Consider the following 138,321-nt stretch of genomic DNA (forward strand, 5'->3'; position numbering starts at 1 on the left):
GAGAAGGCAGGGAATTAACAAATAAGTCATACTTTATTTTATAGACCCTCTAAAAACTATTTCCTAGGAAATAGGTACCCACATTTTGCAGGTGAGGAAACGGAAGTCAGAAGAATAAACTAACTGAAAAGTGGCAGACCCGAGATCCCTCCCCAAATTTAGGTGACTCTGAAGTCCTTGTTTTTGTTTACCCAAGTTGTCCCCAAGTTGATTAAATGTGAATTTATATATTAGTACAATAATTATGTGTCAGAGATGGCAGAGCCAGGCCTGAGGGAGAGAGATGAAAAATTAACCTGATGGGAAAAAAATATTTGAAGCTTTAGAACACATTGCTAATTCTCCCATAAGCATTGAGACATTGTATCCAATTTACAGAAATTTAATATACATCTAGTTAGTTACAGGGGAATGTAGTGCCAGAGTATACACAGGTGCATCTCTGCATAAGCACAAACTCCCCAATCCAACAATCCCCCAAAATGAACCCAAGACAGATTGGGAGGGTCTGAGGACCGTATAGAAATGTTGCTCCCCCTATAAGCTTGCTCCCTCTACACAGCAGTTCTTTAAAAGAGGATTCCACATATAAAGAGCCTATTAACACTATGCAAAAGACATTTACGCCAGGAAAGAGAAGGAACAGTCATTTTCTTCCCCTGGAAAGTTCTTCCCTGGTGTATCAGTGGTTCTCAACTCTCAATCCTGGCAGCACATCAGAATACGTAAGAAGGTAAGAGAGAAAGACAGCTGCATGGACATTGGTTGTTTCTAGCCCAACTTCTAGTCTCAAACATGAGGAGTAGCACATCCATGAAATGCAATAGTAACGAGCTATTGACACACACTTGAGTTAATTTCAAAAGCATTATGCTGAATGAAAGAAGCCAGCACTAGGATATGTACAGTATGATTCCATTCATATGAAACTCTAGAGGAAGCAAAATTTATGTATCCAGACACAAAGCAGATAAGGTGGTGTCTAGGACTGGAGGTGGAGATTACCTGCAAAGGGGCATGAAGGATGCTTTGGGGTGATGGAAATATAACTCTGCTTTTTAAACATCTGTCAGAATGCACTGAAATGTACACTTAAAATGGGCACCTTTTACCGTATGTAAGTTATACCTCAATGAAGTTGATTAAAAATATAGATGTTTGGGATCCCCCAGAGGCCAATTATCAAATTTTCTGGGCTGGGGCCTGGCCGTCCGTATTACTTGAAAGTTCTCCACGTGGTAATTATTTGCAGCCAGGGATGTGAACCAGACTCTCCCTGCCTTCAAGGGGTGGGGATGAGTTGAAAGACACCTGTGCAATATTCTGTCCCTTCCTGGGAGAGCAGAGAGTATCTGAAAGAGGGAGAGCAGGGGTAGTCGGGGCCAATTATCCAACCCCTTGCCCCAGTAGGTCAGAATCTTCAGACATCAGACCTCATCATATTTTCCTCCTTTTCTCTTCTTCCCCTTGGCTCCTGGGTCTCCGGGGCATCCCTGGCCTAGAAGGAGAAAGCTTAGGGTTTGGGAGCTGGGGCTAGAGACCAAGTGTCCTCTTCCTGTCTTCACCCAGCCTCTCCAGGAGTACTAGGGAGTTTGCAGCCTACAAGGCTCATGCTGAGGGCAGGTGCTGAACACAAGCCTTCTGTAATAACTCCCAAGAGTTTGGCCAGGAAGAGAGAGGCAAGTCTCTGGGAATGTTCTTTAGAGGGCTGACAAGGACCCCAGGGCATCTGGCAGGCACTGTAGCCACAATGCAGCAGTTCCCACAGATGGGCCCTCCTCAAACCCAATCACAGACAGCTCCAGCCAGAAGCAGCCTTGAATCTCAGCAGGACACACCTATGGGAACAGATATGCCTTGGTGTCTCTGGGCAAGGGCCTGATCCCAAATCTCCTTCCCCAAGGTTTCTGACTTGTGGCCTGGGACAAGTCTTTTCACTTCTTTGGGCATCAGATTCCTCATCTGCAAAACAGAGCACTGAATAATCTCTATCTTGAGGGCTGACACTAGCCCATTCTGTACCTGTGCAAAGTTAGAAAAAGACACTCATTCCTTAAAACAATTCTAAATGCTATTTTGTTATTTAAAAAAAAAAAAAAAAAAAAAAAAAGGGCCTCGCTGGTGTGGCTCAGTGGATTGAGTGCTGGCCTGTGAACCAAAGGGTCGCCTGTTTGATTCCCAGTCAGGGCATATCCCTGGGTTGCCAGCCAGGTCCCCAGAAGGAGTCGCTCAAGAGGCAAACACACATTGATCTTTTCCTCTCTTTCTCCCTCCTTTCCCCTCTCTAAAAATAAATAAAAATCTTAAAAAAAAAAATGTTTTACTGCCATATGCTGGAAATTGACAAATATGTCCAGGATGTGAATACTGTCCTTGTGTATGTGGGATCTTTACTGGGTAGTCCTGTCTACTTCATAGGATCACTGTGAAGAGTAAATAAGCTAATATACTTAAAGCATTTAGACAGTATCTGGCACAAAGTAAGTACTATTTATATGTAGCTTTAATTGTCATCATTATTTGTTGTTATGATGTGCCAGTCACTGTTCTAGGTTTCAGAGACAGCAGGGAACAAAATATATTTGTCAAAATTGGGGGCTGGGTTGGGGACTGGACATTCACACACCAGCTCTGCTGCTTCCTACCCTGCACATTCAAGGCCTCCAAGCCTAGTGGATTCTCCCTAAACTTCCAACTTCACTAAGGAGCTAATAAAATACTCACCAAGAGATCATCTGGGTGGAGAGAGTGCCATCATTTTTGTTTCCCTACAATTTGGGGGTGGGAAGGAGAATCAGATCTTGGAGCGGGGAGAGCCTGAGCTTCCTCAAACATGCCCCCTACCTCACCCCCACGCTGCCCCTGTCTGCTGGTTCTCCTCTTCCTCTCCTCACCAGCATCTTCACTATGGCAACCAGGAAGTAGAAAGGCTCCCAAGGACAGAGGGATGGTCCTGGGCCCCCCGAAGACCTTACCAGCAGTAGGATGATCCAGAGGGGCCACTTGGGTACCCTGCCCACTCCCAGGCTTTCTCTAATCTCAGTGGCCCAGGGTCCTGGAAGCAAGAGGTACAAGAGAGAGGGAATGGCTCTACTATCTGAGATGCAAGATATTGCATTCTTTGAGGCGTTTTATTAGGTGGTTTCCTAATTTTCAGATACTACTTGCACTTTCTCCTGAATACCATAAACCTATATATTTACATATTTAAAAAAAAATACTGTGGGGCTGACGGGAACTGCCCCATTCCCTCCCTGTCCAGCTCCACTCAATCCACACTCAGGGAATGTTCTCCAAGAGGCAGGGGAAGATGGTGACCCTAGAGTAGGGAGGGCCCACGTCAGGAGGCTTACTAACACAATGCCTCCCCCAGAGGAAGTTAGAAGACTTGGCAGGGGTGTGAGGATCACCTTGGAGACACTGGAAGCCTTCCCCCCAGAGAGGCCCATAAGGTAGTACAGAGTGTGGTGTGAGAGTGTGTTCATCCTGTGGCCTGGCTTTTCACTGGAAAACACTGTGCTAGGTCTTATCAGTGTCTGCAGGTGCCTAATTGGGAGCTTTTGCTCTCCTTTCTACTTCTACTTGTCTCAAGTATCTTGGAATCTCCATGTCTGCCTGTACCTGTCTGTCTCTTTTTCTGAGGCTTGACCTCCCTGCCTTTGAATCTCTGTTGCTTGTGTTTTCTGGGTCCATCTCTGACTGACTTGGTGTTTTTCCTTCTTTCTCCTCTTTTCCATTGGCCCCTTGTCTTTTTCCTCCACGTGTGCGCCTCTCTCTCTATCACGAGCGCACTCTGTTATCTTGTCTGTGGTCCCTCCAGGTCAGCCTGTAAGTGCTCCCTTCTTCCCTCCCCTGCCCCCTCTCCCTTTCTCACTTTTCTGGAGCTGGACTCTGGCTGGAAGATCCTCCCTCTGGCTCAGACCCGCCCACCAACCTAAGCTCCCATCTCAGGCCTCCAGACACAAGGTGAGTCACCACAACCCTTTGAACCTTGGATCCCAGACCCAGGGCTGCCAGAGAAACTGAGGCAACCGTGGGCCACCTGCAGCCCTGAGAGGAGCCTCTTGTCTGGAAGGGGAGCATCCTGAGTAGGGGGGTGGGATGGGACAAAGGAGGTAACCCAATCCTGAGGTTGCTCAAATGGGATGTTGGGGCAGGGTGGGGGGCGCTGGGAATGGAGAATTCTGTAGAGAGGGGTTTGGAGAAGTGATTTGGGGGAGACAACGAACAGATGATTTAGGGGATGCAGTAGGGATTCTAGGGTAGGGACCCTGAAGAGGAGGATTCCTGAGGGAGAGTCTCTGTGGAGTGGAGGATTCTAGGAGAGACAAATTCCAAAGAAGGTAGTTGCTGGAAAAAGGAGGCTATGAAGGGAAAGAAATTCTTAGGAATGGTAGATTTTGAGGGAGAGGACTCTGAAACGGGTGAAGATTTTATGAAATGGGATTCTACGGGGGTGGCTCTGGGAAAGGTGTATTAAAGGAGCGGGAGAGTTGGAAAACAGGGGGTGCTAGGGGTAGTGGGTCCTGAGAAGAGGAAGATTGGCGGGGGGGAATGACTGGGGAGAAGTCCTTTGAATGTAAGGAGATTCAGGGAAAGGAGTCTGCCCAAGAGGCAGACTTGGGAGTGGACTTCTGCGAGAAGGGCTCTAGGAAGAGGAAATTTTAAAAGGAAAGTCTGGTGAGATGTAGATTGTGCAGAAGCGGACTCTAAGAGGGAAAGGACTCTGGGAGAGGATACTCAAGAAGGTGGGCTCTAGAGGATAGGAGGACTCCGAATCCTAAATCCGGGATCCTGCTTAACTCCTCGCTGTCGGTTCCGCAGGGAACGTTCTGGTGGAGGAAGCTTTGGGGAGAAGAGAATCTAGAGGGGAGGAAGACTGCAGGTGGTGAGGAGTTAAGGAGGGCCTCTTTCGAATGGGTTAAGAATCGCATTTAGTGCAGTGTAGAGAAGGGGGCGGAGGGAAACCATTAAAGAGCCGGTATGCAAGCAAGAAGCAGAGGTTCGTGCGTACTCCTCACGCTGCTTTGTCCGCCCCTCTCCACTCCCAGGTCCCGCCCACTGCTCTTGGGATCCACCTTCCGGCCGCCTCTCCGAAGGCCCGCCTCCGGGCTACAGCACGAGCCGTAAAGCTCGACGCAACGCTTAGAGCGCCTGCGCAGACCCTGAAAAGCTGCCGGGGTGGTGTCACCTTTTCCTTTTCCGGTGTAGGCACCGCGCGGTGAGGATCTCTAGTGCGCGAGCGTCAATAGCCATGCCGTCCAAGGGTCCTCTGCAGTCTGTGCAGGTCTTCGGACGCAAGGTGAGCCGGGAACGGGATGGGAGGGGTTGGGAAGGTCGGGGTCTGGGAGAGGCCGATGGGCAGGGGTCTGGGGTCCACATGGGAGCCGGCGCCCTGAGCTCACGAAGCCTTGGTCTGTTTCCCCCTCGCTTTGCGCAGAAAACGGCCACAGCGGTGGCGCACTGCAAACGGGGCAACGGTCTCATCAAGGTGAACGGGCGGCCACTGGAGATGATCGAGCCCCGCACGCTGCAGTACAAGGTGCTGGGAGTTAATACGGGCGTTTGGGTTGAGTGGAGGGCCGTGGGACAGGGATGTTGAAATACGCAGGTTGCTGGAGTTCGTTGATCTTGGAAGCAGAAGGATTTGGTATTAACGGGATGCTTAGAATCTGAATTGGGGTCAAAAACGGGGTATTTGGCGATGGTGGTAGGATTTGAGGGTACAAAAAAGGTGATAAAAGTTTAAGGTGAGAGTGAAAACGTAGATGTTCAGAGGTGAAGGGTAAAGGGAGGTAGAAGGAGATAGAGGGTATATGTAGTGATGGAAGAAGAAATGGACACCTGAAATGTATGTAATATTATTTACCAAGGTCACCCCGATAAACTCAATTTAAAAACGTGGATGTTGAAGATTAAGAGGGTGCTTTGAAAACTGGGATATTTGGAAGCTGCCTCAATTGGGGACTAGTTGATGAGAACGTTACCAGAGTTTTTGTAGCCTGATTTCTTGGGGGATATGTGTTGCATTTACAACTGACTTCCATTCCTCTGGACATTGTAGGTACTCACTAAGTTTTAAAAGAATGGGAATGGAATTTAGGTTTGTTGTGCTTGGCTGTGAAGGGGCTCCTTTCCTTCCTGTGTGAGCCTAAGTTTCTTTGGCTCAGAATGGAAAGAGAGTGGAGTCTGATTTCTATTTCTGCTAGCCTGTGTTACTTGAGGTAGATAACTTCTCGTCCTTTGGTAAAATAGGGGTAATTTCTACCCTGGCAGGCTGTTGTGAGGATAAATTAGAATCTCCTGTAAAGTCTGTTAACTTTTTTTAAGTAAATTTTTTAAAATTGATTTTAGAGAAGGGGAGTAGACAACAGTTTGTTGTTCTTATTTATGCATTCATTGGTTGATTCTTATACATGCCCTGACCTGGGATGGAACCCACAACCTTAGTGTATTGGGATGACTCTCTAACCAACTGAGCTGCACGGCCAGAGCAAGTCTATTACTTTTCAATGTAAAGGATAACATTTGTATTTCAGAGTTAGTTAGAATTTAATAAGGTAGGGTCTGAGATCCTTGGTATAGCAGACATTGAGTATTGTGGCTTATTCTTATTGACTGTCAGTTTGTTTGAAGGCTTTGTATGCACAGTCTGTGAGTGCTGGAGACGCAGCAGTGACCCAGATGGCCCCAGGCCCTGCCCAGTCCACTGGAGGAGACAGAATGGGTCCAATACCAAGCATTGCTCCAAAGTAGTTGGGGCTGGGGAGCCCAGGCAAAGCTTCTGCCATCGGAGTAAAGGGTCAGGGCAGACTTCGGGGGCAGGGGGACTTGTGAGCTGAGGCCTAAAGTAGGTAAAACAAGTTCCCGGGCACATGCAAAAGGCCTATAGCTGGCAAGACAAGAGCATGGCTCAGGTTATAGTGTGGTTGTAATTTCTTCAGAAATCTGTGAGGTTCAGAGGGAGGATGGAGAGCTCAGGTGGGGAACCGAGAAAAGGCACATGACATGGCCCAGAAGTGTCTTTCACTGTTAGAGGCAGTCTTGGGACTGCCAAGTTTCCTTACTATTGAGGTAAAGTGCCAGGAGTCTAAGAACCAGTATGAGATGGGGAATCTGAGGTTCAGGGAGGAACCTCAGCTTAAGTTGCCTTGAACAGTCTCATCTGTCTTCAAATCTTCCCTGCTCCTGGCTGTGTAGAGCCTTGTAGTGGCAGCCCAACCCTCTTCCAGTAGTACTTTGAGGCCAGTTGTGGCAGACACTACTTGGAGAGAGATAAGAAGGATACTTAATAAGGTGACTCAGCTGCCCAGGCTGTGATCTAAAATCCTACTGTGACCCCGTTCCTTAGCTACTGGAACCTGTTCTGCTTCTGGGGAAGGAGCGATTTGCCGGCGTGGACATCCGAGTCCGTGTGAAGGGGGGTGGTCATGTGGCCCAGATTTATGGTGAGTCCCAGGAACTGGGCACGTGGGTGGGAGGTGGCTCTGAGAGCAAGGCTCTACTCTTGGATCTTCACGACAATGATACAACTTTTTTTGTGTGTTTTCCTCACAGCAATCCGTCAGTCCATCTCCAAAGCCCTGGTGGCCTATTACCAGAAATGTGAGTGGGAATGGGTCCATCCCAACAGGTGGGTGGGGGGCAAATCATGGGCCAGCTCTGGCATCCAGTTAGCTTCAGAGAGTGGGTGTATGCTTCCATAGTTACCTAAATCTTTTCCTCATTTCTCATCTCCAGATGTGGATGAGGCTTCCAAGAAGGAGATCAAAGACATCCTCATCCAGTATGACCGGACCCTGCTGGTAGCTGATCCCCGTCGCTGTGAATCCAAAAAGTTTGGAGGTCCTGGTGCCCGTGCTCGCTACCAGAAATCCTACCGATAAGCCCATTAGGGTTCACCTTTATAATAAACGATGGTCATGGGTTTTAAGGTTTCATAGATTGTGTTGTCTTTTGCAGTGGGTCTTTGGCTAAAAGGAATACAGGAAATGCATCAAGCCCACTGCTAGTCTGTATTTTAAGCCAGAAACCACCACTTTGGGGTTAGTGTGGGTGGGAAGGCAGGTGGGAGCACACCTGGTCTCCCTGCACCTCTGGTGGAGTTCAGTCTGGGGGCACATCCAGGTGGGGGTGGTTCTGGGCCACTGGTTGTGTAGGGTGTCCTTGTGAGTTCATTATTTTTCAATTTCTCTGCTGCTGTTTAAATTGCATTTCTGGAAAAAGCAGGGAAAATGTGTACTATCAGTAACCTTTAATACAAAGAAAGGAAAAACTGGGTGGAGTCTGAAGTCAGCAACTAAGGGCCATAAACTCTACCGGATTGGGGGGGGGGGGTGATTTCCCTTGACTGGCTTCATCCAGGATATCAACACTGTGTTCTGGGCAAAGGTCCCCCATGACCTCCTTAAAGCAAGTGCCAGCTCTGCTCACCGTAGTGACCACCCTTTGGGGACTCAGCATGGCCCTGAAGTGTGCCTGCCGTGTAATAAAAGCCAATGTGCAGTGGGCTCTAGGTTGCTGCCATGGGGCTACAGCATGCGATGGAACATTACAGTTGTTGAAAATTCTGTGGGATGCGCGTGTACAGGTAGAGCTCGTAGTGGTTCCAGGACCACTCACAAATACCAAGATCCAGGGACGTTCAAGTCCTTTAGGTAGCCCTCCATATCTAATGCGGAATTCCACATTGGGGGGTTCAAAACCTGCAGATAAATACAAGGGGCCAGCTTTGTAGGGAAACAAAATAGACTTGCGGGATTAGTTGCCTTTAGTTTTTTCTTACATTTTTATAGGAAGCTAGTGAGCTCCATTGCTTTGGGAAGGGCATCTCTGCTTCCACACCAGTCTCTGCAGCCAACCTGCGTATCCCAGCCATCTGCTAGGTGGAGTCTCACTGTCTTCCTCATGTTGGGAGTACTTGCGACATCTTAACACACTAGAATATTGATTGAGGGGTGAAGTTAAAATTTTTATAATAGAAGGAACTGAGATTTACTGTGCAGGTGCACTTTTTGTATCTCTGCCTTACCCAAAGGAGCCAAATGTGGCTACCAAGCTGGACTGCACAGGTGAGAACATTTTCTTTGAAAGTTCTATTAGATAGCACTGATGGGGAATACATACAAATGAAGTCAGGTACTGCCTAGTTCTGGAAACTTGGAGGCTGGCAGACTGTGTGGTCCCACATTTGCATGCAGATAAACTGGAGGAACGGCTGAGGAGCGAGACCAACCATGCAATCCACGGTTCCAGTGCAGGAAAACAAAGCCTCCAACCTCTGGCTGTAAAAAGCTGTAGGGGTTGCAGCAGCAGGAGAAACTCTCAGTGTCACCAGAGTCTGTTGGAGAGACCCATGGGGTCCTAGAATGTACACAAAGCCACCCACCAGGGAATCAGCACCACAAGGGCCCGGTCTACTTTTGGGTAACGGGAAGTGACTGAAAGCCGGAAAGCCAGCTGAGAGCCCAGCAAGTGGCATTGTTTCCTCTCAGAACTCTTCCCCCATACACGTGTCACAATGCAGTGACCTGGGTTGCCCTGCCCTGGCGAATACTTAAGGCTCTGCCCCTTCAACAATTTCTAAGAAGCTGAGACAAATATGGCTGAAATGAAAGAACAGATCAAAGCCCCCAAAACAGAACTAAGCAATGAGCAGATAGCCAGCTTATTAGATGTGCAGTTCAAAACACTGGTAATCTGGATGCTTGCTTAATTGGCTGAGTATGGTTGCAAAATGGGAGAAAAAGGGAAGGCCATGCAAAGTGAAACAAAAATATACAGAGAACCAACAGTAAAGGCAAGGAAACCAGGACTCAAATCAACGATTGAGAGCAGAAGGAAGAGTAAACATTCAACCAGAACAGAATGGAGAAACAAGAATTTTAAAAAAGTGAGAGGCTGGGACAACATCCGAATTATAGGGGTGCTAGAAAGAGAAGAGGAAGAGCAAGAAATTGAAAACTTACTGGAACAAATGAAGGAGACTTCCCCAATTTGGCCAAGGAAATAGTCTCCCAGGAAATCCAGGAAGCTCAGAGAGTCCCACAAAAGTTGGACCCAAGGAAGCACACACCAAGGCACATCATAATTCAGTTATCCAAGATTAATGACAAGGAATCTTAAAAGCAGCAAGAGAAAAGGAGACAGTTACAAAGGAGTTCCCATAAGACTATCGGGTGATTTCTCCAAAGAAACCTTACAGGCAAGAAGGGGCTGGCAAGTTTTCAAAGTGAAAAGCAAGGACCTACATCCAAGATTACTCCATCCAGCTAAAGCTATCATTTAGAATGGAAGGACAGATAAAGTGCTTCCCAGATAAGGTCAAGTTAAAGGAGTTTGTCATCACCAAGCCCTTATTATATGAAAGGTTAAAGGGACTTATCTAAGAAAAAGAATATCAAAACTAGGAACAGTAAAACAGAAGGGAGGTTGAGGGGGAAGAACGGGGAAAAGGTACAGTGAATAAGCAGCATAAATAGTAGGTACAAAATAGGCAAGGGGAGGTTTAGTATAGAAAATAGAGAAGCCAAAGAACCTATACGTACAACGCATGGACATGAACTCAGTGGGGGCAGGGGTGTGGAATGCTGGGGCAGGGGGCAGTATAGGGTGGAGGGGAATAAAGGGGAGAAAAGATGGGACAACTAATAGCATAATCAATACAGTATTTTTAAAAAATAGAAATGCATTGGTAGGCGATTTTGTTACACAAATGTCATAGCATGCACTTAATACAATCCTAGGTGGTGTAACCTACTACATACCAGGCTACTGCTATGTAAGGAAGGAAAAATAATTTTCCCTCTACTCTTCTGGGCTGTTGACTGACATCCCTACAATAAAATAGGAGAAAGAAATACATATGCCCAGGAAAACAGTAATTCATTAACATGGCTGAAGCCTGTTCCTTAAATACCATTTTCAGTTGAAGACAAAATACAATGGGGGTGGGGGGAATTATGGGAGATTACCAGAAAAAGCACAGTAACAAAGGGTGAGGTGGTTAATGCTGTTGTTAAGTCCCCATCTGCTGCATTGATGAGTTCATCTTGCTCTTCCTGGTACAGTAAGAGAGATCCCCTTACATATGGAGAACTCCCTTAAAAATGTAAATGTCTTTTGCAAAGAGTAACTTCCTGGTTTTCAGAGCTTCTTCCATGCCTGCTGTTTCTTAAAATTAACCAGCCTAAAGTAAACATTATGCCAAACAGGCATATTTTGAGGTAACAAATTGTTCCCCTACAGCCCCTAGGCTACAAACCTATAGGGCATATTACTGTATTGAGTACTGTAGGCAGTTGTAACACAATGGTATTTGAGGAATGTGTTGCACTATATTACAAGGGCTACCTCAAGCAATAGGAATCTTTCAGCTCCTTTATAATCTTACAGGACTACCAACTTATTTGCAGCCTGCCATTCACAGAAACCTTATGTGGCATGTGGCCGTCAACTCATTGGAGATGCTGAGTGGGTTAAATGAGCACTGATTAGGTGCTAGGCAAAGCATTGTTGGACATACCTTCACAGTATCTCTTTGAGGCTGGTGGCAGGCAGGCATCTTCTTGTTAGCAGATGAGAAAATCAGCCTAGTGGCAAAATAAAATGCAGCTCACCCAAGTTTCTCATGGGAACTGGAGTTAACTTAGATTGACTGGCATTAACCCTCCCAAGGAGGGCAGCAGCCAACTACCCCTCCCTTTTTGAGCCTTATTTCGCTGCAGCTCTAAAGACCGTTTACAACAGGCAGGCTGCAGACCAACAAGAAGGTATTCCTGAGGAAGCTTCAGAACTGGGTTATGAAGCAGAGGTAGTTCTGCAGGCAAGACCAATAGAATTCAGGGGTAGACACCAGGAGGGGCTAAAGCAAGCCTGGTGTCCCTGGTTTTCCCCACAAGATCCAGAAACAGCCCCCTCCCCGCCCCCCTTACTGAGGCTCCTGGCTTCTTCCCAGAGGCACAGCTGGGATGCATCTGGAGGAGCTGGGGCACTTGCCTCCCCTTCCCTGCTCCAGGCCTTGGAGTAGACAGCCCCTTTCTCCCTCCCTGACGCCTCCTCAAATACCGGGAATTCCGGCGCCGCTGGGAGCCCAAGTCAGGCTGAGAACTTTCCTTCAGCTGGGAATGTACAGCTGGGGGTGGCTGGGAATGTGCAGCTGGGACAGAGGAAGGGAGGGCCAGCATCTATCCTGACCTTGGTTTTCAGAGCTTCTTCAGAGCTTCTTGGGGAAGTTGCAGTGGAGCAGGCCTGGGCCATGGTGCAGTGCATGATAACCACTCACACTGAACAGAAGACAGCAAGTAACATTTATTGAGCCAGACCTTGTCCTGGTTACCCTCTCACCAAAGGCCCTTGGAGCACCAGCGTGTACCTCAAGTGGGCTGGGCAGTGTTCCTAGTGCCCCCAGTGGCCAGAACTGTGCCTGGCACAGGATTGATGCTCAATGAGTACGGACTGGGGCTGGACTGCGGGTCTGGAACCCCAGTTCAGCCCCTTCCTATGTGACTGGGCAAGTCCCTTACTCAATCTGTACTTCAGTTTCCTCATATCTAAAGTGGGGATTAAAACCCTCACTTGCCTTTTAGGGCTATTGTGAAGACAAAGTGAATGAGTTCATATGAAGTGACTAACGCCCATGGTATGCCATTATTACCAATAAATCTCAGCCTTTTAAGCTGCTAACTGTTCACTGAAACTTCAGATTCCTAGGGTTCCTGCCCTGGAGGTTCTGATCCCATAAACTGGGACTAGATCTTGGGGCATCTGTGATTTGAACAATGTACCACCAAGTCAGATGCTGAACCACACTTGGGAACTGAAGATACCCTCACTGAATCTTTACTATGACCTTATAAGACCAGTACTTTTGTCCTCATTGGACATGAGAAAGCCTAGGTTCAGAAGGTTATATACACCAAGTAACTAAGTTGGGTCTTGAACTCAGCCATGGCACTATGGTGCTTCAGACAATTGCGTGGAAGATTAAATAAGATGATGTGTTAAACCACAAGGGGTTAAGTGTTCAATGAAAGGTAGTATTACCAAAGAAACTGATTACATTATGCTTCTCACTGGGCATACCACAACTGGGAGGGCACAAAAGATCCTAATATAAAAGCCTTTGTCTCTATGATCTGAGTTTTTTTTGGGGGGAAGGGACCGTGAGGCACTATAAAGGTCTCAAACTAGAGAAGGGGGTAAAGGGATCTGAATACGTGTGGGTAAGCACAAGAACTGGACTATTCACAGCGTGGGGAGTGGTTGCCAAGGGAAGTCAGACAGACGTGGGACAGACTTTTCTCAGGATATTAAAACTTGATCCACTTTGGTGTTAGCATGGAACTGTCTCTGAAGTTCTGTAGTTAACAAGACCCAGAGGAATCCAATTAAGGATAGAAGTGGTTGAGATAGTTGACTTGACGGATTAGGTGATGGTTGTGTGAATAAGATACACAGTTGACAAAGAGAGATGGAAATATGGAGGGACACATGGATGAATGGAGAGGGCTGGATGGAGAAGATGAACAGGGGAGGGGGGGTGAAGACAGATGGACCAATGGACTAATGAAGAACTCGATACTGGATGGGGGAAGTAGGATGATGAGATGGATAGAGACAAATCAAGGTGCATGGGTGAGGTGGAGTGGAAGATGAAAGAAATGGAAAGAGCTGCATGGATAGATGTGGAAATGGCTGAGTGGATGAGATAAACGAATGACAATGGGACACATGAACTCGGTAAACTGCTAAGGGAATGAATTTCTACTTGGAAAAAAAGCTTCTTGGCTTTTCTAGACGGGCATCAAGCAGTTCATAAACTCTCTGAAATCATACCCCAATTTGTGATGGATCCAGTTTCCAGTAATTCTGAAGTTTGAGATTCTCCAGATTTTCAGAACCACCGACTTGTGCTGTGACAGACCTTCCCATTCATTAACTGTGGTCTTCTGTTACCACCCCCATCTCCAGAACAGGAAAAGACACATAGTTTCATAATATTAACAAAATATTAATGACATCCCCTTCCCCATCCCTGTTGAGTTAATCAAGGTAGGTAATAAGGACCATTCGCCAAAGCAAACCCTGGGAAGGGGAAAGCTGCAGCAGTTTTAGGATTGTGTTCAGTGTCTGTGCTTCCAGGAGAAATTCTGAGGGCCTGCAGCATTTGGTTGAAGTCCTTGCTTTTAAAGAAGCCTGATATCCTGGCTCACATGTGGAAAGGGGCATCAGGAGTCCCCTTGGCTCTGCGAAGGCCCACAGACTCCTGGGTGGAGGACAGCAGAGTAGGGTGGTTCAGCCTGACCCGGGCCTGGGCTGGCCGCAGCCGCCCACCGCCCCCAACGTGGATGTTGACGGTGGTGGCATAGCTGAGCTTCCTGGCTGGAGGCACCGGGGGCAGGGGCTGGGGCGGTGGTGAAGGTGCCCGTGATGCGGGGGCAGAGGATGACCAGGGACCCCGGGAGGGTGAAGGGGCCTCTCCCCCAGGCCCTTGCCGCCGAGCTAGGCTCTGGCTGATGTATGAGGCTGCAAGGTATCTTGACAGAGCAGCTGCATTGGGGCCCAGGAGCTGACGGGTTGGGGGTGGAGGACTGTGGGGTGGAGTCAAGTCCGAAGACTCTGACCTGGCGACATGAGAGACTAACTGGCCTCCTGGTTTGGACAAAACCACAGTGGTTTGAATAGGGGTAGGTGACAGGTCTTGAGTGTCCCAAGAGCTTCCTTGCTCAGGCAGAGGTGTGACAGCTGGAACATGGGTGTCTTTGAGACACTTCGGCTCCACCAAAGGTGTAGGTTTTGGTATCTGGAGGTCTGTGAGGATTTGCTCCTGAAACAAAGGTGCAGCAATGGAACCCTGGATGTCCGGCAGGCTTCCCTGCTTGGGCAAAGGCAGGCATGCTTGGACCTTTGTGCCCATGAGGCCTCGGGGCTGGGGCAAAGCTGTGGCAGCTGGAGCCTGAATGTCTCGGAGGTCGTGGGGCAAAGACGATGAAGCGCTGGCTGGGATCAGACAGTCTAGGTGGCCTCCACATGCAGGCAAAGGTGAGGTACCTGGAAGCTGAATGTCTGAGAGGTCACGTTCCAAGGGCATTGAGTTGTTGGCTGGGGTCTGATGGTCCAGGCTGCTTCCATGCAGAAGCAAAGGGTTGATGGCTTGGCCACAGACAGTGGCTGGGGACCGAACATCTCTCGAACCTCCTTGCTTAGTTAATGGGGTGTTGGCTGGGCTCTGGCAGTCCAAGTGACCTTCTTGCTTAAGAGTAGGACTGGTGACTAAAACTGTGACATGAGAACAAGTTTCCTGCTTTGGCAAGGCTGGGGTGGTTGGAACTTCAGTGTCCATCCAGCATCCTTGCTGAGGAAAAAAGGTGGTAGCTGGAAGCCGTGTATCCTTGCGACCTCTATGCTCAGGTACAGGGGTGGTAACTGGGACTTGCATTTCCAGGTGGCCTTCTTGATCAGGTGGAGCTGTAACAGCCGGAACCTGGACGCGTGGAGGGCTTTCCTGCTTGGGTAAAGGTGTGTTGGCTGGAATCCAGAGGTCTTGCTTAGGCAAAGTGGTAGCAGCTAGAATCTGGATGCCCTGATGTTCTCGCTCAGGCAAAGTGGAAACATCTAGACCCTGGCCACTCAGGCAGCCTGCCTGCTTAGATAGGGGTGCGGCAGCTTGAACCTGGGCAGCAGGGCCCAGGGGGACAGATTCCTGGGCCATGGTCAGCGGGAAGGCCAGCTCACATACCAGCACATGTCCAAAGGCAGGCAGGGGCCCTGTATACAAAGAAAGGATTGAGTCAGGACTGGAATCTCCGTGTGGGCCACTTCTGCCAACCACATACCTGGACCATACCTGGCTCAGCCTGCTCCTGAGGCAGGCATGGGAACAGCTGGGGTTGTGCCAGAGCCCGTGGCCGGCGGCGGGGGGCATTAGCTGAGGCCCGGGTCTCAGCCCGCTGCATCTGCTGGATCCGCTCACTGTAAAGCCGGGCCAACTCTCGCACGCGGGACGCAGCCCGCTCTGCACTGGGAACTCCAGCCTTCCCACTCCCACTGCTTCTACCCACATCTGAATCTTCTAGAATCAGCAGTGGCTCTGGGAAGCCTGGCCGGGCCAACTGCCCTTGCTCCAGAGCCTGCCAGGCACTCCGGATTTCTGAGCAAGAGCGGAATTCCAGCTCATCTTGGAATCCCTCATCTCGGGTGCCATCCTGGGGTTGGAAATCTGGAAATGATACCCCTTCTTCTTCTTCCTCCTCCTCCTGCCCTGCCCGGCTGCCTGAGGAAGGCCCTCCCAGTTCTCCAGAACTGCCTCCAGACAGCAGTTCTCTCCTGGTGGCTAGAGCCTCATCTGGCTCCTGCAGAGGGCCCTGCAGCCAGGAGTCACAGGGAAGGGTGGCAGCAGAGCTGGACAGACCAGGAATGTCAGGAACACTGGGTATGGCTGGAAGGCAGGGCATTTCAAAAACACTGGAAATGTCAGAGAGACTGGGAAGGCGGGGAATTGGGGGAATTTCAGAAAGGCTGGAAATTTCTGGGAGGTTGGGCACAGCAGGATTTTTGGTAAGGCCAGGAATGTCAGGAACTTCAGCTGCACTGGAACTTCCGAGTCCCTCTAGGATATGGAGTGGGGAAGGGTCCCGTTCGTCCATCTCCAGCTCTTCCTCCTCTTCTGAAGACTCCTCGTTGGGAAGGGGTGGGAATGTAAAGCTTTCACTGTCACCTGGCACCTGGGAATCTCCTGGGAGCTTGGGAATGTCGTGGGGGCCTGGCTGTAGTGAGCACTGGAGAAGAGACCAAAGGTTTTCATGATGGGTTGGCCGCCCTGGTCCCTGGTCTGTGCCTCCCCAAGGGGAGGGCCCCAAGGGCACAGTGATGGGATGCCCAGCTCACCCTCGCATCCTGGATGCCTCGTTGGTTCAGCAGTTCCAGGATTTCTTCAGTGATTGATGTCCCAGAGGGATCCAGCGTGGGAGGTCCAGTGTCCTCCAAGTCCTCAGGGGATCCAGAAGCTGGACCCGGTGACTGAGGTTCTAAGGGAGGGTAGAGCTCCCCCTCACTGCCGGCATGCTATGTGGAAGGAAAGGATGGAGGGCAAGCACCGAGGGCCCACAGCCCCATATTCCCTCAGATGGAGGAATCCAACCCCCAGCCCCCTTAGACCCAGGAGTTTAGAACTCAAGCTTCCTCCTTCACCAAGTCCCAGAGTCTGGGTCCCCAGACCCTGTCCCAAGAGATTGCTTACCTTGAGTCTAGGCTTAGCTGGGAATGGAGAGATGAGAAAAAGAATGAGATGCAGGAATAGCTGGTACTCCTTATAATTGATGAGCTGCCCCTATCACCCCTCCCCCATGAAAACTGGGCATCCCATGGGAAGATACAGACAGGGCTGGATCTGGCTGGGCTGGGTGGTCACTTACTGTTCTGTGGAAACATGAGATATGGGTCCTTCACTGGCTCTGGGGAGAGGACACGCTGACGTCAGGGGCCCAGCTCCCACCCCAATTGCTAGTTACCCTTTCAGTGGAAGAAACTCACCAGACTGCCTGCGGCCACGGCGGGTGGTGGTGGGGCCTGGAGACGGGGCTGTGGAAGAGGCAGATGAGAACCTCGTCATGAGCCCGGCCCCAGGCTCCTGGGAGAGAAGGGGGTTGGGGGTACAATTCCTGGGGGAGAAGCAGGGAGTGTGACCCAGGGTTCTATCCCCTTTACCTGTATTCCTTCGTCCAGGGGTAAAACTTCTAGTGTCTCGAGGTCGGGGAGACCCAAGTGGGAGTGTCATGGGCTCTGGAATAGGCTTACTTTTAGGAGAACCTGTGCGGAGAGATTTGGGGCTAATAGTCTGTGTTTTTTATTTGGAAGTAATTCCTCTACTGCCACACCTCCCAACCTAAGGCCCAAACTCACAGTACAGGCTGTTTTCAAGGAGGACTTGCTTTGCCTGAAAGACACAAAGATAAGGGTTATGGGGCTGATCTTTGAGCATCCTAGTCATAGTCTCAGTAATGGATGCTGCTACGTGACAGGCACATTACATGACTGATGACAGTTACTCCTCACCACAACCACCCTGTGAGGGCGATGCTATTATTCCTCCTGGTTAATAAACTCAGGTCAGAGGTCGCTCAAAGTCACAAAACAGGGACATGGTGGAGCTGGGATTCAAACCTAGGGAGCCTAGACTGAAATTTAACTATCATGTTCTAAGAGTCTCCTGAACTCAGGGTCATCCAGAACTAGTGGGGGGTGGGGCGGTGTCTCCAGCACTCTGATGGCTGCCATCTGTGACAGCGGCTGTACCTTGGCCGGGATGGAGGCAGGGTGGTTCTCAAAGAAGAGGCGCTGGAGACAGTGAATCCATAGCTTCTTCTCCTCTTGGTTCTTGGCCTGGGAATAGATGTGGGTAGAGTCAGGAGTCAGGCGTAAGGTCTAGGGGCTGGAGGGAACCCGGCCCGCTCAGCCCCACCCTGCTCACCTGGAGCAGGTGCCTGTGCTTGGGAATGGTCAGATCGGCCACCTTGAACCCTAGAGGGTCACGAGGACTCTCGCTCACACTCAGGTTGCAACACTGGATGGGGGAGCAGAGTGGGAGGCAGGCTCAGAGCCCTCGGACCCAGCAACATGCCCCCTGTATGTGGGTCCCTATGTGGTTGTATAGGGGGTCCTCTTTCCCCCCACTGACCCTCTCCACAGGCTGGGCTCTGCTCTCCCTCAGCAGCCCTCCCCTCCCCTCATCTGGATTAAGATATGCTTCCCCCTCGAGGACACTTGCCTGGTGGGCAAATCCAGGTCCTTCCCTCTGCATCCCGCTGGCCTCACCCTTCCTTATTGTACCTTGCCCCATCCTCAGACTCAAGAAAGTGTTGCCCTTTTAAGTCAGGCTGTCCTTCCTTGCAGACCCTGCCCCCGGCCACCCCTTTAGGTGTACAGCTATGAATATGTAGAATATAACTTGCAGGTAACATACCAGCCCCATCCCCATCCCTGAACTCACAAAGATGTGACCCTTGTAGGTGTACTCTGGCCCCCGGCGCTTGGCCACAAGCAGCATCCGTGAGAAGAGAAAGAGCAGCCGCTCACCCCCTCGAAGTCGGGGACCACCCCCTCCGCCACCTCGGAATGAGCCTTCCAGCACCAGCTCCCCAAAAGCACTGAGCTCCGGGCCGGTCCAGCCACCTAGCCGCCGCTGCACTTCCTGCCGGGATCCCGCCGGGTGCACGGGATACGGAAACACACCAATGGGCAGCAAACATGCCAACACAAGGGGGTTAACAACCAGGCCGTGCTATCCAATCACACCCTCTAAGGTTACCTTTGAAGTACTGACCCCTCCCCACAAAGGCCCGCATGCCCATTCCTCCCATCCAGGCCACTCTGGAGTCACCTGGAGGCGTGCAGCATGCTCCTGCTTGCGCTTCATGTCGTTGATGTACCAGGCAACTGCTGTCATGGATACAATGGCCTCCTCTACTGTCTCGCGGCCCCCCGTGCCCGGGCCCTCCGCCCAGTGCTTGCCTAGCTCCTGCCAGGCAGCAACCAAGCACCCAGGGAGAGGATTAGAAACAGAGAAAGAATGGTAATGATGAGACAGAGAGAAAAATATAAAGGTAGAGGCAGAAATGGGAGACCCAGAGATGAAGAGAGACAAACAGGAAGAGAGAGAAAATGGAATCAGCTGATGCCAGGGCCCACTGCCAGCAAGACCCCACCCCAAACGCTGACCCAGTCTATAGGGACCACATGCCACCCCAGGCCTTGCCCAGCTTGTCCTGATTTACCGTCCGGATGCACCACCAAGTGGACCATGGGCAGGACCCGGCCCCTCACCAAGCAACCCCCCAAGGGCCACAGCGAACCTGAAGCAACAGATGGTACTTGAGGATGCGCTGAACAGGTTTCAGCAGGAAGCTCTGCAGGGGCAGCGAGTGGTGGAGCTGGGCCTGGCGCTCCTGCAGCCAAAGCGCGGCTGGTGGAGACAGTGAGAGCTCCCGGAGCAGGGCCAGGGAGCTGGGGACACAGCACAGGTCAGAGGGGCAGGCAATTCTGGTGGGCAGGGCTGGGAGGGGTTGGGGGCTGGCAGAGTAAGGGGCAGATTAGGGACTTCAGTTACTGTCACGGTCTGGCAGAGGTTGGAGCTGGGTGAACTGGACAGAGGGAGGTTGGGTGGGCACGACCTGGGGCCCCTCACCTTGGGTAGTTCATGCAGTACAATGTGTAGATGTCAAAATCCTCGCTCTGCGGGTGACAGGGGAATCAGGGAGACCTCAGACTCTCTGTGACCCCTCATGCACAGGCCGGCTCCCCACTTACCCAGGGGCCAGCCCAGACTGAGCACTGGTTCCCTGACTTACCCTCTGCACGAAGCACTCCGCAATGCCCCCTGCACTGCTGCTGCCTTCCAGCTCCTCCAGGAGCTCGCTGCGGGGAGAGAAAAGGGTGAGGGACTGCTCTGCCCCACAGCACCTCCCAGGGGATGACTCCAGGAGGCTGGGTGGGGGCTTGATGGCCACAAGGATCTCTCTAGGAGATGTCATGTCCAGAGGAAGAGTCCTCTGATCCCTACATGGAACATCACAACATGCTCAGGCTTCCTTGGGCTGCATTGGTCACATACCATAGCCTGAAATCTTGTCATAGCTGGCCTGAGCCTGAGTGTCTCCTGTCATGACCCAGGGACGACAGTGTCATAACCTTTGGAGATGTGATCTTAAGATCCTTTTGTGATCCTGAGACCTTGTCAAGACTCTCCGACCTCCTGTGATAATCTCATGATCTTGTCAAGACACTGAAGTATCCTGATTCTTGGAGTCGAGCATCCTCTGCACTGGGGACCAACCATCCTGATTTGTTTAGGACTAAGGGATTCCCAGGACACACATGCTCACACTGTCATGAGCTCCAGGCCCCACCTGAGCCTTGGATTCATCGTGCTCCCAACCCTGACAAAGTGTTGCACTCCATCCCGATGCCTGGCCCTGTCCCATTATTTGAACTTGGACCTCATCTGGATCCTCAGGCTCCGTCTCTTTATTCCTCCACCACTACAGGCCCCCCTCCCCATCATGATCCTTGCCTAATGTCTCGATACCCCATGGATGAGCCTGGACCAGGCCCTGTGGGGCTCTAAGATTTGGGTTAGGACCTAGGCCGCATCCTCTGGCCCACCACCCAGCACCCCTGCCCATCCCACCCACTCCTGACCTGCTGAACTCTCCCCTGACCTGCTGAACTCGTAGATGTCCTCGATGTTTGCAAACAGCGTGCCCACCTGCTCCGTACTCAGCCCCAGGACCCCACCATCCAGCAGGGGGCCCAGGTAGTCCTGTGGGGATGACTGGGGTTACTGGGGCAGAGGAGCTGGCCTGGGTTCCCACTGTGCTCAGGTGCCCTCCTGCCTCACCTCTACAATGCTGCGGAGGTCTCGGACATAGGCCCGCTCCGTCTCCACAATCTCACGGGCCACACGCTCCAGCCTTGAGGGTTTCACTGAACCAGAGGTCCCCACAGGTGACAGATGCAGGCGGATAGGAGGTCCTGGAAGGGGCTCTGGCCTGGAGGCTGAGCAGGCAGGGGTGGGCCCTGGGGCCAGGTCCCCCTCAGAGCCCACTGTGCTCAGGGACGTGGAGCTCCCAGAACCTCGTGGGGAGGCCATGGCAGAGGTTGCAGAAACTGCTGGGGATATGGAGCAGGAGGTCAGGGGGTCTCCCCAGCTGAGTGAAGTGAGCGCTCTCAATCCCCATACTCATGCGCACTTAGTATCTTTCCGAAGGCTCTCTTCTCCTCTTCCTATTTTGCTGCCTTGGTCCAGTCCTGTCCTCTCCTGTCAGTGTCCTCTCTGGGCTTCTGGCCTCCGCTTCTCTAAGCCATATCCATATATCAGCCTACAATATCTTTATTAACTTGCCTGTCTAACTCTGTCACTCCCATGAGCTCTTCATGCCCACAGGATAAAGTCCAAACTCCTCAAGTCCAAACAACCTGTGCAAGGTAGTCAATAGAGACCTTCTCAGTATGCTCTTTTTCAACAGCCATGTCACTTTGTATATTCCAGACTCCAGTCACATTCAGCTTCTTTCAGTTACTTAAATAAACAGCCTCTTCTTACCTCTGGGCCTTTGCACATACTGGCCTCACTGTGTGGAATACTCTTCCCTGCCTTTCCCAATTCATTCCTTTTCTTTCTATTGTTCATTTATATATATTTAAAAAAAAAAATTTTTTTTATTAACTGAGGAAAATTTAAAAAAATTTCTTTTTAGAGAGAGAGAGAGGAAGGGAAAGACAGAGAAACATTGGTTGGTTGCCTCGGGTAAGTGCCCGGACCCTGTATCATACCCACCTAGTCCAGGGATTGAACCCACAACCCTCCAGAACAGGCTCCAACAAACTGAGCCACATAGATCAGGGTTCTATTCTCAGTTTAGATGTTCCCTCTTCCAGGAAGCCTCCCCTGGTCTCCCAGGCTAGGCTCCCACAGCCCCCCTGGGCTTTCTCAATCCCAGCTTTGATCACTCTACCCTGGGATATCCCTCTGGGCTGCCACTGTCTAGGGATGGGTCCATCTCCCCCACTGGACTTGGAGCTCTGTGCCTGCAGACCTGGGACTGTCTTGGTCACCCTGTGTTGCCAGCATAACCCAGCACTGGGCCAGCCACAGAGAGCTGCAGTGTCTTGAATAAAGGAATGAATGTCCAGCAGGCTCCTCCCCTCCCTTGCAGCCTCACCTGTCTGAGTCCCACACACAGTTGCACAGTCACACGCTTCACCTTTGCGGCGGAGGTCAAGGCGAGGGCTGGTTTTGGACAGGCTCAGTCCACGGGCTCCCTCTGGCATGGCTGAGTGGCTCAGCGGCTTCTGCAGAAAGACCCCCCTTCTTGGATATCAGAACTCCGTAGGCCTCCCTGCCGCCCACACTCAGATTGGGGGCTGAGAATTAGGGTCGCGGTCTAAATCCAGGGAGGGAGGGGCCCCTCATGGGGTAGAGAGAAGCAAAGTGATAGAAGGAGGGGGGCAAGAAAAGGTAACCAAAAAAATGGAAAGGTTGAGACAAAGAAGAGTGAAGATAGCAAGAGTCGCTGAAGCTAGGGAGTCTGGTCAGTCTGGGGACAGAGGCGCAGGGATCCTGGGAACGGTTGGGCTCTGGCTGGAGCCTAAGGCTAGGGGCAGGGCTGGGAAAAGCCGTGGGCGGGAGGCCGCGGAGTCCCAGGGGAGGGCGGAGGAGGCTGGGGGACCGGATGCCGGGGTCCTGCAGACGGCTCCCTCCCCCACCGAAAGCTGTGAGGGGGCGGGGGCTGGCCCTGAGCCCTCGATCTCCCCTCCAGCCAGTCCCTCCGCGACGGGCTCTCTGACCCCAACGCCTTCCAGTACTCCGCCAGCCCCGAACTCCCGCCAGCGCCTCAGCTCGCCCCTGCCGGCACGCCCCCTCATTGTTTAGCTGCAGTGGCGCTGCCCCCTCCCCCAGCCGGTCGGGGCCTCTCGCCTCCCTCCTCACCTCACCGGGAGTCTCCAGCCCCGAACCGAGACAGCCCAGCCACTATTCGACCCTTAGTGTGGCGCAGAGCTGGCTCCTGGGTCCCTGAATCTCTCTGAAAGTCAGGGGCGGAAACTTGAGGCTCTCGGCCTCCGGGAAATAAGAATCCGAGGTCTCTTGGAAAATGGGGTGCAGAGGTCCGAATTTCTTAGTTCTCTAAATGCAGCGTGCCGGAAGCCTGACTCTTGAATCTCAGATGGGGGTGCTAGGGACCCAAATCCTGAAATTTCTAGACATGGCCGTGGGCGGCCCGGATTCCTGTTTCCCTAACTCTAGAAGCAGGAATTAAACCACCTCCAGGCGGGATTGCAAGGGAGTCCCAAATTCCTGGGTCTCTGAAGTAATGGGCGCTTCTGCCCAAAACAGTCTTGTTTGGGGTCTTAGATGTCCATAACCCAAGTTTCTCATGGGAACCCCTGAACAGTATCTCTGGTCTGGGATCCTAAATTCTTCAAATCGGGGTGCAAGAAGCTCGCCCTCCAAGGTCGCGCGGGGCTGATGTCCCAGACTCCCGGCTCCTCCAGGATACGGCGCTGGGCACCTGGATACCTGGGGTCCTCTAGCCTGCACGCGGAAGCCTGTGTTTCGGGGTCTCTCAGTACGCGGTGCAGAGGCTCGAAAAGCCGGAGTCCGTGACTCTGGACCCCTCAGACTGCAGGATGGGTGGGACCTGGCTAAAGCGGAGGCAGTGTCAGCGCCACTTCTGCGGCCGGAGAGCCTGGTCCCAGCTGTGAGACTGGGGGCGGTTGACCGAAGCTTCCCCTCCCCCTAGCCGCCAGGGCTCACATCCTGTTCCCGCCCGCGGGGGGGAGGGGCCGCCTTCCGGCCGGCCAGTCAAAAAAGAGTTAAAACCCTCCACTCTGTGTTCTGAATATTCAGGAGAAGGCGAGTCCCGGACAGGCTGCACTCCCACATTCCAAAAGCCTCACGGACTTTTTCCCTTTTTCAGCAAAGGCCTTCGAGGCGTGAGAATCCGGAACTGGTCATCCACTGTCTCCTATTGGCCAACCAAAATATTGCTATTTGCATATACAATATAAAACCGAATTGTCCAGGGAGGTCACGTGGTCAGGAACAACTGAAGGACCCCACGACGGAAGGGTGCGGCCGGAGCTCCAGTGGCGCAATCGGTTAGCGCGCGGTACTTATACGACAGTGCGTAGCGAAGCGATGCCGAGGTTGTGAGTTCGATCCTCACCTGGAGCAGCTTCAATTTTCCTTCGTCAGTTTTTATAAACTTTAAGCATTTTATAAATCAACCAAAAATTGTTCTTCACTTGAAGGAATGAACATTTTGATTTTCGGAATGGGAAGATTCCGCGGACTCTGGCGACCCTCGGTTAAGAAGTGTTCTGTATGGTAGGGAGGTATCTTTTTTTTTGTTCTGGCCGCCAGAGGGTGATATTGCCTCTTAGATATCTGCACATTTCACTGGACTTGCAAATCTCAGTTTAAGATTTTTGCAGAGAAAAACAAATACCATATGATTTCACTCATATGTGGAATCTAATGAACAAACTCAACTAACAAGCAAAACAGAGACAGACTCATAGATGGAGAACAGATGACAGCTAGTGGGGGGGAGGTTAGGGGGTGGAGGGATTGAGCAAAAAGGAATAAGGACTCATGGACATGGACAACAGTGTGGTGATTGCTGGTAGGGGGGATGGGGGTATAAGGGGACTAAATGGTAAAGGAAAAAAATATAGTAAAGATTAGATTAAAAACAGATTTGTGCAGATGTATCAGGCTGTGGATCCTCTGCAAACCGTGTTTATGGCACTGCCTCCGTCTGTCTTGGATTTTTTTCCAGATTCACTGGGGTATAATTGCCATATAACACTGTCCGGGTATTAGCCCAAGGTGTACAATATAATGATTTATGTATAAAATGTGAAATGATTATCACAATAAATTTAGTTAACACCAGTCACCTCACATAGTTACTTTTTTTTTCGTGTGTCTTGGAATTTTAATCCTCTTTCCTTTCCCATTTCTGAATCGATTTGCTTTTTTCAACAAATACTGAACATCCACTATGTGACCAGCTGCTATTTAGGGCTTAGGTATCAGTGATACTATTGCTGTGAACAAGACAAAATCCCTTTCCCTGAGGCCTTGATATTCTAGTGAGGGAAGGAGATTTACATACACATAGGAACTAAGTATATTTCATATGTTAGGTAGTGATAAATGTCATGGAAAAAGTAGAGCAAGGTAAGGAAGATGGCGAAATGGGAGGTGGGGTGTGAATTGCAATAAGAGTAGTCAGAGACCTCTCACTGAGGAGACATTTGAGCAGAGAACTGAAAGAGGGGAGTGAGTGACGGGGCTATCTGGGGGAGTATTCCAGGCAGAGGGCACAGGCAGCACAAAGGCCCTGTGGCTGAAATACATCAGATGCATTTATTGATGGAGCAGTTAGGAAGACAGTACGGCTAGAGCAAGACTGACCAAAGAGAGAGCCAGTCCATGTAAGCTAGTAAGAATTTAGGACTTTGGCTTTTATGTGATCGGACTCAGGTGTCACGACTGGTTCCCTTTGGTTGTCTAGTGTGGCAGTGGAGAGAGACTGAGGGCAGAGGTTCAGGCTAGAGATGATGGAGATAGAGCCAGGGTAAAGGCCAGAGGAGGAAGTGAATCAATGAGGATTACTCTTGGACTGGGGTGTGGGTCTGACAGACAAGGGGACTCCCAGGTGAGTCCCCTTTTGTAGCTGGTGGTAGGTGCCATTTTTTTCAATGATTTTTTTTTTTTTTTTTTTTTTTTTTGAGAAGGAGCAGAACATCTGTTTTTGGTAAGGGAAGGACCAGAGGTATTTGCTTCTTGTTTCGTCTGTAAGTGTCTCTGCAAGGTTCGCCCTTCCTCTCTGCCTCCTCAATGTCTTCAGGTCTTTGTGTTTCTATCTTTCCCAACCCAACCCTTTTTTCTTATGGATGGGGACAGGAGCCCTTTCCCACATAAGGGGCAGTTTCCAGGAAGAGAAGATCAAAAGGCCTGCCCCTGGGCTAGGGTGAAAGCAAAGGAGGGGTGAGAGGACCAGGAGGTAGGAGGAGATGAGGGAAGGTGGGAAAGGAGAGAAGAGGAAGGAGCTGGAGGGGAGGAGGAGAGGGGGTAATGAGGTGGAGGAGGGCAGAGGGAGCAGAGGCGTGGGGAGGGAAGGTGGAGTCGAGGGGAGAACGAAGAGGGCCAGGAGGGGGGAAAAGGGTGGAGAAGGCGGCCGGGGAGAATGGGAGAAAAAGAGGGGAACTGAAAGGAAAGAAAAGAGGGGGTAAAGGACAGCGGGCTAGAGGGCTGGAAAGAAAAGATATTGAAAGGGGACGAGGAGAGAAGTACGGGGGAAGAGGGGAGGATTGGCGAGGGTGAAGGAATACACGAAGGGAGGTGAGGGGTGAGCAGGAGGATAAAGAGAGATGGAGAGGAGGGGTGGAGGGGTAAGGGGGGAAGGGAGAGGAAAAAGTGTGGGTAAAGAAGGAAGAGGGGTCGAGAGGGAAGAGGCCCGGGTGGAAGGGGGGCGGGGCGCGGGCACTGACGCGGAGCTGCTTCCGGGCTCCCCGCCCCACGGTGGGACTGGCTGCCTCTTGCCTTCTTTGGTCCGAGGACACAGCTGTCCGGGCCCCGCCCCCACGAGCTTGTGACCCACACACCGGGGCCTCCGCTTCCCCGGCGGAAAGGCCGAGATCCCGCAAGCCTGAACTTCTCAACCCCTGACAGTCCGAGATGGGGTACTTCCGAAGGTCTAGGGTCCCGGAAAGGCAGAAGCTACGACTCCGCCATTGGTATGACGCCGGAGGCACCAGGTCCTAGAATTCTAAGTGGCAGGGAGACTAGCTCTGAGATTCCAAAATATTGTCCACCTGAGAAACGTCCAAACCTGTAGGAATTTTTTAACTGAGTTGAGCCGAACTGACACCAATTACTAGGAAGCAAAATCTCAACCGATTGAGAAAATGCTCCAGACAGAGAATAGCAGATTTGCACCTTATTTTATACAGTACAGTCAAAGGAGGATGCATAAAGGGGTTACATAAAATCCATTGGGAGGCAAGAGAAAGCAAAGCCAGGAAATGTCTTGAAAGTGGACAAGAAGTAAAGTTAAAAGACAAATAGTTCTTTTACATTGGTGGGTACAGAACAGTTAACAATCAACATTTACAGCAGAAAGAGATGATATGTAGGAGAATAAGTTAACAGGGGGGGTTTGGTGGTCTAGCGTTTTGGTGGGAGATTGTGCCCTGAGGGGGTCTAGAAAAGGGGGATTACTCTGACATTATTGTAGATGCAAAAAGACAAAGAACAGGCTCGGTTAAGGCAAAGATTGACCTTAGTCAAGAAACATACCCACCATGACTCACTTTTAGCTAGAAAGTTGTAAGACCATCCTTTGCGGTTACTTTGGGTTCCTGAGTTTATAAGGCCTACCCTCCTTGAGCTTGTCAGGTGTAGTATGTTCCCCCTTTTCATCCACAGCTGCGATTCCAGAATCCTGAGACTTTAAAGCTGCCTCTCCCACTATTGCGAGAGTCTGAGTTCCCCAGCCACTCAGGTCCTGGAAGACTGGGTGGTGGGCCCCCAGGACGTCAGGGCTTCCGGGCTGACCTGCCCCCGCCGCGCTGACTCGCCCCCGCCCGCCCTGGGACAGCGCCCCAGCACATTCCGTCCTCTCTGCACCGCCCCACCCTCCCCACGGGGCCCGCGGGGACGGAAACAACTCGTTCCCGCCCGCGCCCCGCCGAATGTTAGGTCAAAGAGCCCGACAGGGCGGGAGCGCTTGCCACCGCGCCCCCAACTGCCTCTCCCGGTTCTTAGCGGGTGACCTCACCTGGCCCCGCCCGCAGGTGAACGGCGGGGCCAGGTGACGTCACTTCCTGCCAGGTAAGCGCCCCGGGGCGGCTCTGCTGGAAGTTTGGAGGGGCTCTGGATCTACGCAAACCGCATCAAGAAAAGGCCCCATTCTCCCAACTCACTGCCTCTAGACCGCAGAAAAGTGAGGATTCGAGATTACACACAGATGCCTTTTATTTAAAAATTCCTAAAACACAAAAATAGATTTTTAATATATATTAATATATTATAGCATACTTATAATAATTATTCCATCGTTTCCAATATTACAAAAAGGAGGAAGAACAATACAAGGGAAGCAGACGACCCGATATATATAAATACTATAAAATCTATTAGAATAAATAAAGTCGTCATAAATAAAGAGCCCAATGGCTGGGGGAGGGGGTTGGCAATGACTTTGGCTACTTGCTTTTCAAAGGTAATTTGAGCACCAGGGTTGACCCTCAACGGAAGGCTCCAGTCACCAGAACCTCAGGGGTCGAGGAAAAAGGGGGATGGGACAATAGGGGATTATTATTCACAGCATTGGGAAGGGGAGCAGTGGGGTGGAGAGGGCTTACCAGGCTTACTGCCACCCTCAACTTTGCTACATCTTTAAAAAGAAAAAAAGACTCCAGAATACACTCCTTCCTCCATCACCATGAACACTGAGCTTGCACACTGGGGACCTGCCCCAGCATGGGGTCAGGGGAGTGGGTTAATGCATTTTGGAAGGCAGTGGGGCGACTTGATTAAGAGCCTCCCAGTTCCCCAAGCTCCCTGGCTCCTGTGGAGCCCACAGCACAAGAGAAATGGTCCCCTTGAGATCCAGCTGATCTGTACTGGGCAGGCACTTGTCACTCAGACACGGAGATACGATTGAAGATCGGGAGTCGCCGAGGGGCTGTGGGTGGCTGGGGTGGCCCAAAAACCCCAGCCTCAAAGACGGGTGAGTCAGAGCCTCCCAGGCTGCTGCCGCTGCTGGCATATTCATCGGGATCTGATCCCAGGGAGTGTGCAGAGGGGCTCCGAGCCAGGCTACCCACAGGTCCCCAGACGCTGCTGGGGGTGGCCCTTCGGCAGGAGGGGCAGCAGGCTGGTGTGGGGTCCCTTCGGGCCACAGGGGTTCCAGGGGCAGCAGAGAAGGCAGAGGGTGAAAGTGGAAGGTCCCCAGGTGGTGGTGGTGGGGAGCTGGAGGGTGAGAAGGACCATGAGGACAGAGAAGGGCCTGCCAGGCCTGCTGGTGGTGGCGAGGATCGGCGGCCTGAGGGCAGGCCTGAGAAGCTGATGCTCTGGCGCAGCACATGGGGGTGACCAGGGGCGGCCAGGTCCTCACTAGGGTTGTGGATGAAGTGGCAGCGTGAACCATAGGGGCAGCGGCCCTGGAGGTAGAACTTGTGGCAGAGTTCCGTCTTGTACTTTGGGTGGCGACTGGCCTGGCGCAGTTCGCCCGGTCCATGTGCAAACTGGCACTTAGCCCCATAGCGACAGCGCCCGCTCTCTGAGAAGGTCCGACATAGCTCAGTCTTGTATCGGGATGAGGTGGTGGGGATCGCAGTAGATGAAGGTGACAGCTCAGTACCTGGGCGCGGAGCCAGAGGTGCGAAGCCTGGGGGTGGAGGCACCCAGCCACAGCTTCGACCCTCCACCAGGCTGGTGGAACGGCCGGGCAAGCGGGCAGCAACCCCAGCGGGGCTGGAGTCGGATGAACTGAGGCTCCAGAGTCCTGAGGAGGCCCAGCCAGAACTGGACTCAATATCTCCATGGTCGGATGGCAGGTCAGGGCTCAGCGACAGGAGGCTCTGTGGGAACCAGAGTTGGTTAAGACACGGAAAATGCTGGGTGGCACCCCTCCCCAGCTGCAGGGCACCTAAGAGCTTGCCAATCCGGTTTGTGGGCTCCTGTTCTGAGCCCCACCCGCCCGCAGAAACCCATGGGTTGCGGATCGCAGGGATCTAGAATTGGAAGTTCTCAGTTTTTTTCGGGAATGATGCCTACCTCGAGGAATCCAGGAGTCCCGGCTCCCCGAATCGGGGCACACTACCTTCCACCAATTTTGAGCCTCAGGGCTTCTCGGGATATGACCCCGAGTATCGTGTTCTCCAGTTTCACAACTGGGGGGCCGGCAAAGTTAACCCAGAAGTCCGATCTCTTCGGTTTTTGAGTCTTAGAGTCTTCTTTGGGCAGGGAGTGAAGACAGAAGTCGCCTTCCCTTCACCCCAAGACTCCAGCCCCAGAAACGCCTCCGCGCAAAACCGCGCCCTCAGCAACTACTGGGGGGAAGCCAGGTGTGGGGCCATTTCCGCCTCCAGACAGCCCTAGTCTGAAAAAACTCCTCCAGCTTTTCATCTCTAAGGGCCACCCTACCATATTTGGGTCGAGACCCGAAAGTTGCGGCCTCCATTTTTCACCTCCGGGGAGTCACCCTGGTGTGAGAAGGGAGACAGGACCCCGGGCTGGAATGGGGCCGCGCTAAAGAGCTCCAGTTTGAGTAGGGAGACATGGGTCCCGGGCCGGAGTTTGCGGCGCCAGAGAGCCCTAGTTTGAGAAGGGAGTCAGTCAGGCACGGGGACCCTAGGGTGCCGGTCAGATGGGACTCACCTCGTAGATGGCGGTGAGATCCATGGCGGCGCGGAGGGCCGATTTGCAGAGACCCAGAGCAAAAGTGGGAACGCAGGAGACTAGCTGAGTCTGCGGAGAGGAGCCGGTGATTTTATAGACCAATGGGGCCGGGACCAGGAGGGGCGGGCCCAATGTGGGCGGGGCCAGGGGGCGCTTCCCGGACGCGGGCCCCCAGAGCAGCAGCCTGGCCTGGGACTGGTCCTCTTCCGCTCGGACCCCGGCCGGGTCGCGCCAGAGCTTTGCCCACGGGAGGCCGCAACCCGGAATGGGGGTGCGTGGGGTGGGAGTATCGGCTCAGTTTTCAAGACTGGAGGCTGAGGGGCCGGGGAGGGAACTGGGACGGAGGTGGGGGCAGGGCTCCAGACAGAACTGGCTAGGGCAGAGGCCGAGGCAGTGGGCGTGCGCGCGAGAGACCCGCAGCGGCGGGAAGAGGCGCGGAAAGAGCAAGGGACGAGAAATTGAGAGACGCAGAGATACAAACAGACACAAAACAGAAGGAGGGTAGACATACTCAGGTAGAGGCATACGACGAGAGGGAAAGATATTTAAGAAGAGGTGGGGAGACAGAAAAGACGTGAAGAAACAGTCCCAAGAGACAAATTCAGAGCGAGAAGCTAGAGGGAAGATCACATAAACGGAAAAAGGGAGAAGCAAACACCCTCAAGACAGAAGTCCGCAGGAGCAAAGCAGAGGAGACCAACAGGCCTGGCAGAGAGTACTCTTGTGAGGCCTGCCCGCCTGTCTTGGTCTCGTTCTCAAACAGCACAGATCCAGAGACCTTGGCCCTCCCCACTCCTACTTGCGGGGGTGGGGTCCTTGATGCTTGGTAAGACTGGAGAGGGATCTTTGCCAATTTCAGAGCCGCTGTAGCGTCTCACCCTCCCGCAGATAGTGGCACTTATGATGGCTTCCTCTGGGCTAGGCACCGTCGTGTCAAAGTGCTTTCCGTACGTTAACTCGAGGAGGGGTTATTGTGCTCATTTTACACAAGAGGAAACCCAGGAATAGAGGCCAAGTTACTTTCCTAGTTCTGTTTAGTAAATGGCAGTAGCCTAACACCAAGAATGTTAAATCGTGTTAAAAGTTTGCTGAGAAAACTCAAGATTGGAAAGGGTGAGATATTTTATTGCGGTGGTGAGTTGCCTTGATTAAAAATGTTTTGAAATGGAAGAAATGGGTTATTCCCAACTGATGATCGGATAGGTCTCATAAAGGGGTGTGCCTTGAGGGAATTTTAAACTTGCTGGGATCACTCCCCACATTTGCAAGTCGGTTATCATCAAGGGGTTGACCTGCCTGAAATCTTTAAGATCTGGGAAGAAAGCTTGTTTCTTAAGGGGGTCTTGGTGAGCTGGCTCATCTGACTGAAAATATGGGGGCAGAAATCATTGCCATGGAGTGCAATTATAATGGTGCAAAGTTCATTCTTGCAGGCTGTGACCACGGGCTTGTATTGAGGTGGGGAGAGTGGGCCAGGCACGCGGACCTGCCTCGTCGGACAGAGCTCAGGGGAATCCCTGGTGAGGCTCCTTCTGGGGCCGAGGGGCCTTCCCGGCCAGTCTCGTGAGCTGGGCGGCTGCGGGCGGCTCTGGCACGGTTGCAGCCTCCCGCTCGCCCGTGACTCACTCACAAGGGGCGGGGGAAGGGGGCTTCCTGGAAGCCGTGACGAGGAGGCTCAGCCCGGCCGCCCAGGTTCCTCTCCTGTAACCAGGGCTTCTGTCGCCTGTAAACAGAGGCTCGAGGACAACGGGAAAGGGGTGAAAAGGGAGGTGTCTGGCACCCGCCTCCGGCTAGGCTTCAAATCTCTGTGCCGCTTGTAGGACGAAGGCAGCAGGAAAGCGGGAGGTGGGGGGGCACCCTGGAATCCCCGGAGCTCGGCTTGGCCTCGGCCACGATCCTGGAGGAGGGATTCCAGTTTCGACTCCCTAGAGATAGGGAACATTTCCCATCCCTGAGTCAGGCCGACCCCCGCCTCTCTCCCAAGTGCTGAGTCATCGGCCCGAGAACCTAGGTTCTAGGGACAGGGAAACTTTAAGTAGAGTCTGGAAGGGGTGAGGGCAGGACCGACCACCCAAACACAGGCAGGTGGGGCCCAGAAGCCGGGGCCTCTGCCCCCTCCTTGTTCAGATCTAGAGGTCCGGGTCTCCAAGTCACACTCAAACCCAGGATAGCGGGCCCCCAACTCCCTCCTTCGGTAAACCCAAGAGTCTGAGCTCCCAGCCCCTCTTCCGTCCGATTTAGCAGCCCGGCTCCCATCCCCCCTCCAACCTTGTCCTGCCCTCAGGCGTCCCAGCCCGAGAGGAAGTTAAGGGCAGGGCTCCTCCCCACTCCCCACGTAGCCTGCGGGAAAATCCGTAGCCCCAGAGGCAGCCGGGAATCCCCTTTGGAATGACGGTGGAGAAGGGGATGGCCGGGGTACCCCGCGGGAAGGGGGGGCAGGTACTGGGCGGGCAGGAGGCGGGGGGGAGGGGAAGGGGCGGAAACCAGAGAGGCTAAAAATACAGCGAGCACTTCCGGCCTAAGGGGGGAGGGGAACGGAGAGCAGAGTTTCCAGAAAAACAAGCAGGGACGGGAAACGCGGGGGTGTGAGAGCCCGAGTGATCGCGCGGGCGAGCGGGCCGTGTACTTAAGGCACGTGTGCCCGGGCCGGGTGTGCCCCTGGAGGGATTGACTGGGCGAGAGCGGGTGGGGTGGGCGTTGACAACGGCCCGGGCCACCGTGTGTGTGTGACACGCTGTGTGAAAGTGTGGGTGCTGCAGGTGTGAAGGTGTGTTACCTAGCGTGACTGGGTGAGACCTGCGGCTCACTTGCCTGTGTGAGGCCTGTGTCTTCCAATCCCACTTGATATGCCGGTGAATAAATGTGTGAAGCCGCTTCGACCTGTGTGATCGACTATATTGTGTTTATTTTAACCGTCTTGGGGTAGGGGAGTGTGTACTCATCCCCGTCTTTGAGTTCATGAGAATGGGTGACTTGCATACCCACATAGACGCCTTTGTGTAGCTCTGAACCACTGTGGAATCTGGAGTGACTATATGATGCTCCCCTAGTGAATCTAGTGAGGGCATGAGTGCCCTCTTGTGAGATGAAGATCTGTGCACACACACACTTCAGAGTTGAGTGTGTAACTATCTGTGAGATTATAGGCAGCTGTGGCTGTGTGCAAAGCCCTTGCAGCTCAGTGTGTGTTGTGAATAGTGATGTGTCCTTATTTGGGGGATGTCTCAGAACATGCAAGGCCACTGTCTGGATGCAGTTCCTCTGTGGCCCAGTCACAAGGTAACGAAACTGGTGAGCTTTGATTCCTACGTCTGAAGCGCGCATGATGGGGAGGGCAGCTGGCGCATATCCCGCCTTATGTCACTGTTCCTTGTGGCCTCTGTGGGCAGACCGACACACACAGGCACACATGCTGGCACCTGGGAAACCTTATCTCTCCCCAGCCAAGGCTGCTTTTGATAATGTTGAGCTGAGGGTAAGGCTGAATCAGCCTGTGATGGGCAAAGTCTGCAATGGGGTGAGAGATAGCAGGTTAAGTGGTGGTTAGAGGGTTGTTTATATAGTCACATGATTGAATTGTTCCTTTAGTTTATTTGTGGGCTTGAGACCCTGGGGACACCATAATTGTAGGATGGTGGGTTATACTATTCTTTGCTAGGTGGGGTAAGTCCCTGTGTACCCTGATGTTTTGCTGTATGGTTATGCATCTCATGTACTTTCCCTGAAGTGTGTGGTTGTGTACCAGGCTGTACAATCTCCCTCTGGGTCGAAAATCTAGTAAAGATCTAAATCAAGGTCTTCTGTAACCTGCCCTCACTTGTATACAAGCTCTTTCACTGTGGTCCAGGCCTTCACATTGTCCTGTAAACAGACCCATCACATTTCTTCCCCAGGGCCTTTGCACCCACCATCCCTTCTCCCTAGAATGCTCTTTTCCCCAATGTTCACATGACTTATTCTCCTTCAAGTAAGTCTTCTCAATGAGGCCGTCATATTCTCTGTCAAGGATTTAAAAATTACGAACAAACCTTGCTATCTATTTGACAGATAAACACATGTAACATCTATTTACAGACCATAATAATGAATACCCATGAACCACTACCCAACTTAAGCTCTCAAACTTTGGTTTCTGTATTTGTGTTACATTTATTCTTAAGTACCTTCTTTTTTCCTATTATAAATCTCATTAAAATATTAAACAATTTTATCTATCTTTAGATAGAGGGAAAGGGAGAGAAACATCAATGTACGAGAGATACATCAATCAGTTGCCTCTTGTGCACCCCCAACTGGGGATCAGGCCTGCAGCCCAGGCATGTGCCCTGCCTGGGAATCAAACCAGCGACCTTTTGATTCACAGGAAGTCACTCAGTCCAGTGAACCATGCCAGCCAGCGCTCATTTTTTGAAAATTTTTGATTTTGGAGAGAGGAAGAGAGAGAGAAACATCAATGTGAGAAACATCGGCAACGTAGGTATGTGCTGAGTGGGAATTGAACCTACAAACTTTTGGTGTCTAGGACAATGCTCCAGTCAAGCCACCTGGCCGGGGCTCTCTCCACTTTTGATTCTACTTTTCTGCTCTATTTGTCTTCTTGGAACTTCTGTTTGATATACTGTTGACCCTTTAACTGTGCAGATCCACTTATACATGAATTTTTTTCCAATAAATACTCTTCAGTATTTTTCTTCCTTATGATTTTCTTAGTTTCTTGTGTTTACTGTAACTCAGTCTTCTGAATATGTGTGCCTATAATCTGACCTATCTCCACTAGTACATGTCATGTACCCTACATCTGGAAGCTGATGGGGAAAATGCACTTTTGGTTGTATACAGATAATGGCATCATGTTAGGTGGGAATATAACTTTGTTCTTGTATTTAGTATAGAGATGTATATGGGTGCCAAATCAACAAGAACTAGATTACAATGGTCAGTTTTACATGTCAGCTTGGCTAGGTTACAGTCCCCAGTTGTTCAATGGAACACAAATCGAGATGATGCTGTTGAAGGTATTTTATAGATAAGATTGAAGTCCTAATCAGTTCACTTTATTTTTAACATTTTATTTATGTATTTTTAAGGGAGAGGGGAAGGGAAGGAGAGAGGGAAAGATCAATGAATGAGTGGCTGCCTCTCATGTGGCCAGAACTGGGATCCTGGCCTGCAACTCAGGCATGTGCCCCGACTGGGAATCAAACCAGTGATCTTTTGGTTCAGGCCATCACCCAATCCACTGAGCCACACCAGCCAGGGCTAAAGTCCTAATCAGTTCACTTTAAGGAACTCACAGCCCCCAGGCGGCATGTGGCCCAGGATGTCAATGAATGGGGCCCAACACAAAATCGTAAATTTACTTAAAACATTATGAGATATTTTTGTGATTACACATTGTAAGGTATTTAATGTGTGGCCCAAGACAACTCTTCTCCCAGTGTGGACCCCGAGATGCCAAAAGTTTGGACACCTCTGCCCTATAGGATCCGGGGAATCAGGTAGGGGAGCTGATACAGTCAAGTAAATGGGCAGAGGTGTGGCTTCCCTAAGGAAGAAATTCTACCTGTGAACAGCAGCATCAGCTAGTGACCTAGAGGCTTGCTGCCTTTCCTGAGGGCCTGTGCTACTTGTCTGATATACACACACCCCTGCTCATGGCTGGCCATTTCCCAGGATTCCAGTGTGGGGACTTGGGCTTTGGGGGAATCATGAGTCTCCATGGTCCCAGGGTTGCCTTGCAGATGTGGGGTCCAGGATGGGAGGCCTCTGGACAGTGACATGGGAATCAGGGCAGATAAGGTGTTGCCAGTGGGGCAGTCCTCCCTCCTCCCCCCACCTCAGGCTGAGTCACTTGAGCCTTTCACACCCACCAGCTTGGCCTGGGCAGGTAGCTCCACCCTGCACTTGCCCAGGCCTGAAGGCCATGGCTGGGCTCCCCAAAATCTGCTCTCAGAGAACTGGGGAGTCTAGTGGGATACTCCCTCCCCAAAGCCCCCTCCCCAAGTTCTGCTTCCCGGAGCTGGGTCCCAGGCATCTGGGTTCTTCCCCAGGACTGATGATTCACCGCTTCTGGGGCCCTTTCACTTCTCCTTTGGGGCTAAAAATACAGGGACCCAGGCATCCAGCTGGGGCAGGCTTCACCACGGATTGCACAATACCCCTAGTTTAAGGGCTGCTGACGCAAGCCCTGGGTATGGGTGGGGGCCTGAATTGTTCCCCAACCAGGCATGCTGAGGTCAGGGATTAGACCCTTTTACTTCCCCTTTCCTGGGCCAAGGATACGGGGGCTGGGCTGATGTGGAAGGTGCCTGGGATCTCTGGGCTTGGCTGTAGCCCCTTGAAATGGAGTTCCCTCCCCTAGCCTCAGGTATCCCAGGGGTTCTGGCTCCCAGAATCTGATCTCCTTCATAGACACAAGAGTCCCAGTGAGGAGTTGGGGGCAGAAGACACTAAAGGGAACTGAAAGAGAAAGAGGGTCACAGACAGGGAGACACAAGACCACAGAAGCAGAGAAACACATGGACAAAAAGACTGAACCAGACAGACAACAGACATGCAGCAGACACATACAAGGGAAGCGCTAGAAAAGGAGCAGACACAGAGACCATGCCCACACTGGGACAGAATCAGGTAATGATGGACGGAGAGGGGCCCAGTTAGGGCTTCACACCCAGGGCACGTAGTGGAAATACCCCAGAAGGAGGTCCTACACAGGCACAGTCCAAAGTCTACCCTCCCTAGGGAGGAGAGCAGGCAGTTCACAGAGCAGCGGTCTCCACTTCCTGATGGGCTTCCTGCTGGCCTCTGCTGCCCCCTGCTGGCTGCCACCCAAGAGCTAAGGCGTGAAGAAAAGTCACAAAGCTGCTTTGAAGCCACTCTTTATTCCTTCCCTATCCCTCTCCCCCACAGCCTACCCCACTCCCAGCCCTGCCACCTCACAGGGCACCCCCAGGGCCTGTAGGTGGTGCAGGAGTCTTCCCTGTAACCTTGTTGGCACAGTCCAGCAGAGCGGTGTGAATGTCCTTGGCACAGGCAATCTGGGCTTTGATGAGTGCCAGGTACTGAGGGTAGGGCTGACTGTCAGGCTGTACAGCATCTGGTTTGGTGGCTGTGGGCACCAGCAGGGGAGAGTGCTTGGCACTGTCGCAACTCTGTGATAGGCATTCATGTGCAAGGCGCTGTGGACAGGCAGGCAAGGTGCAGCATCAGTCTCGCTCAGGGTACTCCCAACCCTGCCCCAAGGGCCTGCCTCGGGTGGCCTCCCTGGCCTATGTACTTAATCTACCCAAGCCTTCTTAAATACAGCAATTCCCATGGGCCATCGCCTGCTCTCATTCTCATGCCCTCTTGAGGCTGTCTAATCCCTACACAACACTCAATGCTCACCTCTGCACTGATGACAGTACATATGTGTCTCCAGCCTCCCTGGGAATCCAGAGCTATCACCCTCTCCCCTGAAACCGGTCCCCTTCCCAGTTCCCTGTCTAAGGGATAGCCTATCATTCTGACTAGAGCCCTGAGCCTCATCCTGAAAGCTCCTCCTACAGCAACCTGTCAGTTCCATGGTCTCTCCCAAATACCTTTCCCCTCTTCCTCAGGGCCCTGCCTTGCTAGAGCCTTGCCCATTGAATCCTGTCATGGCTGTCTCCTTGAACTCCCAGCCTCTATCCTGGCCCCTTTAACCCAGCCTTCATTTGGAAGCCAGGGGAATATTCTTAAAAAAGCAATGGGTCCATGTTCTTCCCTGCCTGAAATCCTGGATGGCTTCCCAGCCCCCTCAGTGCTATATTAAAAATTCAGCAACCTTGTAGCAACAACCCCCCTTTCTTCAGACCATACTTTTCTTTTCTTTTTTTCCTCCTAAACTGTAAGGATCCCATGAGACTTGCAACCAGGGGAGCAGTGGGCTTTAAAAAGTCTCCTTTTGCCTCTATAACTTTCCTTCCTTACTCTAGGCAGCACAGCCTAGGCTTACTCTCGCTGCTGTGATCTTGCCTCTTCTATTCTAAGCCCTTCCTTTGTTTTTGCTCTAATAAATCTTGCCATTAGCACTTAAAAAAAAATTCAACAAGCCCTAATGCCAAGTACACCTCAGCCAGACTGTATTTCATGACACCCCTAAAGGGAACTTAAAGGAGAAGTTGTTCCTTTGGGTTGGAATACCTTTCTACTACTACCAGGCTTCTCAAACCCAACTTTTCCTTCAAAACCTGATTCAAAATAATAACAATGACGATACACTGAAAACAATGATGACAATTATGATACTACAGGAAATGTTTGCTATGTGCTTTGTACCATATTAAGTACTTTACATGCATGAACTTGTTGAGTCTTTCTTGAAAATTCATTTTCCAAGGGAGGAACCCAAGGCTCAAAGGTTGAGGTTCTTGGTCCATCTGATTTCAGATGCTGTGCACTTAACCACTTGCCCTTCTTTTCCTCTTCCATTTTTGTTACTGCCTCAGCTCCAACGTGCTCTCCACCAATAGCCTTCGCTGAGCCAATCTCTCCCTAGTACCATCCTAGGTAGGGTCAGATGCCTTCTCTGGGCTTCCACAGCTCCTTCAGCTTCCCTCATTTTAATCCTGACTTCTCCAACTGTGTCTCCACCACCATCTGAGCCCTCATCTCTGAGGCCTGGGCTTCTCCCACCACAGCTCTTAGCACTCTGAACCATCATTGTTGGGGAACGTATGTCATCCCACTGAACTAGAAGCTCTGTGAGGACAAAGATCAGGACAATACGGTGTCCCCAACATCAGCTGAAGCACAGGTCTGGCCCAGGGTCCACAGGAGGTGCTCAGTGTGTGTGTGTTGACTGACTGAATGAGGATTCCTGAAGACCCAGGGACTGAATCAGGGTTGTGGTCACCCAGTGTCTAGGAGGCTTCTTACCAGGCAGAGCTCCAGCTGGTCACAGAGGGCATAAAACTCCTCCAGACACTTGTCAAAGCGCTGTATGGGTCCATCACTGCTTTTTCTATAGACCAAGAGAAGAAGGAGACTGAGGAATGGATTTCCAATCTCTGGTACATCAGTCTCTACCCAACCAAGTATCATCAGGAAACCAGGTAATGGCCCAGAAGCCCTGAAGCAGGGATTAGGGGATGGGTAGTTGTAGAAAAGGCAGAAAGAGCAAGGCCGGGAACCCAGACTGAAAATAGGAGGGAGGGTGGGTGGGTGGGTGGGGCTGGGCGATGAGTTTCTAAGAATAGGGTAAACACAAAAGGACATCCTGGGAAACGGAACTACACTCACTGTCCGTTGTCAATGTTAGTGTTCTGAATCAAGTTCTGGGCTGCAACCTTCATCAAAGTCTAGTTAAAAAAAAAGAAAAAAAAAAAGAAAAAAGATGCGGGAGATGTTGAAACAGAAGGGGACACTTTTGGCAGTCTACTTTTTCTTTAAGATCCAATAAATTTCAGGTCTCATCTTCACTTGACACCTCTCCTGTAACTCCAGAGTAACCCCCGCTTCCACTTCTCTATAGCAAAACCACTAGTATTTTTCCAACGACCTGCTCTCACTTGGGGTTCTTGCCAATGACCTCCCGAAATACTTTAGGGTCCTCTCTTCCCCCACCAAAGCGAGCAGAATCTCTCTGTACGAGCCGCCCTTTTCTCAGGCTTTAACGACCAGAGCCCGGTTTCTCTTTTAAACTCCCTCCCAGTCGAATTCCAGCCAATCCCAGGCTCAACATCCGCGCTGCTCCCACGAAGACCAAGTCTAACTCCTTTTCCCTGCCTAGAGCTCCTTTTACTCGCTCCCTACCTAAGCATCCCCCCAGTCTGCCCCCTCTGAGTCAGAGAACCAAACCCCGCTAATTTCCAGAAGGTCCCGGCGAATCACCTGAAGACTCTCCTTCAGCTGTGGGATGAGCATCTTATAGCGCTGCACAGGGTCGAAGTCCTGTTGCTGTTGCTGCAAAAGTCCGCTTTGGGCAGATCCCACCAGTTGTGTCGGTGGCTGCGGTTGCTGCTGAGCACCTGGGCCACCAGCCGAGCCTGGTCCCGACACACCAGTAGCAGAGGAGGCCGCAGAAACTTGCTGCTGAGACGCAGCCATCTTCCTCACGCAGCGCGCCGGAAGTGCGTTAACAGTGCGTCAACAAGTGCGTCCTTCCAGGTTTCTTTTGAGCATCTTCAGCTCCAGGCCCCTCTAGCTAGTTAGCGCCACTCAAACAATTCAGCCAATGGGCGGAAAGAAGGAACCCACCTCTCCAACACTTCATTCTCAAATCAGACGTTCAGACTAACATACCTATTCACCAATCACAAAAGGCCCTTCTCTGGCTCCGCCCCTTCTTACCCAGTCCCTGGCCAATCCGGGTGTGGCTTTAACTCGGACTCTACTTCCCAGAAGGCCTCGCGGCCCGAGGGAACTTGTCCGCGCTTCTCGGTCCTGGCGGCAGTTGGTGGGTCCGCAGCCGAGAATAGCGGGCTGGGTGTTTACTTGAGTACCCCACTGTAACGCTTCTCATCAGCCCACCTCTTTACGACGCTAACCCCACACGGATAGGAGCGCTAACCCGAGCGCTGCCTCGGAGTAGGTGTCTGTTGAAGTCGGCACGGTCCACCTTTCCCTCCGCAGCTCAGCCGGGGCCCAGTCCGGACGACCGTCGCCTCGTCGCTATGGCGCCCACCATCCAGACCCAGGCCCAGCGGGAAGATGGCCACAGGTAGACTTCGCCGCTTGGCTCTATCGTTTATCCAGGTTTTAGCGAGGCGGAGGGTCGGGCTCGGGTATCTACTTAGAATGTCACGAGCCCTCCGGGTCTTCCCGTTACGTCATGGAGCGCTCACCTTTGAGGGGGAGAGGGGTTCCTTCAGGGATGGGGTGTTGCCCCTTCTCCCTGACAAGGAATTCGGGAATTAAGCTCTTGGAGACTTTATTCAGAAGGTATTGAGCTCTTATGCCTCCAGGCAAGCGTCTGGAGATCTCTTTTTCCAAACACAAGTATGTGGTTCTTTTTATTACATACTTGAAGACACCCCCTTGAAAAGGGATTGAGTATTTTGCTTCATTCATTTAAGCATTTAGGGACACTTTTTTTCTAAAAGGAATTGAATAATTGGTTCCCTTTATTAAAGCAGTTAAGCACCCATACCAAAGAAATTACCTTTTAAAAACTTGGAGAAGGCGCCTTCACTCTCCTGTCAATCTCCTCTACTCCATCTTTCTACCAATGCCTCTCTCTCTCTCTCTCTCTCTCACCTACCAGGCCCAATTCCCACCGGACTCTGCCTGAGAGGTGAGCCCCATTATGTTTTCTTTTTTCCCCCCATTTTGTTTTCATAAGAGGGGTGGGCCAATGGGGGCTGGAAGCAGAGGTGGGCAGCAAGGGCCGGTTTCCAACCCTCCCTCCCAAATATATCAGCTGTTTTTATTTTTTTTATTTTCCCCCAAACTCCCACCTTCCTCCCCTTTAGCAAATATTAGCTTGTTCTCTATATCTGTGGGTCTGTTTCTGTTTTATTTTGTTTTTTTAAGATTTCACAAGTGGAATCATGCAGTATTTGTTTCTGACATATTTCATTAAACATAATACTCTCTAGGTCCATCCGTGTTGTTCCAAATGGCAAAATTTTATTCTTTTTTATTGCTGAGTAATATTCCATTATACATACATATACAACAGATTTTACTCACTCATCTGTTCATGGACATCAAAGTTGCTAAAGCTATTTGATTAACTAGTAATGCTTCAAATGAACATGGGGTGCATATACTATTTCCAATTAGGGTTTTGGTTTTTTTTTCAGATAAATACCTAGAAGTGGAATTGCTGGGTTGTATAGCAGCTCTTTTTTTAATTTTTTGAGGAATCTCCATACTGTTTTCCATAGTGGCTGCACTAATTTACAATCCCATCAGTAGTGTTTGGAGAGCTCCCTTTTCTCCACATCCTCAGCAGCACTTATTTTTTCATTCTGGCAGGTGTGTGGTGATATCTCTTCGTGATTTTAATTTGCATTTACCTGGTGGTCTTTTCATGTCTGTGGGTCATCTGTTTGTCCTTTCTGGAGAAATATCTAGTCAGGTCCTCTGCCTGTTTTTAAACTGGATTGTGTGTGTGTGTGTGTGTGTGTGTGTAAGGTGTATGAATTCCTTATGTATTTTGGATATTAGCTGCTTATCAGATGTATCATTTGCTACTAGTATCTTATCCCACTCAGTAGGTTATCTTTTGTTTTGTTGATAGTTTCCTTTGCTGTGCAAAAACTTCTTAGTTTGATGTAGTCCCATTTATTTTTTTCTTTTGTTGTCCTTGTGTCGGGAGACATATGCAAAAAGATATTGCTAAGAACAATGTCAAAGACTTTACCACCTGTTTTTTTTCTAGGAGTTTTATGTTGTCAGGATTAAGTTTTTAATCCATTTTGAGTTTGTTTTTGTATATGGTCGAAGAAAGTGGTCCAGTTGCATTCAACTTACTAAAGAGACTGTCTTTACCTTATTGTATATCCTTTGTCATAGATTAATTGACCATATAAGTGAAGGATTTTGGGGGAGCTCTTTATTCTCTACCATTGATCTATGTTTTTATGCCAGGACCATATTGTTTTGATTATTGTAACTTTATAGTATAGCATAGTGTATCGGAGTGTGAAACCTCCCACTTTGTTCTTTCTCAAAATTTATTTGGCTATTCAGGGTCTTTTATGGTTCTGTATAAATTTTAGCATTAGTTGTAGTTTTGAGAGGAATGCCAATGGTGTTTTAATAGGGATTGCATTGACTCTGTAAGTTGCTTTAGGTACAAGGGCATAACAATATTAATCCTTTCAATCCATGGGCAAGGTATATCTTTCATTTATTTGCATCTTCAGCTTATTTCTTCAGTGTCTTACAGTTTTTTGAGTACAGGTTTTTCACTTTGGTTAAATTTACTCCTTGAAATTTTATGCTTTTTGATGCAATTGTAAATGTATAGAGATGCAACAGGTTTCTGTATGTTGATTCTGTATCCTGCAACTTTACCGAATTCATTTATTCTGATCTTTTTTTCTTTTGGTGGGTTCCACAGGGTTTTCTATATATAGTATTTAGGTCATCTGCAAAAAATGAGTTTTACTTCTTTTTGATTTGGATGTCTTTTATATCTTACTAATTGCTGTGGCTAGGGCTTACAGTACTATGGTAATGGGCATCCTTGTCTTGTTTCTAATCTTAGAGGAAAAGCTTTAGTTTTTCACCATTGCATATGATATTAGCTGTGGGTTTGTCATATATAAGCCTTTATTATATTGAGATATGTTCTTTCTATATGCACTTTGTTGAGAGTTTTTATCATAAAGTGATGTTGAATTTAGCAAATGCTTTCTCTGCGTCTTTTGAGGTGATCATATAGCTTTTTTTTTTTAAGATTTTATTTCTGTATTCTTAGAGAGAGGGAAAGGGAACGAGAAAGAGGAGAGAAACATCAATGTGTGATTGCCTCTCAAGTGCCCCCTACTGGAGACCTGACCCACAACCCAGGCATGTGCCCTGACAGGGAATTGAACTGGCAACACTTTGGTTTGCAGGCCAGCACTCGACCCACTGAGCCACACTGGCCAGGGCTGGTTTTTATCCTTTGTTTTGTTAGCCTTTGTGACACATTGATTTATAGATGTTGAACCATCCCTGGGATAAATCCCACTTGTTCATGGTGTATATAACCCTTTTAATGTATTGTTGAATCTGGTTTGATAATCTTTTGTTGAGAATTTTTGCATCTGTGTTCATTAAGGACATTAGCTAGTAATTTCCTTTTAAATTTTTATGAGTTTATTTAAGCCAGGCTAACACCACAATGCAGGGGAGCAAGATCTCAAACTACAGCCCCCTCTTTTTTTTTTTTTTGCAGTGTCTTTGGTTTTGATATCAAGGCAATGCTGGTTTTGTAGAATAAGTTTGGAAGTGTTTCTTCCTCTTCAGTTTTTTGAAGTTGTTCAAAAAGGATATGTTAACTCTTTGAGTGTTTGGTGGAATTCACCTGTGAAGCTTTTTGGTCCTGGACTTTTGTTAGGAAGTTTTGATTTCCACTTCAATTTCAGTGCTGGTAATTGATCTGTTTAGATTTCCTATTTCTTTTTGTTCAGTCTAAGATTATTATATATTTCTAGAAATTTATCCATTTTTTTCCTAGATTATTGAACTTGGCATATAATAGCATTTTTTGAATGATTCTTTGTATTTCTGTGGTGTTGGCTATACATTCTCTTTCTTGATGATTTATTTGGGTTATTTTTTCTTCTTGATGAGTTTGGCTAAAGGTTTGATAATTTTGTTTATCTTTTCAAAGAACCAGCTTTTAGTTTTATTCATCTTTTCTATTATTTTTAAAATTTCTATTTCCTTTCTGACCATAACAGTTTCCTTCCTCCTGCTTTCCTTAGCTTTGTTCTTTTCTAGTTCCTTTAGGTGTAAAGATAGGTTGTTTACTTGGGATTTTTCTTGTTTCTTGAGGTAGGCCTGTGTAACTAGAACTTTTACTGCATCCCATAATTCTTGAAAAGTTTTCATTTCTTTCAAGGTAATTAAAAAAAATACATTGATTTTGGTGAGAGAGGGAGAAACACTGATGTGAGAAACATCGATTGGTTGCCTCCCGTATGTGCCCCAGCTGGGGATGGAACCTGCAACCTATTTATGTGTCCTGACCAGGAATCGAATCCCCAGCCCTTTGGTATATGGGACAAAGTTCCAACTGAGCCATACCAGCCAGGGCAAGATAGTTTTTGACTTCCTGTTTGATTTCCTCTTTGATCTGTTTAGTAGTATGTTGTTTAGTCTCCCATGTATTTGTGTTTTTCCAGTTTTCTTCCTGTAGTTCATTTGTAGTTTTATGACATTGAAGTTGGAAAAGATGCTTGTTATGATTTCAGTTTAATTTTGTGGTCCTAGCCTGGAGAATGTTCCATAGGCACTTTAAAAAAATGTGCACTCTGCAGCTTTTGGATGAAATGTTCTATAAATGTCTCTTAAGTCTATCTGATCTAATGTGACATTGAAGGCCATTATTTCCTTATTAATTTTGTGTCTGGATGAACTTATCCATTGATGTGAATGAGCTACTAAAGCTACCTACTATATTACTATGGATTTCTCCTTTTATATGTTAATATTTGCTTTATCCATTTAGGTGCTCCTATGTTGGGTGTATAGATATTTACAGTTGCTATATTCTTTCTTGGATTTACCCCTTTGTGGTTATGTAATGTCCTTGTCTTCGTAAGATTTTACTTACTTAATTTTAGAGAGAGGGGAATGGAGGGAAACATCTCTGTAGGAGAGAAACATCTATCAGTTGTTTCTTGCATGCCCCCAGTTGGGGACCTGGCATGCAACCCAGGCATGTGCCCTGACCAGAATTGAATCGGTGACCTTTCAGTCTGCAGGCCAGTGCTCAATCCACTGGGCCACTGGGCCACACCAGCCAGGGCTGTCCTTCTTTTCTTTTTTTTACATTTTTTGTTTATAATAAAGTCTATTTTGTCTGACAAGGACTGCTACTTGTTTTCTTTTTGTTTCTATTTGCATGGGGTATCTTAATATTATTTTTTCCAAATACAAGTAAAAGTTTATTTAAAAAGTCATTGAAATGAGCCAGTTAGGCTTTATAGATTCAGGAAGCAAGTTACAGAGCAGCCCTTGAAGCTTAGGAGAAAGCAAGCAAAGCTACTTGAGGGGAAGAAAGGGGCGGGGTGGGGCGAGGAGAGCAGCAGGCAGGGAAAGGCACAGGAATACTGGAGAGCTAGAAAGGGGGGATTTTTTCCATCCTTTGACTTTCAGTCTGTTATGTCTTTCAGTCATGGATAAGTATGTACTTATTGCCATTTTGTTCAGTGTTCTTTGGTTGTTTTTTATAGTCCTCTGTTTTTCTTCTTCTCTTGTGGTTTGCTGGTTTTCTTTAATACTTTGTTGGGGTTCCTTTCTCTTTATTATTTGTGTATCTTTTGTTGGTTTTTGGTTTGTGATTACCATGAGGTTTATGGATATCATTAGCAGAGTATTTTTAAGATGATAAGCTTTTCAATTCAAATATATTTTATAGGGACTACATTTTTACTGCCCCCTCCATACTTTGTTATTCATGTTTTATGTCTTTTTGTGCTGTGCGTCTCCTCCCTAATTATTGTAGTTTGAGTTGATACTTTTTCCTTTGATCTTCATAGCAACTTTTTAAATGAGCTATTGTGTTCCCAGGTCTGGAGTCGTTTGCCGTGTCAAGTACTGCAATAGCCTCCCTGACATCCCCTTCGACCCCAAATTCATTACCTACCCTTTCGACCAGAACAGGTGAGACTAAGATTGGGAATGGGAAACAAGTGATTTAGAGTATGAGCTCCTTGAGGGCCAGGGACCTCTTATGTTGATTGCACTTTCCTCAGGGCCTAGAACAGTACCGAGCACATACTGTAGTAGTAGGTGCCTGGTAAATATTTACTGATGAGCAAGCAGTGTCCAAGTCTCTTCTTATTCAGAGAGCCAGCCTTTAGACCCCAACATGGGGGATATTCCACTCTTGAGTTCCTCCCTATAGAAGCTTAGCCTCTATGAAGCAGGGATTTGAGTGGTAAAGCTGAATCAGGAAACCATAATGGGCACGTTTCCCTACCCAGGTTCGTCCAGTACAAAGCAACTTCCTTGGAAAAACAGCACAAACATGACCTTCTGACTGAGCCAGACCTGGGGGTCACCATTGACCTCATCAACCCTGACACCTACCGCATTGACCCCAATGGTATGTAAGAAGGCAGGGAGGGCCTGCTTTAGGCTAGCAAAGGTCAGGCCTGGGTCTCCATCATGGTCTCCTTGTTCTCTTGCTCTCCAGTACTGTTAGACCCAGCTGATGAAAAGCTTCTGGAAGAGGAGATTCAGGCCCCCACTAGCTCCAAGAGGTAAGGGAGTGCTGAGTGGGGACTGGGAACTGGCTCCAATGGAAGGAGGGTATGGGGTCCTGAAGTGTCTGATCCTCCACCCTAGGTCTCAGCAGCATGCAAAGGTGGTGCCATGGATGCGGAAGACAGAGTACATCTCCACTGAATTCAACCGTTATGGCATCTCCAATGAGAAGCCTGAAGTCAAGTAAGTTGTGGTGGGTATGGAGGGAAGGTGGAAATTTCAGGTGTGTCCAGTGGCCCCTAAAAGCCTCTCTCTTCACCCATAGGATTGGGGTTTCTGTGAAACAACAGTTTACTGAGGAAGAAATTTACAAAGACAGGGATAGCCAAATCACAGCCATTGAGAAGACTTTTGAGGATGCCCAGAAATCGGTAATTGAGGGACTAAGATGGGGGGAGGCAGGAAATAACAGTTGGCTGCAGAGCTCTTTATTCTCCTTCTCATCCTATTTTTGTCCCTACCAGATCTCCCAGCATTATAGCAAGCCCCGAGTGACACCAGTGGAGGTCATGCCTGTCTTCCCAGACTTTAAGGTCAGATCTGGGACAGGGGGTAGAGGGTAGGATAGCCTGCCATCTCTGCCCATCTGACTTCTAATTCCAATGCCCGCTATTCCCCAGATGTGGATTAATCCATGCGCTCAGGTAATCTTTGACTCAGACCCAGCCCCCAAGGACACCAGTGGTGCAGCTGCATTGGAGATGATGTCTCAGGCTATGATCAGGTAAGTGGCCTTGCCTTTAATCTTGGCCTATTCCTCATTGCCTTTTGACCTCATTTATCACTGCTCCTCTTATTTTTCCAACCAGAGGCATGATGGATGAGGAAGGGAACCAATTTGTAGCCTACTTCCTGCCTGTGGAAGAGACACTGAAGAAACGAAAGCGGGACCAGGAGGAGGAGATGGACTATGCACCAGATGATGTGTGCGTGGGTTGGGATTAGGTTTTGGAGATTGAGAAGTGTGTCTCCCTTTACCTCTCATAGGGAAGAAATGGGGCTGACCGTGTTCCCCTCATCCTCAGGTATGACTACAAGATTGCTCGGGAATACAACTGGAATGTGAAGAACAAGGCTAGCAAGGGTTATGAGGAAAACTATTTTTTCATCTTCCGAGAGGGTGACGGAGTTTACTACAATGAGTTGGAGACCAGGTACTCAGTGCATTCCTACCTCAGATTAGTCTGGGCCTGTGCTTCAGGATCAAGACCCTGGGATATACCACCTTGGAGATCATTTGTACCTAAGGGTTCGTCACATGCATTTGTAAGCAGGAGCAGCAAAAGCCTGCTCATGCATGTGGACTAGACCTGTTTCTAACGCAAGAACCCCCAGGAAGGTCTTTAGGTAATGCTGGAGATATAGAGACCTCTTGTGCTTCCTGATATTGAGACTTCATGTGAAAGTAAACAAAGTATAGGATTACACATAAAATTAGTATGTTTTAAATGAAATGCTGGATACCCAAGTGCAAAAATGTGGCCCTAAAAACTCTTCCCCGATGGCTAAAATTTTACTGTTGTCTGGGGCCTTTGGTGTAAAGGTTGGGAGGGGAAATGTGTGACCTTGAATTTCTTTTTGAATCAGAAATTACAAATTCAGATCCTGGAAGCCAGGCAGGAAATATGGAAGGTGGCACCATGGGCTGGTTGTGGGGGGGGGGGGCATGGGTGACCCAGAACTGTTGCTGGGCTCCAAGGGGCACCGCATGACCCAGCCCAGCAAAGGACTCCAACCCAAAAAGGCCCAGTGGGGCCATACATTCGTATTTTCCCAAAACTAGGAATCTAGGTTCTGTTTTTAAGTGTTGGTAATTGATTCACATTAAAATCTATACACAAAGGCAACCAAACTGATATCTTGGGAGCCATTATTCTTTCTCTCCCCTGCCTCAAACCAGAGGTTAGTCTTCCTTATTCAATCTGTATTTATTCTGGTCTGTTCTGGGCTAAATATTGGTTAGGAACCTAAAATCCCAGTCAAACCAGGTCCCCCACTGGGGTTCTTTAACTGCATCTTCCATACCTCTCCCCTCAACTTGCCCACTGCAGGGTCCGCCTCAGTAAGCGCAGGGCCAAGGCTGGGGTTCAGTCGGGTACCAATGCCCTGCTTGTGGTCAAGCACCGTGACATGAATGAGAAGGAATTAGAAGCCCAGGTAACAAGCCCCACTGGCTCAGGGCACCCATGGGGAGTGTGGTGGTGGGTGAAGAGGGAAACAGAAGCCTGATAGAATACCTTCTCTTCCCCTAAACCCTGCTGCTTCCCAGGAGGCACGGAAGGCCCAGCTGGAGAACCATGAACCTGAGGAAGAGGAGGAGGAGGAAATGGAGACGGAAGAGAAAGAAGCTGGGGGCTCAGGTAAAGCTGCATAGGTCAATCCCTGTCACTGGGAATCCGCCCTGGGAGGCTGGGAACTGGGTCTCACTTCTTTTTGTTTCCCTCACAGATGAGGAACGAGAGAAGGGCAGCAGCAGTGAGAAAGAAGGCAGTGAGGATGAGCGCTCAGGCAGTGAGAGTGAACGGGAAGAGGGTGAAAGGGATGAGGCAAGCGACAAGAGTGGTAGCGGTGAGGAGGAGAGCAGTGAGGATGAGGCCCGAGCTGCCCGGGACAAAGAGGAGATCTTTGGCAGTGATGCGGATTCAGAAGATGCCGATTCTGACGACGACGACAGAGGACGAGTCCATGGCAGTGACAATGACTCAGAAAGTGGCAGTGAGGGGGGTGGTCAGCGGAGCCGCAGCCCCAGCCCGAGCCCCAGCCGCAGCCCGAGCCCCAGCCGCAGTGCCAGTCCATTCCCCAGTGGCAGTGAACGATCAGCCCAGGAGGATGGCAGTGAAGCTGCAGCTTCTGATTCCAGTGAAGCAGACAGTGACAGTGACTGAGTCCTTTTGGGGCTGGCACGGACATGATGATTATGTGCAGGAAGGCACTGTTCTGTGCTGTTTGCGAGCCTTTCAGTTTCTCTCCTCCAAACCTTTGCTGTTAATAAAGCCAGCTTCTCTATTTCCCTTCCCAGGCCTTATGGACTCATTCTGCCTGTATCTACCCCCTCCTACCCCAACCTCAGGTACTCAGTGGCCTCAGCCTGAGGCATAGAAGCAAAGGTCACAGAGGCAGGACTGTTAGACTTCCAATGAAATGTAGCATAACAAAGGTCAGAATATTTTTTTTTGTTGTTGTTGCTTTTTTTTTTTTTTTCCAAAATAAGCCCAGACCATTAAACAAGTGAAACTCAAACAAATAAATCTCCAACAGCGAGAAAAACTGTACAGTTACTCAAAGCTGATTCTGCCAGTGGGGCTGGGAATAGAAGGGAGGGTGAAATCATGGCAGAGGGGCTGGAACTGGAGAGGTATAGGGTCCTGCCCATCAGAGTGGGGCCGCCTGCGTCCTGCACACTCTGGTCAGGTAGGGGGAGGGGGGCAACTCTTGCCTCCCATTGTGTGTGTATGTGTGTGTGGATATCCCTCACCACCTCCTAGTGCCAGGCAGAGCCAGCTCACCCTGATGGATAGTGAACAAGACAGGACTGGCAGGGAGGAGGTGAGGGTCCTTGAAGAGGGACACCCTGCTGATTCCATACGAGGTGGCCCCTGTCCATCCCACTTCCCCGGGCTAGTGGGAGGGGAACTGGAGAAGCCCTGGGAATTTGAGGGGAATGAGCAAAGGCACAGAAACATGGAGGGGCCGGGGTGGGGGACTTGCATAGGTTGATGAGTGTGCAAGAGGTACATAAATAAACCTGACACCCCGCCCAGCCCGGCACTGGGAGAGGAGGTGGGGACCTGGAGCAGGTCCCCAGGGCTACACTACCCCCTGGCTTCCTTCCCCTCCCTGGGCTGAGAGCTGAGGGAGGTCCAAACCAGGAGGACAGGCAAAAAGATTAGGGGGATGGGGTGAGAGTGCGGGGAGGGCAGTGGTTTTAAATTTTTTTTCCCAACATTTTGTATCTTTAATAACATACACAATGGTTACCAGCCATATTCATAACAAAAGTTATTCATAAAATGTATCTAAAAATAACATTTTTTTCCCTTTTCGGTGTGAAAAGCTTGATAATGTCCCAGTGTGGGGTCATTGAGGGAGAAGAGGGGGCTGGAATAGGGGACCCTGGGTTCCCCACAACCTGAACCCCCAAATCCCCTCCTCTCTATCTGGGCCCCAGTACAACCCCACAGTAGGAACGGGGACCAGAGGGTCTGTATGACTTAGGGGCTGGATGAATCTCTGGGTTATCATATAGTGTTCCACTTAATGAGGTCATCACATAATGGGGAATAGGGGGAAGGTTCAAAGAAAAGGGGGTGGAGAAAGAAACCAAAAACCAAACAATCCCCTTTCCCTTATTCCTTATCCCCAAATCCTTCAGCAACCAGACCTGGGAGTTGAGAAGAATGTATGTTGGTGGGGGAAGGGGATGTTAAGGCAACAGACTTCCTGACCTCACTTGGCTGTCCTGGCCCCCCAACTTCAACCTCTGTATCTGGGGAGCCAGGGCTGGGGGAAAGTGGGGAAGGGCTAGGGAGTCTGGAGGAGGGGGCTCTGCCCCCTTCCCTCGTAAAATTCAGGTTCCCCCTGCCACTTTCCTGACTCAGAGAGAGGCCTGGGGATTCTAAATATGAGGGAATGATCAGAGAAAAACTGTTAAGAACTATATAAATATGTATCTTAAATAGGTCTAAGAAATTAATTGTAGAGAACCTCTGATAAACAGGGCAAAAGGAGATGAAGTGAGAAGAGGGTGGCTCCTGTCCTGGGAGAATGATGGGAAGGGTGAAGGAGAAGGTGGTGCAGAGAGAGGTTCCTCTCCTCACCTGCCGTCTCCTTAGTTAGCGCCTCTCAAAATAACATTCAGGAGAGCAGGTTATCTACTCTACTTGTCTCTCCCCAAATGTCAGATGGTTCCGAGCAGGCCCCACAGGATAGTGGGTCAGTGAGTCCCTGGGGGAGGCTGCTCCCTCAGGAGGGGCAGGTTGTGAGTGGTCTGGAGGAGGCAGGGGTGGGATGGGGCCAGGTGGAAGATGAGGGAGGGAAGGAGGGCACAGGCAGGCTGGCCAGATCCTGCCCTCTGTATTCTGGCTGCTCCCTACCTCCCCCAGCCTCAGCAGAGATCCCTTGATGGGCCTGGGAGTGAGCAAGGCATATGCCAATGTTAAACAAATTAAAAGGATAAGAGAGTAGAAAAATATTAGAATGTATAGCTGAGCCAGCCCACCCTCTCTCGCTGTCGAAGAGAAGCCCGTTGGGGGTTGGCCCCCGCCCGCCGCCCTGGGAGCCTATGAGTGCGCTGGGCTGTGGGTCCCGTCAGATGGTGGAGGTTTTGTCTGTCCCATCTGTGGTAAGAAAGGGAGGAAGGGAGGAAGATCAGGAGCTGGTGGGAGGCTTGAGAAAAGGTGCTCAGGTAGCCTGTCATCCCAGTCAGGTCCTCCCTGAAGTCCAGCCTCCCCTAGGGACCCCTCAGGATGACTCTGAGCTGCTCAGTTCAGAGGTAGAGACGCTGCTGGGTAGGTGGGAGCTGGGTCAGGGAAAGAGGAAATGCTCACCACCCAAGGCGTGTTCTGTCATGCTCAGACACAGAGACTCCAGAGTGGGATTGATCTCCAGGTCAGGCCCAGGGACAGGACAGTCTGTGTGGGACAGAGGAGAGTGGAGGCAGTAAGGACTGGACTGGGGTGGAGAGTGGAACCAGGAAGACAAAGGACAGGATGGGCTGGCATTGGGGAAAGGATGGGAGATACAAGAGGGAAAGGGAGGGAGAGGAAGAGACAGAGAAACAGATCACATAAGACAGGCACACACTAGGATGGAAGGTGTGGTGAAAGACAGAGGCCTGGGTGTGTCACAAAGCAGAGAAAGGTGGCTTGGCCAACACAGAGAAAGCTGGACTTGCAGACAGGAAGTGATGTGAAGCTGAGGGAGCTTCCTGGAGACCACACAGGCTGTGTCTATTTTGGACATACACAGCACATTGTCGTGGGCAATCTGGGCATCTTCTGTGGGTGTTGGGCAGCCCTGTGCTCCCTGACTGATGACCTGCTCTGCAGAAGTTTAATTAGAACTCTTCCCTCTTGGACTTGCTCCTCTGGGCAGGATTTGATCCAGGCAGGCCACACAGATGGGGCAAAACCAGGACAGCAGCCACAGAGCTTGTCCTCAAACCACCTCTCTGAAGGCCTTCCTGTTCTGGAGTCTGGGAGACAGCTCCTTTCCTGGGCTCTTCATTGCTGCTGAGAGGAAGTTTGAGCTTTTACCTGGTTTAGAAGACCCTGCTCTCACTTCCAGCTTTACCTTTCATCATGTCCCCTCTGAACCCTGAGCTCAGAGGGATGTGTCAGACCACTTCAGTGCCTTCTCTTTTGACCTAGGGCAAGTCACCTTTTTGTGTCTTAGATTGGTGACTGATCAGATAGGAATGACATCAGTGCCTCGTGTGCAGTAAGGAGGGTTTGATTTGACAGTGCACTACAGATGTCTGACAAACAGCCTGGCACACAGCATACGGGTAAAAAGAACTGTTCTTATTTTTGGCTCTTGCAGTTCATCCATCCAGTCTTTTAACATAATTTACAGATGCCAAACTTTATGCTAGGATGAACACAACAAACAGGGTCTCCTGTCTTTAAGAGATGGCAGCTCACATTATCTCTTAAATTAATAATCCCTATTGATTGGCAGTTTATGACAGGAAGAGTTTAGAGTCACCTGCTATCTAAGATCTCTCCAGAGGCAGTCATTCCAGACTAGACTAGCCTTACCTGCCTCCGCAGCCTTGGTGCCCAGCAATGGGCCTCGTGCAAGGTGGAGGAGTCATCCTCATTCATTGAGAGCAAGGAGGGCTAATGCTTCTCTACCCTCCCTTCTGTCCACCTCCCCCTCGTTCTGATTTCCTACCTCTGGGCTTGTCTGTGAACACAGCGAAGAGAACCCCTCGACTTCAAACAGCCTTTAATATAAAATCTGATCCAAGAGCTAATGGTTCCGGCCTGATCACCTGGCTTCTAAAAGAAATGCTGGTGGATTGATAGGCAGGACTTCCCTCCATAGAAACCTCACTGCTTTGACTCTCTTATCCCCTGCAATCCCTTCCAACCTGAGCATTTAATGATGCTCTCTACAAACATGGTGACAGAGATCAACATGGATACCAAAATTAGGACAGAGAGAGAAATGTGGACATGTGGATATGGAAGTAGGGGGTGAGAAAAGACAGAGAAAGGAAGGCAGGACCTGAAAGATAAAATTGAAACGGGGGTGGGGAAGTGTACATGAAATCCCATAATGAGGGGAGATGGGGGCAGAGTGGTGGAAAGGATGGGGAGAGGTGCTTGAGCACACAAGACACAGAAGAGAAGATAAAGGACAGCTAAGGTTGTTGTGGAGGCAAGAGTCCCAAGTGCTGGGGCACTTTACCTGGAGGGAACATGAGAATGGCCTGGGGCGATGAGTGGACTGGGAGCGAGTGGGTACGCTGTACAGAGCTGCGGCTCTGGCTGGGCATGCTGTTGCTGCCTCCAGGGTTGGCAAACCATAGGTTCTGCAAAGGGCATGGGGAGAAAGTGGGTGAGTGGAGAAGAGGCCCAGGAGTGGTGGAGCAGGTAAAGGAGCCCCCTCCCCTTTATGCCAGGCTCAGATACAAAGATACGGACACACACATCCCAGGCACCACCACCCCAACCGCAGGAGCGCCAGGCCCTCTAGTTTCAGTTGCTCACCTGTCGGCCCTGTGCCCCAAGGCTGGGGCTGGTAAGGGCATGCCTGGGGGAGATGCCCCCAATGCCTGAGGGGCTCAGAAGGCCCATTCTGCTGGGCGGGAGGGCCCGGGGGGGCATTGGGAACTGCCGCTGGGTCCGCCGGGCCACCCCCATCCCCACAGAGCCAGCTATGGGGAGTGAGTTGGAGCCAAATGCCCAGCTGTGAGAGAGAGCAGAAAACAGTGTCAGTTTAGGTAGATGGGGCTCATCTGTCCAGCCCTCCTCACCTCTCCCCACAATCCCAATGGGTAGTACAGAACACAGACCTGCTCTGAGCCAAGATCCCCTGTCCAAGTTCCTACATCACACATTCTGTCTCCTCCTGCCCAAAGGTACCCCCAGGATAGAGACGGGAAATGTTCCTCATGCTCAAGCAAAGCAGTTCTCCTAACTTCAATACTCAGCTGTGATATTTCTGTTATTTGTTTGTGGTAAAAAGGGACTTCAGTACCCTCTGCATACAAAGAGAACAAGGGACAGGCAAAGGGCCTGCTATCAGGACATGAGTTGGTTTTGCCAGCTTAGTACCCTATTCTAGTGGTAAGAACATCTTGATTTTTTTCTTGAAAAGTCTTCACTTGGTGATGCGTATAAGTCACCCAGTGACTGAACGAGTCCCAAGGATTCCCAGCCCAGAATGCAATCACCCTTCTAAGCACCAGCTGCCAATGAGGAGGGCCTAGGGAGGGAAGGCCTGCCTGCCTGCCTACCCTTTCTGCTGCCGGTAGTTCTGCATCTCTAGTGCAGCTTTGCGCGGGAAGGTCCGAAGGAGTTTCAGCACTTGCTGTTTCCAGGACAGCAGCCGTTTCTTCTGCGTCTCCGTGAAAGCCTAGAATTAAGGGAAATAAAGCAGGGAAGGGGTGATTCTTTCAAATATGCCTTCTGTTCATTTGCTCAAATATTTATCAACTACCTGCTCTGTGCCAGGCAATGCTGGGATGCAGAGGTGATCTGTGCACATGGAGCTTACCGTTTAGTTGGGGAGAAAATAACACATTTGTGATGAGCACTTGGAGTGAGAAGCACAGAGGCACAAGAAACCTGATCTAATACAGGGGGCTGGTGAAGGCATCCCTGAGGTACAAATGTTTGAACTGGGAGCTGAGGGGCCAATAGGTGGTAAGATGAGCACTGGAGAGGTGGGCAGGAGCCAGCCAGGTAGGGCCCTATTGGCCCACATAAAGAATGTTGGTTCTGAGAGTGATGAGGTCACCTTTCCCTTCTTGGGAGCTCTAGGGAAGTCTCACCTCATGAGTTAGGCACTTTTCGATGAGCTGGAGGTAACTGGTGATGTTCTCCTCGTCTGGTCGGGACACCAGCAGCTGGGTGCACACTGGGAGACATGGGGAAGGGCAGAAGGTTAGCCTCCAGTATGCCCTCTGCCACAGAAGGAGGGAAAGGAACTCAGGCTGGATGAGTACTAGCTATGTGCCATGAATGATACCTGGCTTATCATGAAGATATTTAAAGTGCCCAGCATAGAGAGCCTGGCATAAGGCAGATATGAATCAATGGTACCTCTTCTTTTAACTCTTACAGGAATCTCATCAATGTGCATTTTTAGCATGAGGAACCTGAGGCTCAGAGAGATTGAGTCACTTGTCTAGATCACACAGATAGAAGGCTCTACACATTGCCTTAGAAAAGTGCTTTAAGAGCTTTACCAAACTCATCTTGTGGCCTTCAGTCACCTCGGAGAGAATCAACAAATTCTCCATCTGTTCACTCTGTACTGTATGCAGTTTCCACCGACACAATGTCCTGCCTTTTTTCTCAGGCTGGAGATACTTTGAGAGTAAGGGCTGTCTTCCACCATCAACCCAGACACACCTGAGAGCAGGGGCCTTGCCAAATCAGTCTTAAGTCACTCTCTGTGGTACTCTAGTCCCCATGGTGCTTAAAAAAGCTCAACTTCCACCATGGGACTTGAATTTGATCCCTAAGGCCTAGGTTCACTCGGCTTTCTGCCCCAGAACTCCATGCTGCGCCCTGGGTGGTCTCACCTTTGCCCATCACCCGTGTAAACTGGCTGGGGATGTCTCCGTCAGCGACAGGAACTGGTGCTGGCTCACTGCCATCAGTGGGAACTGGAGCTGGTGGAGGTGGGTAGCTCTCTGCAGCTGGAGGGTCCTTGGCCTCAGTGCCCTTGTCTGTGCTAGGATGAGCCAAGGGAGGCTCAGCACCAGGCAGCAGTGGCTCCCCCCGGCCCCCATCCTTGGCAGTAGGGGTTGTGGTGGCGGTGGTGGGCACAGTGGCCTGGAGGACACTGTAGGCCTTGATGGGGGTGATGATGATCTGCTGCAACTCCTGCAGAGCATTTCGCAGGTTTCCTCCTTCCAGCACATCCTGCGGACACAGTTGGGGTCATGTGGTGACCCCACATCTTTGTAGAATGACTATACAAATGGGGTCAGACAGGGCGTGGAGAGGGCTTGGTGGGACCCTGGGTTCCAGCACATAAAGAAGGCAGGTAAAGGTACCACAAGCCCATAGGCACACATTTGTACATACACATTCCCTCTTCCCCCTTCAAGGTGGAGTCTCATGGAGCTCAAAAGAAAGTAGTCTAATCCTGGGGCCTTAGGGTCCCACCAAAGATGGAACCAGATTTGGATGCAGAGGTCTGGATATGACACGAAGGGAGCGAAAAACAGAAGGCAAGTTGCAGGGTATGGCATAAAGGAATGCAAATCGAGGCAGATATGTAAGGAAAGTGAGTAGATGAGAAACAAACCAAATGGAGAGACCATGCACCCAGGGAGACACTTCTTGGTCTACTACAAAGACTAGTCAGAAATGGAAATGAAAGGGGAGAGGAGAGGCTGAATCAACAGATAGATTTGCGGGACACACACCAGGACAGACAGGGAGGGGAGCCTCTTAGCTACAGGCAAGTGAGCCCCGTGAGCCCTGTGATCCAACTTATTTGGTGCCCAGAGTCTGGTTCCCTAAGGCTGGGGTCACTGAAGGTCAGACCTGAGGGCTGGGGAGGTTCTGAGGGAAGGCCACAAGGATGGGTAGCAAGGATGACCCAGAACCTTCAGTCTACTGGTATTGCTGGGCAGCCAGCTGACCTTGGAGATAGAGATATCAGGTCCTCACCTTCTCCAGGGACTTGAGGACGCTCTGCCTCTCACGCAGTTTCTGGATGCTCAGAGCTATCTTGTGGCGGGCACCTTTGGTGACATTCTGTGGCAGGGCAGAAGGGGACAGGGAGCTGGAAATGGGAGGCTGAGGTACTTAGGGTGTCCCGACAAGGCCCAAAGAGATGGAGGATGCTCAGGCCACAAGGGTGCTATTACAATGGTACTGTCCCCAACTCTGCCCTGATGGTCTCCTGAGCTTTACCTGGGACTCCAGGTGCTGCTCAGTCAGTGTCATCATCTCCTCGTAGCTCATCTGTGAGAAGAGGGCTGCGTACTTGTGCAAGCGGAGGCTCTTGAGCCATGAGGGCACATCTGTGGAAAAGGAGGGAGGGCATAAGGTCAGCAGTCTGTTCCGTCAGTTACCTGTTTCCTGGCTTTATTATCAGATTGGGGTGTCTGAGGGCAGGGACTTCTCCCCCATCATACTAGGGTCTATAGGAGTGTCTTGGATTAGTATGAACCCCAAGGGCAGGGACTTCTATTCCCCTCAGACTTCTCCCCTTCTCTGGAAGGAAGATGAAGTTGGGTGTTGGAGGTATGGGATAGGCAGGGTAGCAGCTACAAGCTCCCTCCCTCCTGTCCTCTAAGCTCTGCAGAAGCCTCTGAAGGAGGGTTCTAGTTCTGCCCTCCCATTGTACCTTTCATGCCACTGCCATCCTCTTGGAAAGTGTTCCGACTGGAGCCCTGCTCCTCCGTCTGCTCACTGCCAGAGGAGGCCACGCTGCTCTGGGGTGAGAGGGGTGCGTGGTCGGGTGTGGTGAAAGCAGCCCGGGCCCCCAGCTCTTCTGGACTTGGCCATTCACCAGGGGCCTGGGGACTCGTGGGAATGAGAGACATAGAGCGCTTCAGAGGGCTGGGGTGAATTTGGCAGGGGAGACCTGGCCAAAGGGAGAGAAAAGCAAAAGGTAAGGCTTGGGGCTCTGACCACAGGAGGCCATGTTGCCCTGGTCAGTGCCATGGATGGCAGCTCAGCCCCAGAATCCAACAATGAAGAGAGACCCTGGAGTCCGAGGGGAACTGCCTACCAGATGCTGCTCCTTCCCTCACCCTTCATACCTAAACCATCAGCAAGCTGTGAGCTACTTCTTTGAACCCCTCTACTTCCTCTGCTTGAAACCTGGTCTAAGTCAACAGCATCCCCAACTGGAATTACTGTCACAGCCTCCTCATTGGTTTCTTGCTTTCTACAGTCTCCATCTCACAGCAGCCATACCAATCCTTCTAAAAAGGCAAATCTGACCAAGTCAGTTCCTGCTTAAATACCACCTGTGGTTTCCCTTCATGCTGAGAATAAAATTCAAACTCTTTTACACACACCATTACAAGGCCCTGCAGGACCTGAGACCTGTTCACCTCTGACCCCTCATCTTCCACTCACCATTTGGATCAAGCCTTTCTAGCTTTTGCCCCTATGCCCATTCATTCCTGGAACACTCAAGCTTGTTCCAGCCTCAGGACTTTTGCACTAGCTTTTTCTTCTTGTCCTCCTGATCTTAGCAGTTGGCTGCCTCAGGTCTAATCTCAGCAAGTGTCACCTCTTTCAAAGCCTTCCATGAACCCTCAATATGGAGCAGCTGTCCCCACCAATCTGGGTCATCCTATCATAGTACTCTGTCTTGTCTTTCTTATAATACCTATCCCAACCTGGAGTGATCTTACCTAGTTATCTGTTCACTTGCTTATTAACTATTATGCCCCTTGATGTAGTAGACCTGTGATAGCAGGGACCTATCCTATCCTAGATATCATTGTATCCTCAGTAATTACAGTGGGATTTCTTCAAGAGCAGAGTTTCTTCAGAAGTACTTATATACTAATGAAATACATCAACTGCACCCTCAACATTCCTGTCCTTGAGCTTCCCCCAGATTTTTTTCCTGAACTAAGTCCAAATCAGGGCGAATCCAGGCCCTCTTCCACAGGATGTTGCACACAGTCACTCCATCCATCCCATTCCTGAGTTAGGAAGGGGAATACAACTTGACTTTTTACCATTTTCAGGAAGGACAGGTTCCCTTTATGCATGTTATTCCCTCTGCCTAGCTCATCACTCTCCCACCCTCATTTGCCAGCCACTTCAGCCTTCACTGTCCTCTGCACTCTCTGGGCCCCAGAGCTGCTGTCGCCTCAAGCCCAGCACCTACTGCTCTCTTCACTAGCCTGCCTCTCTCGCACTGGACTTTGGGCTTGCACACGATGGCAACCCTGCCCAATCATTTCCACACCCCAGAATCAGGAGCTCTCGAGGGCACACTATACAGGAGCACTCAAAGTTTCCTAAAGGCCTAAGGTAGGGCACCAATGACCCTAAGGGCAGTAACAGGGCCTCTGAGCTTGACACAGTGAATTTGGAGTACCCCAAATCCAAGAAAAAGGAACCAAAACTAAATGTCTCACCTTAGGTAGGGGAGAACATCGAGGCCCAGGGAACTGCCCTTTTGCCCCAGTTACCACACAGTTGTGAGGCAAAGCAGAAGAACCCTAGCCTTATTTCTGATGGAAAGGCTGATTCCTGCCAGCACTCCACTGACACAAGCCCAGGAAGGAGGACCAGCCTGGTACAGGCCCCTAGGAACCTTCTCTCATCTGTGACAGTATCTATTCTTCTAGCCAGGAAGTCACCTGAGAGAGAAAGCAGTGCACTAACCTACTCCCTAAGGCCAGCCTCTATTTCTGCCCATGACCTCTGGGGTTCCCTGCTCAGGCCTCCTTGTAAGCCTCTGAATGCCTAGAAAAAGACAGTACAATTTGGGCCCAGAAGGGCTGGGGAAACCTCAATACAGGCCTTTTTTATGCCTGTCTTGGTGCCTCTGGCCTCCTCCCTCCCTTCTCAGCCAAGAAGGAGGCAGGCAAGGCAGAGAGGGGAGATTGTCCTAACTAGAATGACTGTGCAGTTTCTGAGGATCCCTGCTTAGCCCCACACTGGGGTGGAGGCTGACCACAACATGAGAACTATAAAAACAGGAATGCCGGCTGGAGATCCAGGGCCCCACTCCTCCAAGAAACCCTGGTCTGTCCTTGGCAGCACCCCAAACCTACCCTGCCTGCTCTTACAGGCCAATCATTGCTCCCCACTCAAAAATATTTTAATGGTTTCCTGTTTCCTGCAACTGCTGGAAATTGAAAAGCTTCATCTATCCTTCAAGGCCCCCCACAAGGCCCAATGTGGCCCTAACATGCTGATATCAGAGTCAAGACAAACCTGAGTTTAAATCCTGGCTCTATCACCTTATTAACTGCACAATCCTGGGCAAGTCACTTCATTTACTCCCCACGTCCACTTCCATGTGAAGTCCTTGGCACAAGGGCAGGCACATGACAAACATGAATGTTTCCTACAGTTATTACTCATTTCAATCCTTGCACCTCTCCAGCCCTGCCAGACCTGTCTGCATACCGTCTCCTCTGATTTGTCACCCCCATGCCTTCAATTCACACTGTGTCCTCCTTCTGGAATGCCCAATTACTTTTTTTCTTCTGGGTTCAAACCTCCCTCCAACATTGTTTCAGCTTGATCCTGCAGCAGCTGCGGTCACCATCATGAGGAAGAAATGTATGGGCACCCTCCTCTTGATGAGGTCTGAGTATCTTTGGGAGGGTCACTTTTAGGTAGAGGCAGCATAGCACTGTAGTTAAGAATATAAGTTGTGGAGCCAGACCGCTTGGATTTAAATTCTGGCTCCAGTCCAAAGTGACTTTCCCATGACAGCAATGTAATGCATAGGTATAATGTTCTCAGAACAGCTCCTGGTGAAGACTAAACGCTCAATATACTTTAACTAGAATTATTATTATTAATATATCCTCCCGACCTAGATCCAGAAATTGTCATGCTCTGAGACTGAAAAGCACCTTCAGTTGCTCGAGTTCCCAGAAATGCCCCCATCCCTCTATCTTCCCTGATTGTTGCCAGCACCTGGGAGAGACAGGCTACCAGGACATAACCTATTTAAATGGAGAAGGAAGAGGCTTGGGTAATTGATGTGTATTAAGTGTCATCCAACTGGGCACCAGAGACCCAGGGTTCACCCCACCCACTGGAACGGATGACATTTCACTGCCACTCTTTCCTAGCCTGCTTTAACCAGTGCCCACCAAACGTGACCAGCCACTGAGGATAAATTCTAGAAACCTCTTGCCTTGAGTCAGATCATGTCATTTTATCTATCCCTGGAAATACCACTCTCTCTTATCCTATTCATTTCAACGAACATTTCAAAAACTTGTCGGAATACCAAGCTCCTCCTGCTCACCCCAGCCTCCAGGGAGCTTAAGAGAGCCTTTTCAAAACTTAGGCCAGGGCAGGGGTCTGGTGGCAGACTACCTGGGTCTGAACCTTGGCCCCTTGTTTTATGTGTGACTTTGAAAATGTAACTTTATCTCTTGAGTTTCAAGTATCTTCATCTGTAGAATGGGGCTAATGACATAGTTGTGATGAGGATCAAATGAGATAATGTGTGAAAAGTGCTTTTAAAAGAGTATCAAGCCCTAGCTAGTGTGGCTCAGTGGACTGACCGCCAGCCTGCAAACCAAAAGGTCGCTGGTTTGATTCCCAGTGTAGGGCACATGCCTGGGCTGCAGGCCAGGTCCTTAGCAGGGGGTGTGCAAAATGCAACTACACATAGATGCTTCTCTCTGTCTCTACAAATAAAATCTTAAAAAAAAAGAAAAAAAAAGATGAGCGCAATCAATGCTCAACAATGTTACTTATTATTGCTAATGCATAGCAGCATGAGTTACAGCTTATATGAACAGGATGGGAAACAGATTTCTCAGAAACAACGCTTTAAAACCAAGGCCAGATGCAAAAATCAGAATGCGTGAGCTCAAAGGGACCTCAGATTATGGTCATTAACTTAATGCCTTTAGAGACCAGGCAGGTATCGGATATGACCAAAGTGGGTCACAGGCAGAGGTTCACTGGGGCACATGTGTAGGATGTAGGGGGTGATGATTATTAAATTCCATCTTACTGTTGCCACCAGAAATACAGGACTTGAGCTGCCAGATCATCTGACTTTTTAAGAGAAGCTAAAATATGGGTTTTTAGGGGGAAATTCCTTATTCCTTCTATTACCAAATTTATTTAAAAACACGACAAAACCAAACTTTTGTTGAGTCTAGGCTCAATAAAACATGTCTACAGGTCAGAGAGGCTCTGGGAATGCCAGTTCACAACCTCTGCACTGCCTCAAAAGGCGAGGCCCAGAGAGGTTACGTTACTTGCCCAGGGTCAGCGCAAGTAAAGAGGTTTGTCCCTTTTCAAGTATGCATGGCCTCTTAGGACCCACTACCCCATCACCTGCATTCGCATTGCTCCCAATACTGTTGATGACTGGCGGCACCGAGCTGGGTGGATGGAAAGGAACGTGTCCATTTTCCCGGGGTGGCTTGTCCTGCCAGCCTGGCCCTGCCTCCCCAGGGCCCAGCTCTGCAGGCCCACCCCACTCATCTGAGCCCTGGCGTGAGTGGTAAGTGGGCTCAGGCCTGGTGCGGAAGCTACTAGCCAGCCGTTCTTCCAGGTGGCTCAGCCAAAGGGCCAGTGAGTTGCGGTCCTCCAGTGTGGTAGCTGGGTGGATAAGGGCATAAGAGAGCAGCTGGCGGCTCTCCTCAATGAAGGCATTGCTCTCGATTGAATAGGCCAGCACTTTCTGCAGCAGCCTCATGTACTCCGACTTGGCCTCCGTGTTGCGTGGCTGAAGCAGGGGCAGGTGTGATAGCAGGAGGGACACCACCTTCTCTTTGGACTCCTGTTGCCACTGGCTGACGATGGCTGCAGAGGAGACAAGAAAGGATGTCAGGGGAACCAAGGTGGTGAACTCCTATAAATCCAAGAGAGGTGCCTATAGCCTGCTCCCTCAGCTCCAATCTCTTCTGCCTTCTCTTTTCATGACTCTCAACCTTGATCCTAATAGAGGTGAGGTCAAACAAACTCACCCAGCTTCCAGAGTACATTTTCCTGGTTTCATCCCTCCTATTTGCAAAAACCTGCTGTGGCTCCCTATTGGCCAAACTTGCAACTCTGTAATCTGATCTGAGCTCCTTCTGCTATCTCCAGGGCCTACTCTTCATACTCTTTTTCTTCAGGGCCCTTCCCCACTTTCCCTATCAAAACAGCCTCTTTCCTGATTGAGCAGACAGTGATTAAAAGCCTGGGGTCTAGTGTCACATAATATGGACCCCTTCAACTTACTAGCTAGACCTAGGGTGTGTCACCTTGAACCTCACTAGCACTGATTTTCTCACCTAAAATTTTTTTGGAGATAATTACAGTACCCAATTCAGTGTTGCTTTGAGATTCAATGAGCTAAAAAAGCATGGAAAGTGGCCTGCATATAGAACATACTTAATAAATGCTCACTGTTGTTTAACTGATCTCTCTGCCTCTATATTTTCCCCTTCCAACCTGTCCCATAAACCCAGATGAACTGTATCTTCCTAAAGCACACCAGGGTGTCATATTCCTGATCAAGAGGTTACAATGATAACCAGCACCAACAGACTCAAGTTCAGGAAGTCCTAGCCCAACATTACCATTTCCAGGGCATTCCCTACCTCCTAGTCCTCCAGGTAAAGACTCAGCTCAGGATACCCCCATCTTCCCTGAGCCTCTCTCCATGCCACATTCATCTAAGCTTCTACTCAGGCTAAGATTCAAGGCTTTGGCCTACAGCAATCTCCTTCCTCCTGTGTCTTTTGTGACTGCCAAAACCTGCCTTCCTCTGGGGAGCCTCCCCTGACTACTCCATGCCATAGTGATCTGGTGGTGTCTCCTTCCAATTCCACAGTCTGTGGGCCTGAGTCTGTCCTGTGGAGATGAGCCAAGTTTCCTCTCTTAACCCAGAAGGGAGCTCCCTAAGAATAAGGTCCCAGGCTGGTTATACAAAGGAGGCTTTGGAGGAACTGTTACATGTCTGCCTGTCCCATCCTTGAAAACCCTGTTACTCCTTTTATTACTAGCTCAACAGAGTAGAGGATGGGGGGTAATGCTGGTGGCAAAGAAAAGTTGACAAAGAATACCAATATTTGAGGAAAGAAATAATGATCAAGGACTGGGGTCAACTCTGCCCTCACTCTTGGGCAACTGAGCTAATATTGCAGCCAAAGCAACAACTTGTAAACATCTAACAAAGCTGTTCTGAAGAGAGGAGCTTTGGGCTACTGGTAAGGTCCTGGAAAAGGACAAAGGAGCTAGGTTACCTCTCCAGGGGGTGGGTGATGAAAAAGAAAAGGCAGAGACATGGCTGTAGGTCCCCAACCTCCCACTTAATGACCATTTGACTCTGAGCAAATGGACCACTTCACTTAGCTCTCCTATCTCTATCTGTAAAGTGGGGCTCAGAATCACTCCTACCTGGCAAAGCTGCTATGAATTAAGTGAGACCACAGCACACAGTAAGTCCTCAGGAAACATCAGCTGCTATTTCTAGCATCCATCATTGTATCTTACCATGGCTTCTTCCTTTTATTTTTTGAAATTTTAGTTCTGGCTGGTGTGGCTCAGTGGACTGAGTACCAGGGTGTTGGGAAACACCCTGTCTGGTTTCAGGGACTATAGCCTCGCCGACAGGCGAGAGGTCCCCAAGGCTGGAAATAATCAAGGAGGCCTTGGGAAAACAGGCCACTGAGGAGACAAAACCTGTCCCCCTGCCTCCCTCACATCACCCTATTTGGCCCTGTGATGGTCGGCTGTTGATGATGGGTAAGTCTCTCACGAGGAGAGACGACCTAAGACAGACATCGGCCGGTATGGGCAGCAGGTCAAGGACTTGGGGGACAGAGAGAAAGGGCAAAAAGGTCCACACCCCTTGGCTCAGCTTGGACATGGCCGGAGTCCTCATTCTATCTGAAAGAAGTCTCCTTATCTCCTGGTGGCTCTGCCCTGCCTGCCTGGCTCAGGCTTGAACCAATATTAAAGGCAGGTACAGCCCTAAACTGGATCGGGCGGTTCCCAGGGACAATCAGGCCTAGAAGTAAGTTCCTCTAAGCATGCTTTGCTCTTCCCTCAAAAGTGATGATAACCAGCTCATATTGTGAAGGAGATCTGCATTATTCATAGACCCTGACCTGAAGCAGATCTCTTGTGTTCTTCCAATTATTATCTGGGATCTGTTTTCTGTAAACATAGCCTTTTGACATTGACTGATGACTTTTGCACCCATACCCCTGTGCATATGGTTCTCAAAAGCCTTTGGACATGGGAATTTGGGGCCTTCTCTCCCCTAGAGGGAAGAGCCATGTTCCCTCTCTTGGCAAACAGAGAAGTGTTTGCGATGACTCGTGTTTATTCCCCCCATACGTGACAACCCCGGGACAGACTCTTAGGGATTCAGAGCTCCCCTCCCTCCTCAGTTGGCTCTGGACAGTAACCCTCAGATCCAGGAGCATCGGTGCCCTGTGCTCCCTGCAATGCGTCACCTCCCAGAAGTATCAGCCTGTTAACTGAAAAGGTACTGGTTTGGCTTCCAGCCAAGATGGAAGCGCAGGTAGATATACTTTGCTTTCTTGCACAACCCAAAGAAGGATAACAACCAGAACTGCCAGAAAATCAAACTGTAACGAAGTCCAAAAACCAAGGCGTTAAAGAAGAAACATTCATGCAGGCTGGTAGGAGGGGTGGAGATGAGGTGCTGCTGCTGCAGTGAGGACACATGACAAGGCAGTGGCTGGTGGACCTGGATATCCCACATTTACATGTGGATAAGCCGGGAGGAACAACTGAGGAGAAAGACAGACAGCGCAACCCAGGGTTCCAGCACAGGAAACTAGAGCCTCAAAACCTCTGGCTATAAAAACCTGTGGGGGTTGCAGCAGTGGGAGAAACTCCCAGTCTCACAGAAGAGTCTGTTGGAGGGGCCCACAGGATCCTAGAATGTACAAAAGCCCACCTGTAATCAGCACCTGAAAGGGCACAATCTGCTTGAGGGAAACGAGGGAAGTGACTGAAAGTGGGGCAAGAGCCAAGCAAGCAGCATTGTTCCCTCTCTGCCCCCTTCCCCACATACAGGACCCACAATGCAGTGAAGTGGGTTGCCCCATCCTTGTGAATACCTAAGGCTCCACCCCTTACAACATAACAGGTGCACTGAGACAAAGAAATATGGCCCAAATGAAAGAACAGATCAAAATTCCAGAAAAAGAATTAAGCAACGAGGAAAGAGGCAACCTATCAGATGCAGAGCTGGACACACTGGTAATCAGGATGCTCACAGAAATGATTGAGTATGGTCACAAAAATAAAGGAAGACGTGAAGGCTATACAAGGTGAAATAGAGAAAAATATACAGGGAACTAACAGTGAAGGGAGGGAAACTGGGACTCAAACCAACAATTCAGAACAAAAGGAAGAAATAAACATTCAGCCAGAACAGAATGAAGAATATAAGAATTCAAAAAAATCAGAAGAGGCATAGGAACCTCTGGGACAACTTTAAATGTTCCAATGTCCAAATCATAGGGGTGCCAGAAGGAAAAGGTGTAGAGCAAGAAATTGAAAACTTATTTGAAAAAATAATGAAGGAAAACTTCCCCCATCTGGCAAAGGATATACACAGGCGAGTCCAGGAAGCACAGAAAAGTCCCAAAGAAGTTAGATTAAAGGAGAAACACATCAAGACACACTGTAATTAAATCACCCAAGATTAAAGGTAAGGAGAGAATGTTAAAAGCAGCAAGAAAAAAGAAGACAGTTACCTACAAAGGAGTTCCCATAAGACTATCAGCTGATTTCTCAAAAGAAACCCTGCAAGACAGGGCTGGAAAGAAGTATTCAAAGTCATGAAAAGCAAGGATCTACAACCTAGATTACTTTGTCCAGCAATGCTATCATTAGAATGGAAGGGCAAATAAAGTGCTTCCCAGATAAGGTCAAGTTGAAGCAGTTCATCATCACCAAGCCCTTATTACATGAAATATTAAAGGAACTTATCTAAGAAAAAGAAGATCAAAACTAGGAAGAGCAAAATGACAGCTAAATGACAACAAACTCACAACTATCAAACAACTGAACCTAAAAAACCAAAAACAAACCAAGCAAACCACTAGAACAGGAACAGAATCACAGAAATGGAAATCACATGGAAGGTTATCAGTGGGGAGGATGGAGAATGAGCATAAAAGGTATAGGGAATAAGACCATAATTGGTAGGCACAAAATAGACACGGAGAGGTTAAGAATAGTGTAGGAAATGTAGAAGCCAAATAACTTATACGTATGACCCACAGACATGAACTAACTGGAGCGGGGGGAGTGTTGGAGGGAGGGGAGATGCAGGGAGGAGGGAGATAAAGGGGAAAAAAAAATGGGACAACTGTGATGGCATACTCAATAAAATATACTTAAAAACAAAACCAAAAAACCAAAAAATAAAAAAAAAAAAGCAAAAGTTTGCTAGTTTGCTTCCCAGTCAGGGCACATGCCTGAGTTGTAGGCCAAGTCCCTGGTTGGGGGTGTGTGAGAGGCAGCCAGCTGATGTTTCTCTCTCACACCCACGTTTCTCTCCTCCTCCTTCTCTCTCCCTTCCCCTCTCTCTAAAAAATAAAATCTTTTTTTTTTTTTTTTGTAAAGATTTATTTATTTTTTAAAGAGAGGGGAAGGGAGGGAGAAAGAGAGGTAGAGAAATGTCAGTGAGAGAGAGAAACATTGACTGCCTCTTGTACATGCCCAGTCTGGGACTGAACCCACAACCTAAGTGTGTGCCCTGACCAGGAATCGAACCCATGACCTTTTGCGGGATGACACCCAACCAAGCCACAGCAATCAGGGTTCATGGTTCTTTTCTTTTAAATACCCAGTTGGCATAAACCAACTCCTGGCCCAGGAAACAGAGAGGCTGGAAATGGGCATATATATAAGGAGAGCCTCAGAATTCTAGGCATCTGGATTTCAAGTGAGCCCTGATCTGGATCCCTCTACACCTGATGGTGTCTCAACACAACTTCCTTAGGACTTAAGATTCCAAGGACATCTTGTTCCTCTGTCCACACTATAGGCTTTGATACCTGGCCACTGGGAACTTTGCATAAAAGAACTCTCTTGCACCTCTCTTTCTTTTAATGACCTGCTTGGAAATCTATGGCCTAGGAATTCACATAAACTTCTGATTCTCCTTAAATTAGTAGCTTTACGAATATGACTCACACACAACTCCCAACTTCTGGCCATATTTAATTGCATTTTTTTCTTGGCCTGGGTCTCTGCTCCAAGCTTCCTAGAGAATCCCTGTTTAAAGTGCCCAGGGATCCATTTATTTAGAGTCATCGATTCATGCTATGTCCATAGTACCAACTAAAGTAGAACAGTAGTCCCCTACCTTATTCATGGGGAATATGTTCCAACACCCCCAGGTGATTTCTGAAACCGCATATAGTACTGAACCCTATATATACTATTTTCTCTCCATACATATATACCTATGATAAAGTTTAATTTATAAATTAGGCACAGTAAAAGATTAACAACAACAGAACAATTTTAACAATATGCTGCAATCGGTGTTATGTGAATGTGGTGTGTGTGTGTCTCTCTCTCTCTCAAAACATCTGATAACCAATCTGATAACCAGGATGGCTACTAAGTGTTAATGGGTGGGTAGCATATACAACATGGATATGCTGGATGAAGGGATGATTCACATCTCAGGTGGGATGGAGTGGAACAGTGTGAGACTTTCATCACGCTACTCAGAATGGCGCACAATTTGGCCCTGGCCACATAGCTCAGTTGGTGAGAGCATTGTCCTGATATGCCAAGGTTGTGGGTTCTATCCCCAGTCAGGGCACATGTAAGAATCAATCAATGAATGCATAAATAAGTGGAACAACAAATCAATGTATCTCTCTCTCAAATCAATAATTTAAAAAACGGCACATAATTTAAAACTTATGAACTGTTTATTTCTGGAATTTTCACTTGATCTTAGCCAAAAGGCCAAGAAGTGATTATCTGGAATCTTCCATTTAATATTTTTAGACTGTTTGATTGTGGGTAACTGAAACTACGGAAAGCAAAACCACAAATAAGGGGGGACTACTGTACTATATAATAATAGTAATAATTGAGCATTTACTATGCGCTGGACACTACGTTAAGAACATGATTACTTTTCATTCTCACCCAACCATGTTTTAGCATACCTATCTTGTAGATGAGGAAATAGATTTGGAAAGATGAAGTCACTTGTCCAAAGTGACAGAGCCAAGGGCTGTCTGCCTCCAGACTTGGGAGGAACTTTACCCATAACCCTCTACTATCTCTCCAATGCCAGGTCTCTTCTTCTTCCCTATCCCTGGCTTTCCAGAGTCCCTTCAGGACCTGCCACTCAAGACTAGGAAACTTCATCTTATCCATCTGTTTCTTCTCTTTAACCAGCTCCCATGACCACAAAGCTGTCCCTTAGGTCATCTCCATATCTAAAGATCTTCCCAAGGTAAGACAGGCCTTCTTGACTTCAGGGAGCCTTTACCTTTCCTACCCTCCCACCTCCATCTGGCACTGGATTACATGGGAAGGAACTCCCTGACACCCCATTTCCCTGACTTAGTCCCTGAGTTTTTAGTTCTTGATAAGAGGAAGAATAAATAGATGATTAAGATTAGGGACAGAAAGTCAAGGACTTGCATCCCAGCTGTATCATGCAGTTGTATGGGCAATATGCATCCTCCTCTGTAAAAGAGGGGTTATAGGGCTACTGAGAGGATTTAGGGAGACAATGCATGGAAAGCACCTGACTGAATCTGCCAATAGTAGGCACTCGGTATGTGAATCAAAGATTGGTGTTTTTCTCCCTTCTCTAACAGTCAGCCTATCCTTTCAGCCTTATCCTGATGTTCTCAGTTGTTGCTGTTTAGGCCTTCAGGGTAGCCAGAAGCATCTGGGACAGAGAAAAGCCTTGTCTAGTCTCTGCCCTCCCCCCGCCCACCCCGGGTACTACCAGGACCCCAAGGCTAAGAGACACAGATTCTCCTCTGGTACTGCCAGGGGATGTGACAGAACAGCCCCAAGGGTTGGGCTCAATGAAGGACCTTGTTTTACTGTGGAGAAAGGGGAGAGTGGTTTTGGACAAATGGAGGCTGACTCTGGGGAAATATGTGTTCATGTGTCTGTGCAGCAATGTGTTGGGGAGGGCGGGCCTCCCATGGCTGGGAAGCATCAGTGAGCATTGGAACTGGTCCAAGGAATTTGCGCAGCCTCAGGCCCCTTGGGGTGAGCCCAGCTGGGGCTGCAGATGATGGGCGGGGATGGAACTTCTAGTTTCCTGCCCAGATGAGTCAAGTCTGGCTCAGAGTTGAGGCACAGCAGGGGCCCAGTGAATACCTGCACAATTGGACCTAGATGGTTCCCTGGAAGGTAGTGGTATCTATATATGTATAATGTGTCCTGTCTAGGATCCTCTGACCTCAGATTACCCAGTCTTGTATTTTAGCAGAGTATACTGAGTAAACAGGCAAACTTGCCTAGGTTCAAAAAATCCAGCTCTGCCTTCATGGCCTAGGTGAACATAATTGTAGGCCAGTCCTTTAACCTCTCTGAGCCTTAGTCTCCTTTTCTGTGCAATAGGAGTAATAAAAGCCCCTTCATCACAAGAATATAGTAAAAATTCAATGAGACAACTGTGTACAGCACTTAATACGTGTACAGTGATCCAAATATTTTAACTGTTACTGCTGGTCCTGTTTGAAGATCTAGAGCCCATGCTGTTTTGGGACTGTGGGGAACAATTTACATAGGAGGGCACATCTGAGCCTTCCTCCCCCTTGAGATTCCCAACAGGGGTGGGGAATTTCACACAGTTATTTACCAAAACACACACTTCTCTGGTTCTTCTGAGCTAGACGCACAAGCGATGATGAAATTCTGGAGTTGGGAAGATGTGGTGGGGACTAAGGAATGCTCTGATGCCATCTCCTCACCAAGCTGCAAACCTGAACTCTATAGGCAATGAGGAAGATAAGGGAGACTGCATATGAGTGCCCTTCTTGGCCAGGTGACCAGAGCTAAGTAGGTCATGATCCTGGGTCCTGGCAAATCACAGCAACCAAATATATCTTGAAGACTGAAATAAGAACAAACCCATTTTTATGTGCTGGGCTCCTGTAATAATTGTGGCAGCCTCTGGCACGTCAGAGAGGCTGGGATTTGGCTCCAAACATGCCCTCTCTGCCTTACTCCAGCTCACACAACACGGGGGAGGCCAGGGGCTCACATTTTTGTTTGATGAACTGTGTCAGTGGAGCTTGAAAGGGGAGGGTGGAATAATCAGAGTTGAACTCTAGTGACTCACTCAGCAATGGCCCCCTCCTGACCTCAGTTTCCCCACCCAGATTCAGTGAGCCAGAGAGGGAGGAGCTTAAACCTGCTAGATGTGGGGACTCTTGACTCAAGAGGGTGGGAGGAGGAAAGAAATGCAGGAAATGTGACCCAGGAAGCTATAATACCAGGTAGGGAAGGGGATTTCAGCTTCCCTGGCCCCACCCTTCTGGTCCAAGTCAGCATCAGGGAAAAAGAGAGACAGGATTACTGTTATAACTCCAAACAGGAAAGGGAGACAGCACTGGGAGAAGGAACAGAGATGACGACAGGCGGAAACGTAGGGCCTCTGTTTGCCTGTTGAGATTCTGCTTCCATGAAATCAATGCTGGCTGCCTGTGCTGGGGGGACTGCCCAGTTGCTGGAAAGGAAGAGACTGCCCAGACCAGAGACCCCCTTCACAGCCCTCACTCCCCACAGGTCACACGACAGTACACTCATCACTTTTCTAGGCTCACCCAGAATCAGCGTCAGCATTGAGGCAAGTGGTTCTTCACTGGATGCACACAAGAGCCAGCTAGGGAGCTTAAAAAAAATATCAGAATCTCTGGGGAGAAGACCTAGGCCCCTGGTTCATTTAATGACGCACCTGGGTGATTCTGACATGAAGCCAGAGTTAGGACCCACTTGCCTAGACTGAGCCCTCTGCATTCCCCACCTTTCTCAGGAGATGGTCAGGTAGGCAACGCTGATCCAAACCCAAACCTGAACCCGGGGTCTCCCTGGGAGAACTAGAAGGAGTGGCAGGGTGGGGGGTGGGGTGGTGGTGAGACATGGAGTGCAAACCCAGAGAAAGACAGAGAACCTGTCATTGTTCAGCCCTTCTGGCCTGAAGGGAGTTGAAGTTGAAAAACACTCTGTAATAGGCAGCTCTCATCAGGAAACTGGTGGACTGATTCAACTAAAGATTTAGTTTGTGGGGTAGCTGTGCATCTTGTTGGGGAGGAGGGACATATTCTCTGAGGGGTCCATTTTATAAAATATTAAGAACTATAGCTTTAGAAGACTGCTGGGCTTCCAAAGTAATATGCAGAGCTGTAACTCCGCCTTCTTTGGCACATTCTTTCAGAACCCAAAAGATACTGGGAGAGTACCTATAACCACCTCTTCATTGTCCAGATATGATCCTCAAGCCCAAGAGGGATGGGGCTGGCCCAGGTCTCAAGAGGTGTAAGTGGCAGAGCTGGATTTGGAACTCTTGGGCGTCCCATGACAAATGAATCATCCAGGAGGGCTTCATCTTTCAAACTGTCTGGTCAGCAAAAGAACCTGAGTACTTGTTCCCAGGCCCATCCATCCCCTCGGGATTCTAATTTAGTGGATCTGGGTAAAGAGCCCAGGAATCTGAATTTGAAGTCACTTCCTCCCCCACCAGGTGATTCTGTCAATGATGTAAGTTTGGAAAACACAAGGGAGAGTGGGAAAGCCAAAAGAACAGAGGAAGAATAACAAAGGATGCACACAGCTCTTTTCACGAGGCAAACCCCCAAGCCTAGGAAGTAGTTCCTTCCTTCACAAATAAGGCAGGGTGGCTGTTCTACTTAAGGGTGGGAGTGAGTTAGGAAATACAGACTTCCTTCAGCCTTGGGGCCTCCACATTGGTTCGGAATGAGGCATTCAAGACTCTACCAAATTTCTCTCTAGTCATGCTTTGCTCTAATCCTGTTAGGCTTCCTGCTGACTCTGGAACATATCATGGCCCTCCCTCTCTTTTCTCAATCTTAGCTTTCCCTACTTCTCTATTCACTTAAGTATCAGCTTGTTATATTCTCACCATCTCCCATGGGACTGAGGATAAAAACCTTGATCATATATTCATTCATCAGTCCATTCATTCCACACCAATTCTCATTGCTAGCTAGGCATTACCTCCGACATACCAATGCAAACCATCTTGGATGGGCCTCAGTCTCTTTGTATAAAGTGTACCATGTCCTTTGAGGGCAACAACAAATACTTTAAATGAACATAACTTTAAACTTAGAAGTCCCAGAGAATTCTAGGAATTTATCCTAGAGATGCTTAAAGGGGTATTCATTGCAGCACTGTTTGTAAGAGTGAGGCCACACATTGCATGTGGTAGAGCCTAATGGTCAAGAGCAAGAGCTCTAAAGTCAAATTCCAGCTCCACCTCTGTCTAGTAGTATGACTCTGGGCAAGTTACTAACCCTTTCCAGACCTCAGTCTCCTCTGTAAAATGAGGATATAGTAAGACCTACATCACAGAGCTGTGGTTGAGGGCTAAATGAGTAATACGGTAATAATGCACTGTTTGATACACAAGTAGGGCTCTATAAACATTTCCTATTCTTACTACCAAACTGCCATTAATAACAATGAGATATACATCTCTGGGCTAAATATGGAATGATCTTTGATATACTGTTAAGTGGAAAAAAAAGCAAATTGGTTAATATGCACAGTGTTGTATGTGTTAAAATAATCAAAACAATGAAAAAGCTGGAAGTAGAACATTGCCATGCTCATATATGCACAGAATATCTCACAAAATACAAATTGGAAACATGGAAATCTGGAAGGAAGACTTCACTTTTCACCTTTCACCTTTCATATAGTTTGATTTTACTACAAATTTTGAAAACAAAAGCAAAGACTAAAAGTGCTCTAATAAATAAACTAGTTAAGCACGTAGTAAGCACTATGGTTAATTTAATACATAGCCAATATTGGCACCCAGTGCTCATCCAACTGCCTGCTCAAGATGGGGTGGTGGGAATATGTGACAAAGCTGTGTAAGACACTGGCCTGCTCCAAAGGAACCCCCACTCTGGGGTCAGAGCCGTATTATAGCCACTGAACTCCTGCTCCTACTGCTAGACCAGAGGGGAGTCCTCCCTGGTGGGGAAGGTAAATGGGGTATCAAATAGCTGAACTCTAAGCCTGCTACAGCCAAGCTGGCTTATTGCTATTCACTGTGCACTAGACTGGGACTTAAGCTGATGTGACTCCTGGCCTGAGGAACTGTCTTCTCCTACAACCATGGTGCTTCTGTGGCTTGTATCTAAAAACTGGGTAAAATAAAGGTGATTGTTTCTAAGGCAAGTGGGTCTGGGGAGATGAGAGAGGCCAGGTAGCTCTGTGGCTCCCCAAATCCCTATCCTAGCAGCCCACGCTGATTTCCTCACCTGCATAATGGGGTTAATGACAATAACTATCTCATGGGGTTGTTGTGAGGATTAAATGTTACTGACAATAAAAACCACAAGTGACATTTATTGAGTGTTTACTACATGCCAGGAACTAGTCTCAGAGGTCACAATCAGCCTAGAAGGTAAGCACAAGTATCATCTTGAGTTTAAAGATGAGAAAACCAAGGCTCAGAAAGGTTAGGTTACTTGGTAATATGGCAAGTGACTGAACTGGGACTTAAACCTAGACAGTCTGACTTTAGGGCCATCAAAGAATACTGCTTTTGAAGTTACGACACAAGTAAAGCCAGTACTTGGCTTGCTGTAAGGGCTCAGTGTGAACAATTATTACGGGGAAGAAGGTGGTAAAGGTCTAGACACATTATACACGGGGTCCCTCTTTCCAGCTACTTTTCAGGTGTGCACGACTCCATCTCTCCACTAGCCTTCCTTCCTATCTTCCACCTGTCACCAAGGACAGCAGCTCTCCATCCAGGCCTGTGGGGACCCAGAAGGCCAGAATGGCTTCAGCAGAGCCTCTTGAGATGGTTCTCTGGCCTCACTTTTTTTTCTGTCTCATGCTCTAGGGAGAGGTTCTAGAGAAATCTGGCTCCTCCACCCCAGTGCCAACCTCACAGGGCACAGAGCCCTTCTCTACTGAGTGTTAAGGGAACTGATACAGACTATATCTAAATTCAAAACTCTCTTGAAGCTGTTTTGAGAAATGAATTAATGCTTACCTTCAATCCCCCTTTCTTAAGTAATGACTAGTCTGTTCCTTTGAGCTGCTCAGAGAAGCCACCCTACATGATACTTCCTTTGCTAGGGGTAGTTTCCCGTTAGTACTGCCCTCCGGCAGGAGTCCCTCATTCCATGCCTGATGATATCTGGCAACAAAGCCCCAGGAGATCCATGATGATAACTTGGGAGGTCAGGAACTCCCCACCCACCAAGTCTAGAACCCACATGTTTTAGCACCATTGTTGGGTAGGCCTCCTCAGCCATCTGACATCTATTCCTGTTCCAGCTGTCCCTCCTGCTCCCATCTCTGGGGTTGGAGACTCACCAGCACTGTTGGCCTCTGACTCCAGCAGGTGGATGTCATTGCAGTCCGCCAGGGAGTGCTCCAGGCAGAGCTGCAGGAAGCGGGCCTGGGTGCGGGTGACCCGCTTCAGAAGCGACAACAGGGCCACTGTCTGCTCACATTCATTCCAGCCCTTGAACCAGCCAGCGAGGATGCCCACCTGGTCTCGGAACATCATGGTGCCAGGCCTGGGGCCAGGGTGGGGGGGACGGCGGTGGCGAGGGCCAGCGCCGTCACATGGTCTCGGCTCTGGACTCCTGTTACCTCTTCCCTGAAGGCCAGGGCTTGAGGATGATCCCTGGCGTGGTGGCAATAGGTGATGGGCAGAGGAGGAAACCTGCTCACATCGGGGGAGGTCTTGGTCCAGCCACGCCTCTCCAGGCTCCTGAAAAAGGAAGCAAGTGGATCAGATAGAATGAAGGGGCTGGAACTGACCTGGTTCTGGGGGGTAAGGAGGCATCATGTCTTCCCTTTTCAGGGTATTCACTCTGCAGAGCTCCTAGGAGAAAGGCAAAGTCAACACCAGATACTAAACCAACTCTCCCTCCAATCTCCATATTCAAAGAAAAGGGTTGATCAGGACTCAAAAGATCTGCACTAGACAAAGGAAAAGATGCTGCCCCTCAGGCCTGGCTGTCATAGGGTCAAATGATATGGACCTAAAGTACAGAGTAAGTTGGTAAGATTTTCTAGAAATGGGAAATAGGAGAGACTGCATATTACAGGAAAAGACCTGAATTAGTGGAAACCTGGCCCCAGGTGACTTAGACTAAGCAGGCATATGACCCCAAGCACATGCCCTGACCTTACTGGTCTCTGGCCACCTCCTCTGAGAGCTGAATAAAGTGACTGCTTACCTGCTAACAGGACGCTATAGACTTTTCATATTATTTCAAGCTAAGACTCACAAAGCTAATGTGGGGGGGTGATGAGATAGTGACCCAGTGGAGATCTCAGGTATGTGGATAGCTCTCTGATCAGTAATTGTCTGGGTGCCTAAGGGTAAGGTTGTGGACAGAGGCCTTTTCAGAGATCTCTAACAGGCTGGGGGGATCTCACCTCCTCTAATCTAGCTCTCCCCCTCTAGAAAAGGTGCAGCTATAATGTCAAAGATCCTATCAATCTCTGCACTGAGGTCAATCTGTCTCAGTCCTCCTCTTCATTCCCCTGAGGACTAATCTTGACCCAGGTCTTCTGGGTTGGGGAGTCCCCTTGGCTCCCAGAGATCTAAGGTTGTAATCTAGACACCTAAGAGCCAAGAGAATGCCAACCTGAGGACAAGGGGGACACATTAAAAGTAAAAAACTCTCAAGCAAGAAAGTGTCCAAATTCCTCTCTTGCAGGAACTACAGAGGAGCTGTGTCAACTGGGCAAACAGGTCTATTCTTCAGCTGATTGGTTTCTGGACACTACTCTAAAACCTTTTTCTAAGTGTTTCTAGCTCTAGGTCTCCAACTACATTTCCTGTCTGTCTTTCCTAGAACCAGTGTCCTTGGTTCCATCTCCAAAACACATTCAGTTCCTTTTCTTTCTTTTTATGAAAATGATATCACATTGTACATATTACTATGTGGCTTATGGACATTCTCCAGGATGGTAAAGATCTAACACTACATAGAGATATAGAGATTAAGGTAGGGGTTTCTTTTTGTTTTTGTGTTTTTTTGTTTTTTTTTTTTGGTATTCTGACAGGATCAAGCATGTTTTTAATAGCCACATAACAGCCCATTCTTTGAGATGTACCCCTGTTTATTAATCATTCACCACTGCTTCACGTCTTCAGGATCCTCCTTTGGCTCCCAAGAGGATTGAGAACTCCAATATGAAGACCCACTGAAACTGCTGCGCTCAGGTCTTAGGGAGCTACTGCCTTCTTGAAATTCCATGCTCCTGCTGAGGAGGGCTGTGAGGTGCACCTGACAATGGTGGTGACTAACCTCACTGAGGGACACCCGAACAGTGTAAAGTCACCTGCCTATCAGTCCCTTTCGATACAGGAAATGAGTGTGGCAAAAAAATGAAACCTTGCTCCAAGTTAAACAGGCCTTCCAGAAATCTTAAAAGGGAAATCAAATGCTGCCTCCCTGGCTTAAAATCCTCCAATGACTTCTCATTGCACTTAAATAAAATCTACACTAAACCTGAACTTACCTGCCCTACAGGACTCTCTGCAACACCCCTGTGGCCTCTCTAACCTTATCTTGTATCAAGTCCTTTCTTGTTTAATGGAATCCTCTTCCCCCAGACCTATCTATGGCTGGCTCCTACTTGTCACTTAGGTCTCAGCTCCATGTCAATTCCTTGGAAAGATCTTCCCTGACTAATCTAAGGAGTCGCTCTCTCACTTTCTTATGTTAACAGTATTCCATTTCTATTTAGCTCAACATCCTCAAATGTCACTTACTTATGGTTTGTTGTTTTTTTCTTCCTGCCAAAATACAAGCTATGCCATCATCTCAGTGTCCAGAATACTGACAGGCACATGGAAGGTGCCATTATATATGTTCATGAATGAATGAATAAAAAAGGTAAGCATGAAAGTCACACTTAGAGATTTCTATAGCCATGGGGGAGAAGATTGAAGAAATGGCCCACAGGATGGTAAAGGGATTTGAAAATCTTGAGAGAAAAATTTGAAGGCATTAAGGAATTTCTTCTGGGGAAAAAAAGACTCAGGAGCAACTGCATAACTGACTCCATCTGAAGGAGTATCACACAGAAGAGGAATTAGATTTATTTATTTAGTTACTCCAGAGAAGAACCTGGATAGACAGCTCTAGGTAAGAGGCAATATGGGACATGGGAAATGTTGAAAGAAAATTCAGTTCTAGTCTTGCCCCAGCCATGGATTCACTTTAATCTTTGAGCCCATCTGCTTCTCTTCTCTACAATGTGTGAGATAAGTACCTAGATTGGAACGCATGTGACAAATGGGTTTTATTTCTCAGGCTAACTCCAACTGATTGGTAGTGGGCCTGCAGCACTGTGGTGAGAAGGATCTTAAAGACATGAAGCAATGGTGAATGATTAATAAACAGGGGCACATCTCAAAGAATGGACTATTATGTAGCTATTAAAAACACGCTTGATCCTGTCAGAATACAAAAACAAAACAACAACAAAAAGAAACTCCTACCTTAATCTCTGTATCTCTACATAGTGTTTGATCTTTACCATCCTGGAGGATGTCCATAAGCCATATAGTATGTATAATGTGATCTCATTTTTGTAAAAAGAAGAAAAAGCTGTATACAAAAACCATAATATATCTTGTATTTGAATATATATACACATATGTATATGTGTGTATAGAGAAATGTATAAAGGATATACCCTAAGACTGTTCACATTTGTTACCTTGAAGAGAAGGAGCAATTATTAACACTCTCAACATCATTTTTTACTATTTCATTAGTTACAAGTGAACACATCTTCTGTAAATTTTAGAGGAATTAAAAAAAACGTTTAAGGGTACATTCTACTTTCTGGCTCAGTGAGAAAGAGTACTATGATTGATTATCAATGTTTGCCCTGGATGCAGGATGGGTAAGTGGTAGCTCACGAGCTTGAAAAAATCTGTTTCCTTTCCTAGCTTCAGCATTTTGTGGCTTTTAGTCACAAGGAGACAGCAGCAGCCTCAACATAGAAAAATTTTAAAATAATGTATCGATCCAAGAATGAAACTGGCTGCCGTGTGAGGAAGTAATAAGCTCTCTGGCTGTTGGAAGTAGTCAAGTAGAAGCTGAACAAACATCCCTTGGGGGTGGGATTCCTTCACTGGGTGGCAACTGCTAAGATAGAAGGACATGTTACTATTGCAGAGGGAACATCTGTGATGGGAGGTTTGATATGCCACCAGCATTTACTGTAAAAGATGACCAAACCCACAAACAGACCAAAGTTGTGCACACTCTGTTTCCATAAACTCTTTTTATTAAGTTGCTACTTTTCCTAAGGAACAGCAGTGTCTCCCCCAAAATAAACTGTTGACTAAACATTAATCCCGCTTTGTTTCCCCAAGTCATATGCTAGCAGAAAGCCTTGGGGCAGAGCGGGTTCTCAAACATGATGCTTTACAAGGCCAGGTTTTAAATAGCAGGCTGGTGAAGACTATGATGGGCTGGAAACCACATACCCTGTCTAAAGGGAGAAGTCACAATTTAACTCTAATCAACTGCTGCCACGTGGGAATGTGGGTCCAGCACTGTTAGGTTTTAAGATTTTTTTTTTCTTAAAGAGGAGACGGAAATCTGGAATTTTAAATAAGATTCCCTTATTTTTTATTTAAAAAAAAATTCCCCTATTTTTATATGTTGGAAATTAATTCACATTAAAATAGCCACTATACAGAGCAAACAAAGCCATTATACAGGCAAACAAAGCCTGTGGCCTGTGGTCCTTTGCCCAGGTAGACACACACTGGGGAAAGACCAGAAGTATAATTATCCTTCCCTTGGGCCTCTCTGGTTCACACCTTCAAGCCACCCCCACTGTTCAAGAAACATGACTGATAAACAGGATCTAGTGACCAGGGATAGGTCAGAAAGTCCTCAGCAAACACGGGGGCTTTAGGTTAATAGTCAGTTTTAAGAATGTACTGTTAAAAGTAGTAAATAAAAATCAGCCCTAAAGGAAGGGTTCCTATGTTCTGGATGGAACGATGCTGGGTGTTTGGTGTGGTGAAAACTGGAGAGGACCGGATGGCCTTCTTCCATCAAACAGCCAGTTACCGCATATCCCAAGTGCTCAGAAGCAGTGAGAAAGGAAGATCTGGCTGGTGAGATGGGCTGGGGAAGAGGCATCAGCACTGACTATTCTAAGGCATCTTACTGTAGTAGCATCTTACTGTGATGGATTTGACTGCCAAATGTCCATTTTTATCTTCTTGTACCAACCCCGTAAGTTCCCTTTGGAGAATTAACTGCCTTTCTTGGACCTATGGAGTAAAGACCAGGCAAGGAAAGTCTTCCCTCAACTTTTGCTGGAACTACTGGGGAAAATAAGTTCTTGATTAGGGTTGCTCAGATTACATAACATCTCCTAGTGTTACTGATTGCCACTTCTGCCACCTTTCAGTGACAGCCTGCCTTAAAATGAAGTCAACACAGATGAAGGCATCATCAAGAACTTAGGTGAAAAGCCCTGGCTGGTGTGGCTCAGTGGACTAAGCCACCAGCCTGTAAATAAAAGGGTCACTGGTTTGATTCTCAGTCAGGTCTCATGCCTGGGTTGCGGGCCAGGTCCCCAGTAGGGGGCATGTGAGAAGCAACCACACATTGATGTTTCTCCCCTCCCTCTTTCTCCCTTCTTTCTCCTCTCCTTAAAAATAAATAAATAAAATCTTAAAAAAAAAATTAGGTGAAAAAAAGGGAGATCTTTTCTTACTTGAAGACCTGGAAACAGCAAGCCTGATGCATCCCCCGAACCCCTTCCAGTTACAGGGACCAATAAACTACTTTTTGGCCATTTTGAGTTGGGTTTCTATCACTTAAAAGTTGAAAAAGCTTTGACTCCTCCCATACAAGACAATTCACCACTGCTCTGGTCTCCTTGTCTTCATGTCACCAAAAATGACTCTCTGCCTTTGAGGTCATGAGTGGAACCACTATAGGAGAGTCTCTTGAAAAACTCAACAATATTGCTGGCATATTTGGTCTCTCAAAAACCAACTAACTTTCTTGGGAAGCATCTACCAACCCTTGAGGGTGGGAAATGGAGCCAAAGATTGCCTAAGAGGTTCCAGGAAAAAGTGTCCATTAGGCTCCTTCCTTGGCCCCAAAGAATGAAAAGCGGTCCACAGACAGGAGGCATCTTTGGAAGTCAACTCTCCATATCCAGAGTACCACCATGGAGTCTGTTAGACCTGACTGAAATCTGGGCTATCCTGCCGATACTTACTTGCTGTGTTGACCTTTGGCAAGTAACTCAGTTTCTTCCTTAGGGAAACTTGTTGTAAGAATGAAATGAAACAATGTATAGAAAAATGTCTATCATGACACTTAGCATTACATTACACATTAGGTGTCAGATCTCAGACCCTATGCTAACAGCTTTCCGTGGATGAGCTCATTTGATCTAGAACTATATATTCTGTATTTATCTCATATATATGTATGTAATATCCACATTAAAAAAGATTTTATTTATTCATTTTTAGAGAGAGGGGAAAGGAGGGAGAAAGAGGGGGGAGAGAAACACCCATGTGTGATTGCCTCTCACACATCCCCTGCTGGGGACCTGGCCCGCAACCCAGGCATGTGCCCTGACTGGAAATTGAACTGGTGACCCTTTGGTTCGCAGGTCTGTGGCCTGATCCACTGAGCCGCACCAGCTAGGGCTAATATCCACATTTTGCAGATGGAGAAACTGGCTCATAGAGGGTCAAGTCACTTATCCAAGACTGCACACATCTAAGCTGAGATTTTTAAGGCCAGGCAGTCTGGGCTTTGGAACTCTTGGCTGTTTCTGAGAATAATGCTACAGTCTCCTCTAAGTTCTCTTCCACTGCCTAGAAAGTTGGGCTGAAGGGGTACATCATTTAATGCCAATATCTCTGGATAAATGAGGGGCTCCAATTAGCCTCCTACCCATTACTAGCCCTTCTACAGTATCCATACACTTAGGCCTTTGTGTAACTCATACTTCATGAACAGGGTAATAGACTAGTCACCTACGATTAACTCATTATCCTGACCTGAGAAGAACAGGAGAATGTCAGAAGCCAAGGGAGTCTAACTTCTTTCTTGTAAAAACCAACCAGTATTTTCAGAAACTCCAGAAACCCCTGAAATATGTACACAAAACATGTATGCTATTGCCTCACCCAAGAATGAGGCTTTTGTATAAATGGTTCTGAGGACAGAGAAGGTGAGAAGCCAGGCAAGGCCTCCTGGAAGATAACATGGTCTGGAGAGCTCTAGGAAACCCTGAAGTAGAGAGGAAGCCGGTGTCTGACCCCTACCCCTGCTTCTCCACGAAGTATTGCTGTCACTTTTATCCATCCCACCCCTAAATATGCCCCTTCCCTCTAAAACTCTATCTTTGACTCTCCCTTCCCTTTTTTTAAAAAATATTTTTATTTATTGATTTGAGAGAGACAGAGAAGGGGGACAAAGAGAGAGACATGTCAATTTACTGTTCCACTTATTTATACATTCATTTGTTGATTTTTGTATATGCCCTGACTGAGGATCAAACCTACAACCTTGGTGTATCAGGACGAATCTCTAACCAAGTGAGCTACCTGGCCAGGGCTTTCTTTCCCTTCTCCATATGTATATTCTTTCACTTAGGAATGTAATCACTTCCTGCAGATTCAACTATCACCTCTATGTGGACAAGTCAGTGTTTCTCGCGTCATCTTTGACTCCTTCCTCTTCTATAAGATCTAGTCATATCGTCTTGATAATTCTTTTTTTTTAAATAAATTTTTTTTAAAAGACTTATTTTTAGACAGGGGAAGGGAGGGAGAAAGAGTGAGCAAGAAACATCACTGTGTGGTTGTCTCTCACGTGCCTCCTACTGGGGACCCAGGCATGTGTCCTAGACTGGGAATCAAACTGGCAATGCTTTAGTTCACAGGCTGGCACTCATTCGACCAGCCAGGGCTGGTAATTCTTAATGTTGGTGAAACATGCCCTCCATTCCTTTTTCTCTCCCAAAACTCAAGTGGCTCTGGGACCAGAGTGCCTGGGTTGGAAATATAACCCTACCACTTATTACCGTCCTTAATTTGGGCAAATGATTTCACTTTGCTGTACCTGTTCTCTCATATATAAAATGAATTTATTAATAGTACCTAATTCTAATAGAGTTGTGAGGCATAAGTATTCTCATAGAGTTGTCATCATTCTGGATTCTTCTTTCTCTAATGCCATCATCAAGTTCTGTTTTCTCTATACCCAAAATTTATCTGCTTCTCTTCATTTTTACTACCAACACTATATTCATCACTATCCTTTCTCATCTGGACAAATGTATGGTCTCCTAATCTGCCTCTTGCTTCCACTTTTGCCCATTTTCCTTGCAGAAACCAGTGAACTTTCTAAAAAGAAAAAAAATCAGATTATGTCACTGTCTTCCTTTAAAAATTCTCCAATAGTTTCCCAATCATCTTATGTAGCCTCTGTCAACCTCTCCGACCCCCCTGCTCTTCTTGCCTTATACTCCAGCCACACTGGTCTCCTTGAACACATCTCAGGGTTTCAGCACTTGCTGACCCCTCTGCCTGAAACGCTCTTCCCCAGATCATCACAAGGCTGGTTCCTTCTTATCAATCAGATCTAGGTGTATGTGTGCCCCAAACTTCTCCATCTACCCAGTGGGAAGGAGTCTGTGGCTTGGTACCATCATCAAAAGGTCTTCAAAGGCTACATCTCCTCCAGAAATGCCTCAACTGTAAGATACAAGAGGGAAGGGAATACTGTGGCTGCATTATTCACTGCTACATTTTCAACTCCTAGCATAGCACCTCGAACATAACAGATTCTCAATACTTGTGAAAAATTTCCTCACTTTGCAGCAGTTCTTTCTCCACACATAATAAAGCTTGGGTTAGGGTGCCTCACTACCAGATCGCTCACAAATGAGGCCTTCTCATCTTTCAGGTAATCAGGCTCAACTGTCACCTCCTCAAAGAGGCCAACTCTGACTACCTTGTGTACAGTGGCCATCCTCACCCTCTGTTTCACATTACTGTTTTAATTCCTTCATAGCACATATTGCTATCTTATTTTATTTGTTTATATATTCTCTCTCTCATCAGAATATTAAGATTCATGAGTTCTAAGACCTTGACTTTTTCATTTACTGCTATCTCCAGTACCTAGAAAAGTATCTCCATAAACTGTTTAATTGCTAGAGACATTTGAGACTAGCATACTCTATATACTGCTGTTCTGTGACTTGCCCTCAGCCAGAAATCTATTCAACAAATTTACACAAAGACACACAAAACTACTCACTACTTAACTATCTTCCAGAGTTCTGGGCCCTGGAAACCCAAAGCTGATTGTAGGAAACTGAGCACCAGTACTCCTGGATTCCTCTGCCTTGAGGCTACCACCAAATCAAGCCAGTCATCTCATTCCTATCTTTCCCAGTGAGATCCCAAAGGAAAGTCTGACTGGGTCAGACTAGCCATATACTCTCTCTAAATCCAAACAATCATAGATTGGAGCTAGGGGAACAGTAAGGAGAGGGACTATCATTAATTATCAGAAAGCTCATGGGATGGACCTCAATTTTATCTGGCTCAGAAAGTGAGGCTGTTCTGAGGTAAAGAGCCTAAAATATGTCACTAAGGACCTCTGTCATCATTTTACATTTATTCAGGGAAAAAACTTTTCAAACCAGGGCTATCAGAAAAGATTGCTCTTTCCACTGAGACTGTTAAGAGGTAGGATTTCAGCCTGGGGTTGCTGAGGGCCATCTTTTTCACCACAAAGCAGAAACCCACTGAGGATGAAGCTAAGTCAGTAGAGAAATGGGGAGCAATCACTCTGTTGTTTAAACTCGATGCAGCTAGTTCTGAAGTCATTCTAGTTCTGGACTTTTCAGTTAACATCAATCCATTAATTCTCTTTTTAAAGATTTTACTTACTTACTTTTTAGAGAGAGGAGAAGGGAGGGAGAAACATCTATGTGTGAAAGAGAAACACCAATTGGTTGCCACTTGCACACCCCAACTGGGGCCCTGACCTGGAATTGAACCAGCAACCTTTCAGTTCACAGGCAAGCACTCAAACCACTGAGCCACACCAGCCAGGGCTAATTCTCCTTTTTGATTAAACTCGTTTGAGCTAAAGTTCTGCCACTTATGTCTTTAGAGTCCTGGCTGATATGAGCTTTTTTTCTTTTTCTTTTTCTTTCTTTTTTTGCTAACATTGAGAATTTATGTGCAGGACATTGTTCTACGTACTTTATATGTATTAACTTACTTAATCCTTATAATTAATCTATGAAGTAGGATATCATTATTACTTTCATGTTTTAACTGTAAAAAATGAGGGCCAGAGAAGTTAGGTAACTTGTCCTAGGTCACAAAACTGGTAAGTGACATGCGGGATGCAAATCCTGTCTGGCTCCAAAAGTCTGCATACTTAAGTACTACATTACAATGCCCCATTGCTCCCAACCCTATCAGAACAGAAAATCTAACTCCCTGACTTCAGACACTATCATCTTGGGACAGATAGGGACCAGAGAGCTTCTATTTGTGCCACCTGTTCTCAATTTCATCCTTTATAAAATGAGGATAATTGTAGTTTACCTACCTTGTAGGTCCTTCCTACGAATATAAAATGAGATAATACATGTAAAACATTTAAACAGTGACTGGGAAATAATAGTAATTCAATAAATAGTAGTCTTTAATATTACTCTGTGGGTCACTAAAGTGCAGCTGGCAAATACAATGCAGATGGAAGATTTCTTTCATCTCTGTCCTTTACGGGAAGAGAAGAGATGTCATGGGTGAGAGATGAGGACACTTTCTTATCTTCGACCCACTGCATAAGCTCTTTGCTCTGCCTGGAAGGCTACTCATCATTGTCCCAACTCCTGCGGAATACCACCCAACCCAAATACCTGTTTTCTGTGAAGTATTTCCAGATAAAGGGCTCCTTCTCTCACTACTGAATTTCTACAACATATACTTTGTACCTCATGTTCTGCCCTGTGTACCTGCGCAACCTCTTTACTGTACTGGGAGCTCCCTGAAGGCAGGCCTCAGTGTTTACCCTGTTTCCTTTTCTCAACCTCAAAAAGAAACAGAGTTCCTTAGAGAAAGTTGAGAGCCCTATGGAGGGCTGAGAAACCAAGCAGGATGGGGTGAGGCAGGTCACAAGGAACAGGAGTTGGGGTAGCTTGGAACCAGGAGGAAACACAAAGGAAAGTCCCACAGATAGCAGCTGGGGAAGACAGCATCTCCTTGGAGGAGAAGCAAAAGAGGCTGGGTAGAGAGAAGAGAGGGAGACAGGAACAAGGTGTGGGAAAGTATGTTGAACCTGAATGGGGAGTGAGATCTGAAAAATTTGGAGATTTCTAGCCAAACACAAGAAATGCTAATGATCCAATGATTCCCAATAACTTACAGAGGGCAAATCCCACTTTGTGGGATTCAGAAAGATATAAAACACATCCACAGTATTTTCCGAACTCTCAGTCCAGTAAGGTGGATAAATGGGCAAGTACATGAAAAACTACAAGAAAGGTGAATGGTGGTCTAAGAAGTACAATGAAGGGCTCTGGGCAGAAAGACACAAAGAATGAAGACTTACAAGTACCTTAAGGGGAGGGTGCCTATGTGGAGAAGGATAGATGAGGAGTAGATGAGAAGAGATGGACATGTGCGTTCGAGGAGATAGCAATTTGAAGCAGAAGCACCAAAGACTGGGGGATGACGTGGAGTGGAAGCGAGCAGAGTGCTAAGATGATCTGAAAGGGAACTATTTAGAAGTAGAATCTGAAGTAATGCTCAGGAGGTGTGGTAACTTTGTGGAAAAGCTAGAAGCCTTTTGAGGAGAGTAAGGGGTCTTTCTGGAGGATGGGTACTTCACAAAGGGTGAATGTGAAGAAATCTGAGGAAAATGGGAGGTGGGAAGTAGGGCATAGGGGCATACTCTGAGGCATCTTTTGGGGGTTTTCTGTGGGGAAAGGGAAATCCTCCTAGAAGGCACTGGTTCTCAAACTTGAGCATACATCAGAATCACTGGGAGGGTTCCTAAAAACAGACGGCTGGGCCTGACTCCCAGAGTTTCTGATTCAGTAGGTCTGGGGTAGGGTCCAAAAATTTGCATTTCTAGTAAGTTCACAGGTGATGCAGATGCTGCTAGTCAACGGAACAACCTTTGAGACCCATTACTATAGAGAAAAAGGAAGGTGAAGGCTTCTGAAAGAAAAATGGAGGTGGGAGGAGAGTCCTCAAGTATTCTCTAAGGAGGTGTTAAGGGTATCTTGATCTCTGTAGGCAGGAGGAGGTCTGTGATGATGGAACCTAAGAAAAATGGTCTGAGAGATAGGTCGCTGAGGATTAGGATTTCAAGGGGTGAGAGTGTCTCTTGAGAAACTTTTTATTGAAGGGGGACATGGAACTTCTTTTAAAAAAATTTATTTATTGTTAGAGAGAGGGGAAAGGAGGGAGGAAGAGAGGGAAACAAACATCAATTGGTTACCCTAGCACGCCCCCAACTGGGGACCTGGACTGCAACCCACATGCCCTGGCTGGGAATTGGACCAGAGATTTTTCAGTTCGCAGGCCAGCACTCAATCCACTGAGCCACACTAGTCAGGGCTAGAGCTTCTTGAGAACATTGTCTCAAGGATGTTGGGGGCCTATGAAGGAGTAATGAGGGAAAGAGGTTCAGATCTGCAAAGGATCTCTAAGTTGACTTCAGAGGAAAGAGAATGGAGGAGATAAGAGGGTGTAAATAGGAGTTCTGAAAGGGGTAAATCTGATAGGGTCCTGAATAAGGTTTCTTGGGGATGTTAGAGGGGGAGTCTGAGGGAGAGTTCTGAGGAAGTCTCATAAGTGCTGGGGGCTGGGTAATGTTGACACAGGGCAATTTTGGAGAAAACTTTCTAAAGGGTCTCTTGCAGGTGTGGTCTACTCAGAGAGATCTTAGCTAGGGCAGGATGACAGAGGTCTTTTTTAGAAACAACTCAGAGGGTTCAGATGAGGAGAAATATCTGAGGAAAATCCTCAGAAGGGTATATAGGGAATGTGGGAATGTCAGGGTAGAAGGCTTTTCAGAAAGAATTCTGGGACTTTCTAAGAGCAGGAGCTCAGAGTTATTTTGAGGGAAGACTGGCAGTGGGGGTTTTCTACAGAGGGTTCTAGGGGATCTGAGTGAACCTGTGAGGGAGACTCCAAAGAGAAACATCTCTAAGAAAAGTCTCTTAGTAAGGCAGGAGGACTCTCAAGGGGTTCTTGGGGGAGGGGTGTTTGAAGGGTCTCTGGGAGGGATTTGCAGGGCACATCTCAGGAGAGCTCAAGGGGGTTGCTAGGGTCTCTGAGATGTGAGATTTTGAAAAACTGCATCTCAGAGGGATCCTGAAGAGGGTCTTAGAGTTTACAGTGGTTGTGAGGAGGATGTTAGAAAGTTCACTTAAAAGTAGGTTTAGAAGGGGTGGGGGAAATTACAGAGAGAAACCATAAAATAAATTCTTGCAATTTAGAAGCAATTTTTGGAACACTGGGTATGGGTTACTAGGAAAGATCTAGGAGTTTTGGAAGAAGCTTTTAGAATGTGGAAGAAGAGTTCACCATACATTTCAGGGAATCTCTGAGGAAGATCTTCGGGGCACATCAGGGGCATTCTGAAGGATCTGGAGTCAGGGGTTCTGAGATTTGGGGCTCTGAGTGGAAAATCTCCGGGGTGATTTCTGGTACAGGTGTAGGTGAGAGGGAAGCCTGGGGGAAACTGTGGGGCCATGCGAAGTCGATCTCTGGGGAAGATTTCCGGAATGTCCGGGTCTGGAGAGGATTTGAGGGAGACTGATGGAGGTTTTTAGGGTTTCGGAGGGAGAAGACATCTGACACGTATTGCTGAAATATCCGAGGAGTGGCCTCGGGGAGTATTTCTGAAAAGAGAAGGAAGATGGGGATTTGGGGCACGGTTCTCTGAGACCGATTTCCAAGACCTAGGACAATTTGGACAAGCCTGTGAGAATGGAAGGGGTGGGATCCCGGGAAGACCTGGGGCCGTCAGAGGGGGGATGGTTTTGCGGTGTCAGGGGGTCTCTGAGGTCGCCGGGGACCGTCCTCCAAGGAGGTGTCTGAGGTAGACGTGCGGGGTCGATCCCGAGGGTGTAAGTGGGGTCTGGAAGGGAAGCTTTCGAGGCGGTCTGTGAGAGCTATTCGGAGGACCTGGATGAGGGATCCTCTCAAGGGTCGGGACCCTTCAGGCCCGCGCTCCGAGCCCGCCGCCGCCCGCGGCTTGGGGTCCCTGAGGGGGCGGGGCCGCCCGCGCGGCCTGGGGCGCCCTTAGGTGAGCCCCGAGAACTGTGCCCCGCCGCTGCCCCGGGACCGCCCGACCTTGCCCGCGACTCACCGCCTCGGCCGCCGCCGCCGCCGTTCGGGCCTCCTCAGGCCACCGCCACAGCCGTCGCCCCCTCTCCAGCCCGCGAGCTCCCCTCCCTCCTCCCTCACCGACCACCGCCGCCGCCGCCACCGCCGCCGTCGCGCTGCGTCACCGCGCCGTGCGTCACCGCCCCTGGCCCCGCCCCGAAGGAGCTGCCGCGCGCTAGCATTAGCAGACACCGCAGTGACGAGCCGCACACCCGCCAACGGGCGGCGAGGGCAGCGCGAAGGGCGGGCGGTGATCGCGGAGGAAGGCCGGGTCTTGGAGGCGAGGGGAGCGACGGGGGCTGGATAAGGCCCGGGAGGCCCGCCCCTTGCTCCCTGGGATTGGTCGGTCCAGGGGCTGACGGTCAGGCGGGGAAGGGGCGGGGCGCGCGCCGCGTTGCCACGGGCGACGGGCCCGGCGGAGTCTTGCATTGGGCTTCCTGGCCCGCAGGGGGCAGTCTCGTGCCCACCTACTTCAGCGGCCTCCCGCTAAGTCACAATTCCTGATTCTGGCGTTCTGGGCCCGTTCCCCGCCCCTCTGTGCGCCCCACCTAAATCCTTGGCCCATCGGTTACCCCGGATTGTCCAGGTTGGCGTTCAGGCTTTTGGAGTCTCTGCTTTCTCAGCACACCCCTCTTTTGAGCCTGTTGCTTCCTCTGTCAAAAGGCATAGGATCGAAAGAGCTGGGCACAAAGGAAGCCATCAATAAATGAAGTTGTTGCTCCTGCTATTGTTAGCTGTTCGTTCATTCTTCGAACTTCCCCGGCTCGGGGTGAACTAAGCAGAACGGGGGCCTTCGCTCAGAAGGCTCTCAGGTGACTGAGACGTGGCTTATTAGAAGAACTCAGGAAATGCAGTTGAGGTGTGTTGCAGAGTTCAAAGCAGAGGGTGGTGGGACATTGAGCTGCAGCAAGATGTTTAACTACTTGAGGGAGTTTGTACTTGCCTCTTGGAAAGGCTTCGAGCGGGGAAGAGTCATTGTGAATTGGGGATTTGGAAAGATGTTTCTGGCTTCTGTATTGCAGGAAATAGAACTGGGGGGCCGTGAATACAGGGAAGCATCAGGGATGGGAGAGGGGCATTTGCACCAGGGTGGAATGGTAGGAAGGGAAGGAGGTAGGGGTGGGAGAAAAGCCAAAGATGCTGAACTGGCTGGCCCTTGGCTAGGACTGGCTGGCTGCAAAGGGTGAGAGAGGGAGAAATCTAAGATAAGGCTGGGAGATTGGGGAGTTGGGGGGAGTATCCCTGAGAGGGAGGCCCAGGAAAGATACAGGTTCTGAAGTTTTTGAGCCCAGTGTGGGCCACCCAGCAGCAGGGTCCAGGAGGCTGCACAGCTCCTATGCCCGGAGCTTAGGAGAGAAATTGGGGCTGGAAACCAAGATTTGAGGATCATTAAAGATGGTAATTGCAGCTGTGGGAATTAGTGACCTAGCCAGAGGAGGGTTTGAGGGATATGAATGGAGACGAGGACTTAACAGAACTTTGAGTAAAAAGGGGGACAGAAGGTTTGAGCAAAGTAATCAACAAAGACTGAGAAGGAGCAGTAAAGAGGAGGAAAGTGTGGCCAAGTGTGGCATCAGAGATGCTGTAAGAAAAGGCCATTTCAAGCCAGGATGGAGGATGGCACAAACCCCATGCACTAGCCCCTACATTGAGGCAAGAACTTCACACAATATAGAGCGATTGTACTCCATAGATGCTTCATTTACTCATTTGATAGTATTTATTATGTACCTAATACAAGGGAGAACCTAAAACAAAAAAACCCAGAATTATCTTCTGGTGGGCAGGCCCCTGTAGTACAGGTTTCCCCTTCTAGGTGAGTGTTCTAGGAACCCATCTGTATCAGTGCACCAACTGGCATTGTTGTGAGACACTGTGTTCGGCTTCTGTGAATTTTTTTTGAAGACAATGTGTTTGCCCATTTTGCAATGGGTTATTTACAAGCGCACCTGCCCATACCATGCTGAATATTCAGCAGTTATTGACCAAAAATGACATGACCCCTATGCCCCACCCTCCCTATTCACCCAGTCTCATCCTGAGTGACATTTTTTTGTTCCCTGGATGAAAAAAGTCCTCAAAAGGAAACGTTTTGCCAATGTGGAAGAGGTGAGACAAAAAATGGCAGAAGCACTCAAAGGCATCAAAATCAATGCATTCAAAAACTGTTTTGAGCAGTGGAAAAATCGTCTCAATAGGTGTATTGCATGAAATGGAGAGTACTTTGAAGGTGACTGAAGTTTAAATGTGTAAGAATAAATACACAATTTTTTTATAAATAAATTCTGTTTTGGGGGTGCCCCCCCATGTGTACATGCACTGCTCTAGTTACTGGAATTTCAGCAATGAACAAGGCAGACAAAGCTTACCTGTCTTCATGATACCTACATTCCTGGGGGAGACAAACAATAAATAAACACAATGTAACTTGGAGCTAAGTACTATGGAGAAAAATAAAACAGGCTGAAGAGATGGAGAAATGGGGTCAGCACTATTATAGATGACAAAAGACCTCTTTTATAAGATGGGATTTGAACAGAAATCTGAAGGAATTAAAGGATGAACCATGAGGGAAAGAGGATTCCTGAAAGAGGGAATGGCACGTACAAAGGCCCAGGGGCAGGATCATTCACAGAACCACAGAGGCTAGTGCAGCTGAAGTGAGCAAAGAGGAGGGTAGTGAAAGACAGGGTCCAAGAGGATATGGAGGAGGGGTAATGGCAGATAATTTAATTCTAAAGGCCACTGTAAGGACTTCTGCTTTTGCCCCAATAATAGGAGAGCCGTGAGAGGGTTTTGAGAGGAGATATGTCATATGACTTGGGTTTTATTAGGATCCACCTGGTAGTCCTATGAAGAATAGAGCATGGAGAGAGGGGATCAGGGAAACAGTGCAGGGGGGCAGGGGAGAGGAGAGAGGGGCTTCTCTCTCCTTTAAGTGTTCAGGCAGGACATGAAGGTGGCAGGACCAGGGTGTGGACTGTGGAGGGGGAGAAGTGGGCAGGTTCTGGTTACATATAGAAAGTCTGAGCTGACAAGTTTTTGTTTTTTTTTTAATTGTTCAAATACATTTGTCTCCACCTTCCTGCCACCACTTTCCCCCTTCCCCCTTCCCCATCTCCCTCCCTCAATCCTACCCCACTTTGGCTTTGTCCATGAGTCCTTTATATATATTCCTTGACTTGGCCCTTCCCTTCCCTTTCCCCGCCCCCCCACCCCCACTCTGAGCTGACAAGTTCTGATGTACATTGTCAAAGGAAAGAGAAGGGTCAAGGATGGCTCCAAGACATTCAGGTGGAGATGCCAAGATAGTCACTCGATGTGAGTCTACAGTTCAGGGGGGTGTCCAGGGGAGAAACAAGTAAGGTAACTCTTATGAATGGCGAGAGACTGATGGGCTCCGGAAGTGAGGAAGGTAGATGGAAAAGAGGAGGGGACCGAAGACTGAGACCTGGGATACCCTACTGTCAAAAAAAGAGGATCAGCTAGAGGAGTTGGAGGAAAATCTGGTGTCCTGAAAGCCAAGATAAAAAAGTGTTTCAGAGCGCAGGGAGCGATGGACAGTGTCAGATGAAGAATGAGAATTGACCATGAGGTCTAGTACCATACAGATCACTGGTGGCTCTGTCAGTGGAGAGGGACAGGAGTGAGAGCCTACTGGGCAAGGGTAGAAGAGGAAATTGGGAGGACAAATCAGAGGTAATGAGTGTAAACAATGCTTTCAAGAAACTTTGTTGAAAAGGGAAGGAACTGAATGGGCAGTGGCTGGGCAGGAGATAGGGTTTTTAGTTTTTAAGATGGAAGAAATAGCATTGTCTATATGAGGAAAAGATCCAGTGGAGACAGGAATATGGCTGATGTAGGGAGAAGGGGAATAGCTGCAGCGATGCCCTTGAGTAGGTCATGGGTGGGATCCAGTGAGGAGCAGAGGGGAACAAGAAAGGCTTGTCTGCTACCACGGAGAGAAGAAGCCATTATGAGGCTAGAATCTGCAAAAATTCTCATTTGCTTGAATTTTCTCACTGAAATACATGAGGTTTTCCTACAAATTATTTCTTTTTCATTTCTTCTTATATGACAGTTAAAATATTATATTGATTTTTTAAAAAATGTATGTGTATAAATAGGGTACATTATTTAGGAATTTCATCTCAGGATGGGACAGGCGGTAATATAAAATGCTCTTTAAAAAGGGGGTACTGGTTTGACAAGATGAACACCATTGTTTCAGGGCCCATTATAAAGCCCATGAGGCTGAGTAACTTCAGGGAAAAAAAAATCACCATTATCCAGCTGCTGTGGTGTCTGTCTCCTCTCTCCTCTCCATTTCTCCATCAACACAATAGGTGGCAGTCTGACCAGCAGCTCCCTTTTTCAGCTCTGGAATTAAAATATTCTAGATGGGAGAAAATCCAGGAAGGCTTCCTGGGGGAAGGGAGATATCTATTGCATGTTGAACATGTCCATCATGCCTGGAAAACATGTAAGGGTATTTTATCCTCACAATAATCCTGAATCAGAGGTGTGAAGTTACTTAGCTGTGGTCACACAGCAAGGCAGCATTCAAACCCCAGTCTAGGTGGTTGCAAAAGCTGGGAGGTCCTGGCAGATAAGGGGAAGGAAGGAGGGGGAGGAGCCCTCTGCAACAGTTGTCCTAGAATGGGCATAAACAGGATGTGGTGTTGGATGAAACCTTTCCCCTACCCCACATCCCGCCCCCTTCCCCCAGCCCCGGTCCCCACCCCTCGAAGACAGCGGAACTGAGAAAAGAAGAGGCCTGTGGACCGAAAAGTCATGGTCTGGGGGCCAGGGGTCGTATGGAGTGGGTCTGGGGCTGGTAGGGTGCCTGGGTGAAGGTCAGGCTATGGGTTGGAGGTCAGAGGCTGGGAAGGGGACTCCACTGTGGCAAAGGACCAGGCTGGGGGAAGAGAGATGGTGGTTCCGGGTTTAGCCCCAGGCAAGCAGATCCGTGGGGCTCCTTGAATGTTGTCAAAGGGTACCTGCTGGAGGGCTGGAGTCCGTCCTCTGCTCTGCAACCCGTGTGTGCCCTGGTGAGGGGCAGTGTCTGTTTGGGGAAAGGATGCCTTTTCCTCATGCTCACAAAGGCCTTATGTGGGCTATCAGGGCATTCCTCTTCAACAGTAGATCGAGAAACTGAAGCTTGGGTAGGGGGCAGGGGATGAGGCCAGGTTAGCTCACCTCTTTTTGGGTTCTGCTGTAGTCTGACTCTTTGGTGGTGTGTGAAGTGGACCCAGAACTAAAGGAAAAGCTGAGGAAATTTCGCTTTCGAAAAGAGACAGACAATGCAGCCATAATAAGTGAGTGTCATTTTCCCCTGTGGAAGGATGGGAGGGGAGTGGGGCAACTGGGGAAGGCTGGGCTAAAGTCACTGAGTTACAAGGGGCATCCTAACCCCTGTGTGCCATCCCTCCCCAGTGAAGGTGGACAAAGACCGGCAGATGGTGGTGCTGGAGGAAGAATTTCAGGTGAGGGGTGGATTGAGGCCTCCAAGAAGCACAGGGTAGGACTGGGAGACCCAAGGGTCTGGAACTGATGTTAAGAACCTAGCATTCGGGGTCAGAAAGACTTGGAGGTCCAGTCCCAGCTCAGCTGTGACCCTTGGCAAGAGCATTGTCCTTTCGGGTCTCTGTTTCCTCATCTGTGAAAGGGAGATAACCGTACTGACCTCAGAGTGTTGTTTTTGGATTCAATGATTTAATCTTTGTAATAGATTTAGAAGAAGGTTTGGCACTTAGCATATGCTCAATAAAATGATAATGATGATAACAATACTTTACTGGCAATTAAATGAAAGAATTTCCAGATAAATTAACAAAAAGCTAGTGGAAATCTTTTATAAAAGGGTAGACCCTACCCTCTCTTGGACTCACTGTATCAGTAACATGGGGATAATAATCAGGCTTATTTCATAGTGTGATAAGGGTTTGGGGGGATAAGGATATGGAGACTGAGGCTGGGGGTGTTTGACAGGAGAGGGGGATTGGCTAGGTGCTGGGCTCCTTCCCTCGGGTCTTCTGAAAGGAAGTATAGTGAAGTGGTTATGATTTAAACCCAGACTCAAATTTGAATTCCTGCTCAGAGGTGCTGTGCAATCTTGGGCAAGTGTCTTAACACCTTTGGGCTTCAGTTTGCTCACTTGTAAAGTAGGGATAATAATAGGACTTAGCCCACAGGCCTGTGAAAGAGCTCCATGACTTAATCCATGTGTGTTACTTAGACCAATGTCTTGGCACATAGTAAATGCTTGCTTAATGGCCGTATCTTCTTTTCTTCTGGTTCCCCACTCTCCCCAGAACATTTCTCCCGAGGAACTAAAAATGGAGTTGCCAGAGAGACAGCCAAGGTATCCCTGGGGGAAGGAACACGGAACGGGAGGGTCAGGCCTTGGGGAGAGGGGTGATGGTGGTGGTGGAGACTGAGGGGCTGCTTGGGATCTCTGGGTTTGAGGCCAAGAGTTCTTACCCTTGGACTTTTTGTACAGTATACCAATATTTTATTGCAGAATTTTACACTGATAATCCTATGTGACTTTAGAGCTTGCTTTTTTTAAAATACAAACTTTGTCAGGTTCTGGCCTTATCATTGCACTTGCTTCATGAAAAAAAAGAAAGAAAGAAAGAAAATTTCCCTCTTTTTTAATGCTGGGGAATACTTTGAGTAAAAAAGAAATTAGGTGACATTTAGCATTGGGGGAGAATCCTGTGTGAAGCTGCATGAGCCTGGTGCTTTTTGTGTGTGGAGGAGCTCTTTTCTTTTTTTAAACTTAGAAAAAAAAAAGATTTTATTTATTTTTAGAGAGGGGAAGGGAGGGAGAAAGAGAGGGAGAGAAACATCAATGTGAGAGAGAAACATTGATCAGTTGCCTCCCCTACGCACCCTGACTGATACCAAACCAGCAACCTGGGTATGTGCCTTGACTCGAAATTGAACTGGCCACCTTTCACTTTGTGGGGCAACACCCAACCAACTGAGTCACACTAGTTAGGGCTGGAAGAGCTCTTGGACATTTTTATGATATCTGATCTGTTTAGATTTTCTGTCTCGCTTGGGGTGAATTTTGGGTGCCTGAGGATTTTGAGCCTCCGCCCTCACCGGAACCAGCTTCGTGGGCATCTGGCAAGTGTAGTCCCACAAGGTCCCGTCCACAGAAGGGAGCCTCGAATGTGGGAGCTAATGCTCTGCAGCTGCCTCCTGTCTGGAAATTCGTTATAGTTTTATTTTTGAATTAATGTTTTGTGTGAATTCTTTTGGGACAATAGAGCATGTGCTGGGGCTTGGAGCCTCTATTGGCTCACGTGCAGTGCCACCTCCAGCCCTGGATGGGTTCTCAGCCACCCACTCCCGTACTGTCCAGTGATGGCTGTTGCCCTCTGCCCCAGGCTAGGCACTTGAGTGCAGATTTACTGAGGGTCAGAGTGAGAAACCTCCTGAATGACAAGTTCCAGGGTGTGTCTGTAAGCATGTGCACTCCCCCTTCAAAAGTCCCCATGTCCAAGACAGCAAGCCTGCAAGAAGAAAGGAAAAAGCAAATTTTCTCCTGCCTTTTGAACAAGTGGCCCCAAATTTTCATGTGGCACCGAGCTTGGCAAATTGTGTAGCTGAGCCTGGACTCAGTCTAGCATTCTAGAGCGCTGCACAGTATCTGCATAGTGGTTGAGCGCTTAGAGCCTAGCGCCAAATTTCCTGGGTTCAAATCTACCCATGAACCTTGGGCGAGTGACTTCACCTCTCTGGACCTCAGTTTTCCTATCTATAGTAAGGGGGTAATGTTAGCACCAATGTCATAAGGTTGTTGTGAGTCAAATGAGCACTGACTATTTTTTGAAGCCATTAAATTTTTCTTTTAAAAATGTTTTTATTGAGGTATATTTGGCACATAACACTACTGTATATGTCATTACTGTTTCAGGTGTACAATATAATAATTCTATATTTATATATATTGTGAAGTGATCAGGACAGTAAGTCATTAATATCTGTTACCACACATTTTTTTCATGTGATGAGGACTTTTAAGATCTATTCTCTTAGCAACTTTTACATATGCAACACAATATTATTAACTATAGTCACCATACTGTACAATAGGTCTCCATGACTTATTTATTTTACACGTGGATGTTTGTACTTTTTGACCCCTTTCACCCATTTTGCCCACCACCAACCTGTTCCCTGTATCTATGAGCTTGGTTTTTTTTTGTTCTTTTTTTGTTTTTTTAAATTCTGCTGTAAGTGAGATCACACGGTATTTGTCTTTCTCTATCTGATTACTTCACATAATTTCAAATAGTATAAGGCCCTCAAGATTCCATTATTTTTTATGGCAGAATAACTTATTTATACATACCATATTTCCTTTATTTATTCATTCATCAGTGGATATTTAGGTTGTTTCCATATCTTGGCTATTGTAAATAATGTTGTAATGGACATGGGATGCATATATCTTTTTGAATTTGTGTTTCATTGTATTTGGAATTCCAGAAGTAGAATTGCTGTATCATATGGTAGTTCTATTTAGCATTTACTATCATTGTTATTTTTATTCATTTACTGTTGTTGAGGTCAATACCTTCACTCTCAGTTGTTAACCCTGGGTTCTTAGACTCAGGCAGACTTTAAGGTTGTAGACTCAAGGTAATGGGCATTGGGCCTGGACTCCAGGCTGAAGTCCTGAGTTTGAATTCCCTTTTACTGGTGTAGGTTCGTGGTCTACAGCTACAAGTATGTGCATGCAGATGGCCGAGTGTCCTACCCTTTGTGTTTCATCTTCTCCAGCCCTGTGGGTGAGACACAGCTCTACCCATCCTGAGAATAGGGCCTTAGAGTCTTAGTGTGGGGTGTGTAAGAGTGTGTTTGTGAGTGCAGGTTTATGTGAAAGTGTGTGTGTGACTTGGCGAGTATGTGAGTGAGTGGAGTGTGTGGTGTATGAATACTGGGAGGGCAGTGGGGTGGAAGTTGGGGGCTTAGATTCCTCAGGAGCCATCTCGGTCCCAAGACGTGTTAAGTAAACCCATCTTTTCCTTTTACCTAGAAACTCCTGCCTGGCCTATAAACCATCTCCAGGGACCCTCAGAATAACTTCAAGCCCCTAGATAAAATTGGATACTTGGACTCCTTAGAACAGCTCCTAGGATCCTTAGAAGATACCAGGGCCTGTAGGATATTACTGGAGCCACAGAGAACACACCAGGACCCCCCAGTTATGCTCCCTTTTCCCCTTTTCCATGCAGGCTGCAAGCCCGAACAACAGATGATGTATGCAGGGAGCAAAAACAGACTGGTACAAACGGCAGAGCTCACAAAGGTTTGGGCCTGGGGCCGAGGCCCCCAGAGCGTTCGGGAGGAGGGGTCTGGGAGTCTGGACTCCTGGGTATGAGGGAGGAGGGGTCTGGGGCCCTGGACTCCTGGTCTGAGGGAGGAATGGCTGAAGTCTTTGCTATCTCAGTTCTTGAGTGGATCATAATACTGAGAACTCTCCCTTCCCAGGTGTTTGAAATCCGCACCACTGATGACCTCACCGAGGCCTGGCTCCGAGAGAAGTTGTCTTTTTTTCGTTGATCGCTGGGCTGGGGAATCTGAGTTCCTGATGTCTGAGTCCTCAAAGGAACTGGGGACTCCTACTTCTAGGACCTGAACATCAGAGACCCTGAAGAAATTAAAATGCAAGAACTAGAGTTCCTCTGTTGTGGTTCAGTTTGTTTCTCCTTGCGGGCGCTCCCTGAAAGTCTCTGCAGTACCAGCCTTCGGCCAGCAGAGGGCAGGCAGACCAAGTGGATGCCCGCTAAATTCCGGGAGGAAAGGAGGATACTTTTCTGGAAAGAAGCCTGTGGGGTTTCCTAGAGGGTATGGCGGAGGCCCGGTCCCCGGGAGGAACTGGAGGGATATTTGAATTCGTGGAGGGGCCACTCCAAAGGGGAATAAGGATACCTGGGTCCCTGCGAGTAAAGGAGGCAGAATGCCTGTTTCCCCTCCTCCCTTCCCATCCCAGCTCTAGGGGCTAGCTAGCACTGAATGCTATTTTAACAGTACATTTAATAGTGCATTAGCATGCACTGAATGCTACTTTTCTCAGACCCCAGGCAGGAAGAATTTAAAGGCAGAAGAGTTGTCGAAATATCAAACTTAATTGCTTCAGTGGCTCAGGAGTTGCTGGGGTGGGTGGTTTGGGTTGTTGGGTAGACCAGACGTCCCAGGACTGGGGAAGGCAAAGAGGATCCGGGATCCTGAGTGGACCCCTGAGGGGCGTGAGGTTGAGGGGGCAGGAAAGGGCCATCCTACCCTTCCCTGCCTGGAGATTCTTCTTTTTACAGGCATCTCTGGGCATTTGACTTCCCCAGGTTCTTTGTTCCTCGTCTCTGAGGGACATTTATTGAACATCAAAAGTGTTCCATGCTCTCTCTGCAAATTCTGAGATGTGCAGGTCTTCATAGATATAAATCACTCTTTCTGTCTCTATGCTTCTCCTCCATGTCTCAGTTCCTCTCTCAGTGCCCAGATTCAGGAACCAAGGACTCCCTCCCCTACCCCTTTCCAGGTTCCCTATGGAGAGGTGGCTGTTGCCATGGTAACAATGGTACTGACCTCGGGCCTGGGCTGCCCTTCTCTAGCTCCAATCCTTCCCCAGCCCTGCCAGGGAGAACACACCATCCCTTCAACACCTCTGCTGGGGATAGGAGAGGTCATTCAATTAAGAGGTCAAGCAGTTCCTGGCCTGCAGAGGTCAAAGAGGCAAAAGGGCTTGTTCAGGGTTGTACACTGACATGATCAAATTAATAATAGCTAACCCTCTGATTGAGAACTTCCTGTGTGCTAGGTACTTCTATAAGTACTTCACAGGTATTAACTAATTTAATCCTTACAATACCTCATGAAGAAAGTACATCATCCCCTATTTACAGATGAAGAAAGAGGAACTAAAAATGGTTGCCTTAAGTCCCACAGCTGGGATTCTGGAGTGTTAGAACCTTTACCCAAGGCTATTCTGTGGCCAGTGGCCAGTCCCTTTCTTAGGTGGGGGATTCAGAGAACCATCTCCTCTTCTTCCTCCTCTCCCACCAGTCCTTCCTCCTCCCCAATTGTCGAACTTCTGTCTGCATCCAGGCTTATGATTGCAAACAATCCAATCAGCAAGAGGCCTGTACAAGGAGTTGCCCAACCAGGAGCAGGAAGTTTGGAAAGCAGGGACCAATCAGAATGACTCTGAAAGGGCAGCCCAGTGCTCAGTAGGTTTGGCCAGAGGGATTATAGAAAGGCCAATCAGAGAAGCCGGAACAGAATACACTATCCAATGAAGAGTCAGCACATTGGGGTGTGGCTTTGGGTTTGGGATCACTCCTTCTAGGACAGTACAAACTAGGGACTGCCAACCCCCTTTCCACCAACCTTCCCTCTAGGGTCCCACAGATCCAGGCTCCCTAATTTTTGAGTCCTGGCCTTAGGCATTCCTGAGCACTTCTCCCAGCTCATCTTAAGTCGGAGAAGTGGAGACTGCATTTTAGGCAAAGCTGAGAGTGGAGCTCTTGACTTGAGGGGCTAGTGTCTAGGCGGGGAAACTAGCTACATATGGGGTGGAGCCTAAGGTAGAGGGGTGGGGCTTGGGCTGAGAAGAGGGGCTCAGACTTGTGGCAGGGGCACAGCTAAAGAAGTCTGAATACCTATTGTATATTTTAAGGTGGTGTCTAAGGTATGGGGCTTTGGCTTTGGGGTGGGACCTAGAATTTAGGGGCTTTGTTAAGGTCAGTTAAGTGGTTTTTGCTTTGGGTTGAAGCCTTAGAGACAGGGTTGGGGAGGTTGGGGTAGGGAATGAGCATTGAGGGGAAACTTAAATTGTGAAAAAATAAGATTGGTCGAGGGGAGAAATTAGGACCCTTGGGAAATAATCACACTATCTACTTCCACTTGTTGCCCTCTTTTCTAGGCCAACTCACACTCCCTGACTTTGTGGGGCACACCCCAGCTGCTGGCTTCTATCCCTTCCCTTCTAGTGACCTCAGGCTAGGAGAACATGTTCATTCCTGAGTGTGGTCTCTACAGTGAGTCTGTAGTAGACTAGCTCCCAGGTCCTTTCCCAGGAGGCATTCAAGAACACTTGTTTCCTGAGCACCCACTGGGGTCAAATGGCCTTTTAAACATTGGAGGAAATTGGTGCCCGTGCCATTTCCCTCAGAAGGTTTACATTTCAATGACTAGACAGTAAGCAATACATAAATAAACAAAAGTAGGTAAACAAACATACAAGATCATTACCAAGAGTGGTAAGTGCTATGAAGGAAATCAAATGAGGTGATGTGATAGGAGTGGTGGGACCTGCTGGGGCTATTTTTTGTTGCCTCTTTAATCTCTAGAAGAGTCTTCCTGCTTCCCCCCCTCCTCAACATTATTTTGAAATATTTCAAACATGCAGCAAAGTGTTTATAATTTTACAGTGAATATCCATATACCTACCACCTGGATTCTACCAGTAATGTTTTACTGCACTTGCTTTATTACATGCCCATCCATCCATCCATCCATCCATCAACCCACCTTATTTTGTATGTATTTCAAAGTAATTTGCAGACATCAGGACCATTGGTGGGGGTGCGCATGTAAATTGGAGGTGGGGAAGGAAGGTTTTTCTGAAGAGATTACGTTTGAATCTCTTCATACTTGTATGAAAAGAAGGAATCGGCCATGGAAGGGGAATAACTGCAAAGACCCAAGGACTGGAAGGAACTGGTGTGCTGAAGGGATAGAGAAGTCATTACTGAGGCCAAAGACGAGTGGTCAGAGCTGAGGTCAAGAGCTCATAGGGCCAGATATGTCAGATAGGCCCTGACTGGGCGCAGGCTTTTTGTTTCTCATCTCTGTATCTTGTGTATCTGTGTTTCTCTTATTCTTTTTTTCTCACCTTCTCCTTTTCCATCCCAGGCCTCCTCTCACCCTCTTTCCTCTTCACCTCCATTCTGTTCTGCTACTTACTGTGTGTGTGACTTTAGGTAAGTGTATACATCTCTGAGGCTCAATTTTCCTCTTCTGTAAAATGGAGATAGTAATGACACTTCCTCATCTGGCTGCTGTGAAGAGTGAATGGAGTGTTAGAACCATTCCTGGCATGAGTAGTGCTGAACATTTTTACTGTTGTTATAATTCTCCCACTTCTGTTTTCCTAGCCCCAGACCTCCATGCCCTGGCACGTAGCACCAGGAACCAGTGTGGGAGATGGAACCTGGAGACAGGTGTGTGTGTGTGTGTGTGTGTGTGTGTGTGTGTGTGTGTTGTGAGGGGGGGGCTAATGGTTGTGAGTGGGGTCAAAGTTCACTAGAGGAAGGCTCTGCCGAGGTGCCCTTGACTTGAGGAGCAGGGCAGGCTTCCTGTGATGACACGGAAAGGAAGAATTTAGAGAAGTCATTTGGAGGAGAACCTTGATACAGTGGTGTCCAAAATGGTAAGTACTTGGGCCTCCAGGGATCTGGGGGACTGCAAGAAGGCAGATTTTGAGGTGAAGCCTTTCTGGGTTTTGAGGCACAGTGACTATCTCAGAAAGAGGTGAAGAGTGGCTTGAGATACTGAGTGCGATTTCGGGGAGGGAACCCGGGCTCATTGAGTAGGAATTGGGCTAAGGGGTCTGAACGAGGAAGGAGCAATGAATCCTGTACTCTACTGAAGTCACAGGGAAGGGGGAAGGTTCTGCAGGGTCCAAGAGATAGAATAGGAACAGGGGGTAGGCGGTGTCCTCAGGAGGATAGGACTGGTGGGGAGTATGGGAAAGAATCTGGGGCAAATCAGGGATTCTGGAAACCAAGGAGTGCCTTGGAGGGGAGAATAGTCTGGGTCTAATGAGGGTAATAGGGAAAGTTTACAGTCTCCCATGGGGACAAGAGACATATTTGGGCCTCCCAGAACTTAGACATAGTCTGGGATCCCTATTGGGAGTCAGGGAATGGTTTGAGGTCCTAGAGGGTAGAAGGACATGTCTGGGGGTCCCCAAGGAGTAGGATATGGTTTGTGGTCCTGCGTGGCTATAGAACATGGGCTGGGTCCCCAAAGGGAGTAAAGCATGATCTGGGGTCTCCCTTTTGATATAGTGACATGATTTTGACATATGGCCTGGGATGCCTGAGGGATGGGGTGTAGTCTGGTGGGGGGGTCCACCTGAATGTTGGGGTATGATTTAGTGTCCTTGATGGGGATGGTTTGAATCCTCTTGGATGCTGGGATATATGGTCTGGGGTCCTTGATGAGGTGTGGGGCAGCGACTGAGGTCACCAGGGAGAGTAGGACATGGTCTGTGGTCCTGAGTGGCTGTGGAACATGTTCTGGATTCTCAAAGCAGGTAAGGCATGGTCTGGGGTCCTCCTGGGTATTGGGACATGATTCCAGGTCTCCGTTGGGAGATTTCGGGGTGCTAAGCCAGTCGGGGCGTGGTCTGGGGGTCTCTCGGGAAGCCGGCGGGGCTGGAGGTGGGGCTGGGGAGAGGTCGGGGGCACGCCGGCGGCTCCGCAGTGGAGAGGGGTCTGCGGAGGTCCGAGGCCCGTCGGAGCCCCCTCCCCCCTTGCGGCGTTGGTGGCGGCGGGGCTCGGGCGGCGGGCGGTGCGGAGGGCGGAGCTCGGCGGCGGCTCGGGAGGGAGGGCGGGAGGGAGGCGGCCCCGCGGCACCGCGCCCCCTCCCCCGGCCCTCCCCCCACCATGGCGCGGAGCGAGGTGGCGGCGGCGGGGCCAGGACCGGGCCCCCCCCGGGCTGGGTGAGCACGGCCCTCGGCGGCCTGGGAGCCGGCGGGCGGGGGCGCCAGTGTGAACGCGGGTGTGAGCGCGCGAGCCTGTGAGTGTGTGTCCGCGGCGCTGCGGCGGGCCGGGCGTGCGCTCGCGCGGCCCTGTGTGTGCCCGGCGCCGGCGTGTGCGGCGCCTGCTTGTGTGACCATCCGGGTGTGTGCTGGCTGTAGAGCAGAGGTGCTGGGACCGGCCGAGCGTGTGTGCCCCCGAGTGGCTTTCCCTCTGGCTGTGTTCTGGGGGGCTGTTGCGTGCCCATCGGAGGGGCTGTGTGCAGGTGTGTGTGCGTGGGTTGTGTGCCCAGGTATGGATCCCCCACCCCCAGCCAGTGTGTGCGCTCGGCTAGCTGTGTTAGGTGTTTGTGTCCGGGTTGGATGTCCATCCGAGGGTCAGTGTAGCCGGGTGTGCCCGCTCCGGCGTTCGCGCGCGTGTGTGTGTGTGTGTGTGTGTGTGTGTGTGTGTCTCTGAGGGTTGTGTGTCTCCGAGGGTGTGTGTCTGTGCGTCCACGTAAGGTTCCGGGCTGGGGGGCTGGGACTCAGAGCCTTGTGGGTCCAGGCCTCTGTGTGGGTTTGGGGGAAGGGAGTTTGCCGCTCCCTGGGTCCCTGTCAACTGGGTGGGGGGGCTCTCAGCGGTCCTTGGGGGAGTCGGCCATGTCTTCCCCTTCCCGGTGGCTGGGTGGGGGGGATGGGCGGTTGGTAGGTGGACAGATGGAGGGATGAGAGGCTGAGGGATGGACAGATGGGCCCGAGGGGAGGCACGCAGACCCGGCCCTTCCCCACCCACCCCACGCCAATCCCCACACCGGCCAGATCTCCACAGATAGGGCCAGAGTTGCATGCAACCAGATGGCCAGGCTGGGGGACCTTTGAGCTGCTGGTGAGAGGATTACCTTGGACTGGTGCTCTAGGACTCAGCTCCCTCAGCCCTCTGAGACTTGACCTGCTGAACTCTGACCTCTGGCTCTTGCTTGAGCTCTGGTAGTGGGGGCAGGTATGGTTGGAAGGAGGGAGGTTAGGATTTCTTTGGCCTGCGAAGTAGGTGGGGCAAGGGTGCCTCAGGGCTGGGAGAGATGTGTGTCCATGTATGTGTGTGAGTGTGAATCTGTGCCTATCTGTTGACATGTCACTGTGGTTCAATATTTTGGAAGCATTTTTAAGTGTGTAAATCCCTTACAGGGCTGTTGTGTGAGCATGTGTCTGTTATGAGTTAACATCTTGGAGTATCTCTGCAAAGGCAGATCTTTTTGTGCCTGTGTGCTTGTCTGACTGTGCATCAGCCTTGTCAGTGTCTGTGTATGTTTGTGGTTCTGTGTATGTGTGTAAGGTGTGTATCAGCTGGTGTGTGCATTTTGCATTTGTTGGTGTAGGATTATATTAGCTTTGTGACTGTGCATCATGAGGATATGTGAAGTTGTCTGAGTGTGTTTGGGCATTTAAGAGTGTGTACCCATATATCTTTGATTGTGCAAGTGAGTATCTGTTATATGTGTGTGCTCTTGTGTGTTGGTGAGTATACAAGGGTGTATCTGTTATAGGTGCATGTAATTGGTTGTCTGCAAGGGTAGGTACATGAGTTTTTTGTTTGTGTGCATCTTTGTGTGTGAATGTGCAAAGAAATGTCAATGTTATATATACAGTGTATATGCAGGTGTGTCAACCTTGAGGATAGGTTGTGACTGCATTTATGTGTCAGTGTTGGTCTCGCAGGAGTAGGGTTGTATCTGTTCAAACATGTATATGTGCAGGATTGTGAGCACACACATGCCTGTGTCCCTAGCACAAGGCTGAGCCTGCTTCTGGGCCCAATGAGTTGGGGTCCATGTGGCATGAACTGTGGCATGCTGGGGTCCATGGACACGTGTGCCACATCCCAGGCTAAGAGCCAGTGGAGTGTGGGGGGGAACAGAGATCATGCCGATGTATCCATGGAAATCCAGATGTAGAAACTTGGGTTGTGGGCTGATGTGAGTTTTGGCATGTCCACACATGTTGGCGTGGCAGTGATGTGATGGTGAGCATGGGAACCTCTTGATCCTTTCCCAGCTCCTGGTGCCACATAGGCTTTGAAGCTGGGAGATTGGGATGTGAACTCTGGAAGGAGGAGGCCGGGAGCCTAGAATCCTGAATCTGAAGGAGAAGGAGGGTGGGGCCCAGTTCTTGGGTTTTGAGAATGGAAGGCACTGAGACTTGGGCTCCTGAGTCTGAGGGATTCAAGAAGGTTGGTATCCCAGACTCTAGGGTTTTGAGGGGGGAGGGAGCTGGTGTCACTGGTCTTTTGAAACCCCAGAGGACAAATAGGTAAAGTCCTGGACTCTGGGATTTTGGAAAGTGAACAGTCCTGAGGCCAAGACTCCTTGGTTTCAAGAGATGGCTTTCGGGGCCATTTGAGAGTATGCAGAGTCAGAAGCAGGAGTGGCGAGAGTGTGATCACACCAGGGACTTCCTTGGCTGAAATGGCCTCTGAGGCAGGTCTCCCCAGGGGAACCAGAAGGATGTTAACAGGGTCATTTTGTTCCTTTGCAGGTACTGGCCCAGGCCCTGACTCCCTGAAGAGAGGTGAGTGGGGTGCCTCAGGCTGGGGAGAGAGATGCGGAGTGGTTGGGTTTGTTCTGAGCGCACCGGAGGCCGGGAGCCCTGCCTTGTAAGTGCAGGGTATGACAGTGTCTTGAGGGGCCTGGTGTCCCCAAGGCTGGGGGCGGAGTGGTGACAAGGTTAGCATCATCATGGTTGGGTGAGGGCTCATGGTAGAGCCAGGGCCTGGATGGCAGGCTGGGGAGGTCTCAGGCCCGGAGACATCCCCTCTCGGGAGGGGTTAGGTGGTCAGGAAAGAAGGGTTTCCTCAAGATATCTATAAAGGGTGTAAGGGAGCTTCATGACATGAAATGACCCATGCATTTGGAGAATGGCATGAATGTGGTTTGCCTTTTTGTGTGTGTATGTGCATGTACATGGGAAGATCTCCTGGTAGTTCAGCCTGCTGGTGGCTCAGAGAGAGCCAGACAAAAAAAATTACTACTACTACTACTACTACTACTACTACTACTGCTGCTGTTACTACTACTACTACTACTAGCAGCTGACACATGTACTGTTTACCCTGTCAGGAAGTACTCTAATCACGTTACACTGCATTATCTCATTTAATCTTTACAACTAAAGGATGAGGTAGGTACTCTTATCCCCATTTTACAGAGGAACACACTGAGGCACAGAGAAGGGAAGTCACTTGACTAGAGTCATGCAGCAAGGAATTGGGATGTGAACCTGGGCACTCAGGTCCAGATTCTATCCTGCAATGCTGCACTACCTCTCAATAAACGTTAGCTATTTTCATTTCTACTATCGTTCCTTCAACTTGAGTCCCACCCCAGCTGTGGGAGGTGGAGCTCTGTACTTCTGTACCATAGATTGGGGTTCTGAGCCCTAGATACCCCTCAGCCAGTCAGGTGTAGTGTGGGGCCTCCTAACTCAGGAGCTCCACCTTCCAGGCCAGGGTTTCCCATCCAATACAGTGTCCCAGAGGGAGTGCAAGACAAAGTAGTAGGGGGCCTCAGAAATGGTGGGGCACCCTGACCCTGCCTCTTTTTCTCTCTTCAGCCCAGGCACTGTCTCCCTCTGTCTCTCTTTCTTTGTCTTTGTCTCTCTCTATAACACTCTTTTCCCCTCTTCCTGTCTCTCTCTCTCACATTCTCTCTTCATTTTTATTTTTCAGTCTCTGTTTTCTGTCTCCACTCATTTTTCCATCTCTTGCTCCCTGTCTCTTCATCTTTCTTTCAGATTCTTTCTCCTTTTTTCTCTTTCTCTCTCTGCCTGTCTCTGTGTCTGCCAGTCCCTCTCTCCTTCCCTTTTGTCTTTCACTGTCTCTTCACCTCTCTCTCTGACTCTCTTGGTCCCTCCTTTCCACATGTACAGTCTCTCTCCCCACAGGCTGAAGGGTCAGGGCCACATAAGGTCACAGCCCTGACCTGCAGATTCCTGGGAGGTGGGCCAGCAAAGACTGGGGTGCAGGGTGAAGTGAAAACAGTCTCAGGGACGCCCCCTTCCTATCCTTTCCTCTTCACCCCCCACCCATCCCGTGTTGTGATGGGAGCTGACATGTCGTGGGCTGCAGCTGCCACGGGGGAATCCCCGCCGGAAGGTTTTGCCTGGAGCAGAGGCATAGCATCAGTATGTGAGTGAGTGTATGTATGTGTGTGTAGGCATGTATGGGACCTTGTGTGTGCCCATTGATGTGAGCACAGAAGTCCGCCCCTTGCTTGAGAGCTCAGAGAGCCAAGGAAGAAACCGGGCTTGGAGAAGGACTTCCCAAGACTGAGCAGCTAGACTGATGTGGTTTTCTCATCTCTCCCACCTCCAGACACCCTCTTCCTCTGATAAAGCAGGGGGGGATGTTATTCTTAACATTTATTGAATACTTACTGTGTGCCAGGCCCTGCGCTTAAGGGTCCCCATAAATGAGTTCACCGAACCCTTGCAACAACCCATGAAGATGATACAATCATCATCCCATTTTATGAAACAGGAAAGTATGGCCTAGTTAGGGGAAATCATTGGTTTGGGGTCGCAGAGCTATTGAGTGGGGGAACTGGGACTTGAACCCGAGTCTAATTTCAAAGCACTTGCTTTTAATAATAGCACATAATTCTATGCCTGGCATATGAGAGGCACTTGATGTGATGATAATAATTACTAACATGTATTGAACCCATTTTATGCGCTAGCCACTGTTCCTAAGTAGCACACCATGCTTATTCATTCATTTAACCCTCACAAAGGTAAGACTTGTGTTTTAATCTCTATTTTGCAGATGAAGAAACCGAGATTCAGAGAGATTCAGACACTTGCCCGAGCTCACACAGCTAGTAAGTGTCAGAGCTGGAATTTGAATCCAGGGAATATGGCTTTGAAATCCAGGAACTTAAATCCTAGTTTGCAGTGATTTTTCAAAATGTTTAGTGGGTCCTAGAAGGCCCTGGTAGGGCCACGCATCAGCACTGTGGTTGGAAGAATATGAGAGGACTTGGAGTCCCTTAGAGGAGGGGCAGAGATGGGGATAGGACACTCAGGGGTGGAAGAGGGGTAATTTACCAACTGGCATTAAAATGTTGTTATCTGTTAACAAGTGCATGCCAGCTGATGATCAGTGCTGTCGCTGTCCTAGAGCACCTGGTTGTCAGGAAGGGAGAGATTTGGGTCAGATTCTCAGCAGAATGTCCCAGGGCGGCCAGGCTGGCAAGCAAGCTCTATGCCTGGGTAACCTGTCTCCTTCTCTTTCAGGTTCAGGTCTTACTGTCCACTTCTTCCACCTTCCCACTGCACCATGGCTCCGGGCCCCTTCTCGACGCTGCTCTCACCACCGCCTGCTGCCCTCTCCTTTCTGTTGCTGCTGTGGGTTGGGGCATCTCGTGGTCAGCCCTGCCCTGGCCGCTGCATCTGCCAGAATGTGGCGCCCACACTGACCATGCTGTGCGCTAAGACTGGATTGCTCTTTGTGCCGCCAGCCATCGACCGGCGTGTGGTGGAGCTGCGGCTCACTGACAACTTCATCGCAGCCGTCCGCCGCCGAGACTTCGCCAACATGACCAGCCTGGTGCACCTCACCCTCTCCCGTAACACCATCGGCCAAGTGGCAGCCGGCGCCTTTGCTGACCTCCGTGCCCTCCGGGCCCTGCACCTGGACAGTAACCGCCTAGCCGAGGTGCGTGGTGACCAGCTCCGTGGCTTGGGCAACCTCCGCCACTTGATTCTCGGCAACAACCAAATCCGCCGGGTGGAATCGGCGGCCTTCGACGCCTTCTTGTCCACTGTGGAGGACCTGGATCTGTCCTACAACAACCTTGAGGCCCTGCCCTGGGAGGCCGTAGGCCAGATGGTGAACCTGAACACCCTCACTCTGGACCACAATCTCATCGACCACATCGCAGAAGGTACCTTTGTTCAGCTTCACAAACTGGTTCGCCTGGACATGACCTCCAACCGCCTCCATAAACTGCCCCCTGATGGGCTCTTCCTGAGGTCGCAAGGCCCTGGGCCCAAACCGCCCACGCCACTCACAGTCAGCTTTGGAGGCAACCCCCTGCATTGCAACTGCGAGCTGCTCTGGCTCCGGAGGCTGACCAGAGAGGATGACTTAGAGACCTGTGCCACCCCTGAGCACCTCACTGACCGCTACTTCTGGTCCATCCCTGAAGAGGAATTCCTGTGCGAGCCCCCACTGATCACACGGCAGGCGGGGGGCCGGGCTCTGGTGGTGGAGGGCCAGGCAGTCAGCCTGCGGTGCCGAGCCGTGGGTGACCCTGAGCCAGTGGTGCATTGGGTGGCACCTGATGGGCGGTTGCTGGGGAACTCGAGCCGGACCCGGGTCCGAGGGGATGGGACATTGGATGTAACCATCACCACCTTGCGTGACAGCGGCACCTTCACTTGCATCGCGTCCAATGCCGCTGGGGAAGCCACGGCACCTGTGGAGGTATGCGTGGTACCTCTGCCTCTCATGGCGCCTCCGCCGGCTGCCCCACCTCCTCTCACGGAGCCTGGCTCCTCTGACATCGCTACGCCCGGCAGACCTGGTGCCAACGAATCAGTTGCTGAGCGCCGGCTGGTGGCAGCGGAGCTCACGTCCAACTCTGTGCTCATCCGCTGGCCAGCGCAGAGGCCAGTCCCCGGCATCCGCATGTACCAAGTCCAGTACAACAGCTCTGCTGATGACTCCCTCGTCTACAGGTGGGTGTTTCAGTCCCAGGGCCTCCTCCTTCCCCAAGGGCCTTCCTTCCCTTCTCCCTACTTCCTTGGCTTTCTTGTTCAGCTGGGGTTCTAGATGGTTACGCAGAGTTGCCCTATCTCTCTGTCTCTATTTCTGTCTGTCTCTTTCTGCTTTTCATGCATGTTGCAAATCTTTGTTAGGTACCCACATGAGCCAGACTGGTTACTGGAGTTGAACAGTGAATGTGCCCAGCATGATCGCTACTCTCTTCAGACTCATGGTCCACATCCTTGCTCACCAAAGGTGTTTGATTGTGTATCTTGTCAGTTAAACATTTTGGAGCATGAAATACACACACACACACACATGTTTAACAGTTACGTTTATATTTATAAATTATATGCCAGTGCTACTGTATTAACACATTGGGTACATTATAGAACAAAGAACTAAAATATGTAACTATGTTATTTTCACTATCCATTGGGTTAGAAGCCATTGTCCCATTGTGGACAGACTTGTATGATATGGACAGACATTAAAAAGTTACTTTCTCCCATTATCTCTCTTATTCTCTTACTTTCCTGTCTGTCTGTCTGTCCCTTCTCTGCCTCCTGCCCTCATTAGGCCCTGAGCCCCTTCTCTGTGCTGGTCCCTGAGCACGGTGCTAGGGACACAGGGACACCAAATGACCAGTCTCTGCCCTCAGGAAACTCACAGCCCAGAGGAAGGAGGCAACGAGTATATGCTGAATTACTGCCTTGGCCTTGCAGTAGCTATTTAAGTATGTCTTACAGTCACAGTCCTGGCACACAGTGGGCACTTGATTAGTGGTTGTTGGCTTTGTGAATGGCTCTCTTTTCTCCTAGCTCTGTCTCCTTCATGCACATTGTAGAACACCTGCTGAATGCTTAGTCCTGTGTTCGACTTCACTTGGGAATGCCCCAGCTCTTGGGGGTGCTTAGACCTACACCTCAAAAGCTTGCCTCTTGGCCTCGATTTTCACCTTTCCCAGGGTTCTCTTGGCCACAATCCTGGTACACAGTAGGTGCTTTCCCATTGTTGGCAGAATGAGTAAATGCCTCTCATTTCCTTTGTCTGTCATCCTCATTTTCTTCTCTTTTAGAATCTGGTTACCAAACACTGAGTAGATGCCTACTGCATGCCAGATTCCATGCTGGACCCTGGGGCCACCGAGATAGATCAGACACTGGCTCAGTTTTGCAAACCTTAGGGCAAACAAATGAACAAATCAAAAACCTGTATATGGTACTGCCAAGGATGCTACCCCATTTGATCTTTTCAGCTCTGCTGTAAAGCGATGATGATTCGCCTCCCATTTTGTAGATTGGAAAACTGAATCACAGTGGAGGGAAGTCACTTGCTCAAGGTTACACAGAAAGTGGCAGAGCCAGGATTCCAGCTCTTACCCTTCTAACTCCTAATCCTGCCCTTTTAACCTGAACACACATTTACTGAGCAGCTACCGTTTGCCAAGCAGGGATTAGTGGAGATGGATAATACATTTCTGTAAATAACTCTTGGTTTGTGACTCTCCACTACTCTGTTTCCTTCTTTCTCTCTCTAACCTATGGCCACTACATGGTGTGGTGCAGGAAGGTTTGCAGGCCCCCAGACCCTGCATATTTTCAGATGTTGGTAGCCCTCTGTCCCTAGCTAGGCAACAGACCTGGGGGCTCTTCCCCTCCCCTGAAGGCCACAGTTCCCCCATTGCAGATGCCTGTGCTATGGTGCTGCAGGAGTTAATTTCCTCACTGCTGTCATGGGAGGAAGTAACATCCAACCAGAAGCCTGCTCTGCTGCTTACTTGGGTCTCGCAGCCAATTAGAGACATATGGACTCAAGCTTTCTTAAGGAGTCAGCCTCTTTTCTTGAAAAGTGGGGAGCCCCTAGCAACTGTTTTTTTAGGCGAAGGAACAAGAGGTATCCAAGTCTTTCTGAGAGGGGAAATGGGAGGAAAAGGAAGACATAGCCTAGGGCCCAAGGTTGGGAGGCAAGGGTGAGAGGTGGTCTGTTAAATGGCAGACCAAAGTAGAGCTGGAGAAGTGGGTGAGCCTTTTTGAAGGGGCAGGGCCCTCACTTGAAGTCTTTGGCTTTGAGAGTGGGTCTTGATGGTGGGGAACCTCCAGGAGGTGAGACAACTGAAGTGGGCTTTAGGACCAGAAGGTGGCCTGGAGGGAAGGTGAAACTTCTTAGAGATAAGAGGCCTATAGAGATGGGGGCATGGCCTCTCAGAGGAGGTAGAGCTCCTGCTTCATGGTCCCATGCAGATGAAGAGGTGGGCCTTGTCTTTGGTGACTCACTAAGACCTTTGTAGGAGAGGAGAGCTTGTGAGGCTCAGTGCTGGACGTGCAACTCCATGTGGATGTGGCACTCCTGGGTTAGCCAAGGCTGGACATGGCCAACGGTGTAGAAAGGGTATGCCCAACCGAAGGGGCAAGGCCTGGTGGGAATGGTCTCATAGATGGGGAAGGATGCAACTGGCTACATTTGACCCAATTATAGATGAGACTTAACTGGGGGTATGATTTGGTGACTTATATCTGTATAGGGCAGGATGCACAAAGAGCAGTTTCAGGACATGCAAAGAGTAGACATGGACCTAGGCACAGTAGGGGAACCATCCCCAGTGAGCCACTGTGAAATGTGGTACAGGTATATGTAGTGGAGGGGCTTGGGAATTGTCTAAGAAGATAGACGCAGCTAGGAGATGTGTTTACTTGAAGGTGAGACATGCAGATAAAGGGAGTGGCCTGTACCATGGTTTCCCTGAAAGGGCAGGAATTGGTAGAAAAGAGAAACTAGAGGCCCTGGCTGGCTAGCTCAGTTGTTTGGAGAGTTGTCCAGAGATGCCAGGGTTGCGGGTTTGATCCCCAGTCAGGGCTTATACAAGAATCAGCCAAAGAATGCACAAATAAAGAGGAACAACAAAAATCAATTTTCTCTGTCTCTCTTTCAAATCAAAAAATAAAAATTTTAAGAAAAGAACCAGGAGAGCATCCACGCATCCATTGCCCCACTAGGAGTAAAATAGGATGTGAGTTGACCTCAAAGTCCGTTTGAATGACGGGGGTCATGCCGGTAGGAGCAGTGGCCTGTAGTAATGGGGCCTCTTAAAGGAGGATGGCAGTTGTTGCCCTTCATGTGGTGAGACACTGCTAAGGGAGCATGTCCCTTGAGGGTAGGGCATAAAAGCTATAGCACTTATCTCCTGCAGGGACTAGGATATGTAGATGAGTGAACCTGAATGGCATATTGTCCTACTGGGAGACTAGACAGACCTGGGGTTTGAGGGCAGGGCATGCAGATGTGCGTGTGGCTTGTAGCAATGATCCTGAGAGGTTGGAAATTTGTTGCTAGAATGACTGTGTTGTCTCAGTAGAGGGTGAGAAACGGGTAGGGACACCTGGTTTGGTTCCCACTGGTCACCGGGGGTGGAGCATGCAAGTGAAATGGCGTGGTTCAGAGTGGAGCTAACCCCGTGCTGATCCCGCCCCTCCTGCAGGATGATTCCCTCCACCAGCCAGACCTTCCTGGTGAATGATCTGGCGGCAGGCCGAGCCTACGACCTGTGTGTGCTGGCAGTCTATGACGACGGGGCCACGGCGCTGCCAGCCACGCGAGTGGTGGGCTGCGTGCAGTTTACCACGGCTGGGGATCCGGCGCCTTGCCGCCCACTAAGGGCCCACTTCTTGGGCGGCACCATGATCATTGCCATCGGGGGTGTCATTGTCGCCTCAGTCCTCGTCTTCATCGTTCTGCTCATGATCCGCTACAAGGTCTACGGCGACGGAGATGGCCGCCGCGTCAAGGGCACCTCCAGGTCGCCCCCGCGGGTCAGCCACGTGTGCTCGCAGACCAACGGCACTGGCGCGCCCCAGGCCCCGCCCCCGCCGGCGCAAGACCGCTACGAGGCGCTACGTGAGGTCGCTACGCCTGCTGCAGCAGCGGCCGCGGAAGCAAAGGCCACGGCGGCCGAGATTACTTCCGGAGAGGCGGAGGCGGCCATTGGACGCTCCCTGGGCGGCTCTGCCACTTCGCTGTGTCTGCTGCCGTCGGAGGAAATCTCCAGGGAGGAGTCTCGGGCCGCAGTGGGTCCTCGGAGGAGCCGTTCTGGGGCCCTTGGGCCGCCAGCTTCGGTGCCTGCCACTCTAGCTCTGGTTCCTGGGGGGGCCCCGGCCCGTCCGAGGCCTCAGCAGCGCTATTCCTTCGACGGGGACTACGGAGCGCTCTTTCAGAGCCACAGTTACCCGCGCCGCGCCCGGCGGACAAAGCGCCACCGGTCCACACCGCACCTGGACGTGGCTGGAGGGGGCGCGGCCGGGGAGGACGGAGACCTGGGACTGGGCCCTGCCAGGGCACGCCTGGCCTTTACCAGCACCGAGTGGATGCTGGAGAGTACCGTGTGAGCGGCGGGCGGGCGCCGGGACGCCTGGGTACAGCAGACAAACGCCCAGCCGCCGGGACGCAGGGGCAGGACTTGGGGGAGAAAGCACAGCATCAAGACCTCTGACTGAATCGGAGACGGGCCCTTCTCCTCCTTGGAGGAGGCGCTGCTGCCTCGGGCTAAGGCTCGAGACCACGCCCCCTTCCCCTGGGCAGTTAGGGGGCAGACCGACAGGCTCTCCTCCAGGTACTCTTCGCCCACTCCTGCCCCTCCCCCCGCGCACTCGCGGACCTCGCTGGAGCCGGTGCCTTACACAGCGAAGCGCGGGGAGGGGCAGGGTCCCCCTAACACTGCAGCACTGAGACACGAGCCCCCTCCCCCTGCCCGGGACCCAGGGCAGGGGCGAGGGACCCATTTCTTGTATCTGGCTGGACTAGATCCTGTTCTGTCCTGCGGCGGCCTCCAAAGCCCCCACCCCCACCCCCTTCACTTCCCTGGTTCCATCGGGTCTGGCTTGGGGTCCCTTTTTCTCTGTTCCCTTCTTTTGTCACTGTACGCTCTGTCTTCTCTGTGTTATGTCTCTGTTCCTTCCTATTTGTCTCTATTTTCTCTGTCCTGTCTCTTTTTCTTCTGCCCTCCCGTATTTTGTCCAATTTCCCTGTCCCGATTACCTCCCCCAATTACACATTCTCCCGGGCAGGTCCCACTGGAAGGACCAGACTCTCCCTATTCCTTCCTCTTTCCCCAAATAAATACCCATATGCACAAAGTCCAAAACAAAGTCCTCCTCCATACCGGAGCCAGGACCCTCCGCCGCAGCAGAATTAAACTTTTTTCTGTGTCTGAGGCCGCTCTGCTGACGTCTGTGTGTGTGTCCTTGTGTTTTTTTTGGCGGGGGGGGGAGGTGGTGACTAAGATTACAGCATAGTGACTGATACTGAAGGAAGGTGGCAAACTGGGACCAGGGATACTTGGAGACAATTTCTTACCCTCTGAGAGACTTAGAGGTGGGAAATAATAATAAAATGATAATAGCTAACATTTAGTGAGTGCTTACTATGTGCCAAGGGCTTAAGTCATTTAATCCTCACAACAACCCTAGAACATATTACAGTTATCCCGCTTTACAGATGAGGAAATTGATACCGAGAAACGTGAAGTAACATGCCCAAGGTCGCATAATCAGAAGGTGTCAAAAGTGGGATTTGAAAAGGCAGGCAGCCTGACCTCTGAATCTGTCCTCTTAACCACAGAACTCTGCCGCTGAGCAGTCAGTGAATGCTCACTCCACACACCGGCGTTGTGCGAAGCCCAGCTCATCTCTCTGAGGTCGGGCAACTGTCCACGGTAGGTATCTTTGGTTCCATTTTACAGGCAGAAATCTGAACCAGGGAAAAGCGAATGAAGTCACTTGCCCGAAGATCCCCAGTGAAGAAACCGTGGAGCTGGCAGTTTGATCTCAGTGTCTATCTGTTCCTTACCACTATACTATGTTGCATCTGGAGGTTGGGGAATGGCCCCGAAGACCTCAGGCTGATCATGAGTACCCAAAGCCAGCCTGGGGAGGGAGGAGATGAGGGAACGAGCTCACTGGTTTCTCTGTCTGGAATAGGAGGGATCATAAGTGGAGGAGGGATTTGCTGGGGCACAGAGGATGGTGTGGGGAGCGGAGTTTCAGGTAAGGTAGTGACGGGAGAAGGAAAATTGACTGAGGGGTACCCCAACCCTTGTTGGGGGGCCCTGCAGTGAAAATGTCCTGATCCTGGAGAAGAAGGAAGAGGCTTCATGCCAGCCAGAGGCCCCCTAAGGCCTGGGGAGGAGGAGAGAAGGACAGAAATAGAAACAGAGCAGGAAGGAGGCGGATGATCTGGGCAAACAGGGTGGGAGGCAGCAAGGACAGAGGCACCAGAGAATCACAGGCCAAGAGGCTCCCTCACCCAGTGACCCAGCCGCACTTATCTGTCTCAGTCATCACGACTCCTGGGCACGGAGGGCTTCCCACACGCCAGGCACTGTGCTCGCAAACCCTCCCTGATGCATGAAAAGATGACATGCAACCCAGCACTGGGCACATAACGCTCACAAAATGAAGTTACTCAGCGTGAACGCATTTATACTCTGCAGCTGACACGTAGTGTGTGCACCCACCTTTTCTAGGTGAGGAAACAGTTCAGAGGTTAAGGAGCGTGCCCAAGATCATACAGCCGGTAAACGGCAGAGCCGTGGCTAGAAAGTTTATTGCCTCCAAATTCTGCACACCTAATCGTCTAACTATATTGTCTCTTGAGTCGCCTGATAGAGCTTTATTGAGCATGTTCTACGTAGTCCTGTGCAGGGGATACAGCCCTGAACAAAATAGACAAAACAGGGAACCCCTGCCTCTTGCGGGGAGACAGTAAACAAGCCAGTAAACGTGTAATGAATGTCTGGTGGTAAGTAAGTGTCATGAAATGAATGAAGGAATGAAAACAGGTTGATGGGACAGAATGACTGAGAGGCCTACTTTAGATTAGTGGTGGGGGTGGGTCAGAAAAGGTGATGTTGAAGCTGAAGAAATCCACTGGGGGAAGAACCCGGGAAAGGCATTCCTGGTAGTGGAAACAGCATGGGCAAAGGCCCTGAGACAGGACTGTGCTTGGTGCGTTGGAGGTAAGTGTGTCTGGACTGGAGTGAGGGGAGATTGGGAGGAGAGCAGGTGGGAGAGGCAAGCAGGGAGCAGATTCTGCAGAACCTCGTGGTCTGTGACCAAGGGTCAAGATTTTCTTCTCAGGCCTGTGGAAAGCCAATGAAGGGTTGTCAGCAGAGATTGCATATGGTCTGATTTCTGTGGAGACCCCAGCTTTGGAGTGGGGTGCACCTGCCTTCAAAACAAGATCGGGAACTGCCATCTCAGAACGTGACGCCCATCCATCGACATGTTTGGGGCACACATGGTCCCTGGCTTAGCCCTTTAGAGGACACCCACCACCTTCCTTCTCTTGTAACCCCAGGCCCTTCATTTAATAGAGAACCAATGCCAATGATATGCTCGTTCTTTCAAAATTAAAGCTCTAAACCCAAGGAACAGGTACACCAGTGAGAGAGGGCTGGTGTCTTCCAGGAGGAGTGTTTGAGCATCGGGTCTGTGCCTGGCACTGTAGATGCAGCACTGACCAAGAGGGACCCAGTCCCAGCCCTCCTGGGCAGACAGATGACAATTCAGCGGTGATGGGAGCAGAAAAGGAGGCTGCGTGAGCCCAGAGGAGCTGCCCGACCCTGCCTGCAGGTTCCGGGATGTGCATTAGTCAGAGTCTTTTGGTAGCAAGTGACAGAACATAACTTAATGGGAGAGGCATAAAAAGCAGGCGTTCGTTGCCTCATGTAGGTAGGAAGGAGACAATTTAGGGTAAAGCTACAAGGAACTTGGCCTTAGACACCGGACCTCAGACTCAGCCCCACCAAGACACTGTCCTACTCATTTGTGTTCGTCTCAGCTCATATTATCCGTTCAACTGCATGTGCTGGGGAGAATGGACATTTATTCGCAGATACAGATGCAATCCTTCCAGCACCATAGCCCAGTGGGAAAATGGCAAAATCTCCAGTCTAAATGAAGAAAAAAAAAAATCCCAGGGAAAAGCTCAGATTGGACTGATTGGGGTCACAGGTCCCCCTTGCACTGGTTGTAGCATCCAAGGGAAGGGAATGCTTTGATTGGCCAGGAAGGGGTTGGCTTAGCCCTTAGTATTCAGGTGTCTGGGTCGGGTGGCCTGGGAGAAGGGGTGGTTAAAAAAAGTTGTTTGAACCATATGAAATTGCCAGTTTTGTAGGTCAGAAAGAACAATATTGGCGATTTCGTATGGTCGATCCTAAAAACTCACCAACGAAGTCACATGGGAAAGCTTATTAGGCTTGTAAATTTCATAGAAATCCCAGTAGACCACTCTGAAGGGTGTTTGGAAGAGGGGGTGATATTAGCTGAGACATAGGGGATGAGTGGAAATCACCAGGTAAAGACATGGTAATGGTGGGGGGAGTAGCAGGGCATGTTTCAAGCAGAGGAAAGATCTTATGCAAAGGCCGTCACGAGGAAGGACCGGGGCAGGCTTGCCACCGTGACCTGGCCATGGAGTGTTCTGACTGCGCAAACCGGAGCCTGTGTCCAACCAAACGAAGGATTGGGAGAGCAGGAGAAATGGATGCTGGGCGGGAAAACCCAAAATATATGCAGTTCAGAATTTCTTTGTTAGGCCTTTACTTCTCCACTTGGAGGTCTGCAATCTCATTTCTATTACAGCACTTATGTTGAAGAGGGTCATTTGCCCAAACTCAGACATGTCCTATATGGGTCAAATTTTTGGGGGGTCACGTATTAACTGACCACCTTCCCTGGATTCTGTGCTGGGCATATGAAGATGGATTTGTGAGGATTCACCTGGCTGCAAATAGAAAATGCATGACTGAAGACATTTGGTTATCTTATTAAGAATTCTGGAGTTAGGGGTTTGGAGGTTTGGTGTAATGGCTTATTGACATCACCAAGGGCCCATTTCCTACCCTTCTGTTTTACCTTCCTGAGAAGGGCAGATTCAGATTTTAGGCTTGTTGCCTCATGGTCATAAAATGGCCACCAGAGCTCCGGGCCTCCCTCACATCCTCACACCAATGAACTAAGTAGGAAGGAAGGGAGCAAATGGAAGTTTTCTTTGTGTCAAGGAAGAAAAACTTTCTAAAATAATAAGAGTAACAGCAATGCACACATGTGAGGTTCAACCTATTTCAAAAATTGTTAAAATTTTTGCATACATTAACTCATTTAAGAAGCCCTTTAGTCCTATGACCTCTCCAAACTTCAAGGGAGTCTGGGGAAGCGGGTGTCAAAGGAGAAGGAAAAATTTATGCCCTGGGCTGGGCACCTTGCTGCCCCCATCCAAACGGGGGTTCTGATGTCACAAACCATATAATGCAGTGAGAGTGGCTGTGGGATTATATGTAATTTCTAGTGCGTGGCTGTGCTCCAACCTTTATCTCCTAATTGAGAAAATACAAGAATGCAAAGGAATGACAGGGATAGAATTATTGGAATGATTCTGAAACCCCTAGAATGCAAGAAAACGCAACTGTTCAGAAACTTTGGTGGGTTACTCTTGGCAATACATTTCTTGTGATACGCCTCATGAGGGATTGTGATGGGCTGGTGGCTGTCACACTTTTGCAATTATCTATTACCTCATAAACCCAAACCAAGTGGCGTGAAACAAAAATTACTTTATTATGCTCCCAGATTCTGTGGGTCAGGAGCTTGATCGTGGTGCAGTAGAGATGGCTGAAATCATCTGGACACTTCTTCACTCATGTGTTCAGTTACTGAGCCGGGAGGACTGCAAAGCTGAGTTCAGCTGTGATTGTCAACCAGAGTGTGTTCACGTGGGCTCTCTATGTGGTCTGGGTTTCTTGCGGCATGTAGGTTGAGTTCCAAGTTGGACAGTCTGAGAATGCGTGTTCTGAGAGTGCAAGGTGGACTTGATGTTGGAAGTCACACGACTTAACCTCCATTGCACTCTATTGAATGAAGATGTCACAGGTTCAGGTTCAATGAGAGGAGAACATTGACTCTACGTCTTGAAGGAAGGAATGTCAAAGACTTGGTGGCCAGTTTTCAAAAACCACAACACATACCATGCATGAGCTGGCGATGCCAGCAAGCTATTTAACAACTACCCCGTCGTTAGAATGCACACTGGCCGCGCATTGGAGCAGATCATGGAACACCTCCCCCACCCCCGTATCAGGTAATGATTCTCTCACTTCTGAATCATGGGGAGTGTAGGGGTTTCCAGAGAAGGGTGGATTTGCTTAGGGGGATTGGGGAAATAGCTATTTGACAACTGTTGTGAAAGTATTTCTGTATTTTAACAACAGAAACAGTTCTCGAGTTGGAGGCCCACTGGATTCACTCCCACAGGAGATTCATAAACTTGGAACCTCCATTTGCCATTTTTGGATGCTTCCTAGGCCCATCTCTCACCTTTTCCCTGCTGATAGAACTCTAAATTTGTTTTGGTATTCACTCTCCCTGGGACATATTTCCCTTAGCCTGAGAGGGAGATTTGATTAGTCTAACATCCTCTTTGTAATTACCTCTTCCTTGCCATGATTGGGTTAGGCTTGGGCATATGGCTAAGTTATAGCCAATGAGACAAGCACATACACCCAAGAGGGAGTTTCTCTGAAATGTTTGCCTCTAAGAACTGTGGAAGAATCAAGGCCCCAAACTTTGTGAAGCAGAAGCCAGCTGTGCACACTGGGCCTTGCCCAAATTCGTGACTGACAAAATCAGAGGGCATAAAAGATGGTTATTGTTTTACTCCACTGTTTGGGGTATTTTGTTATGACTTGGAGGATTTTTTGAAGTATATATTTTATTGATTATGCTATTACTGTTGTCCCATTTTTCCTCCCCTTTCTTCCCTCTACCTTGCAGCACCCCTCCCCGCAGCATCTCCCACCTTCTGTCATGTCCATGGGTCGTACATATAAGTTCTTTGGCTCCTCCATTTCCTATACTATTCTTAACCCTTAACGCCTGCCTATTTTGTACCTACTATTTATGCTGCTTATTCCCTGTCCCTTTACCCTCCTTCTTCCCCCTCCCTTTTCCCTTGATCTCCATATCTATGATTCTAGTTGTTTGCTTAGTTTGCTTTCGTTTTTGTTTTTTAGGTTCAGTTGTTGATAGTCGTGAGTTTGTTGTCAATTTACTGTTCATAGTTTTTGATCTTCTTTTTCTTAGATAAGTTTTATACGATAAGGGCTTGGTGATGACGAACTCCTTCAACTTGACCTATCTGGGAAGCTCTTTATCTGCCCTTCCATTCTAAATGACAACTTTGCTGGAGAGAGTAATCTTGGATGTAGGTCCTTGTCTTTCTTGACTTTGAAAACTTCTTGCCAGCCCCTTCTTGCCTGCAAGGGTTCTTTGGAGAAATCAGCTGATGGTCTTATGGGCACTCCTCTGTAGGTAACTGTCTTTTCTCTTGCTGCTTTTAAGATTCTCTCCTTATCTTTAATCTTGAGTAACTTACTTATGATGTGCCTTGGTGTGTGCTTCCTGGGGTCCAACTTCTTTGGGACTCTGAGCTTCCTGGATCTCCTGGGAATCCATTTCTTTGGCCAGATTGGGGAAGTTCTCCTTCATTATTTGTTCAAGTAAGTATTCAATTTTTCGCTCTTCCTCTTCTCCTTCTGGCACCCCTATGATTCGGATGTTGGAAGGTTTAAAGTTGTCCCGGAGGTTCCTAAGCCTCTCCTCAGTTTTTTGAATTCTCGTTTCTTCATTCTGTTCTGGTTGAATGTTTATCCTTTCCTTCTGCTCCAAATCGTTGATTTGAGTCCCAGTTTCCTTCCCTTTACTGTTGGTTCCCTGTATATTTTTACTTGTTTTACTTTGCATAGCCTTTACTTTTTCCTCCATTTTGCAACCACACTTAATCAATTCAGTGAGCATCCAGACTACCAGTGTTTTAACTGTGTGCATCTGATAGGTTGGCTATCTTGTTCATTTCTTAGTTCTATTTTGGTGTTTTGATCTATTCTTTCATTTGGGCCGTATTTCTTTGTCTCAGCATGCCCGTTACATTGGGAGGGGCAGAGCCTTAGGTATTGGCCAGGGCAGGGCTACCCAGATCACTGCCTTGAGACACTGTGTGGGTGTGAGGGGTCCGAGGGGAAACAATGCCTCTTGCTCTGCTCTCAGCCAGCTTTCAGTCACTTCCCCTGCTATCCACAAGCAAATTGGGCCCTTCTGGTGCTTATTCCCAGGTGGGTGGGTTTGTGTAGATTCTAGGACCCCGTGGGTCTCCAATGGAGTCTTTGGTGAGGCTGGGAGTTTCTTCTGCCTCCACAACCCCCACAGGTTTTTACTTCCAGAGGTTTTGAGGCTTTATTTTCCCTCATTGGAACCCCAGACTGCACGGCCTATCTCACTCCCTAGGTGTTCCTCACTGTTTATCTTCATGCAAATATGAGACCGATCAGTTGTCCTGCCACCACCTTGGTGCGCGTTCTCTCTGCTTTGGCTGCCTGTCTCCGCCTCTGGTACTGGTCTGGATGTTTCTTCTTTAGCTCCTTGGTTGTCAGACTTACAGTTCTACTTTCTGGTAGTTCTGGTTATTTTTTGTTTTTAAATTTGTTGTCCTTCATTTGATTGTGCAAGGAGGCAATGTATATATATCTACATCTCCATCTTGGCCGGACGTAGAGGGAGGATGTTGTTTACTTGTGGCAGCTGGAGCTGTGGCTGCCATCTTAAGACCATGAGGTAACCAAAATAAGAATCAGTCAACAGAAATGAAAAGAACCTGGTGTCCCAATGACATTATTGAGTGAATGAATGAAGGAGTCTTAGAACTTCCCTGCCACTCGCATTTTATGTGACAGTAAACTCATTTTTGTTCTACTTAATTGAGTTTGGTTTTTGATTCTTATTATAGGATAAAACATCCTGATTGGTATAGTCCTTTATCTGTATCTGTCCTAGGTACATAGACAAAAGAGAGATATTCAGTTCACGATCAGGAAGAGACAGAGAGACATATAAAGCCATGCATATATACACACACTTTTGCACACACGTGGGCATAAATACGCCATTATGCACCTTCAGTTAGACTCAGGTCCAAGTAGACACCCACTTCGATACATATGCACACAGTCCCACAAGTCCAACACACACAAATATACGCAACCAGTCACTAATTGTGCCTGCACCACACAGACATCTGCACTCAGCACAAGCACACAGTCACACACATACACTGAAGGATTCACTAATCACAGAAGTTCCAATTCCTTATTGTTTACTTGAACATATTGTATAAAAGTAGAAAAACAAATATTTCTTTTGAACCCATGTCAGGGCTACATCTCCATAAAATAACGGATGAATGGAAATAACTTAAGGCAGGCGTGGGGCTTAGTGCACAAATAAGCCTTGGGCTCCCAGATGAGCTGGGGGTGGGTCCAGGTTCTCAGACACACAGATCTCCCCTGGCGACACAATTCAGGTCCTGTTTGAGGAGGCGGAAGAGGTTGAATGTGACAGTGGCTTCAAGGCAGTCTCGAGACACCTGTGAGAGGGATGAAAACATTGCCCAGGCATCAGCCCCTTCCCTTACCCAGATCCCAGGCATCTGTCCTCCCCTCCAATAACTTACCCTCTTTGGGACCCTCTGGAGCTGGTTAAGCCAGGGCTGGAGGAGGCCATGGGGCCTGGAGCCTGAGGTGGGCAGAGCTGAAACCTGTGGGCAGAGGAGGGTGTTATGTGACCAGGGCTTGGAACAGTTGGAGACATATGCCACAGACATGGCCTCGGTGCCCTGAGACTCACACAGGCCTGGACCTCAGAGTGGATGTAGTGCAGCATGTGAAGGGGCTGGTTCAGCATGTCCTCCAGGGATGAGTCAGCCACAGACTCCAGGACCTTCAGTGTTAAGGCCAACTCAGCCTCCAAGGCCACAGGGCGCTCCGATACCTGGAGTGAGAAAGTACAGATGAGGGGGCAGGTAAGGTGGAAAGGTGAGACAGATAAGGAAGAAGGCCCAGGTAGGGAGTACAGGGAAGGAGGGCAAGTGATAAAGACACATGTGATGGGGACAGGAGATGGGTCAGGTGAGAGGGAACACATAAAGAAGGATACAAATGAAAGAATACAGGTGGGGCACAAAGATAGGGGAGGAGACAGGTTATAGGGCAGGTGAAAAAGTGAAATGGGGAGAAATGAAAGGTGACCCATGGGGGTCACAGAGATTTGAGGGATAAGGATGGGGACAGATTAGAAGAGAACAGGTTAGGGAGGCAAGTGAGAGGGGGACAATTAGATACATAGGCAAGAAGGGTAGATGAAGGAGGAGTGTAGGTTAGAAATAGATCGGTGGAAGAAAGATCATGAGAGAGATAGGTGGGAGGCAGTGGTGAAGAGAACAGGTGGGAGGTGAATAGGGAACCACTACTGAGAGCAGACAGTGACAAACTGGGCAGGGCAAGGGGCAAATACCTGGGAGAGAAAAGAAGGTAGAAATGAGAAGAGACTAGGTAAGAGTGGAGGTGTGAGGAACAGACAAAAAGATGATAAAAGGGACCCTGGGAAGGAACAGAATCAAGGGAACACTTGAGGGAGGACAGGTGAGGAGAGACAAGAGAGAGGGAAAAACAGATGAGATAAGGGAGGTGAGGGGCCACTTAAGGAAACAGGGAGAGGGGCCAGGAGAGGGTAAGAGGGCCTCAGTTCCAACTCACTTGCAGCTGTGTCAGCGTCCAGGGTCTGGGAAATAGGCAGGAGCTGCAGCTCTGGTTTTTCAGTGAATTTTCCTAGAGAACAAGAGCGGAGGTTAGACCACAACATAGGAGGAGGCTAGACCATAGTGGCACAGATGAAGTTCTAGCAGGAGAACTTGAGTTTAATCCACAGCAGAAAGGATAGCGATTAGTCATAGCTGAAAAGCTAGAGACTACACCACAGCAGGGGGACAGAGGTTAGCCCACAGTAGCAGGGCAGCAGCTTGGCCTAAGCAGGAGGGGTAGAGGCTACAACATCAGTGCTCACAGGTCAAAGGTCGTGGCAGCGCAGGAAGATGCTGAACTTTTCCCCTCCTAGGAGCACATTGAAATATACACGTATATATAGAGCAATTACTCCTGAGACACAACTGATGGCTGACTAAACAGCTTCTGAACAACAAAGTAACAAAAGAGGCTGGATAGGGAAGGCTGGGGAACTACTGAGCTCTCTGGGAGCTGTGGGAACTCTCTGGGATTGGAGGTGCCAGTGAGTGCCATTCATTATATTCTCTCCATCTTGATAGGGCAGGTGGGAGCTCCATTGGATACTCTGGCCTACCTGCAAGGTCACTGCAACATGTTCCCAACAACACTGTGTGGAACCTATTTCTCTGAACTAAGGAAGCAAGCAGGAACTACAGGGCATTACTACATGCATCTGGTCCTCGCCTGAAGTAGGTCTCTGTTAGTAGGCTAGCACCCTGGATGCCATAGGCATCTTGGATCCAACTCTCCTGCCTAAACCACCCAGCAGAGACAGCCTATACTGAGGTCTCTTTTACACATTTTTTCAAGACAGGGAGAATAATTATTTTGTTTAATTCATATAAACATAGAAATGAGAACAAAATGAAAAGACAGAAGAATATCTTTCAAATAAAGGAACAAGAAGAATAACCACTCAAAAAAAATGAAAAAGGAAAAGTAATTTGCCTGATGAAAAATTGAAAGAAATTGTCATAAGGATGCTCACCAATTTGAGAATGGAGTAAAGGAATTTAGGGAGAGCTTCAAGAAAGAGTAAGAAAATATAACAAAGAACCAAAAATAGCTGAAGGATACCATAACCAAAATGGAACATATGCTAGAAAAAATCAACAGCAGATTAGCTAATGCAGAATAATGGACTAGTGACTTGGCAGATCAGACTACTGGAAATCAACAAATCAGAAAAGTAAGAAGAAAAAAGATTTAAAAAGTAATAAAAAGAGTTTGACCTCTGGGAAAACATCAAGCTCACAATCATTGAAATTATAGGGATTCCAAAAGGACAAGAAAGAGAGAAAGGAACAAACTTTATAGAAATAATGGCTGAAAGTTTTTCTAACCTGGAAAAGAAAACAGACATTCAGGTCCAGGACACAGAGGATTACAGACATGATGAACCCACAGATACCCAAACCAAGACATACTGTAATTAAAATGGCAAAGATAAAGATAAATAGACATTTTTTGAGGGGAGCAAGAGGAAAACATCTAGTTACATACAAAGACACCACCATAAGGCTATCAGCTGATTCCTCAACAGCATCTTTATCAGCTAGAAGGGAATGGTAAGGCATCTTCCAAGTGCTGAAAGAAACCTACAACTTCAAATAATTTACCTGGCAAAGCTATAATACAGAATTGAAGAAGAGATAAAGAGTTTCCTGAATAAGCAAAAACTAGAAGAGTTAATCACTATTAAGCCAGTTTTACAAGAAATGTTAGAGTCTCATTTAAGCAGAAAAAAAGGCCATAACCAGAAATAGGAAAATATGAGGAAGAATAATACCTCACATTTAAAGCCAAATATTTAATAAATACAGTGAATTGTAGATTTAAAAAGCTGCTATGATGGTAAAAAGACCAAAGTACAAAACTCAACTCAGACTGGGAGGTCGGCTGGCGCTAGCACCTTTCGGGTTTTGGGATAATGGATGTATTGGCATTCAAACCAACCAAAAATTTCCCCCAAACCAACCATCAGTTCATCATTAATTAGAGAGAGAGGAAAGGGGAGAGAGAGAGAGAAAGAAACATGGATAGGTTGCCTCCTGTACTTGCCCTGATCTGGGATTGAACATGCAGCCTAGGTTCTAAATGGCTTCTAAGAAGTTGGGTGCAGATTTTCATGGTCGGGCATCAGGTATGCCAGTAATGTCCTAGGCCTTTACTACTCACTACTCACTCATTGACTCACCCAGAGCAACTTCCAGTCCCACAAGCTCCATTCATGGGACTTTGAGTAACCCTGATGATGTCCCATTTAAGATAGGAGACAAATTCAAAACACCAGCTAAAGTCAGTCTACCTATTAGCTTCTCCTTGCCTGATTGTTTACAGATTGTCAGAGAAGTACAGTATGACTTCTCCTTGGAAAAGAAAACCATTGAGTGAGCCAAAGATATTAAGAAAATCCAAGAGGCCCAGCAGGAAGCAGAGCACATGGCTGAGAAAGCAGAAGATAAAGTGAATTCTAAGAGTGGGCCAGAAGGGGATTGCAAACCGAGCTTCTCCAAGACTCACAGTACAGCCACAATGCCACTTCCTATTAACCCCATCCTTGCCACCTTACAGCACAACAACATCCTTATCCCAACTCAGGTCAGCAGCAGTGCCACAAAACAGAAAGTTCTCAGCCCATCCCAAGCAAAGGCAGATTTCAATCCTGCTGACTTTGAGTGTGAAGATCCACTTGATAATCTCAAATTAAAAACTATTGATGAGAAGAAATACCTGAGAAACATTCTGGTCAGAACCACTGGACCCATTAGGGCTCAGTTATTGGATAATCACTTACTCAGAGGAGGCTTTAGGTCTGTGTTATAGGATGAGGAGGTCCTGGCATCCCTGGAGTGGGCAATGCTATATTTCAAGCCTTTTCAAAAACCCAATTGCTTTATACCCTTACCACAGTGGAGCAACTGTGAAAAGATGTTGCTGTCTTCCAAAGCATCCCCCTCCACCATTCCCACAGTAAACAATATCAAATCCCTGTCCTTCCCCAAACTTGACTCAGATGACAGCAATCAGAAGGCAGCCAAGTTGGCAAGCACTTTCCATAGCATATCCTGCCTCCACAGTGGCATGTTCCAGAATTCCCTAAAGCCTTCCACCAAAAGCAGTGTCAGAGAGCTCAGTGGGCATTATACTCTTCCACTTTCAGCTTTGAACTTGGACAGAGGCACAGAAGTGCCAACCCTGGCCTCTTCTGATATGATCTCCCAGATGTCTTCCTTCTCTGTCTTGTCTGTGTTCACAGAAGAATCATCACCTCCAAATACAGGTCCTATGGTCACACTTCCTAATTTCTCAATGTCACAAGTGCCCAACACTCCCAGCTGTCCCCAGGCTTATTCTGAACTGCAGATGCTGCCCCACAGTGAGCAGCAGTGTGTGGAGACAGTGGTCAACATGGTCTACTCATATGAGTGTGTCCTGAGAGCCATGAAGAAAAAAGGAGAATATTGAGAAGATTCTCAACTATCTCTTTGTACATGGACAGTCTGTGAGAAGTGCTTCAATCCTCTTTTAATGGAAAAGGCTCTGGAAATGCACCAGTGTTTGGAGGAAAAGATGATGGAGTTTCTTCAGTTAATGAACAAATTTAAGGAAATGGGGTTTGAACTGAAGGACATTAAGGAAGTTCTGCTATTACACAACAATGACCAGGAAAATGCTGTAGAAGACCTCATGGCTCAGGCTGGAGCCAGCTGAGACCAGGACCTGCTGAAGCCCTGACACCCCTGCAGGAGGCCCTGAGGAGTCCACCTGTAGGGAAGGAAAAGGGAAGCACTTCCAGATTTTCTTTTGAGGGTGGAAGGTCAAGTGCAGAGATTGTGCTTGCCAGTGTCTATGAGCCTAGGCTCTGAGCTGGGGAAAAAGTGGGGAAAATTTGGACATATGAATGCCCTCAGAACTGTCCTGGCTTCTTCCATATTAAATGTATTTGTATTTTGAGAAGTGTCCTTCCTTTCCACCTTGGCCCTCCAGAGAGACTTCTCTGGTTTTTCTTGGGTCTGTATGTCCTCAGCTGAAACCTGGCCTGGCTGCCAAGAGGAGTCAGGGAGAAGGGGTGGGAAGGCCATACTCAGTGCTGCTCTGGGGCTAGATGCCTCCCTCTCTTGCACTGGTGGACTGAACTCTAATCCAGTTTGAGTGCAATTGAAAGGTTATTCCAGGTGCCCCCCCAACCCCTTTAACAGTCCCTTAGTGTTACACTGGTTCTGCAATGTCTCTGAGGTGCAAAGAATGCCCTTTCCCCCATGGGGCCCTGAACTTGCCTTTTCTACCAGGCAGTTACCATGCTTCCCTTACCTAGCCTGTTTCTTTTGGCCTAGTTTGGAAAATCCTCTGCTATCAGGATTTAGAGACCCCCTGCTCTAGGAAACAGTTGTCACATTTAAGAAATCATTGACCCCTTCCCAGAATATCAAGTTGGGGAGAATCAGGCCATGATTTAGTTGTCCAACACTAACTCCACCTCAGTTCTCTTTGGAGAACAGCCTCTCCTGCCAGCCCCCTGCTCTAGGATGACATAATGAATAACACCTAGTCATAGAAATCTGTCTCTTTAGTTTGTTTTATATTATGCTGTACATCATTAAAGATCTAAATACAAAGGAAATACAGTCTTGATGAATCTAAAGTAATTTGCTAACTATATTTATTCTTCAGAGACAACTACTAATAAAAAATCTAAAAGGTAAAAAAATAATAATTAGGAGATACACAAACAGATCTAAAATATGACATCAGCCCTGGCTGATGTGGCTCAGTGGATTGAGTGCCGGACTGCAAAGCAAGTGGTTGCTGGTTTGATTCCCAGTCAAGGCACATGCCTGGGTTGCAGGTCAGGTCCCCAGTGGGAGGTGTGCGAGAGACAACCACACATAGGTGTTTCTTTCTCCCTTCCCCTCTCTTTAAAAATAAAATATGACATCAAAAACATAAAGCATGGAGGAGTGAATAAAAATGTAATCCTTTTAGAACATATTCAAACTTAGATACCTATGGACTTAATATAGACTGATATAGCCCTAGCCTGTGTGAGCGTTGTCTCATAGACCAAAAAGTCATGGGTTCAATTATTGCTCAGGGCACATAGCTAGGTTGTGAGTTAGACACCCCACTAAGGGCTTGTATGAGAAGGCAACCAATTGATGTTTCTCTCTCTCTCTCCCTTCTCTCTTTCTAAAAAGCTATAAAAAATGTTTTTGGGTGAGGATAAAATAGACTGCTATAGATATGGGATACCTATAAACTTCATGGTAACCACAAACCAAGACATACAAAGACACACAAAAAAGCAAAGAAAAAGGATCCCCCCCCAGTGAAAAAAAATACACTAAAGAAAACCAACAAACCACAAGGAAAGAGGTCGAAAGAAAAAAGAAACAGAGAGGAACTACAAAAACAAAAAAAAATTTAAAAAATAGCAATAAGTACATACTTATCAATAATTACTTTAAATTAAATGGATTAATGCTCTTATAAAAAGACATAGGGTGGCTTAATTGATTTCAAAACATGACACATATATGCTGCTTACAGTAGACTCATTTCAAATCAAAAGACACTTTGGGCTGAAAATGAAGGCATGAAGAAAGATATTCCATGTAAATAAAAATGAAAAGAAAGCTTGGTTAAAGATATCAGACCAAGGCTAGTTTTTTATAAAAAGTACCATAATAAAAACATTAAAAAGAACAAAGAAGAATGTTACCTAAATATAAAGGGGTAAATCCAAGAAAAGGATATAACAATCATAAATATCTATGTACCCAACATAGGAACACCTTAAACATATAAAGCCAATATCAATAAACATAAACGGAGAAATCCACAGTTATATAATAATAGTAGGGGATTTTATTATCCCACTCACATCAATGGATAGATCATCATACAGACAGAAAACTAATAAGAAAATAATAGCCTTAAATGTCATATTAGATCAGATTGACTTAACAGACATTTATAAAACATTTCATCCAAAAGCTGCCAATTACACATTTTTCTTTCAAGTGCATATGGAACATTCTCCAGGGTAGATCACATATTAGGCCACAAAACAAACCTCTATAAAATAAAAAAAATTGAAATCATATTAAGCAAGGGAAGTGAAGAGAGGTAGAAGAAGGTAATGTGTGGATACATGGTGATGGAAGGAGACTTGACTTTGGGTGGTAAACACAAAATACAATATGCAGAAGATTGTATTGTATACCTGAAACCTATATAAATTTTTTTACTAATGTTACCTTAATAAGTTTAATAAAAATAAAAAGAAATCATATCAAGCATCTTTTCCAACAACAATGACATGAAACTAGAAATCAACTACATGAAAAAGTTGGATAAAACACAAATAGAGATTAAATAACATGGCACTAAACAAATAATAACAAAGAGGAAATAAAACAGAAAATCAAAAACTGCCTTGAGACAAGTGAAAGTGAAAAAAACAACTTTTCAAAATTCATGACATGTAACAAAAGCAGTTCTGAGTAATGAGAAAAATCTCAAATAAACAACCTAACTTTACACTTAAACAAATGAGAAAAAGAACAAACAAAACCCAAAGTAAACAGAAGGAGGGAAGATCAGAGTGGAAATAAATAAAATAAACATTATAATATGATAGGAAAAATCAATGAAATTAAGAAGTGGTTTGTTGAAAAGATTAGCAAAATTGATAAGCCTTTAGCCAAACTCAATAAGAAAAAAGAGCCCAAACAAATAAACTCATAAATAGAAGAGGAGAAGTTATAACTGACACCAGAATATACATAGAGCCATTAAAGAATATTATGAACTGCCTTGGTGGGTGTGGCTCAATGGATTGAGTGCTGGCCTGCCAACCAGAGATCACTGGTTTGATTCCCACTCAGGGCACATGTTTGGTTGCAGGCCAGGTACCCAGTAGGGGGCATGTGAGAGGCAACCACACAATGATGTTTCTCCCCCCCTCTTTCTCTCTCCCATCCCCTTTCTCTAAAAATAAATTTTAAAAAAGAGTATTATGAACTGTTATATGCCAACGAATTTGTCTGACAATTCAGAAGAGGTAGATACATTTCTCCAAGTATATAACCTTCCAAGACTAGGAAGAAATACGAAATCTAGTTTCTTAACTAATCAATAAAATTAAAATTAGCAAAGACCCTGGCTGGTGTGGCTAAGTGGATTCAGTACCTGCCTGCGAACCAAAGGGTCGCTATTATGGTTCCCAGTCAGGGCACATGTCTGGGTTGTGGGCTAGGTCCCCAGTAGGGAGCACACAAGAGGCAACCACACATTGATGCTTCTCTCCCTCTCTTTCTCCCTTCTTTCCCCTCTGTCTAAAAATAAATAAATAAAATATTTTAAAAAATTGAATCAGTAATAACAAATCTCCAAACAAATGAAACTCTGGGACCAGATTCTTTACAGGTGAATTCTACCAAACATTTAAAATAGAATTAATACCTATCCTTTTAAAACTATTTCAAAATAATTAAAGAGGAAGGAAAGCTTCCAAATTTATTCTATGAGACCAATGTTACCTTGATACCAAAATTAGGCAAAGATGTTACCAAAAAAACAAATCACAGACCAATATTCTTAATGAATACAGATACAAAAATCTTCAACAAAATATTAGCAAACTGGATTCAACTATACATTAAAGGATCAGACACCATGACCACGTGGAATTTATCCCAGGGATACAAGTATGGTTCACCATCTGTAAATCAATCAAGGTGATATATCACATTTACAGAAGGGAAGGATTAAAAACCAGAGCACCGAGATCCCGCTGGCTACTCTCTCAGTTCTACCCTCAAAGCCTCCCTCCTCAGTCTCTCCTCAGGCATCTCTGGCCCACTCTCCCTCTGTCTTTGCCTGAGACCAGGGTGCAGGTTCAGAAGACTAAAGACCTGCTCAATAATGTGGGCTCTGATGAAGCTAATTTAGAAGCCAACATTGAAAAGAGGAAGTTAGAACTGAAAAGAAATAGGAAGTGATTCCAGACTCTGCAGTGTCAGACCAGCCTTTATGGATGAATATGAGAAGATTGAGGAAGAATTGCAAAAGCAGTTTGACATTTATCTGGAAAAAATTTGAAATCTGGCTTATCTAGAACAACAACTTGAGGATCATTATAGAATGGAGCAAGAGAAATTTGAGGAAGCTGAAAACACTCTTCATCTGATGCAGAACAGGCTAAAGGAAGAAGAAAAGTGATTGTTCAAGAGTGGAAGTCAGCCAGGAGAGCCTGAAGCTGCCCTAAGTGATAAGCCTGCATGGAGTTTATACCCTCCTGGGAGGTCTGGCACAGGTAATAATGACTTGGACACTGACATCCAGGAGGATGATGAATCTGACAGTGAACTGGAAGAGAGACGGCTATCTAAGCCATGGACAGCCATGGAGGTGCTCATGTAAGGAAGACCTAGCAAAAGCATCGTGGGCACAATGCAAGGTGGAGACTCAGATGATGATGAAGACTCAGAGGACAGTGAAATTGACATGGAAGATGATGAAGAAGATGATGATTTGGAAGACGAGAGCATTGCTCTCTCTCCAGCTAAACCCAGTCGAAGGGTCCGGAAACCTGAGCCCCTGGAAGAGAGTGACAGTGACTTCTGACCTTCTTATCAAGGTATTCGTATGGATTAAAACCCTCAGATTTGTAGGTTTAAAAACCCCACATTTGCAGGCAATGTAGAAGATAAGGAAGGAAACATATTTTGTTCACTAAGCCAGTTGGACTGATTGTTAATGAAGTAGTACCTGTGTTTGCTTTAGCTTCCTATGTGTAACTCCATGAAGCTTGAACAAGAACCAGAGCAAACCCTCCCCCCAAAAAACAACCATATGATCATCTCAATAGATGCATAAAAAGCATATGACAAAATCCAACATCTTTTTATGATAAAATGGCATGATATCTCAACAAAGTAGATATAGAGGAAACATCTTGACAAAATAAAGGCTATACATGATAAACCTACAGCCAATACAATACTCAATGGTGAAAAGCTAAAAGCTTTTCTGCCAAAATCAGGAATAAGACCAGGATGCCCATTATCACCACTTCTATTCAGCGTAGTATTTGAATCCCTAGCCACAGCAAGCAAAGAAAAAAAAAGAAAATAAAAAAGAATGAGAGAGAGAGAGAGAGAGAGAGAGAGAGAGAGAGAAAGAAAGAAAGAAAGAAAGAAAGAAAGAAAGAAAGAAAGAAAGAAAGAAAGAAAGAAAGAAAGAGCATCCAAATCAGAAAGGAAGTTTTGGCTGGTGTGGTTCAGTGGGTTGAGTGCCCGCCTGCAAACCAGAGGGTCATGGGTTGGTTTCCCAGTCAGGGCACATGCTTGGGTTGTGGGCCAGGTCCCCAGTAGGAGGCACGTTAGAGGCAACCACCTCTCTTTCTCCCCGCTTCCCTTCTCTCTAAAAATAAATACATACATAAATAAAATCTTTAAAAAAAAGAAAGGAAGAAATAAAATTCTTTATTGCACATGACATAATATTATATGTAGAAACCCCTAAATAATCCACCAAAAGACTATTACAACTAATAAATGGATTTAGTAAAGTTGCAGGATATGAATCAACATACAGAAACTTGCTGTATTTCTATACATCAATAATGATTGATCAGAAGGAGTAATTAAGAAAACAATCCCATTTACAATTGCATCAAAAGGTATAAAATACCTAGGAATAAATTTAACCGAAGAGGTAAAAGACCTGTATACTGAAAACTATAAGACATTGGGAGAAATGATTGATGATACAAATAAAAAGAAGGATATGCCATACTCATAGATAAAAAGTATTAGTATTGTTAAATGTTTTTACTACCTAAAGCAATACACAGATTCAATGCAATTTCTATTGAAACACCAATAGCTTTCTTTTCAGAACTAGAGCAACTAATCCTAAAATTTACATGGAACCACAACAAAACCTCAAATAGCCAAAGAAACCTTGAGAAAGAACAGAGTGAGAGGTTTTATGCTCCCTGGTTTTCAAACCATATTACAAAGCTACAATTATCAAAAGAAAATGAATATTGGCATAAAAACGTATATATAGATCAATGATATAGAATAGAGAGCCCAGAAATAAATCCTCACTTACATGGTAAATAATTCTACAACAAAGGAGGCAAAGATATACAATGGGTTAAAGACAGTCTCTTCAATAAGTGGTGCTGGCTGGGAAAACTGGACAGATACATGGAAAATAAAAGAACTTAGACTACTTTTTTATACCATATACAAAAAAAAATCAAAATGGATTAAAGGTTTAAATGTAAGACCTGAAACCATAACTCCTAGAAGAAACATAAGCAGTAAACTCTGACATCAGTGTTAGCAATATCTTTTTGGATATATCTTCTTTGGGAAAGGACAAAAAAAGAAAAAAATAAGTGAGACTATACCAAACTAAAAAGTTTTACACAGCAAAGGAAACCATCAACAAAATGAAAAGAAAATTTACTGGATGTGAGAAGATATTTGTAAATGATACACCCAATAGGGGTTAAGATCCAAAATACATGAGACTCATACAACTTTACAACAAACTGCACCCCCCACAAAACAATCCAATTTAAAAATGGGCAGAGGACCTGAATAAACATTTCCTTTTTTAAAAAATATTTTATTTATTTATTTTTAGAGAGAGGGAGAGAAACACCAATGTGAGAGAGAAACATCAAACAGTTGCCTCTTGCACATGCCCTGACTGGAGACCCAACCTACAACCCAAGTATG

General features: G+C 48.3%; 9 protein-coding genes, 1 non-coding gene and 2 pseudogenes across 12 annotated transcripts in view; 7 read left to right on the forward strand and 5 right to left on the reverse strand.

Moving 5' to 3' along the window:
- The first annotated feature begins 5,162 nt into the window (after window positions 1-5,162).
- Window positions 5,163-7,940, forward strand: RPS16 (ribosomal protein S16). Its single transcript, XM_054580846.1, has 5 exons — window positions 5,163-5,302; window positions 5,441-5,542; window positions 7,352-7,448; window positions 7,558-7,605; window positions 7,741-7,940. Exons 1-5 carry the CDS (start codon window positions 5,255-5,257, stop codon window positions 7,884-7,886), a joined length of 441 nt encoding a protein of 146 aa, XP_054436821.1. The 5' UTR covers window positions 5,163-5,254; the 3' UTR covers window positions 7,887-7,940.
- Window positions 7,941-13,917: 5,977 nt separating this feature from the next.
- Window positions 13,918-24,256, reverse strand: PLEKHG2 (pleckstrin homology and RhoGEF domain containing G2). The gene is made up of 19 exons (XM_054580800.1): window positions 23,486-24,256; window positions 22,719-22,848; window positions 21,395-21,666; window positions 21,216-21,316; window positions 20,346-20,412; window positions 20,183-20,229; window positions 19,851-20,001; window positions 19,379-19,516; window positions 18,989-19,189; window positions 18,470-18,562; window positions 18,295-18,381; window positions 17,902-17,935; window positions 17,707-17,808; window positions 17,533-17,580; window positions 17,415-17,453; window positions 17,240-17,256; window positions 16,888-17,064; window positions 15,848-16,778; window positions 13,918-15,768 (listed from the first exon to the last, which is right to left on the reverse strand). Exons 2-19 carry the CDS (start codon window positions 22,825-22,827, stop codon window positions 14,210-14,212), a joined length of 4,173 nt encoding a protein of 1,390 aa, XP_054436775.1. The 5' UTR covers window positions 22,828-22,848; window positions 23,486-24,256; the 3' UTR covers window positions 13,918-14,209.
- Window positions 24,257-24,636: 380 nt separating this feature from the next.
- TRNAI-UAU (transfer RNA isoleucine (anticodon UAU)) lies at window positions 24,637-24,730 on the forward strand. Its single transcript has 2 exons — window positions 24,637-24,674; window positions 24,695-24,730. It is a non-coding gene; the product is annotated as a tRNA-Ile (tRNA).
- A 3,740-nt stretch (window positions 24,731-28,470) lies between these two features.
- On the reverse strand, window positions 28,471-31,032 carry ZFP36 (ZFP36 ring finger protein). Its single transcript, XM_054580847.1, has 2 exons — window positions 30,953-31,032; window positions 28,471-30,153 (listed from the first exon to the last, which is right to left on the reverse strand). Exons 1-2 carry the CDS (start codon window positions 30,974-30,976, stop codon window positions 29,209-29,211), a joined length of 969 nt encoding a protein of 322 aa, XP_054436822.1. The 5' UTR covers window positions 30,977-31,032; the 3' UTR covers window positions 28,471-29,208.
- A 6,813-nt stretch (window positions 31,033-37,845) lies between these two features.
- On the reverse strand, window positions 37,846-41,084 carry MED29 (mediator complex subunit 29). Its single transcript, XM_054580848.1, has 4 exons — window positions 40,826-41,084; window positions 40,235-40,293; window positions 39,872-39,956; window positions 37,846-38,151 (listed from the first exon to the last, which is right to left on the reverse strand). The coding sequence occupies exons 1-4, from the start codon at window positions 41,039-41,041 to the stop codon at window positions 37,909-37,911; spliced, it is 603 nt and encodes a 200-aa protein (XP_054436823.1). The 5' UTR covers window positions 41,042-41,084; the 3' UTR covers window positions 37,846-37,908.
- A 262-nt stretch (window positions 41,085-41,346) lies between these two features.
- PAF1 (PAF1 homolog, Paf1/RNA polymerase II complex component) lies at window positions 41,347-50,880 on the forward strand. 2 transcript variants are annotated; one of them, XM_054580802.1, is made up of 14 exons: window positions 41,347-41,654; window positions 42,198-42,227; window positions 47,168-47,260; window positions 47,584-47,705; window positions 47,796-47,862; window positions 47,948-48,049; window positions 48,132-48,237; window positions 48,331-48,399; window positions 48,487-48,590; window positions 48,676-48,792; window positions 48,892-49,020; window positions 49,918-50,023; window positions 50,136-50,226; window positions 50,315-50,880. In XM_054580802.1, the coding sequence occupies exons 1-14, from the start codon at window positions 41,608-41,610 to the stop codon at window positions 50,749-50,751; spliced, it is 1,620 nt and encodes a 539-aa protein (XP_054436777.1). In that variant the 5' UTR covers window positions 41,347-41,607; the 3' UTR covers window positions 50,752-50,880. The 2 variants fall into 2 exon arrangements, with proteins under 2 accessions (XP_054436777.1, XP_054436778.1); XM_054580803.1 differs by lacking the exon at window positions 42,198-42,227.
- Window positions 50,881-51,796: 916 nt separating this feature from the next.
- SAMD4B (sterile alpha motif domain containing 4B) lies at window positions 51,797-91,403 on the reverse strand. The gene is made up of 13 exons (XM_054580801.1): window positions 91,359-91,403; window positions 77,290-77,692; window positions 64,069-64,539; window positions 59,405-59,644; window positions 58,969-59,078; window positions 58,723-58,809; window positions 57,624-57,966; window positions 56,868-56,953; window positions 56,331-56,449; window positions 55,582-55,780; window positions 55,280-55,403; window positions 53,413-53,496; window positions 51,797-53,202 (listed from the first exon to the last, which is right to left on the reverse strand). The coding sequence occupies exons 2-13, from the start codon at window positions 77,483-77,485 to the stop codon at window positions 53,174-53,176; spliced, it is 2,088 nt and encodes a 695-aa protein (XP_054436776.1). The 5' UTR covers window positions 77,486-77,692; window positions 91,359-91,403; the 3' UTR covers window positions 51,797-53,173.
- A 4,691-nt stretch (window positions 91,404-96,094) lies between these two features.
- On the forward strand, window positions 96,095-101,063 carry GMFG (glia maturation factor gamma). Its single transcript, XM_054580849.1, has 7 exons — window positions 96,095-96,172; window positions 96,597-96,693; window positions 96,812-96,861; window positions 97,690-97,739; window positions 100,100-100,182; window positions 100,630-100,703; window positions 100,886-101,063. Exons 1-7 carry the CDS (start codon window positions 96,170-96,172, stop codon window positions 100,955-100,957), a joined length of 429 nt encoding a protein of 142 aa, XP_054436824.1. The 5' UTR covers window positions 96,095-96,169; the 3' UTR covers window positions 100,958-101,063.
- A 5,105-nt stretch (window positions 101,064-106,168) lies between these two features.
- On the forward strand, window positions 106,169-118,058 carry LRFN1 (leucine rich repeat and fibronectin type III domain containing 1). 2 transcript variants are annotated; one of them, XM_054580851.1, is made up of 5 exons: window positions 106,169-106,198; window positions 108,669-108,701; window positions 110,953-111,007; window positions 111,423-112,868; window positions 116,375-118,058. In XM_054580851.1, exons 4-5 carry the CDS (start codon window positions 111,466-111,468, stop codon window positions 117,276-117,278), a joined length of 2,307 nt encoding a protein of 768 aa, XP_054436826.1. In that variant the 5' UTR covers window positions 106,169-106,198; window positions 108,669-108,701; window positions 110,953-111,007; window positions 111,423-111,465; the 3' UTR covers window positions 117,279-118,058. The 2 variants fall into 2 exon arrangements, with proteins under 2 accessions (XP_054436826.1, XP_054436825.1); XM_054580850.1 differs by lacking the exon at window positions 106,169-106,198 and adding an exon at window positions 106,339-106,423.
- An 8,206-nt stretch (window positions 118,059-126,264) lies between these two features.
- IFNL1 (interferon lambda 1) overlaps window positions 126,265-138,321 on the reverse strand; it is a 19,670-nt gene continuing 7,613 nt past the window's right edge. The window contains exons 2-5 of the mRNA XM_054580852.1: window positions 127,532-127,603; window positions 126,624-126,767; window positions 126,451-126,534; window positions 126,265-126,363 (exon numbers count right to left, since the gene is read on the reverse strand). Of these exons, the coding sequence (XP_054436827.1) occupies window positions 126,265-126,363; window positions 126,451-126,534; window positions 126,624-126,767; window positions 127,532-127,603 (399 nt within the window). The remainder of the gene's footprint in view (window positions 126,364-126,450; window positions 126,535-126,623; window positions 126,768-127,531; window positions 127,604-138,321) is intronic.
- LOC129076699 (ubiquitin-associated protein 1-like) lies at window positions 129,656-131,272 on the forward strand (annotated as a pseudogene).
- Window positions 135,239-136,189, forward strand: LOC129076655 (clusterin-associated protein 1-like; annotated as a pseudogene).

The sequence above is a fragment of the Pteronotus mesoamericanus genome, unplaced genomic scaffold (genome assembly GCF_021234165.1).
Source record: "Pteronotus mesoamericanus isolate MK-2021 breed Mesoamerican mustached bat unplaced genomic scaffold, CSHL_Meso_final contig_639, whole genome shotgun sequence".
In the NCBI taxonomy this organism is placed as follows: domain Eukaryota; kingdom Metazoa; phylum Chordata; class Mammalia; order Chiroptera; family Mormoopidae; genus Pteronotus; species Pteronotus mesoamericanus.

Excerpts from the sequence above, each read along its gene's own strand:
- PLEKHG2 (XM_054580800.1), bottom strand. The coding sequence starts at position 22,827 with ATGCCAGAGGGAGCCCGTGGACTGAGCCTGTCCAAAACCAGCCCTCGC. Across the intron at positions 21,667-22,718 it reads TGTGTGTGGGACTCAGACAG|CAGTTTCTGCAACCTCTGCC; the intron begins GTGAGGCTGCAA and ends CCATATCCCCAG. Across the intron at positions 18,382-18,469 it reads AGCACAGGCACCTGCTCCAG|GCCAAGAACCAAGAGGAGAA; the intron begins GTGAGCAGGGTG and ends ATCTATTCCCAG.
- LRFN1 (XM_054580851.1), top strand. The coding sequence starts at position 111,466 with ATGGCTCCGGGCCCCTTCTCGACGCTGCTCTCACCACCGCCTGCTGCC. Across the intron at positions 112,869-116,374 it reads GATGACTCCCTCGTCTACAG|GATGATTCCCTCCACCAGCC; the intron begins GTGGGTGTTTCA and ends CCCCTCCTGCAG.
- MED29 (XM_054580848.1), bottom strand. The coding sequence starts at position 41,041 with ATGGCTGCGTCTCAGCAGCAAGTTTCTGCGGCCTCCTCTGCTACTGGT. Across the intron at positions 40,294-40,825 it reads AGCTGAAGGAGAGTCTTCAG|ACTTTGATGAAGGTTGCAGC; the intron begins GTGATTCGCCGG and ends TTTTTTAACTAG. Across the intron at positions 39,957-40,234 it reads ACTAACATTGACAACGGACA|AAAAAGCAGTGATGGACCCA; the intron begins GTGAGTGTAGTT and ends CTTGGTCTATAG.
- RPS16 (XM_054580846.1), top strand. The coding sequence starts at position 5,255 with ATGCCGTCCAAGGGTCCTCTGCAGTCTGTGCAGGTCTTCGGACGCAAG. Across the intron at positions 5,543-7,351 it reads CCCGCACGCTGCAGTACAAG|CTACTGGAACCTGTTCTGCT; the intron begins GTGCTGGGAGTT and ends CCCGTTCCTTAG. Across the intron at positions 7,606-7,740 it reads GGTGGCCTATTACCAGAAAT|ATGTGGATGAGGCTTCCAAG; the intron begins GTGAGTGGGAAT and ends TCTCATCTCCAG.
- GMFG (XM_054580849.1), top strand. Across the intron at positions 96,694-96,811 it reads AGACAATGCAGCCATAATAA|TGAAGGTGGACAAAGACCGG; the intron begins GTGAGTGTCATT and ends ATCCCTCCCCAG. Across the intron at positions 96,862-97,689 it reads TGCTGGAGGAAGAATTTCAG|AACATTTCTCCCGAGGAACT; the intron begins GTGAGGGGTGGA and ends CACTCTCCCCAG.
- PAF1 (XM_054580802.1), top strand. The coding sequence starts at position 41,608 with ATGGCGCCCACCATCCAGACCCAGGCCCAGCGGGAAGATGGCCACAG. Across the intron at positions 48,050-48,131 it reads AATGAGAAGCCTGAAGTCAA|GATTGGGGTTTCTGTGAAAC; the intron begins GTAAGTTGTGGT and ends CTTCACCCATAG. Across the intron at positions 48,591-48,675 it reads ATGTCTCAGGCTATGATCAG|AGGCATGATGGATGAGGAAG; the intron begins GTAAGTGGCCTT and ends TTTTCCAACCAG.
- ZFP36 (XM_054580847.1), bottom strand. The coding sequence starts at position 30,976 with ATGGATCTCACCGCCATCTACGAG. Across the intron at positions 30,154-30,952 it reads ATCTCACCGCCATCTACGAG|AGCCTCCTGTCGCTGAGCCC; the intron begins GTGAGTCCCATC and ends TGGTTCCCACAG.
- SAMD4B (XM_054580801.1), bottom strand. The coding sequence starts at position 77,485 with ATGATGTTCCGAGACCAGGTGGGCATCCTCGCTGGCTGGTTCAAGGGC. Across the intron at positions 59,645-64,068 it reads TGGGAGCAATGCGAATGCAG|GTCTCCCCTGCCAAATTCAC; the intron begins GTGATGGGGTAG and ends CCCTTTGGCCAG. Across the intron at positions 56,954-57,623 it reads TACACGGGTGATGGGCAAAG|TGTGCACCCAGCTGCTGGTG; the intron begins GTGAGACCACCC and ends CATGTCTCCCAG.